Here is a 115,848-nt window from a genome sequence, read left to right on the forward strand (position 1 = left end):
GTAATACTGCAATTCAGGTCAGTTAGTTCTATTCATTTGCAGTGCATCTTGCAGAAATCTACATTTTATAACATTATAGGTTGAAATTTTTAACATTTATGTGCAATACACTTTAATTAAATCATTCTTAAGTATACAAGGTCTGTACAAAACGTTTTGAGCATAACTATAAAGTCCAACTGTGATGAATTTTTTAGCTGCTGATTTTTCAACATAAACTGCCTAGGTGTCCACACACTTCTGCTGTAGCGCTTAAATCCCCAAAGGTTTCATATTTGTCGTCCAAAAAGTCAGAGCAGATATGGCATCATCGTAGCTGTGAAAAAGCATCTTAACTAAATTTTTCTCATTTTTGGGGGGAACAGACTGGAATCCAAAGAAATTAGGTCAGGAGACTACGGTGGGTAGGGAATGAGTTCAATGCCGCCATCATCCACTCTTGCCATGGGACGCACTGACTTGCAGCGTTGTTTATCTTACGGTGAAAAAGTAATTAGTTTCAGTTACATATTACTTCTCCCAAAAAGTAATTGAGTTAGTAAGTCAGTTACCTCAACGTAAGAGTAATTAGTTACTCGGCAAAGTAATCTGACGTTACTTTTCATGTTCTATATGTTATTACAGGGTCCATTCTATCACGTCTTTCACATGAAATATGTTTATATTAACTGATTGAATTGAACTGTCTTTTTCTTTCCCCAAAAAACATTGGTCACACTTTTTACATTTTTTTTTTTTAAATTTTACCTAAAAAAGAGTGTAATGGTATACAAACTTTCTAACTAGCTTTCAAATACTAACTTTCAAATTCTGTGAGAAAAAAAGGCCTTTTTGTTTTTCCTGTTGTACTCAACCCGCACCAAACCGTGACCCCCAACCAAGGTACGTACCGAACCGTGATTTGCGTGTACCGTCACACCCTTAATATAGACCCTACCCACGTGACGTCACAACTCTGCTCTCCTGAATGGTACCGCCCAATTGTCCGTCAAAACATAGTGTTAACCTGTTACGGTTACGTACATTCCTCCTATTTACGGCGTGTTTTTCTGCTCCTTAACATTAATAATCAAAATGGTGAAGGCGTGTGTGGCTGTTGGTTGCACTAACAGAGAAGATGGAAGGAGAGATTTGAAGTTTTACCGTATTCCGAGGGATCCAAAGAGGAGAGCGAAATGGACGGCTGCAATTCGACGTGAAAACTGGGCACCAAAAAATCACCACAGACTATGTAGTAGTCATTTTATATCCGGTAAGATGCTTTTAAGATATACTTAGAGGGTTTTGGGCTGACAAATAACCACAATTAAGATCATTGCTAGGCTAATCGCCGACAACATACACGTATGTATGTAGTGAGAGTGCTATCGCTAAACCATATAAACATTAAAAGCCTTAACTCCATTGACAAACGACATGAAATACATTAGACTTGACAGTGGATGTTAGCAATAACAAAAGATTTTGAATTGAAAATTTCATAACTCACCTTTCCAAGCACAAGATAGATTCCTGCCGAATTTTCGTGGACGAGGACCTGTTTCATCCAACCAGCAACGAAGTATTTATAAGCCTCCAAGCTCTTGAAGTTTTTCAAATTTTCGTGAGAATAGGCTGATTTTGTGTGGACAAGATAATTGTAAATATCAGCGTAGCAGATGTCAGGCAGACAGGGCGAAGACAGTGGGTCGAAAAACATCGATTTGGGCAGCAAATATGGATCTGGCGACTGTATAGAACGAAGCTTTTCCACATAACACCTTTTATGCAACACATCCAGTGAGTTTACGGCATCAGAAAGCACCGGGTCTTCCATGAAATGCATTTTAAATTCCTCGATCAATTGAAACCAATGCTAATACAGAGACAAAATGACGGACAAGTGGGCGGAACCATACAGCGAGCACGTGGTTTTGTGACGTTGGTGGGTAGGGTCTATACAGTATATAGGTATCAGGATATCTTCCCTCTTCTAGCTTTACTCTAGTTGTTTGGATTTTTTTTTTTTTTTTTTTTTTTTTAAATCACACAAGGTTTTTGGACACGTTATTCAAGAAAGTTTAGGGCAAGTGAATAATTTTGGTAATAGAAAACAAAAAATATGATATACAGCAGCATCTACGAGGACAATGTCCACTTGGTGATGATAATGCATACTCAACAGGAAAACAGTCCATTATTTTCAATTAATTGTACCCACCTGAACACCACGAACTGTATGTAAAAAAAAAAAAAAAAAAAAAAAAAAAAAAGTTGCCTGAGAGTTTAAGATCACTCGCCACACTAAATGCTAATGCTAGCGAGAACGCGAATGCTATGCTAACGCTCCGAGCCACCTAGCATCGCGTTTGCAACGGCGTCACAACTCCCTTTCCCCCCTTCCCTCTCGCTCTGCTCTCTCTGCGTCTCTAGATAGTTCTCGCGTCATTCAACCAACGTAGTAATGTTTAGTAACTAGGTCTGTCAAACGATTAAAATCTTTAATCGAGTTAATCACAGCTTAAAAATTAATTAATCGTAATTAATCGCAATTCAAACCATCTCTAGAATATGCCATATTTTTCTGTAAATTATTGTTGGAATGGAAAGATAAGACAAGACATACTGTACATAAGTACTGTATTTGTTTATTATAACAATAAATCCACAAGATGGCATTAACACTATTAACATTTTCACTTAGTCCATTGTCAGAAATTCTCACAACTCTCAGCAGCAAAAAATTACGTGCAATTGACAAATTCTGATGCAGTTAGTCTTTAAAAGAGCTGAAATAAATGCATGCCAATCTTCATTCTTCTTACATTATTCATTCATACTCTCAGAAAACTTTTAATGCAACCCTTGTATGTGTTTTTCCACTTTTCCCCTATGTCAGGGGTCCTCAAATACAAAAGTTGAAGGTCCACAATTGTTTTTTTCATTCAAACATGGGTCCATTTATTAATGTCGGTCAAGTACAAGGCAGGTCGAAGGTGGTAAAGGTGGTTTTCCTTTGACCAAACAAAAATACAATGCACATTCTGATTAAATAAAAATAAATTAACATTTTCTTGACTTAAAATACAAAAAAACATGCAAGTACAATGTTCACACATGTACACTAAATAATTGATAAGACCTGTCATTAAGGTGCAAACAATAACTATCGACAGTACATTTTGTAACTGTAAATCACTGCTTGACACAAAAGAAAACATGTGCAAGGAGTACAGTAAGTGTTCACATGTACAGAACATAAATGACCTGTCATTAAAATGCAAACATAATAATTATTGACAGTAACTTTAATTGTAAAACACTGCTAAATGAGAGAAATGGCATTTCGGGGTCACAAAGCTGTTTACTCACATCATCAGCCAGTACTTCAGTGCGTCTTGTGGTTGATGAATCTGAGAGTGAGATTTGTTTGATTTTTGTTGTCATTTCCTCATTTTCTTTTCCTTTGAACATTGCCACCATCAGTTCAGTCATACACTCTTATTATTTCTCCATCAGAGAACGGCTTCTTATGTTTGGCCAACACCCACGACACCGAGTGAGCACTCTGTTGCAATTTGTTGTTGTGTTATAGATTTTACAATAACCTTGCTTGACTCTTGATATGACTGCTTCAACCTGTTAATTTCTTGCCTTCTCAGTTTTGACTTAGTAGGAAACTTCTCTTCAAAAGAGCTGTGCTCTTTAACATAATAGTGTTTAACACTTTCACTATTTATCAGAGCAACTGCCTTTAAGTATATTAAGCACATAGGTTTGGTACTTGCAGTTGATAAAATGGATGCATATTTGTCAGCCTATTCCTTATTGAAACGGCAATTTTCGTTGTCCAGTTTTCTTCTCCTGATCAACTTCGAGCATGACATTTTGTTTCATTCGGTCTTCTACTGGTGGCATGTAAACAAACAGATTGCAAAGTGCTAGGTTCGACTCGCATTTCATACTGCTGCGGTCCGTCCACTCTAGCTAGCAGCATGTAGGCTCTATCAGCCAATCAGCGCATCCATGCACGCTCTCTCAGCCAATCAGCGTACCCATGCAGGCTCTCTCAGCCAATCAGCGCATCCTTTTCATTGAGATGACAATGGAAATGGGAACATGGAAGATATTAGACTAAAAATGAAACAGAATTTAGCGATAGAATAGTAGCGCATAGCGATAGATCGGCGATTCATACAAATAATATATGTTAAAAAAAGTTGTTTTTTTGTGTGTCTTTTTTGTTGTTGTTGTTGAAAAGTGCCATTTGCTGAGGGTCCGCCGAGAGGTGAGCCATGGTCCGGTCGTGGACCGCGGTCCGCTAATTGAGGACCGTGGCCCTTTATACAGTGCGCAATGATACAGTGGCTTGTCACCATATCAAATACAGTTCACTTAAAAAATAAAATCCCTCTGTCGTTTTTGATGAACATTTACTAAATATACTACAGCGTTTTGTTTGTCATAATGGTGGCAGTCTACTGAAATACTGTATATATATTTTTGCCACTTGGTCTAGCAAACAAACAAATAAAAAAGGTTTGCGATGTACTGTCCAAATGCATTTTTATAACACAAGTGCATGTTGTAATCTATTAAGAAACACAAATAAAACATTGCAAAGTTATTGTTGTGATGCATTATTATTACTTTCTGTAACCCCTTGTATGTATGTATGTATGTATGTATGTATGTATGTATGTATGTATGTGTGTATGTGTGTATGTATGTATGTATCAGGGCTGCAGCTATCGATTATTTTAGTAGTCGATTATGAATGAACTAGTTAGTTCGAATAATCGAGTAATCGGATAAGGAACATAAAAATATTAAAATACCTGAACTGAGCCTCAAACGGTATAAAAAATAAATAAATGAGCATCTAAGTACAACAAAATAACAATTGGCTAAATTACATAGCAAAGGTCCACTAGCTTAAATGCTATAAAATGTTTTTATTTATTTATTTATTTTTTTACAATGCTCTTAACATATGTTTCAGACACATATTCCCACAAAACTGGCTGAATATACCTACAAACTAAATTCCGAATGCATTAAAAAAACATTTGCTCAAACAAAAACTTAGCTTATGTTGGTCTTAACAGGGAGCAGCTGGATTCAGCCATGTGAAATGAGGCAGACTAGAGGGCAGTATAGCCACCCAAATCAATAAAACTAAATGCAAAAACTTTCAAAATACACCATTACAACCCCACTTTAATTAAACGAATACTCGAAGCAGCAAAATTTTATTTGAATCTTTTTTTTTTCTGATTGAATACTCGAGTCAATTAATTAATTATTGCACCACTGGTATGTATGTATGTATGTATGTATGTATGTATGTATGTATGTATGTATGTATGTATGTATGGATGGATGGATTGATTGCATACATTTTTACAATTACATAATGTTACATTGCAGTATGTATGTATGTATCAGGGCTGCAGCTATCGATTATTTTAGTAGTCGATTAATCGATGAACTAGTTTGTTCGAATAATCGAGTAATCGGATGAGGACGAGCACCTTGAAATATAACACCATTATAACACCATAAAAATATTACAATACCTGAACTGAGCCTCAAACGGTATAAAAAAATAAATAAATGAGGATCTAAGTACAACAAAATAACAACTGGCTAAATTACATTGCAAAAGTCCACTAGCTTAAATGCTATAAAATGTTTTTTATTAAAAAAAAATTTTTTTTTTTTTTTACAATGCTCTTAACAAATGTTTCAGACACATATTTCCACAAAAATGGCTAAATATACCTACAAACTAAATTCCGAATGCATTAAAAAAACATTAGCTCAAACAAAAACTTACCTTATGTTGGTCTTAACAGGGAGCAGCTGGATTCAACCATGTGTAATGAGGCAGACTAGAGGGCAGTATATCCACCCAAATCAATAAAACGAAATGCAAACACTTTCAAAATATACCATTACAACGCCACTTTAATTAAACGAATACTCGAAGCAGCAAAATTTAATTCAAATCTTTTTTCTGATCGAATACTCGAGTCAATCGATTAATTGTTGCAGCACTGGTATGTATGTATGTATGTATGGATGGATTGATTGCATACATTTTTACAATTAAATAATATTACATTGCAGTATGTATGTATGTATGTATGTATGTATGTATGTATGTATGTATGTATGTATGTATGTATGTATGGATTGATTGCATACATTTTTACAATTAAATACATATTACGTTGCAGTATGTATGTATGTATGTATGTATGTATGTATGTATGTATTTATGTATGTATGTATGTACAGTATGTATGGGCGTGTGTGTGTATGTATGTATGTATGTATGTATGCATGACAAAAATCCAACCTCTGGCTGAAGCCCCACCTCTCCAAGAGGATTTACCCGATTGACGTCTCTCTCGTCCAATCACAGAGGAGACCCTGAAACATTAGCGGGTCGATGTCGAGCTGTTAGATTGCACTAAATATTTCCTCCTTTTCTTTGCACTCGGCATTCCAGCCGCAGCCGGGGCGCACGTCTGAATCCTTTTTGCATATCTATCCCCAAACGAACCGAGTGGCGAAACGCATGAGCGGAGAGGACGCCTTTTGACCCGTTTACTGCGGCGAGACTGTGCCAAGGAGTCCGAACAGGTACCGCGATGATGAGCGTCTCACTGGAGCGTCGACATCTCACCGGTTTGTTTACTATGTGCTGAGAAGGGCGCCAACTTGGTGTGCTACGGGCACGCCACGGGAGGATTCATTCATTCATTCATTCATTCATTCATACATTCATTGCCAGTAAAATGCAGTTTAGACGAATTACAAGGTTTTTTTTTTTAATATCACGTGACGCGTGCACACCTTTCTTTCAGTGAATCAATTCCTTCACGTTGCGCCATGTCTAAACGTAGCATGTGATGGGAGTCTGCCACATCGTGCCATTCATAAAGCTGACAAACAGTTCTTTTTCATCAAATGTATTTTTGGGGGATGCGTATAAAAGAGGCTTCTGTCTATTTGACTAATGGACTTAATGGGATCTGCTCCATAATCCTCTGCCTCCTCTTTCCTGGCAGGGCGGGTACACTTGGCTATTTTTTCCTCCAAATATTAGTGCCAATATGATAATGCATTGTCTGGTCGTTGGCTACTCAAAGTTGAGGAGGATGAATGTGCTTCTCCACCTGCAGTAATACATGAGAAACATTTCAATGCGTTTACTTTAGTTTTAAATAGCTGTAGATAGAGAACTTTCACTAATAGAGTTCAGGGCATCGTTTGAACTCGAGTCCACAGGCAAAAGGAATGTTTTATTCCTTGGCTCAAATTGTATTATAGCCCATCAGTCCATTGTTGGATCAATTGCAATTTTACAACTATGGGTAGGAAAAATGATCTGTTGATAAATTTGGTGAATTAATTTGGTCAAATTGATTGGAGAATAAAAAAGAAAACACGGTTTGGTGCGACTATACTTCCTGTCATTCTCTTGATTAATTTATACTGTATTTGTGGCTCATAGGAATACAGTGGTACCTCTACATACAAAATTAATTCATTCGAGGACCTCGTTTGTAAGTCGAAATGGTCGTATGTCGAGCGGGATTTTCCCAAAAGAATACATTATAATTCCATTAATTCAATCCACAACCCGAAAATCTACACTAAATCCTTAATAAATACCGCTGGTACTATTGCAAATAGCAATTACACATTGCAAAACCTACATTATGAATAAAAATCTAAATAATATAATAATAATAATACCTATAATAATGTAACAAATCAGGTTCTAATGTGGCCGATGTCTTTTGCGTGGTACACTTGAATGCAACACGTGGCTGACGTGACCGAGTGAGAGAGGACTTTTAACTATCACTTTTCATGTTCAGCTGCGGCGGACCGTAGGCATGTGTTGTTGCCAGTATTGTTAATAACGGCGTTACAATATAACGGAGTTAATAACGGCGTTATTTTTTTCAGTAGAGAGTAATCTAATTAATTACTTTTCTCATCTTGGCAACACCGTTACTGAGGCAGGAAAGGTGTGCGTTACTATGCATTACTAAGTTGGTTGAATAAAAAAAGTCAGAGAGACGGACTCACGGAGACGAGAGAGCACAGCACGAGTGGGGAAGACGCCGTTGCAAACGCGATGCTAGGTGGCTCCAATAATACCTGACTGTAGCCTACAAACTACGCCCACATGATACGGTAGATATCACATATTATAGAACTAGATGCAAATGATAGACACGGCTGCATTGGCAACATGTTTTAAGGACTACATGCGTTAGTAAACAGCGGCCATCTTAAAGCAGTAGACCTCTCAGGAAGGCTCTGTTGTAGAGATCCTTCCTAGCGAACCTACTTTTTTATTTTATTTTATTTTTTTTATCTAAAATGGTCCTAAATCGGCAAAATCTTGACTAAAATCTATCTTTAAATTATGAAACAGTTTTAAAACTTACACATGTTGAAAGTAGACAGAAGGGAACTAATGCAATAGCGGGAGCAATTTTAACAAATTTTAATGGTTGATTCACAACTTTAAATGACTACCACACATAGCAAAGGTTACTATCTAGCTATCGCAATACCCTTGTGTCTAGTTAAGTGGAGGGTAAAGAACTGGGCTAGGGCCAATTGTCCCAAAAACCCTTTAAACTTCACATTGTGTGACCTTTTTTTTTTTTTTTTTTTTTTTTTTTTGGAGAAAAAAAAATAAAACATGAAAATTATCACTAGTTACTTTGACAAGTAACTAATTACTCTTAAATTCAGGTAACTGAGTTACTAACGCAATTACTTTTTGGGAGAAGGAATTTGTAACTGTAATTAATTACTTTTTTAAAGTAAAATTAACTACACTGGTTGTTGCACAAATTCTGAAATAAATTATTTAAAACCTCACAAAGCTGGCGATTTTTTGGAAATGTTACAATAATTGTCACGTTAACTTATAAAGACTGGCGAACGGAGGTCGGAGGAGGGCCGTCAAGATGTTGGATATTCTACGGCCGTAAGGTCAAGCCAGGTCATGGACGCGTATACCATGCTCATATTTTTCTATCATTTCCATCATCATTTCAATTGTAAGCCTCACCTTTTTCCTTTTTTCACCACCTGCAGTAACATTCTTGGAACTCATGTTGATTTCTCTCACAAGAAAATCTGCCGTGCTTCCGAATTGCGTGAAAACAAAGAAACTGCGGCACTGTCATAAATCGTCAAATTTCGAGCATGTCGTCGCATGAAGAAACAAATGGCGAGGCTAATTTTACGTCGGATGTCGAAGCTATCTTATGTCGAGGTACCACTGTAACTTTTTTCATATGCAGTGGTACTTCGACATACAAATTTAATTAGTTCCAGATCCTAATTTGTATGTAAAAATGATCGTATGTCCAGAGGAATTTCTCCTTATGAATACAGGTAGTCTCAGGGTTACGACTGACCCAACTTACGCGATTTCGACTATACAACGCCTGTGTCTCGTCGTTTTTTTTTTTTTCCCCTAAATGTTGACTTTTGTTTTATGATGCATGCTTTTATTTTGCCGTAGGAAGCATAGAACAGGAAACGAGTGCATGTACAGACGCGCCCCCCCACCCAACACACTCACACACAGAGCAGTCGATTGACAGAGGAGACAGTCTGCGTGCACATTTGTTGCTTGTGAAGTATCCAGAGGCTACTGCTGTATATAACCCTTTTTGTACTATTAATTGTGTGTTCTCAATTGTGGTCGAATACTTTGAGTTTATGTGATTGTTTTTAATAATGTGCGGACGCTGATTCATGCGAATCGTTAGTTATCGCTGTATCAGCAGCTACTTGTAAACGCAAATTTGAATTGCTGTTATTGAAGATGAGACTGATTTCATTTCATTTTATTTTAGTTCCATTCTGACGTCATTAGCAGCTGAACAAAGTCAGCAAACCACACGGACCTCTGATATTGTCATTTCAGAGCTTAGCTCACTGTTTAGCTAGGACTTAGCTCCAAAGTCTTGGCGAGGAAAGTACAATGACGCATAATACATGTTTTTGGATATTTAAAAAAAAAAAAAAAATTAATTAGAGGGTGTTTTGAGGTATTTAAAGGTCTAATTATGACTAATGCTGAAATTGCCAGCGCAGGAATGAAACTTGTCTGTAGACCGGGGACTACCTGTACATTATAATACAATTAATTCGTTGCACAGACCAAAAACCTATGATAGATCCTTAATAAACACAGCAGGTACAATTACAAATAGCAATTACACATACCAAAACAAATAAATCGGAAATGAAAAAAAAAACAAACATTTTTAATATCACCTTAATTTGTACAGACTGATGAGCGGAGGTCGGAGGAGACCGCGGTTGTGAAAGTAGAGGAGGATACGGTGAGCCTTGTTGTGAGCCGTATTGACTCTAGCCAGTTCTCTCAAGCACATCATGCCCAAATTTTTCTGTAATATCTTTCTTCATTTCAATGGTGAGCGTCACCTCCTTCCTTTTTTCACAACTACTATCACCTGCACTAACCTTCCTGGGACCTATGATGATTTCTTTCACAACAAAATCCGACATGTTGCTGTCTTGCATGAAATTAATGAAACTGTGACGCTGTTGTAAATTTTCGTATTTTGAACATGACCTCATGTCGAGACAGATGACAGGTCAAATTTTACGTCACGTGTCGAATGAATCGTATGTCGATGCGTTCGTATGTCAAGGTACCACTGTCTCAGCTTAAATTATGACTACTACTGCATTATCAGAAGTTAGTCAGGGTCAATCAAGCCCACTTGTGTTTCAACATGTTTTTAAAACCAAATAGAGTTTTAACATAAATACAGTTAAAATACTTATAAATTGTTTTCATTTAACTTAAATCCTAGTGAATCTTAGAACAATCTGTTGCTCGTCACTTGTAAAAGTAAAATAACTCATATGAAAAAGTGCAAACTTGGCCAAGGTGGAAAACCAAGTAACTCAGAGGTGGAAGAAAGATGTGCTGTGACCTCTTCAACGTTTTTTTCTGCACATGGCGCAAATTGGATCAATGCAAGCAATCTAGTCACATAACTGACATTAAACAGATACGTACAGAAAAGTGAAGAAAAAAACCCCAACTTAATTTAGCAGAGAAATCTCACTATACTAGACAGAAATTGTCGGTGTAAAAGCAGCGAACTAGGACAGGTTTGTTCATATAGCGGCCTTAGGATGTTGCCATTGCACTTCTAAAATTTGTTAAAATGAGGTTAAACTCTGGAAGACAATCAAGACAAACCCACCAGGCTTATAAAACACTGGGGGATATGCAGTTAGTCATAGGCTACGACACGTTGCAACTTGTAGAAATTCAGACGATATTACCATGGTAAAAAAGTGAAATTACATCTAAAAATTCCCAATGAAGAAATAAACTTAATTATTCTATGCACTGACAGAACCACTTTTTCCATTCAACTGTTAGTTGTCCGATATTATCTTGTAGCCGATAATATCGCCCGAACAAAGCATTTTAAAATGTCATCAGATAATATTCATATCGGTTTTTCACTATCGGTTTTGGGCCAATGTGCATGGTGCCTTGCACTGACAGAACCACCTTTTCCATTCAACTGTTAAAAATTGTAGTTGTCCGATCGGCCGAACAAAGCATTTTAAAAAGTTCATCAGATAATAGTCATATCGGTTTTTCACTATCGGTTTTGTGCCAATGTGCATGATGCCTTGAAATATATAGTGGGGCAATATAGGCACTTTTTGTATAACTGCAGTTGAAGTTGTTCTTATTTTTCACAGAATGTTTATTTGGAAAACGAAAAAGTTGTTACATTTATCATTATTAAAGCATCCAGTGGGGCATCACAATACAATTAGCAATGGTATGTTAAGTCCACGACCGCATATATCTGTATTGGAATTTTGGAGTTGAATGTATTGCATTGCTGGACGAGGTGACATCATACGTAGCAGATGCCCAAAATAACAACTCTAGTGAGAGCCAGTACAAGAGATGTAACAGAAAGGTTGACAATAATCAGCTCAGTTTTGGGTATTCATAATCGTATTATTAATGGGGTTACCACCCCATTATCCTGAAAGCTCATGGTCCTAATATTTTCTCCCTTTTCTTTTGCTCCAAGTTGTCAGCATAATTTGGTATCCATCAACATGTTGAGCAGATGGTGTGGAACTGTAACACACGGTAGACAGCATCAGTGAATCTGTGATCAAAAGATTAAAGTACTGCTTTGGAATGAGAAGGATGTAAAACGAGGACATTGGTGTCAGCTCCTATGATGGAGTTCTTTCCATGGACACTGGCTGATCAAATGTTTTGCAGAATCACACAGTTAGTGCAGTGGTAACTCAAACTTCAACTAATCTCTGTAGTTACACTTCGTAGTGTGAATCGTTTGACCGGAAGGCATATTTTATTGACGTGACGTTGGTAAAGCGACAAGAAACTCTAGCGCGAGGACGTAAACATACGAGGAGAGCGGAGAACGGAGGCGTTTACTCAACATGGCTAGCGCGAGACATGGTTTTAGCGACTCAATGTGTTTTTGGTCATTTAAAACTGAATTTACCGCGGATAGGAACATATTCTTGGCTCTCCTGTTCGCCATCTGTGTTGTTGTGGAGACGACTTCCGACGCGCAAGAATGACGTTGCTCGTTAAGAACACGTCACGCAAATATGCAATTCTCATTGCACGCACGATTTTGTTCGGGCTCGAGAGGCCAATAAGGAGCTGGGTCCCAGACTCTATAGCTGGAACAGCGGTGAGTCTGGAGTTCCAGGCTCGGAAAACATTACATTGGATGGCACAAACTGTATGTAAAAAAAAAAAGTTGCCCGGAAGTTTAAGAGGATGCTCGCCATGCTAAAGTTTATGCTAATGCTCATGGAATTGCTATGCTAACGCTACGAGTTAGATTTAGTGTGATGATCACTCAGTACAGACCTTTGAAGGCTCATTGTTGTCTTGTCAGACGAAAATAGCCATTCCTGTTGTTATGTTTTAGTCTCCCAAGACACGTTTTTAACACGTTACGTCATCATTAGGAAAAAAAGTGTTAGTCGACGAAATGTCATCAATGATGAAAACAATAATGGTAGCAAGCTACCAAAAATGAAACCCATAACAGCGGAAAAATATCTTACAAGAATCAATAGTGCTGCTCAGACCGCCACATTCAAACTGTTCAAAACTGACAAAATACCAGTTTGTTACATCTGCTTAAAATACTAATGTTGACAAAAAATGCCAATGAAAAATTCCTCTGACAACTGCGCCAAATATTGACCTGAACGAATACAAATATTAGATGGAAATAGAAGTTCAGGGTCAGTTTAAAAGACTTTGCTAAAGTTCAAATTTTGGACCCTATGGGCTTCAAAACTTCAAGGTGCGACTGTTGTTGTTTAGCTCAAACACCGAATAAAATCTAATGTTGGAACTGCAAAACCTTCTGACTACTTTTATGTCCCATTTCTCCTTTAGCATGATGCCAGCTGGTCAAACCGGCCCAGTCTCTTTCCAAAGTCCTCACACCATCTCCAGATCTCCAATACAGCACCAAAACACTGAATTGTCTTGAGCGCTTCGGCCCAACTGCCCTCCACCCCAGGCTTTGGCGAGCTGGCTGGCATCCAGGTGATTTGATGCGCCGGTTTGTCTACTGCAAGGTGGTCTTGACCACTTCTTTAGTCTGGGTGCTGGTGGATGTTTTCCTCCTGCTTTACTTCAGCGAATGCAACAAATGTGACGATCGGAAGGACCGCTCGCTGCTTCCTGCCCTCCGTGGTGAGTACCACAATGGAGATTGAAGAGTCAACTCAGCACTAAGCTCAGTTTGTTAACTTTTAGCTTGTTTCTTGGCATATACAAGCACAATACCAGGCACGTGTAAGAAAGCAAGCTGGCACATATTCTCAACTCAGTCCCCAATCCCATACTATGCCCGCAGCAATGTCCAAGTCACTGATCTCCTGCCGGCAACTACTGAAATACTAACGTTTTAATACTTGATCTCTTTCTTTGTGTTTTGTTCCTCTTAAGCAGTTCATTTCCTCACATGCCCTTCAGTAAGCTGATTTCTAAGCTGCTTTTAAGGTTAGACTGAGGCAGAGCTGCCAGCTACTGACACTAATTATGATCCAAATGTCTAGGAACATTAAGTTGTTTTGCTTGGAAAAAAGACAGTTTGTATAGAACTATCATTTATCGTCTTGCCCAGATTGCGTTTTGAGTGTCGACTGTTACTCTGACCATAAAAATCTGTATTGCTGACGTTAAATAATCTTGAAGTAGTGTAAAAGTCCACCGTAATGAATCAAAGTGCATTCAAATCATAACTTTGTAGCTTGGAGCTTAGCCAATGAGGATATTGGAATTCTGATTGACTATTAACTAAATGTTTTTTTATTACAAAAAGTATTTGGGCCTAGTCAGCTGTAAATTTGTGTTCTTGGCGACCTTGATAAATAGAGTGCTGTGTGATGTATACCACAGGGTCAGGCTAGTATGCAGGAGGCGTACACAAGTACAAGAAGCCTCCAGTTATGCAGCACTATGAAGACCTTTTCATTTAAAAATGTAAATTGGAGAATTACTAGAGGAATTCCACAGTACAACGTTTGTACATTTTTGAACACATTTGCACTTTGAAAGCCTTAGACAAAAAACTTGCGGCATGATAAAATTAAGTATGATTTATGCAAAATTGCTTCAGAGAACCTCATGATTGTGATTCCTTGCAAATTTCCCACAATTAAATCTTAAAGGGTCAAACAAGGGGCAGACTACACCAAAATCAGATGGTGCTTGTCCAACAATGGCGCTATTTTCTAACGCTATATTATGCTTAAAAAAAAAATCAAATTACTGTAAATAATTACCATTGATAAAGCTTGAGATCTTTGGTAAAACAGTCTGCAACATGGTTTCACTTTGACCTAAATTCTTGCAAGGCCCACAAAAAGGCACAAAGCTCAACCATTAGCAACAATCTTTCTAGAAATGAAATGAAGTCTTAGTTTAATAAAGGTTAGTCATCTACAGTGGAGAGAACAAGTATTTGATACACTGCCGATTTTGCTGGTTTTCCCACTTGCAAAGCATATAGAGGTCTGTAATTTGTATCATAAGTTCTCTTCAACTGTGAGGGACGGAATCTAATACAAAAAAACAAAATCACGTTATATGATTTTTAAATAATAAATTTGTATTTAATTGCATGAAATAAGTATTTGATATATCAAAAAAATCAAACTTAATATTTGGTACAGAAACCTTTGTTTACTATTACAGATACCAAATGTTTCCTGTAGTCCTTGACAAGGTTTGCACACACTGCAGCAGGGATTTTGGCCCACTCCTCTATGCAAATCTTCTCCAGAGCCTTCAGGTTTTGGGGCTGCTGCCGGGCAACACGGACTTTCAGCTCCCTCCATAGATTTTCTATAGGGTTCACATCTGGTGACTGGCTAGGCCACTCCAGGACCTTAAGATGCTTCTTGAGGAGCCACTCTGTAGTTGCCTTGGCTGTGTGCTTTGGGTCGTTGTCATGCTGGAGGACCCAGCCACGACCCATCTTCAGGGCTCTCACTGAAGGAAGGAGGTTGTCAGCCAAGATCTGGTGATACATAGCGCCATCCATCCTCCCCTCAATACGGTGCAGTCGTCCTGTACCCCTGGCAGAGAAGCAGCCCCAAAAAATGATGTTTCCTCCTCCATGTTTCACGGTTGGGATGGTGTTCTTGGGGTTGTACTCATCCTTCTTTTTCCTCCAAACACGACGAGCCGAGTTTAGACCAAAAAGTTCAATTTTAGTCTCATCCGACCACATGACCTTCTCCCATTGCTATTCTGGATCATCCAGCTGGTCAGTGGCAAACTTCAGACGTGTCTGGACATGCACTGGCTTCAGTAGCGGGACCTTGCGTGCGCTGTAGGATTTTAACCCATGACGGCGTAATGTGTTTCCGATGGTTTTCTTCGAGACTGTGGTTCCAGCTCTCTTCAGGTCATTGACCAGGTCCTGCCGTGTAGTTCTGGGCTGATCCCTCACCTTCCTCATGATCAGTGATGCCCCACGAGGTGAGATCTTGCATGGAGCCCCAGAACGAGGCAGACTGACCGTCAACTTGAACTTCTTCCATTTTCTAATAATCGCTCCAACAGTTGTTACCTTCTCACCAATCTGCTTGTTTATTTTCCTGTAGCCCATCCCAGCCTCGTGCAGGTCAATTATTTTATCCCTGATGTCCTTACACAGCTCTTTGGTCTTGGCCATTGTGGGGAGGTTGGAGTTTGTTTGTTTGAGCATGTGAACAGGTGTCTTTTATACAGGTAACAAGTTCAAACAGGTGCAGTTACTTCCGGTAATGAGTGGAGAACAGGAGGGGTTCTTAAAAAAGAACTAAGAGCCAAAATATTTACTAGTTGGTAATGTATCAAATACGTATTTCATGCAGTTAAATACACATTTTTTTATTTAAAAATTATACAAGGTGATTTTCTGGATTTTTGTATTAGATTCCGTCCCTCACAGTTGAAGAGAACTTATGATACAAATTACAGACCTTTACATGGCTTGCAAGTGGGAAAACCAGCAAAATCGGCAGTGTATCAAATACTTGTTCTCCCCACTGTATTACAGGCAGTGGCGGAACAAAACCGAGCTGACCGGAGGTGAGTAATATGAGTAGGCCCCCTAAACCCAAGTAATAAAGATCACACATGCCCACAACAGCAAGCTCCAACACCATAGAGATAAATTATGTCATTTTGAATTCCATCAAATGGACATGACAAATAATGAACCAAGAGAACAACAAAAATAGGACGCCAAATGACTCCCAATTAATAAGACAACACAGTCCCCCCACGCCCAAGGTCAGAATACTTTTCCCCCTCTCTCTGCTCTCCTTGATATTGATACATTTTCAGTTCAACATGCATCTTAAAGATTCCACTCCTAGACTTCAGTATCAGTTGACGGGACATGGGGCTCGGGTTGATCTGTAGGGGCCCTATTTTTAAAAACTTAAAATTCAAATATTTTCAAAATCAAAGCCGCTAGCGACCTAAAACCAAAACAGGCACTTCCACAAGGCATATTGTATATGAGTCTCCATTAGCAGCGACATAAAAAAAATTGAAAGTTGTTCCCTAATAAAATCCCAATTAATTATATTTTCATACAGATATAACAAAACTTAAAATGGCTATAAAATTCTCAAATTTTAAGATAGATGCACAAAAATCATGAAATGTAGAGATAATCACCTATATTTTCAGGATCAATAGCAATATTTAACATATCATATAAGTTTCTGCCCACAATAGCAACTTAATTTTTTTGTGTGTGTGCAAGTTTTCAACAGCAATTTTCACATCAGAAACTTAATAATTGAGGAAAACATGCAGAATCATCTAATTTTACTCAACAAAAGAAAAATTTGCATTTTTCTATAAACAATCACAACTTATTTAGGTTGAATTCCGGTAATTTGTAGAGATAAAAAAATCCAACATGGCGGACGCCACGAAACACAAGAGCTTTTTAAGTTGAAAATTTTGTGAAAATTCTTGTAAATACATGCTTAAATCACGAATTTTTTAATAGATATGAATGTAAAGCAGTCTAGATTCTTGGTGAAAAGCAAAAAACGGGCAGTTATCGGTCATTTTACGTAAATATTTCAAGCAAAAGTTACAGTATTGTGTAATCCAACATGGCGGCCGTCATGAAACAAAGAGCTTTTTAAAATGAAAATACTTGTAAATAAATGCTTAAATCGTAGATTTTGTATAGATGTGAACGTAAAACAGTCTACATTCTTGGTTAAAAGCAAAAAACGGGCAGTAATCATTCATTTTACGTAAACATTTAAAACCAAAGTTGCACGAATTTTATCCATTGATTTTTTTTTTTTTTTTTTTTTCACAACATTTCACGCATGGTGCTATTTAATATAATAATTACCTTGAAAACTCAACCAAATCACTCTTGAGACACTTCTGCCTGCTATTATGCAGTAAAACCTTTGTCCTATTTCCACCTAAATCTGGTGTCAGAACACAGCTTGTGTTCATCACAGTGAAAACAACTCAAAATTCTGCCTGGTTCGACCCCCTACGGGAAGGCGTGGCGCAATGTCTGCGGGAGCTGCCTCGTCAACTGATGGTGGAGTCTGCTTCACTATACTTCATGTAGCATGCTTTTTATGAATTTGGTTGTCATCTCAAATTGTGTCCAACAGAAAGAAGCATGCCCACACATAGGGGTGTCCATAAATGACATCGCTTGACTTTAACAATCAGCTAACACCCACAAATTTCCATTTGCAGGGGGGCGAAGGGAACCCTTTTAACCTGTAGCAGTGAGGCTAATGTGAGCTGCATGCCGCACCTCCCAACACTTTCAGCGCAAACACCGCCTCTGCTCTGAGAGATTATTAGAGAGCTGGAGTGTCGTCATAAATCCATGGGATTTATTTACATTGGGCTAATGGTGCTGGCTCTAATGCGGTACAGCCATTTGGCCGTTAGACTAACTGTGGGCAACAAAGAAGCATGCTAGTGACTGTGGGATGGTTTTGCTTAAAGATACACTGTCTGTTTGTAAATTCATATTCTAAATTCAAACCCAACAATAGATGAAATTAAAATGGAATAGGCCACCATAATATGGCATTCCTAAGTCCTAGCAGCATCTTAAGCGTCGTACTACTGCTCTCAGTAAAAATGACAACCTGTTCACATATTGTGATGAGTAAAGCCACTACCAGGAAATTAAAAAACAAACATTGCTATCACATACCAGTGCACATCAACACAAAACACTCTTAAAAGTTGTGTTCACAACATCTGTGTCAAAGTCTTCGCTTGCGTTGACATCCTTCACCAAACAAAAAGCCCTCAATACATCATAAAAGAAGCTAGTCTGATTACATCACCTTCCCCAAATTATATCATATTCCTAAATTCTATTTTGCAAATCCATGAGCCATGAGTGATGCAATATAGAAATGAGCTGAATAGGCTGTCTCACAGGCGGAAATGAATCTGCACTTAAGCTAACCTTCAGGGCTGGCGCTTCCTTTTGCACTAAAGTATTACAAGTAGACATTTTTAGCGAAACATGCCTACTAAAATGCCAAGTGTATATCTAGCCTGGCTATTTCTGCTGTTTACTGTACCCCGCTGCCCCCCAATAGAAATGACACAGAATGTTACATGGCTCCTGTGATGTGAGAGACGCATAAGATCGTCATACTCAGTAATGATACAGACAATATTGATTAGTTAAATTAAACATATCTGTACTCTGAAGATTTCTGCTCGCGAGTTGTTGAGTATAAATGGTAATGGAGTATCTGTAAGTGTTCAGTACTCACTAGAGTAAAGTTGGTACACCTACCATAGACTTCATAATACTTGACAGGACACGGGGCCGATCCACAGGGGGCCTATTTTGAAAAAACTTCCAATTCAAATGTTTTCAAAATCAACGCTGCTACCGACCTAAAACCAAAACAGGCACCTACCTTAGCCTTATATGAGTCTCCATGAGCAGCAGCATCAAAACATTCGAATTCGTTCCCTTATAAAATCCCGATTAATTACTTTTTTATATAAGTATAACAAAACTTAAAAAAGGCTATAAAATAATCAGATTTTACACTAGATGCACAAAAATCACCAAATGCAGAGATAATCACCTATATTTACAGGATCAATAGCAATATTGAACATATATAGGTTGGGGAAGTTATTTTGTTGTTAAGGAGGAGAGAGCGAGCTTCGCACTTCTTAAAGGCCAAATGTGAAGGAATTTCATAAAATGCCAAATAGGGTCACAATTAATGTAATTAAACATTGTCCAACAAATAAAGCATGAAAAAATAATTTATATGTTGTATATTTGACAAAATAATCGCGTTTCCGAAGTTTGAGCCTGAAAGGGGACGAACCCGGAAGTGATACGTCACACCGAGAACAGCGATGGCAGTGCTCCATACGGCCGGTGTAGGTTCACTATCCTCTTCCCCTCACTATCCACTCGCTGTCACTATATGATTGTCCGAAGAGTCAAAATGCTCTCCCGTGAAATGCCTGTTTAAAAATGTTCCCGTTGTTAATTCTTGCGTTCGCTTAAAAGTGCCCATTTAAAAAGGAAAAGCGATGGATGATACTACACACAGAGCGTATTATTGACAAATGTTAAAGTTGTATAATCATATAGCGAGAATAAGGAACGTCACTGACAAGCGCAGGCCCCCGCGAGTGGATAGTGAGGGGAATAGGATAGTGCGCCTACACCGCCATACAAAGCCCTTCAAACGATAATTCAAACAGCGATAGATCGAGCGCAAGTGAGGAGATCCAAGTTTTTGAAGAGTTGGAGGAAGAGGTTGGAATTTTATGTTGGACTGTACATGTATTAGCCAGACGGTAATTAGGATGCAAACAATGTGCCCTGACTACCTGACATAGAATGGAGACAAGACCCATCGAGATTACAAGATTGATAAATTATAGGCTGTTATTATTTTTATGATTTGAAGCATATCAGGTAAATAAATCACCTACTATTGCCTGGGATAAAAGAAAAGTTTTGACGAATCGCCGATCATGTTGTGGAATGAACAGTAGAAGCTAGTGACGTTAGCTTTTATTTACCTGACATGTTTCGGTGAACACTTCTGCCTCAGGTAAATAAACCACCTACTATTGCCAGGCCGGAAGTCACTCGTGTAATAATACTGTGGATCCGGTTGAGTTTCAAACTAATATGTAATCGTAACCTACTTTTTGAGTTCATCAGATCTCTTGAGTGGTAGATCGGGGCAGAGTTGACATGTCCTTGTTCATTTACAGCTGTCTTCTCTGCTATAATAATAACCAACACAGCCCCGTGTTCAATACAAAGCACTCCTACCACAACAAAACAAGTAGGAACTAATATTCACATAGGAACTGAAGTTATACAACATAAAATATACAATATAAATGAATACTACATCACATTTGTAAAATATAAACACATAATAAAATAAATAATAGCCCATTTAAATAAAATAAATTGTAATGAGCTAAAACACCTGTAATTAAATAATAAGAATAATACACACATCCTGCTTACACAATTAAATGTATAAATTTCTGTGTGGCGCTTTAACTTGAGAAAATCCACCAATAAAGCTTTTGAAAAACGTTCATAAGAAAAAAATGTTTAACTGAGGCATTTCATTTGTAAAATACATGTTAAAATCTTTGTCATTGGGATTGCTTTTCTCTTTAGCAAAGGGACTTCTTTTTTCTTCTTTCTTTCAGAAAGAAAGCTGACCAATACGCGGTGTCTGAAAGGCAAATTGTTGTTGGATTATCTTTAAATATCCGCTACTTTTTGAGCAGAATTCTAGCTTTTTATAAGACAATGTTCCTACGGAGCCCCCCGGGTGCCAGGATAGAAAATTTTTTTAAAAATCATAGCTAATCTGTACCCACAGTTTACTAATCTGTACCCACAGATGAGTAAACTGTACCCACAGTTTAGCAATCTGTACCCACAGATTACTAATCTGTACCCACAGTTTACTAAACTGTACCCACAGATTACTAAACTGTACCCGCAGTTTACTAATCTGTACCTACAGTTTACTAATCTGTACCCACAGTTTACTAAACTGTACCCACAGATTACTTAACTGTGCCCACAGTTTACTAATCTGTACCCACAGTTTAGCAATGACCCAGAAACAGTAGTCACCAATGTTTGGCGGGGACTCCGAGTCCAAACGCCGAGGGACCGACCGAGCAAGCATCCTCACCATTTGCCCTCGGCCAACAAAGGGGTTTTAAAAGGTAACTATTGCACGTTTTCTTTGCTAGGCATCTTTCAGGTGTCATCAATCAATATGGCATGTTGTGTTTGCACATTTTCTGTGCTGCTGTCGTGTCCGTGCGTGCGTAATTCAAGTAGTGTTCATTTGTCAGTTAGCCATTTTTAGTAGCCGCATTAGCGGCTACTAACACACAACATGCCATATTGATTGATGACACCTGAAAATGTAGACGGCTACGAAAGAAAATGTGCAATAGTTACCTTTTAAAACCCCTTTGTTCGCCGAGGGCAAAAGGTGCAGGTGCTTGCTCGGTCGGTCCCTCGGCGATTGGAGTTCCCGCCAAACATTGGTGACTACAGTTTCCGGGTCATTGCTAAACTGTGGGTACAGATTAGTAATCTGTGGGTACAGTTTAGTAATCTGTGGGTACAGATTAGTAAACTGTGGGTACAGATTAGTAATCTGTGGGTACAGATTAGTAATCTGTGGGTACAGATTAGTAAACTGTGGGTACAGTTTAGTAATCTGTGGGTACAGTTTAGTAATCTGTGGGTACAGATTAGTAAACTGTGGGTGCAGATTAGTAAACTGTGGGTACAGATTGCTAAACTGTGGGTACAGTGTAGTAATCTGTGGGTACAGAATAGTAAACTGTGGGTACAGATTAGTAATCTGTGGGTACAGATTAGCTATGATTAATTTTTTCTACCCTGGCACCCGGGGGGCTCCGTATGTTCCTATTGTTGAAAGCACAAAAGTGTGTAATAAACAACTAGCACATTTATATTTTGCATTTTGTTTTTTTTTACTGTACCGAAAATGAACCGCACCGTGACCTCAAAACCGAAGTACATACCGAACCGAGATTTTTGTGTACCGTTACACCCCTATTATACCAGCAACTCATGTTGCTATGCTGAAAAACAGCAAGCTTTAAGATAGCTATCAGGCATGACTGTCGAAAGCCAGGAATAAAATATAAAAATATTTTTACTGCAGGGGCTTCTTAATTTAACACGCAGCATACCGGGCTTGTTAATGTTTTTGCATTGTCAATTTTAAAAGAAACAGTAAGTTCAAACTTACCTGTTACTGTATGATGCCATCCAAGTTGGAGTGTCTCGCCAAATGAAACAGTCCTCCTTTCAGTTTCAAGGAGGACACGTTGGCGCATGAGCAGCCTTTAATACAGTTCACTTGCTTACCTAAATACTTTTAGTATAATTTATACAATTTATATGGATCATAATTACTACCCACAAAGCAGTTTTTTTAATAGTGTACCGGCACACCTTGTTTGTCTATCCGAAAAATTCTCAGTTTATCACACACTTATTTACTTTGTGTTTTAGCTGTGATATCTCGTAGCCACGAGGGTCCCGGTGAGATGGGCAAGTCTGTGAACATCCCCAAGGAAGATCACGAGAAGATGAAGGAGCTCTTTAAGATAAACCAGTTCAACCTAATGGCCAGCGATATGATTGCACTCAACAGGAGCTTGCCGGATGTCCGCTTGGATGGGTACCTGACACGTTTATTGCATTTCCATGTATTAGTAATGTGTATATGAAGTAAGGTGTTATTGTGCGTCTGTCGTAAATAATGTGCATTAAGATTACATTATGTTTTAATGAGCAGAAAAGGTATAGAGCCCACTCTATCACTTCCCGTTGCATCTAGATATTAATTTTATATCAAGTCAATGAGTTAAATAAAAACCTGTCTGCGTGTAGTCCTAGCGAAGCAATTGCTCACAGAAAAACAGCCAAACTGGGTTGATGTAGCACTCCACTGCTATCTGATTGCCAATACATCAATTTATTTAGGTATATTGAAAATAAAAAAATGTCGGATTTTCTTGCCCTGACCCCTTTCAGTTCTGCTGGGGTATACTGTATATTCCCAACTTGGACATGTTGTCCATAAAGCATCTAAAGTAGATGCCAGAATTACCTCAGCTGTAAGTCAGTTCTGGATGACAAAGCTCTTCAGCCTAGCTTTATAAGTGAGCCAGACACATTTCAAAGGAAGCTTGTTTGATCAATGGACTTGGCTATTTGGTTTCTACTCTCTACTGAAAGTTTGTGAATTGTGACCACATGCTATGGTCACCCAGAGGTCGGCAATCTTTAACTCTCAAAAAGCCATTTCCATCCAGTTGGTGACTTTATAACCTGCGTGAGTGAATTATGTACAGGTACGGATGCCACTTGGAAGTTGTACCCACAAGTCTTAGCGCCATTCACAGGCACAAAGACTTGTGGGTACACCTTCTGTTGGTCAACTGGGATTTTACATAGTTGGTGAATCCATGACCTGCATAGGGTAAGGGTAAGGTTAGGATCCTGTTAACAAACACACAAAACAGTGAGCCTGACTTGGTTTGCGTACTAAAGAGAAGCCAATTCTTTGTTAAATCTCCCAAGTTCTAGAATAAAGTTTCAGATCAGAGAATTCATAGAGCCGCATGTGGCTCCGTAGCCACGGGTTGCCGACCTCTGCCCTAGACCAAATCAGCTAACTCTTAAAATAGGTTAACGGCTATGCCGCCTACTTCCAGCTAATGTTGGCTTATAGATACATTTTCTCCGTTATTAGACATAAGAAAAAAATATTCTTTCCACTGGGATGCACATCTATCCCTATCTATCCCTTTAATACTGTATATGCTTTATTAGTCACTACTTAAAGTTTTCACAGAGGTACGTCTGTAAAGCAATAGGCCGTCCTCGGTATGTGAAAGTGTTTACCTAAAACAGGGGTGGGCAAACCGGTCCTCGAGGGCCGCAGTGGGTCCTGGTCTTTGTTCCAACTGACCCAGCACAGATAGTATAACCAATGAGGTTTCAGCAGAAATGAGAAGCACCTGACTGCAATCGACTGATTGCACTTGTAAAACAGCAGATTGGTGAAAATGTGTCCTCTTAATGGGTTGCAACAAAAACCCGCACCCACTGCGGCCCTTTGTGGAATAGTTTGCCCACCCCTGACCTAAAATTTAGTTGTCTGTTGAAAAGGTGCTTGATCTTTTCCAGAGAATTGATAGAACAAATTGTAACAAATGTTGCTAAAATGAATCTCGTTTTGGTCAGCAATTCATCAACGTGCACTTCTCATCACTTGTCACTTTTATTTAGAACAATCCATACATGCTCTTCATGTGAGAACTAGGCCATACACCTTCATTACATTGCTGTCAGGGCGGGACATACAGTAGGGAGAACAAGTATTTGATACACTGCCGATTTTGCTGGTTTTCCCACTTGCAAGCCATGTAGAGGTCTGTAATTTGTATCATAAGTTCTCTTCAACTGTGAAGGACGGAATCTAATACAAAAATCCAGACAATCACATTGGATAATTTTTAAATAAAAAAAGTATTTAATTGCATGAAATAAGTATTTGATACATTACCAACTAGTAAATATTTCGGCTCTTACTTCTTTATTAAGAACCCCTCCTGTTCTCTACTCATTACCGGAAGTAACTGCACCTGTTTGAACTTGTTACCTGTATAAAAGACACCTGTACACATGCTCAAACAAACAAACTACAACCTCTCCACAATGGCCAAGACCAAAGAGATGTGTAAGGACATCAGGGATAAAATAATAGACCTGCACAAGGCTGGGATGGGCTACAGGAAAATAAGCAAGCAGCTTGGTGAGAAGGTAACAACTGTTGGAGCGATTATTAGAAAATGGAAGAAGTTCAAGTTGACGGTCAATCTGCCTCGTTCTGGGGCTCCATGCAAGATCTCACCTCGTGGATCATCACTGATCATGAGGAAGGTGAGGGATCAGCCCAGAACTACACGGCAGGACCTGGTCAATGACCTGAAGAGAGCTGGAACCACAGTCTCGAAGAAAACCATCGGAAACACGTTACGCCGTCATGGATTAAAATCCTACAGCGCACGCAAGGTCCCGCTGCTGAAGCCAGTGCATGTCCAGACACGTCTGAAGTTTGCCACTGACCATCTGGTTGATCCAGAGGAGCAATGGAAGAAGGTCATGTGGTCAGATGAGACCAAAATTGAACTTTTTGGTCTAAACTCGGCTCGTCATGTTTGGAGGAGCTATGGGGCTATGTATCGCCAGATCTTGGCTGACAACCTCCTTCCTTCAGTGAGAGCCCTGAAGATGGGTCGTGGCTGGGTCTTCCAGCCTGACAACGACCCAAAGCACACAGCCAAGGCAACTAAAGAGTGGCTCCGTAAGAAGCATGTTCAGATCCTGGAGTGGCCTAGCCAGTGACCAGGTCTGAACCCGATAGAAAATCTATGGAGGGAGCTGAAAGTCCGTGTTGCCCGGCAGCAGCCTTGAAACCTGAAGGCTCTGGAGAAGATCTGCATGGAGGAGTGGGCCAAAATCCCTGCTGCAGTGTGTGCAAACCTTGTCAAGGACTACAGGAAACGTTTGGTATCTGTAATAGCAAACAAAGGTTTCTGTACCAAATATTAAGTTCGATTTTTGTGATGTATCAAATACTTATTTCATGCAATTAAATGCAAATTTATTATTTAAAAATCATACAACGTGATTTTCTGTTTTTTTGTATTAGATTCCGTCCCTCACAGTTGAAGAGAAACTATGATACAAATTACAGACCTCTACATGCTTTGCAAGTGGGAAAACCAGCAAAATCAGCAGTGTATCAAATACTTGTTCTCCCCACTGTATATGACTATTTTGTCAATGAAAAGAAAAAAACATTTCGTGCACGAAGTGTGAAAGACACTGACTGTAAATATTGAAGCAGCTTGTCATTTTATTCCCAAATACATTCGAAAGCTACAGGATTTCTAAATCGCTGACTCCGAATGGCAATAACGGTTTTGTGCTGGAGGGCAACCTGCTGGCCTCGTTGTGTCAGTCATTCTTGTCACTCTGAATAGACGGGACTAAAGTAGCAGTGCTGTCCGCTCTGCTGACTTCTTTCACCCTCCGATACCTCCCAGTCCTACTCCTGGGTGCCTTACTGCCTGTCCGTGCTGATTATGTATTCAGCATTATCCAGCTGAGTGTCATTGTGCGTTCACCTCAACTGTCAACGCTGATGGACATTCATTCCATTGAGCCCAGGACGAGTGGGCGCTGGTGTCAAAATTGTTTTTGTGTTTTTCACTTTCTTTCAGAGACATCTGTTCAGAAATTTCAATTGCTGTATCTTGAATATCAGCAGTCATATGGTGTCCTTGGATGTATCTAGTAGGTGCAGAAAATGAAAGTGTTATAAAATTGGCACAAGTATTGGGATACTTCGCCGCTTCTCTTAGAGGCAGTGATAGCATTGTAAATACAGTGATCCCTCGCTACTTCGTGCTTCAAACTTCGCGCCCTCAGTCTATCGCGGATCCATGTCACTGTCGCTCCCTCCCTTTCTCTTTGCTCCCTGATTCCCCAGGCAAGTGCTGCGTGCATTGGAGTTGCTTATTGAAGTTAACGATGGTGACAGATGATTGCGCCGCACATGTCAATCATCGTTTAATTGCCAATAAATGTTAACAAGTTTGATCTCTGTGTGCATACGCGGGTGGGGAGAGATAGGTAAGTGCGCGCTGTAATGTGTTTGTGTGGCGAGGTTAGAGGCAGCCGGCCCGGCGTGATTGTCCACAAGGTACACAGTGATCGAGAGCAGTTTGTGATCGCAAGTCACACCAAGGGAGGTAACCGTGTGTATGTGAGAGGATTTGGTGCGCGGTTCTGTGTGCGCATTGGGGGGGGTTGGGCGCTGGAATGAATGTGCGTGTGTATACAAAAAAAAACATTTATTACAAGACAGTATATATAAATATACATATTTTAAAAATACTACTTTTGAAAAAAGTGAAAAAACATCTTATATGTATCTCTTTCCAATGCTGAATCTGAATAAATACATTGTACACACAATTTTTTTTGCGCTACTTCGCTGTTTTTCACTTATCGCGGCGGGTTCTGCTCCCCATTAATCGCGAAAAAAAACGAGGGATCACTGTATTATTAAGTTGTTCTGGTAATTAGTTTTTCACTTCGTCGTGATGTTGAACAAATCTGTTCTAGTTCACCTTAAAAGTTTTGAGGTTAGAGTTGCCTTTCTCAAACTGCTCCTAAATGGATAACATTGAACTGCCACTTTTGGGATGTTGACATTAAAAATGACTAATTTACTCTCAACTTGAAACACAATTGAGATACTGGACGACATACTGTCGGATATTAAAATAACCAACTAAAAATATGACATCCCAGTGGAAAGAATGTTGAAAATATTCCCCAGCAATTTCATTTTTCTGTTGTGTAATAATGGACAAAAAAATGAAAGCCAGTATTTCCAGGAAGTGGCCACCACAAGTGGTAGCAGCCATTTTATTAATGCCAGTACTATTTTAGCCAATCAAATGCAAGCAATCCAGATTTAGAGTCATTAATTCCATTACTCTATGCACTAGAGGAGTTCCAAAAAATCGATTATTACATGCATCGCGATTCGACATGTGACGATTCGATTACGATTCATAAAGGTTCAAAAACGATGATTTTCACACATAGCTTTATGACAGCCGCTCGTAGCGGAACGAAATTCAAGACACGTCTGCCGCCTGGACACCTTTAACGGACGCATGCACAACGTTATAATGGATGCTGCTTGTAACTGAGTTAGCGATTTTCTCCTTTTCAAAAGACTGGAAAATAAATTTGTGTATGAGACAGGCAGGAAAAAAGCACGACCCAGCGGTCGCGCTTCTGTGCGAATGCACAGTTATTTTTTAGAGCAAGAGGGGAAGAGAGATAGTTCGTTGCTAATTGTCTTTCAGATGTCCGGTGTTCTGTCAAAATTTGCTCCCTTATAAAATTTTGCTCCCAAAGCTTTTGTGGCGCTGAAAAACCCCTCTTTTACATTCAATTGGACTCTCAGTGTTATCCAAAGTGCTAACAAAACTAGATACATCATAAACATACATGTGCAACACGAAAATGGCGTAAATTAATACTTAACGACGCGGCAAAGTTGTTAACAGTGAGAGCGCGGAGTGCAGTTACTGTGTGCAGCTAACATGGTAGGATGTGTCTGAGAACTTTTGTACATGTCTTTACATGATCAAACTTAAGTAAATATTCCTTTCTTTAAAGAAAGTTTGTAGTGTTTACTTTGGAATCACCGCATTTGCGGCCATTTTTAACGTTACGCGCATGCGCAAAACCCGCAAGGTAGCAATTTTTGATGGGTTGCAAATTTTGTCAGAACACCGGCTGTATTTTCAAGTCTTGTCAATTGAAAATGTCCTGAGTGTGTTGCTAAGACCCGTGTGCGTCTATAAGAGGTGAGTACACGAACCCTCTTGTACTGTTTAGCCTTAATTGTTGTTGTTTTTGAGGTGTTAATAGTTAGCGCCGAGTGCTAAGCTAATTAGCTAATTCGCTAACGTGTATTTCATATGCAGAACGTGTAAAACCATGATTAAGTACAGCGGTAACACTACAAACATGCGAAATAGTATAGAAATCTGTGAAAACAAAGTATATTGGTTAAAAGAAGTCTTATTTCTAAAGACACTTTGTTTCCGGAAAATGTGGAATTCATTCCAATTGTGTAAAGTTTATTGTATTGTTGTGAGAAATAAGTACTCCCTTTAAAATGGTTAATGTTTTAGCATTTTCTTGTTAAAAAAAAAAAAAAAAAAAAAAAAAAAAAAAAAAAAAAACAGCTTAAGGGTAGCTTTTTTTGTATGGGCATGTTTCCACCATTCCTGTTGAATCATTAGGATATTTTAAATAAATTATGGACAAAAATTTGTTTGTCTACTTTATTGATTAGTAATGTACGATGCATCGATAATCGTGATAATCGTGATAACTGTGATCATCGTCAATACCGTGATCATCGTTCAAGAGTCGAATCGTAGCCCCCTGAATCATAATCGAATCGAATCGTGGGGTGCCTAAGATGGCACACCCCTAATATGCAAGTGTTTGAGTTTATCATTGTTTGTGTATGGGTATAACTGATGTCACAAAATTGCCCTGATCATAAGCACTTAGTTTTGAATTAAAATCTTTACTTGTATGTCATTTGTTGTCTTACTTGTCATATTTTTTTCTTTCATTGGCCAAATAGCTGTAAGACCAAGGTATACCCAGACAACTTGCCAAATACAAGCATTGTCATCGTATTCCACAATGAGGCCTGGAGCACATTGCTGCGGACAGTCCAGAGTGTCATCAATCGCTCTCCCAAACACTTGATTGTGGAAATTGTGCTTGTGGATGACTTCAGTGAGCGAGGTTGGTGAATGACACAAAACCCAATCTGTCCTAGAAAAAGATCAAGCTCATTACAGCACAAGGAACACTTACCTCAATTAAGGGGTTTACTTTAATGGTATTATTTTGTTAGTTAGTTAGTTGTATTTACACTTGACAAAACAGCAACATAGTTAAATTGTGGGTAACATACAATATTTAAAAAATGACTACAAGTGACTTCAAATGACTATAACTTTCAGATTTGTAAGAGCCTTTATGGGCTGTTAAACATGACACAAATTTAAGGATTCTATGATGATAAATGATTCTTGATTGATGATTAGTGATTCTATGTTCTACTTAGTTAAATACCACTTTAGCCCCTTTCACAAACATATCCAGGTAAATTCCCGTGTAAGGTGACGTGGGATTTACTCGCGTCATTGCTTTCACACATGAAGGGATATCCAGTGTTGGGGAAAAACACCGTTATAAATTACGCCGTTATTTTTTCAGTGAGGGGTAATCTAACTAATTATTTTTTCCGATGTTACAACAACGTTACCGTGACTGACGGTCAAAGCGGTGCGTTACTTACTTTGAATTGATTGAAGAAACTACCAGCTGTAGCGAGTCTACTCTGCTCTGTTTATTTGTCATCCAAGACTTGGGATGCGTTCAGGTTCATGGCAATGAAAATAGTAAACACACATAGCCTACCTTTGCAAGAACGATGGAGTTGCCGTTTGATTCGGTCATAATGTGCAGGTCCTGCACCCATCCGCAGCAAAACTGTTCGTAGCTCTGTAGCGATTTGTAATTTCGGAATCCCTGATGAGTCCCGTTGACATCTTTACTCCATTTGTCTTCGGCTTGCGTGTAAGGGTCAACATTGTTCACATCCTTAAGTTTGATCACACATCTGTTCTTCGCCTTCGTAACGAGTTTGTCTGTTTATCGAACTGGCAAGTTAAATTTTAATGACCCGCGAGCCAGACCTGCTTCCAACATGGCTGTGTTGTTGTCAAATCTCACGTGATCCCCCATTCTGAGACGTAAACGCTCGAGCCTAATAGCGCACGTACTTCAGAGCCGGTGTTTTATCACACAAACCGGAACAGCGCGTGCGGCAAACACACACATGCAAAACTGATTCAGAGGAAAATTTGTCCTTTACAAGGTGGAGATATAAATACTATTTCAAGTTGGTCGAAATTAAAGGAAAGAACGTGCATGTAAAGTGTAATTTATGTCCCGGGGCAAAGCTTTTGTCGACATCTGAGGTAAGCAATTCAAATCTGTTCATTTTTGTTGCACTTCAAGTGTAGGATAAATCTGTTGCTGGTGAGGTGCAATAAATATTACAAGGTTCTATAACACAACTACCAGTCTGTTCTTCTCTATTCAACAGACTCGAATACTGCTCAGAAAATTTCAAATTCTTTGACATACAACAACTTATTTTTAAAGTAATGGAAATAGTTACTTTCCCTGGTAACTAGTTACTTTTACTTTAGAGTAATTCAGTTACTAACTCAGTTACTTTTTTGGAAGAAGTAGTGAGTAACTATAACTAACTACTTTTTTAAAGTAACGTGCCCAACACTGGAGATATCCCGGGAATGACGCTTGTTGGACACTTTCACAGACCTGTCCCGTGTTGCCCACTGGCACTCTCTGTGCGGGGAGGGCTGCTGTCACAATTTTGTAACTCCGACATGACGTCATTTTTGGTCTGTCACAATGTTGTTCAAATCGCGTTTCGTCACAGAGCTGTTCTCGATGTCGTAACTGCAGCCAATTCAAGCTCATCAAGACTGTATTTAAGCCCAAGCGGTGCCAAGATAATTAACTCACTGGGCGCCATTCGACACCTTGTATTCTCAAATTTCGTGCATTTGCTAGCTTGTTTTGAAATCCCTAACGTTGTGCTGGTATTTGAGTGAATTTGTTTGGTTGTCTTATCGGCTCTCTCCCTACCGCTTAGGTTAGTATTATTGATCCCCGTCGATCCACTATCATGGATCCATTGTGTTATTCCCCTTTTTCCGCGGTGGCGTGTATTTTTTTGTATATAATAAACCCTTGAATGCATCCCTCCATTTTTTTATGAGTTGAGGTACAACCTTGTTTCCGCAGTTGCGGACCTTAACATCGGCGACAAAATAAACCACCATTTCCAGAGATGGTCGATGGACTCTCTTCCTCGGCTGTACAATTCAGTAGCAATTTAATTTCGTTATGTTTTCAGTTTAATTTAGCTATTTCCAGCTTGCTATGTTGATAATTGTAATGTTTGTATACCGTTTTTCGTCTTACTGTGAAGAAAGAGGAAGTGACGATGTGCCCGCTATAATATTTACGTCATCAGCCATCGTACTGTGACCCGGGAATTTAACGCGTGCTTTTCCATATGCCTCGTCCTGGGAAGGTCCCGGACATTATACTAAGACACGACCCGTTAAATGTCCGCTAATCTCCGTGTCAGTAGACTCGGGAAATTGCTTTCACATTCAAGGGCTGCCCGTTTAAATTCTAGGATTTAAACAGTGTTTAGGCGTATGTGAAAGGGGTTTTATTATATTTCAGACTTCTTGGGGAAAAAGTTGGAGAACTATGTGCGGCCTCTTGATGTGCCGGTCAAGATCCTGAGGATGGAGCAGCGTTCAGGTCTCATCCGAGCCAGATTAAGAGGGGCGGCTGCCACCAAAGGTCAGGTCATCACCTTCTTGGATGCCCACTGTGAGTGTACTGTAGGTTGGTTGGAACCTTTGCTGGCTCGCATCAAAGAGGACAGGTTGGAGTCATATTTACTTTCTCATTTTGAAACTGCAACCCAGATTTAAACCACAAAGTCATATGTTAATTTGTAATTGTATTGTTATGTTTTTCTCCAGGACGGCAGTGGTATGCCCTATCATTGATGTTATCAGCGACGAGACCTTTGAATACATGGCAGGCTCTGATATGACTTACGGTGGCTTCAACTGGAAGCTGAATTTCCGCTGGTACCCTGTCCCCCAGCGGGAGATGGATCGACGCAAGGGCGACAGAACGCTTCCTGTCAGGTACGCAAAATAGTTCGTTCTCATTCTGGCTTCTCCCTTGAGAGAAATAGTTTGATCAGACTCAAAGAGGAAGTGAGATTACACAAAAATGTTAAACCACAGAAAAGACATGGACAGTTAATTTCAACACGACAACATTTGAAAGTGTTGACAGAAATAGCTCCTTTTCATCTGGGTATCCGATGACGCATGCCAAGCTATTTAGGCCTCTTCAAAGATCTTTACTGTTGTTGCGTTTTTAATTGAACAGAATTAATTTGGTCCGACTTTGTTTCCAATCGTTTGTATAGTTTTGAGAAATTTCCTTGCAAACAAAAATACAAAAACAGTTTTGATGTTGGATGTTGTCCAACTGTATTGTGGGTTTCCTTCAGGACCCCCACCATGGCAGGAGGGCTCTTCTCCATAGACAAAACATACTTTGAAGAAATAGGAAGCTACGATCCAGGGATGGATATATGGGGTGGAGAGAACCTGGAGATGTCTTTCAGAGTGAGTGACAACACTCTTTTTAACTTCAGATATGAAACCAGGGATGTCCACACTTTTTCCGAGGGCCCTTTTCAGAAAAATCAAAGTACCAAATGTCGACTTCAAATCATTCCGCTTTCAATTGTTAAACAACATCGGGTTTTTAAAATGTACTTATTTTTTTAATGTTAACTCATTGGTTGACGGCGGTAGACATCCACTCCAAATTGGATTGGACATCTATCGCTGTCAATGGCAGTGAAACATGATCACTCAATGTACCTAGTTGAAATGGATTTGATTTCTAACTGTCAATGGTAGTGAATGGGTTAAGGGCTACAGGCAGCAAAATAATCCACGGCTTTAAGGATAATGCAATATTTTACAGGGAGTCCTTGAGTTACGAATAAGTTCCATTCCTACGCTGGCGACGTAACCCGAATCAACGTGTTTAGCGACAGCCCAGAATACCTTCACCTTTTTTGGGTTAACATACCACCACTACTACTATTAATATTAATTACTTGAATATTAACGGAGAGAAAGAGCAAGAGACAGAGCGCGTATGTATGACTTGTATCATTATTTACTCATTATACACATAGAGGGAGTTTGACTTTTGGGTCGGGGGGGCACAACATGTTGATGACCCCGAAACGCAGTGTCAGCAATAAAATTAACTACCAAAGAATATTTATAATAATAAGTTGACAATGAGCGTTTTTTTGTTTCCCATCATTCGTGAGGGGAATTCTAAATCAGGCTGCTTAGGCAATACTTTTCGCGAAGATCGTCATCCATTGATTATGGTACGCCCGCAGGTGTCGTGCCAATGTAGTTACCCCAGTCAAAAATAGTATCCCCTGGGCAGAGCCATATGGAGGTAGATGTGTGTCTCTAATATTCAGTCATAAAAAAGTTGCTTCAGTAAAAAAAAAAGTTGCTTCAATCAAAACATATATTTTCCTTTAAAAAAAAGTCGCTTCAATAAAAAGAAAATGCAAAAATAAATTTGGAACTCAAAAAAATGTGGGAAAAAAATGCTTTTTTTCTTTGAATTTTTTTTTTTTTATTAGACTCAAGTTTTTTTATGTTTTGATTTAAGCAACTTTTTTGATTGAAGTAATGTTGATTTGTGTTTAGTCCACATTTTGGCTTGGATGTTTTTGTCTTTATTATTCAATCAAAAAAAAAAGGTGCTTTAAAGATATATATTTTCAAAAAGAAAAATCACTTCAATCAAAAAACAAAAAAATTCAATCATAGAAGACATTTTTGAATGCGAAAAAATATTTGAGGTTGAAAAATTTGCATTTGAACACTTAATTTTTCATTGTAAAAGTTTTCTTTGATTGAAGCAATCCTTTTTGTGTTTGGGCCATATTATGGGTAGGACATTTGTGTCTAAATCATTCAATCCCCCCAAAAAGTTGTTTCAATAAAAAAAAGTTGTTTCAATCAAAGAAAAAAATCATTTGAAAAATAAAATTGCCCTCCGCTATTTTTTTTTTCTTGAAAATTATATGCAAAGCAAATGACCGTCTAAGGTGCTAGTCACATTATCTGTTTGAAAAATAATAATGACCCATTATAAAAAATATATTTTTTGTTCATTTCATTCATTTTTGTTGCAGTTTTATTGCTTTACAACTTATATATATATATATGTATATATATATATATATATATATATATATATATATATATATATATATATATATATATATGAAAGTCAATTTCATGCAATGACACTTTTCGGCCACCAGGGGGCCCCCCCCCCTTAAAATCCGCTTATGATTATACACAGAAACACACACACACACACACCTAGCCTGTCTCAACACAGAAAGTCGCCAGGGAGAAAAAAACACCATAGGCTGTATTATGAAAATGTTATCTTGAACAGATGTTTACAATGGCGGAAGACTTTACAAAAGTACTCTTAAAGGGTATGTCAACCCCTGGGGAAATGTTAATATTCCATCATTTATCCATAAACGCATGCCTTTCGTATTCATATCATGCCACTTCGTGTAATTACACACAACAAAATGAGAGAAATTTGGATCAATTGTCAAGCTAAAACGACCGGCGCCCGAGATCTGGCAGATTGTGTGCGTGACGTCACTACAAGTGAAGAGAGTGCCACCGGCCACTAGGGGGGCAGCGCCTGTCTGCATCAATATAATTCCTTCTAGTGAGGGGAGAATTAGGGGTGAGCTGTTTATGCTGTTGCATTGTGTTCGTCCTGCACATATTCCAGGTTCCCTCACGAAGAAACACCCCTCGTTGTCAATAAAAGAGAATTCAGAATTGACAGTGAGGGGTGTTTCTTCAACAAGAAAAAGGCTCAGTGCTTTAATACTGAATGGCGGCGATGATGGCAATTTCGTTTCTAGTTTCAGCGACGAATCCGACGTAGAAGGATGTAACGAATGTTCATCTAATGGTGACGAGGAGAGTTACGAAGCTTTAATCGGTGTTTTAGGTTACCAATTTGAGCCCAAACGAACGCCAATGCAGCGTAATGAAACGGTCATTTAGGGGAGCAATGACACTGATGAAATATCGGCAGCAGATCGTGTGGGAAACACCAATGATTTGTTTTGCATTTCTTTTTGTGAAGCTGATACACTGTGACCGCAAAATAAAGTAATGTATAGAATAATTATCATTTATTGCGCTATCATAGCTTTTCGCTCTGCCAACAGACACAAATATGAATGGGATCAGAGGATTTGTTCTATATATTTTACGAGCGATAATTTATACATGTGTCCAGTCCTGTATCCAATGCGTGATATTTTTTTTTATTATAAAACAGTACTCACTCTGGCCATTTCGAGCTTGGCTGCTCCCCTCCTTTGCTTAGCCTTAGCCTCCTTTGCCAGTCATCGTCCTCTTTATTGATATCTCGGGACATTTAGGTAGCTGCGCGTGTATGGTGGGCACCGCATCTCCTTTGAGCAGCAATCTTTTAGCAAAACCCGATTTCACTTGTCCATAGTTCGAGAAGCTTTCAGGTGGAAAATGCGCACCACAGAAAACTGTGCCGGAGGCTGTGTCTAGAAAATTAGCCCTCTTTGCACGGACGAACTTTACCCATTGTCTGCGCAGTCCAGCTTTTTTTTTTCGCATTCGGGAACTCATGGATACGATATTCCGATAAATAGCTATTTGTACACCACATAGCACAGCAGTTTTGAACCATTTTAGTGATGTTTTGGTCAAACAAACCCGAACGCTACTCTCTCGTCGATAAAAAACAATGGCACCTGGCTCCGCCTCGACTTTCATTCACTTGTAGTGACGTCCCCGCCCCATTCGGCTGTTTCCGGAACACTTTCGGAAATGTTTGTCATTTTCGATCTATTTTCGATAATTGCTCACTAATGTGATTGATTTTTTTGTTAACTTGATCAATATTTGTTATCTTGGCACATAGCGGTTCTATTGATGTCTCACACCCCCTTTGTGTTTTCATACCCTTTAAGTTATAGTGACGAAACTAGTTAGCCGTCTTGGCATGCTAACTAGCCACGTTAACAGCCTCGTTAACAAGCTTACATTATAGTATGTGTTTTACCATCTCTACAGCGTTCACTTACCTTAAATTCTGTGTAAAGTGACAGATGGTGGTCACGTGAATGTGAAATCATGTTGCCTGCATGGTGTCGCCTGCACGTTGGCGGTCCTTCCTCATGTAAGCCGCGGCCGTCTGTTTCTTTTTTTGGTTAGCCGAAATACTCCCATATTAGATTAGACTTTTCTGAGAGGGTTTTGAAAAAGCTCAGGTATAGTTTCGGCAGCAACAGCAGTGTCACAGACAGAGCAAAAACCGGAGGGGGAGAGGTGAGCCATTTCTCGCTTCATTTTTGGGACATAAAAAATAACTTATACCGTACTACGGTATGACGGAAAATTTTAGTGGTTTTGAAACCGTGACGTTTTCATACCATGGGAAACCTTGAAACCGGTAACCGGCACATGCCTACTCCCGGCGCACAAATAGAGGCAAGAAATATTCACTAGCTAAGCATAATTTCTAATGTGCTGGTGACTAAATGGCGGACGAGGCACGGGCATCGTAATGTTAAAATGTCGTGGGTTGAGGACATCATAACTTGAGGACTCCCTGCATTTATATTTACACCATTGAAACAAACTTAGCAGAGCAATGAAAAATATCCAGTGACAGCAAAAAATGTCAAGAAAATCGCAACTGTAATTAATTTTTTTTTGTAAATGTAAGTTTATTTACATAAAACAAAGTACTAAAATTCTACAGCTTCCTACATTGATTTGAACATGTTTTGACTCCTGCGCTAACGGAGGGGCATTGTTGAAATGACTTTCTCCATCTAGTGTTATAGCTGAGAAATGCAACAGAATGTAGACTGAATTTAAGCATCTTGCGTGGGCCATATTCAACGATATTATCATAATTCTCTGCTAACTAATAAAAACAGGGCAGCGTGCTGCAGTTGGCCCGCGGGCAGTCACTTCAACACCCTTGCATTAAACAGTAATAACATCATTTGTGTCCACGTGTAGCACATTGGAAAGACATTCAGCTTTTCCAATTATTTTTCTTTCTTTTTTCTCCTACAGATGAGGCCATTTGTTTAACTTGCTGACACTGAACGTAAATGAAAGCCCATCTTCTGCCTTTTAGGCAGACTACATAAAATTGCCATTTATCTCGCTTTCTTGTTGCTCTTAAGTGGGGAAAGTAAGCGAAAAGAAAACTTGGCAGCACCTTCTTTGAATTTATGGGAGTTACACCATTATCTCTGTGCTGATGATACTCGGCAACATCTTGGAAGTCTTTAATGAGCATCTCAATCATGAGGGGATGGAGCCTCTCTCCAAGTGGCAAAAATTGGCCTCTCACAGACTTTTCCATCTCCATAGTGACAGTTGATCCTTGTAATGTTCATTTAGTATAGATGAAGAGCTGGTTTTCTATTGCTGATAAAAATATTTTATAATAGAGTAACACAAAATAATGGGGTCATTTTTATTTTATGCACACGGATATAAACGTTAGCTTGCTTGTTTATGCTTTTCATGTCTCACTGTATATATCCAAGTGCTAGACTTGATTACTTCTTACTACTAAATGTACCTGCTACTTAATACAACAATTACAACTAATATAGATTATCGTAGCACAGACCTTCAAGAATAATGGAATTTGGTCATTTCACATTGGCTGTTGTTATCTGCCTTTCATGAATCTACACTCCCCCGTGTCTGTTCAGATCTGGCAGTGTGGCGGTTCCTTGGAGATTGTCACGTGTTCCCATGTTGGCCATGTTTTCCGCAAGGCTACTCCTTACAGTTTCCCTGGAGGGACGGGCCAAGTTATTAACAAGAACAACAGGCGGTTGGCAGAAGTCTGGATGGATGATTTCAAAGATTTCTTCTATATCATATCACCAGGTGTGCACCATAAGTCCTATAAGTTCCAGTTATTTAACTCAGCGAGTTAACGAAAAGTTAGAGAGGTAATCAGAATGTTAAATGTCAGTTAACACAAATTAACAAATAATAATTAACAATTAACAAAAAACACAAACGCATTTTTTAAATCTCCCCATTTGAAAGTTAAAGTTTGTTCTGTTGGCTAAAAGTAAAAAGCTGTTATTTAAGTGGAAAATAAATAGAAAAAACATCAAACATTTAAATTTGTGTTTTTACTAGGGCTGTCAAAATTATTGCGTTAACGGGCGGTAATTAATTTTTTAAATTAATCACGTTAAAATATTTGACGCAATTAACGCACATGCCCCACTCAAACAGATTAAAATGACAGCACAGTGTCATGTCCACTTGTTACTTGTGTTTTTTGGTGTTTTGTCGCCCTTGCTGGCGCTTGGGTGCGACTGATTTTATGGGTTTCAGCACCTGAGCATTGTGTAATTATTGACATCAACAATGGCGAGCTACTAGTTTATTTTTTGATTGAAAATTTTACAGATTTTATTAAAATGAAAACATTAAGAGGGGTTTTAATATAAAATTTCTATAACTGTACTCACATTTATCTTTTAAGAACTACAAGTCTTTCTATCCATGAATCGCTTTAACAGAATGTTAATGTTAATGCAATCTTGTTGATTTACTGTTATAATAAACAAATACAGTACTTATATACAGTATGTTGAATGTATATATCCGTCTTGTGTCTTATCTTTCCATTCCAACAATAATTTACAGAAAAATATGGCATATTTTAGAAATGGTTTGAATTGCAAATAATTACGATTAATTGATCTTTAAGCTGTGATTAACTCGATTAAAAATTTTAATCATTTGACATCCCTAGTTTTTACTGTTCCAACATTTAATTAATAATTTATGTGGAAAAAATAGACAACATACCCTTTTTAGTAGGGATCGATTGAGGAAACAGGTAGCATTTGCTTCTTTTTTTTTTTTTTTTTTTTTTTTTTTTTTAAATAAAAATAAGATACTACCATTTTCAACGTTGGATTACTCAGAGTTAACTGTAAACCATTACCAGTGAACATAAGATATATTTTTATACTGGCTAAAATAAAATAAAAAGTGCAGATCGTTCCAACACTGAAAAATCATCTCTTGATATAGTTCAAAAATAATCACCCAAAAAAAAAAAAAATCAATAATTTCTCACGCAGTGTTTCAATCACTTCAGCCAAGGGCTGAAGAAAAATAAGCATTTTCTGATCTAAAAATATTTAAAAAGTGTTTGTAATACTGCATTTTATTGCTCCCACTTTCCTACGAGTAATCTATGATAACTTGTCTGTTTTTGTTGTATTCTTTTTCTCATGATAGGTTGTTGGTTTAGGCACATTACCTCTACCGCCCCCTGTATTGAAGGAGGACTAACTCCATTTTGATTTTTTTTTTTTTTTTATTCAAACAATAACGCACACACACTACAGCACATCAGATACAAACTGCAAGGCAAACACGAAAACATACGTCCATGGAAAATAAATAAAATAAATGAGGCACTTTGTACATACTGTACTACTCGTGAGTCGTGGCAGAATTCTTTCACAAACATAAGGCACTTCAATTGTCATATTTATAAAAACAGGAACACAAAAAATACACACAACTCTAAGAGTCAGTCAATGACAGATCCCTGAGATATTGTAGTGTACAAATACTCTTCTTGTTCTTCATGTGTTTAAGCGCACCCATATAAGAATCAAAGTCCAAAAGAAATAGACGAAAATACGGCACAGACCTTGAAAATCTCACCTTGTGCAAGTAGAATTTACCAAGCAGCAACATCAAGTTAACTACAAAGGATAAAGGTTTAACATCAGATCTAAATCCTACAATTATCACACTTTTTTTTAACTTAAACGTATTCGCCGTCTGACTAAGTGCACCGAACCATGATGCCCCTGCCTGTGATGGTACGGGAATCATACAAATACAGTGATCCCTCATTTTTTGCGGTTAATGGGCACCAGAACCCGGCACGATAAGTGAAAAACCGCGAAGTAGCACTGTATTTATTCAGATCTATCATCTATCGAAGGAAATACATATAAGACATGTTTTTTTTTTTTTTTTTTAACCATTTTCCCCAAAGTGTAATTAAAAAAACTTTGATGTACATATATATTTTAATAAATGTTTTTAAGCACCTTAAATGTAATAATTATGCTAAGTTTTAAACATGTTACTGTCCCACCTAATTATTTTTAAACAAGAAAAAAAGTAGACGCCTAATCGAATAAAAAAAAAATAAAAATGCTTGTCTTTATTAAATGCTTCATTGAGTGTCCACTCAAATCCGCTGCAGTTGCTCACACAGAGTTGGCACTGCACCTGTATGGAGGACCAGGAGTGCAAAAATTTAGTAAATAAATACACAATTAAATAAATAATTAAAAGTGTCTTTAAAATGCTTTTATTTCAATATTTATTTATTTATTTCAATGTTTATTTCAATTTTTATTTATTTATTTCAATTTATATTTATTTATTTCAATTTATATTTATTTATTTTGATTCATATTTATTTATTTCAATTTTTATTTATTTATTTCAATTTATATTTATTTATTTCAAAATTTATTTCGATTTTTATTTATTTATTTCAATTTTTATTCATTTATTTCAACTTTTATTTATTTATTTCAATTTTTATTTATTTATTCCAATTTTTATTTATTTATTTCAAACTATATTTTAATTTTTATTTATTTATTTCAATTTTTATTCATTTATTTCAACTTTTATTTATTTATTCAAATTTTTATTTATTTATTTCAATTTTTATTTATTTATTTCATCATTTATTTATTTATTTCAACATTTATTTATTTCACTTTTTATTTATTTCATTCTTGCACTCTTGTTCCCCGTGTGGCCGCATGAAATAATTTTATCTGTCATTGGCTCATCAAACTCGGTGGGCGGACGTGAACTAGGCGGGGTTTGAGTTGATCGAGTAATAAGCGATCGCTTCGTCCTATTTCTTCCCAACATGGCGGCGTTATCTGAGATTTTGCATGAGCTCTCTCGGGACATGTTAGATTTCTCAGAACAAATTGAAGCAGGACATTTGGACCCTGAGTACGTGTCCTACAAAACAGAGCATTTAATTAACGTTATTGGCATCATCTTGGCTCTGTCAGATCAAGATGTTGATCGAAGTTTTCGATAGTTTAGAACTGCGGTCAAACCAGCCTCCACTCGTAAAAACGAAGTCAAACCAGCCGCCCCTCATTTGGATTATTGTTTGCATTATGTGCATTACGGTAATGCAATGCGCTGGCTTCAGAATGCAATGAGGTGGCTTCAGAGTGCAAGTCCCTTTATTAAATATATGGGGAAAAAAAACGGTGACCTATTCGACAACGGGTCCACTTTAGAGAGACACTGGAGCACCCCTAGACCCAAACTAAATTATTATGATGTAAAAATGATGTCGGAGTTCAGAGTAAAACTACTTAGAAAATGGTTAGTTATTTCTGTCATTTAGCCTTATTTCAAAACTTGATAAAAAAATAAAAAAAAGTAAAATCTGGGAGATATCCAAGGACCGTTCCACTTCTGAGGTATACTAGAGTTTCCCGTAAGCAGACATAAGCCCGCTTAAAGGCGCTGGCCCGCGCGATGTAGAAGCTACAGACTGGACTCCACCATGGGCTGCTGGTGGATTTCTCCTCAGAGTTTCCTCGATAAATTTGCTGCTTGTCTGAGCAGCTCTGGGCACGTTTTGGACATATGTCTGTTTTGCTTGGACAACACGCGAAATGCGTCAAAGCCTACTACTGCTACACTGACCACGCTACTAATCTTCGTCGTTTTTGTGATTTTGAGGGAGCAATTATTTTTCAGATTATACGGATCTACACTGCCACCTTATGTATCGGGTGTACATAAAAATTAGCCAATGCCTCAGGCGTCAATCTATTATCTGAGATCGACTAGTTAAGACTTGCTTTGCTGAGCAACCAATCAGACGTTAGAAACTTTGACGAGCAAACGTGACAGATAAAATTATTTCATGGTTGCGCCGCCGGAAAAAATAAATAAAAATTGAAATAAATAAATAAAAATTGAAATAAAGAAATAAAAGTCTAAATAAATGAATAAAAATTGAAATAAATAAATAAAAATCGAAATACATTTTGAAATAAATAAATATAAATTGAAATAAATAAATAAAAATTGAAATAAATAAATGAAAATCGAAATAAATAAATAAAAATTGAAATACATAAATAAAAATTGAAATACATAAATATAAATCGAAATAAATAAATAAAAATTGAAATAAATAAATAAAAATTGAAATAAATAAATATACATTGAAATAAATAAATTAAAAATTAAAATAAATATTGAAATAAATAAATAAATATTGAAATAAAAGCATTTTAATGACACTTTTAATTAGTTATTTAATTGTGTATTTATTTATTGAATTTTTGCACTCTGGCAAGATCAAAGCTTAACTGTCTGTCAATCATCGTTTACTTTAATAAGCAACTCCAATTCACTCTCTGATGAACAAAGAGCAGGGAGATGGGGGGAGGGGCAGGTAGCAAGCGTGAGACAGCGTGATCGGCTCGGGACAACTCATCTGTATTTTTATTATTATTTTTTTTATTTTAATTGTAAAAAAAAAAATCTGCGATGGACTCAGCGCGTGAAGTTTGAAGCTGAAAGTAACAAGGGGTCACTGTACTGTTAAACTAATTGTAAGTTATTTTAGATAATCAAGTGATTTGCACACTGTATTAAAAAAATAGAGATAATACCCTATGTGCAGTAGGAGTGGGAACCTCTGGGAACCTCCTGATACGATGCAATTTGTGATACAAGCCTCATGATAAACTCACAATTTGGGAATACAATAACTATCGATACATGGGTCAAGAAACCAATCTATGATCTTTGTTCCAACTTTAACTCATTCACCCCCAGTCATTTTCACCGGAGCAAGGCCCTTCGCTCCCGGCCGTTTTACTGGATTTTGACTGATTTTGCAAAGCCCACAGAAAATTCTGTTCTATTGCTATATAAACATGGAACCCACCAAAAGAAAGATTACTCTCTTCTTTCAGCAGGAAAAAAGTTAGTTCCTCTTTTTCCATTCTTTAGAAATCAGCATTAGAAAATAGCTTAGTTTGAGCAATTTTCCAATTTCTGATGAAAAAACAGAAATTGAGCTTTTTGTGAAAGCATACATTTCAAACATTGACTTTAACACAGCTTTTTTTTTGCTTTAGTTACGTCCCAAACATCTGAATAATGTTTTCCTTTTACAAAATAACATAAACAAGACAAATAGAGCTTTTGATCGCAAAGTAACAATTTATTTACACATAACTAAACTATTGAACTGTTGAACTATTTGCGCACATAACAACGAGGAAGGCTCTCTGCTGCTCCCGGTTGAATGAGGTGGCTCCCAGTAATCTGATGAGCCCGGATCAAGATCGGTCTCATTTTTTTCATCATCTTCATCGTTGGTTTCAACTTCGGGCTCAGGAGTAACGCAACATGAACTCCGCAGAACGCGTGTGGAACCTGATGCTGTTGTGGCCGTCAACGTCTGTCCCATCAAGATAGATATTTTTTTAATCCTTCTTTGACGATGGTTTCGTTTTCCTTTCAAAACACTCCTCCACTGTCATTTGCCTTTTTTTTCCCGATCGTTCTCCACATTTTTCTCAAATTCTCACGCGTCTTCACAAGATTCCTCCAACTTCCATTTCCTGACTATTTTTCTTCACTTCCTTTCTTGGCCCGAGACTTACAAAATGTGCTACTGCCCTCCAATGGCCAGTTTTATTGCTTTAAAATGCGTTTTGAGCATCGTGCATTGCAGTTTAGGTGCAACAGAACCCAGAGATGCCTCTTGTAAAAAAAAAAAAAAAAAAAAAAAAAAAAAAACGTAAAATACGTATAATTACGTTTTTGGGACACTGAAACAAAAATAGAACGTATTTATATGTTTTTGGGAGCAAATGAGTTAAAAGAGAAAAACAAACGCATCTCTAACTGAAAAAAGAATACATTTTTATATTTTGGTACCGTCACATACAATCTGCCAGAAACCTTTGTGTCACAGACTGAGAATATTTCAGTCCACCAATTCTGTATATATGGACACCAACACTATGTTATTGTAACAGAGTGTCTTTCATTAGGCACTGCCTGCCATTGACAACAATACACACCCATTTGATTTAAACTGAGGACTGGGTTTGAATGCCTATGTTTGTGTGCCATTGATGGCGCTAGACGTTGATTTCATTTTGAGTGGGAAGGGTGAATGAATATTCATTCATTTGCAGTCAAAATGAATTGGACATCTAGCGCTGTCAATGGCAGCCAATGCATTAACATAGACACTATTCTAGTGAAAAACTTTGGACTAGAGGAAAGTTTTGAGAGCAACCTCTGTAAAACGATATATCAAGTACAAATACCGATAACCTATTAGTATAAAAGTATCGCAATGCTTTTATACCAATGTTGTTACACTTCTGTACAGCATTCAGACAGTTTATATTATTTACCTGTCACTGCATATTAAAATATTGTGTCTTGTTGTGAAGCTCCTCCTGGCTTGCTCGTTTTGTACATTTTTATTGCACTGTTGTACAGTAGTCCTATTCCCAGATTTTTTATTATCATTTTATTATTTTATTCATAGTTTTTTTTTAACTTTATTTCTAAACACTGTGCAGAAATATCTCCCTCCATCCATTTATTGTCACGCCCCAAATATGCAATATTATATTAATATTTTTCCAAACTTTTTCCTCCGTGCGCTAATTTCACAAAAAAACGAAGGATGCGACAAACATGATCAAAACAAGCACATAACCAGTACGTGGATTCAAAAAATACACAAACCCATTACATTCATATACAGTGGGGCAAATGAGTATTTAGTCAACCACTAATTGTGCAAGTTCTCCCACTTGAAAATATTAGAGAAGCCTGTAATTGTCAACATGGGTAAACCTCAACCATGAGAGACAGAATGTAGAAAAAAACCCCAGAAAATCATATTGTTTGATTTTTAAAGAATTTGTTTGCAAATCATTGTGGAAAATAAGTGTTTGGTCAATACCAAAAGTTCATCTCAATACTTTGGAGGCCAAACGTTTTCTGTAACTCTTCACAAGCTTTTCACATACTGTTGCTGGTATTTTGGCCCGTTCCTCCATGCAGATCTCCTCTAGAGCAGTGATGTTTTGGGGCTGTCGTAGGGCAACACAGACTTTCAACTCCCTCCACAGATTTTCTATGGGTTTTAGATCTGGAGACTGGCTAGGCCACTCCAGGACCTTGAAATGCTTCTTACGAAGCCACTCCTTCATTGCCCTGGCTGTGTGTTTGGGATCATTGTCATGCTGAAAGACCCAGCCACGTCTCATCTTCAATGCCCTTGCTGATGAAAGGAGATTTTCACTCAAAATCTCTCGATACATGGCCCCATTCATTCTTTCCTTTACACAGATCAGTCGTCCTTGTCCCTTTGCAGAAAAACAGCCCCAAAGCATGATGTTTCAACCCCCATGCTTCACAGTGGGTATGGTGTTCTTCGGATGCAATTAAGTATTCTTTGTCCTCCAAACACGAGAACCTGTGTTTCTACCAAAAAGTTCTATTTTGGTTTCATCTGACCATAACACATTCTCCCAGTCTTCTTCTGGATCATCCAAATGCTCTCTAGCGAACCACAGACAGGCTTGGACGTGTACTGGGTTCAGCAGGGGGACACATCTGGCAGTGCAGGATTTGAGTCCCTGGCAGCGCATTGTGTTACTGATAGTAGCCTTTGTTTCTGTTGTCCCAGCTCTTTGTAGGTCATTCACTATTTTTGCTCACCGTTCTTGTTGTCATTTTGAGGCCACGGGGTGAGATCTTGCATGGAGCCCCAGATCGAGGGAGATTATCAGTGGTCTTGTATGTCTTCCATTTTCTAATAATTGCTCCCACAGTTGATTTCTTTACACCAAGCGTTTTACCTATTGCAGATTCAGTCTTCCCAGCCTGGTGGAGGTCTACAATTTTGTCTCTGGTGTCCTTCGACAGCTCTTTGGTCTTGGCCATAGTGGAGTTTGGAGTGTGACTGATGGAGGTTGTGGACAGGTGTCTTTTATACCGATAATGAGTTAAAACAGGTGCATTAATACAGGTAACGAGTGGAGCTTCGTTAGACCTTGTTAGAAGAAGTTAGACCTCTTTGACAGCCAGAAATCTTGCTTGTTTGTAGGTGACCAAATACTTATTTTCCACTCTAATTTGGAAATAACTTATTTAAAAATCAAACAATGTGATTTTCTGTTTTTTTTTTTCCACATTCTGTCTCTCATGGTTGAGGTTTACCCATGTTGACAATTACAGGCCTCTCTAATCTTTTCAAATAGGAGAACTTGCACAATTGGTGGTTGACTAAATACTTATTTGCCCCACTGTACGTACATTCAAAATCACTGTTGGTACAGTCAGGATGGAGACCAGGTGGAGAAAAATAATAGGTCCACCTCGCTTGAATATTATTGTAATTAATCATGCAAAATTATTTTTTTATCTGATTATTTGATAGAATGATTCAATATTTGATGGCTCCAAAATGATATCAGACCACGATGGTAAACTATGTCCCGGCACAACAAAGCTAATTTACTCACAAACACACAAAAAACAATCTGAGCGTGCAGACAGCAAGAAGCTCACCCTTTCCATCTGTCCACTCGCTAATGTGATTAGCCTCCAGCCAGGCTCCGCCGGAAATCGCCGCTTAAATGTTTTAGATACCGGTCAACCTTGGAGGGATAGTCAGAAAATCGGTCGGATCTTACAGTGCAAACTGTGACCTTTCCACATCCCCCTAGCAGGTGGGGTTGTTGTGATGGATGAGCTTCTCTGCACAGCCCGGGCCCTCAATCGCTAACCGCTTCCAGTTGGGGCTTAGGGAGAATGATATGGGAATACTGTGTGTGAGTTTGGGAGCAGCAGCTTGTGATGCTATTAAAAGTACTATCTCCTTTCTAGAGGTTCCCTTGCTGCGCCGGTAATTTTGGGATCAAAGAGGCTATCCATCATGTGCAGCATGTGAAGCTTTGAACAAACGCAGACAGAGAGAGTGAAAAGAATTCAATTGGGATGCTAGAGATCTTAAAGAGTTAGTGGCTTTTTCTCTTAATTGATTTACAATCTCCTTTGCCCTGATAAAATTCCTATCGCTGTACTATTTCCAGAAATACGTACCTGTAAAACACTACTAGCGGACAGTGTTGCCCTGTACAGTGTAAACACTTGCTTGTTCCCTCTCCATTATGTCTTTTATCTTTAAAGAGTAGTAGCATGTCGCGTGTAATAAAGTTCAGTCTAAAATGAATCAACTCACTTTATATTTATTTCCCTTGGGTCAAATTGTTTTGCAACTTGAAAGTCAGCCAGCATCTCAGAACGGACTTTGTACTAACTCACAAATTTTGAATTGTGCCTGCAGGGGTGATGCGCGTGAACTATGGGGACGTTTCCTCACGCAAAGCCCTCCGCGCAGCCTTGAAGTGCCGACCCTTCTCTTGGTATCTGGAGAACATCTACCCGGACTCCCAGATCCCGAGAAGATATTACTCGCTGGGTGAAGTATGAGCTTCTTTTGTTCTCTGATCTCCCGCGATGCCACTGATACACTGCCTCGCTATGCTGTGAATCATATCTTTGCTTAATTTATTGCTCTGGGACAAATGGCATCTAAGGAAGGGTTAAAGAAACGAGATGAATTCAAACATCCGCTGGTGTTTGGCTTGTACTTGTGTGATAAACAAATAGTAGGATGTACAGTAGGTACTGTTGGTACTGCTCCAAGCATGTTTACATTAAGATACTGTGAACATGCAGTTGCCAAACGGAAAAACTGAATCGTCCCGTATTTAGAAACAAAAGTATGCGTCTTGTATTGAGTTTAAAAGGGCCGCACTTTGTCCCAGGATGGATGACCAAAAATAATAGTGAGGCATAGGGGTTGTCTTTTCTTCGTTTTAGACATTTTTGTTTACAAGTTTACCTCAGTGTTATGTTTGCGCTTTTTCCTACCGCACAAAATGTTCAGCGTTGTAAATTAACCCACACTAGTCCTATGATTAAGCCACAGTGATCAAAAACGTAGCGTCTTTAAAGCACCCTAAAAAATGCCGTCAACATGAGTCAAAAGTGACTCTCTCCCCAGTGTTTATTTGGTATCGATAGACCACAGAAAACCGGAGATCTGACCAATTTAATTTGATGGTAGAAAATATCTGTATCCCTGCATGTGTGCGCTCTAAACACTCAACTCATGCTCTTGGGATGGACAACAAAGATAATTCACTGTAGGAGAAAAAAAATGCATGGCATCTCAAATAAACTTGATTCACTTCATTATTGTGTTATCATTCAATACGTTTTCTTGAGTGCCATTTTGTCCAGTGACGTCAGATTGAAACAACTTGGAAGTCAGGGTAGTTATTTTTTTCTCCGACTTCGCGACTTGGACCTCTCAATTCGAGTGGCGTTCCAATGATATTTTCCTAGTCGGAGGCCGGAAAAGTCCAACATCATCTTTGTTGTGCTATGATTTTATATTGACGATCAGCAAAGGATGTAACTAAAAAAAGGCAGTTTACAGTGTGGGCTGTAACGCAGCTGTCGTTTTTCTTCTACTATTTGATCGCTTATAGGAAGGCAGGTTCGCTGGAGGTCAAAATGTCTTTGGATGGCCAAAATAAAAAAAAACACTTCATCGCGATCAGCAATCATTGTTGTTTACATTTGCTTGGAACGCTTTGAGGTCGGAACTGGTACCATCCGAGTGGGATAAATCCGATTTCCCACCTCTCTGGAATGCAGCATAAACATCATGCTTGTCTAACAGATATCATATGTATATAGAACTAGATGCAAATGACAGACTCGACGCCGTTTGCAACACATGTATTGAAAACTACGTACGTTAGTAAACAGCCGCCATCTTAAAGCAGGAGACTTCCCTTGTAGGCTGTTGTAGTGAACCTTCGAAGCGAACGTAATTAACTTTTTATCTAAAATACTCCTAAATCGGCAAAATCTTGACTTAACTTTATCTTCAAAACAGTTTTAAAACTTTCACATGTCAAAAGTAGACAGAAGGGAAATTATGGAATAACGGGAGCAATTTTAACAACTTTAACAGTTGATTCGCAAAATTAAATTAATTGAATGTAGTTTAAAGCTGCTGATACAGAATGGGGACTTGAGTACTTTATTTACTGTTTTAAAATGTTAACTTCATACTGAAATAGTCCTTTATTTAAACCTGAGAGACTTTTTATACAATTTTTGTAACTAATGCACGAAACATTAAAAGTATCTAATAGCTTGGGAAGTTGGTGGGATTTTCCACTGACAGTTTACAATATTATTTGCACGTTTTACTGACTGACTATGCCATTTCTGTTTGTTATTTAGAATGTTTTGTGTTTGTCACTGAATAAACAGGTCAGTTTCTTGTTACCAACCATTGTGTGTTATTCAAACTCACCTAATTCAGCTGGCTAGTTGTTATCAAGAGTACTAAAACCCTTTTCAAAATGAGTCTGACAACTAAGTAAGGAGGCTAAATAACTTTAAACTTTAATACATGCTCAGTTAGGCCGGTATCGGCCAGTATCGGTATCGGATCGGAAGTGCAAAACAATATCGGTGTCGGATCGGAAGTGCAAAAACCTGGATCGGGACATCCCTGATATTGACATCTGTCATAAGCGTTCAGTAGTGCCCATGATAGTGTCATGTCATAATTATGATGTTCTTATGACAGTCTTATGATGCCGCTGTCAAATAAAGTTTTACCTATTAACCCAAAAAAATCATCAAATAAGCCGCACTGGACTATAAGCCACAGGATTCCAAATGAGGGAAAAAAGTAGCGGCTTATAGTCCGAAAATTAGGGTATTTATTATTTCTCTGTGGCCCGGTAGCAAATGCACCACGGACTGGTACGCGTCCCTGGCCCGATGGTTGGGAATCCCTGCTGAGTTTCTGAGCTGATGACATGACCGTACTATGCCAAATAGATGACAGGAAAATCATTACATTTAGACCAGAACACTTTGACCCATTACCCATCCAAAGAGCATGAGTGCCCTCTATTGAAGAAAAAACATTCTTACTTCTGAATGTTATAATGGAGTCATGGATTTATTATTGCGACATCTTCTTGGTGAAACTGGTAGTGGCGTAGCGCTATTGTCGGCGTCTCTGGCAAAAATAGTCAATATGTAGAAAAAAGAGGAAAAATGTAACAACTAGTGTAGCCCAAAGTAACGGAGTAAGAGTAGTGTTTCTTCTTCACAAATCTACTCAAGTAAAAGTAAAAAGTATTGTGTTGTAAAACTAGTCTAAGAAGTACATTTTTCTCATAAAGTTACATAAGTAAACGTAACGCAGTAAATGTAACGCCTAACTACTAGGTGTGTGACAAAATATCGAAAGTGTGACATATCGTGATACTTTGTATCCCAAAAACTGCCGATATGCTCCTGCCAAGAATCGAGATATCGTTTTAAAAAGGTGTCAATATCTAAAAAATAAAATAAAAAGGAACCAACAAGTTGCTACCAAAATCTTCCACCATAATAGTGTTTTGGTTAACTCTATGGTTGCCATTGAAGGCGCTCGACGCCCAATCCATTTAGATTGGGAGGGTCGAACGAACGTTTATTTATTCGAAACCAGAGCATTCACAGTCGCTCTTTCTGATTTTCAGGCCATTTACAGGTCAATTTCTGTTCATTTTAGGGCATTTACAGGTCGCTTCCTGTTGCGTTAGAGTCACTGCCTCTTCCTTTGGGAGATTCCATGGCCACTTCCTGTTCTGTAACCCAACATCAACAGGAAGTGACTCATAAAATGCCACACAATAAACAGGAAGTGACTGAAAATCAATTAGGTAATGATCTGAAATGCCCCAAAATTACCTCGTTGCCTAGCATTGGGTGCCACTGATGGCCATAGACATTCAATCCGTTTGTAGTGGGAGGGATTGGATGTCTACTAGTTGTAAACTCATCCCAATTCACAACAGAAGCTTGTTTTTCTGTTTATTAGTTGTTTTGCAGAATAGTGTGGAATGGTTTTCTGACCAATGTATCGATAATCGTTGTATCGCCATATTGTGAGATCATCGTTACCGTAAGCTTTGTATCGCAAATCGTATCATATCGTGAGGTACCAAGAGGTTCCCACTCCGAGTTGCTACCCACCTCTGCTAAAGGGTGCCGGTTATCATGCCGCCCATCTCTACCAATGAGTTGTCCATTATTTTTTTATTCAGGGAGTTGGCAACCTCAACGTGCACGGTGAGTTGGCGATGTAAAGATGCGGCACAGAGCATTTCTCACACTACATATGTAGAGCTAATATTTGTATTTGTAGGAATAAAGTAAAAAAGCCAGGGTAGCGAACTGAGTCATGTCATAAGGACTAAATGGAATAAGTTCAGGAGCAAACTGAGGAAATAAAACTAAAACAAAATGTCCAGGTCAGTAATCAGCCTCAATTCCCCAAAGATTCCAACTAGTGTCTGCTAAAATGTTATAGAAGAGGTGTCCAACACATGATTGAGATGGACTGGTAGATCTCCAAGATAGTTTCAGTGGATTGTGTTCTCTTTTGGAAAAGAAAATGTTAGCCAGTCTATCCTTCCTTGCAATTGGATTTATCTTTTGATTGACATATATGTAAACCAGTCAAGCTTTTGTGGAGGAACTAATGTCATAGCCACTTTAGCCTAGCAACCACCCTCCCTGGCGTCTAGCTTTTGATTGACATTAACTCATTTGCTCCCAGAAACGTATAAATACGTTCTATTTTTAATTGTTTCAGTGTCCCAAAGACGTATTTATACGTCTTTTACGTTTTTTTTTTTCCAAGAGACATCTCTGGGTTCTCATTCTACTTAGTTCCAAAGCACAGTGCTGAAAATCCATTTTAAAGAAATGAAACTGGCCACTGGAGGGCAGTAGTGCATTTGATAAGACTCGCAACCCGATTCAACGGAACGAATGCGCGGGGCGCACGGCCGGGGCGCCGGCGGAAGACGACCGAATGGACTTCCAGGATGCCAGGCGGCGGACGACCGAGCAGAACAACCGGGAGGATGCCCGGGATGCCAGGCGTTGGACGAACGAGCAGAACGACCGGGACCAGCAGTGCACTGGACGATGCCGTTGAGTCTGTGCTGCTCGCCAAGCAGAGCCCGCACCACCGTGCTCGGCCGCTTGCGTCCCTCGCACCCTCCAGTGTCCTGCACGGCCAAACCAGTTCCCCCCCAGGAACACAAGTTCCCCAGGCGAACTCTGCCACGAGGCAGTGGTCACCACAAAAGAAAGTCTCAAAAAACTCCCATCTTTATGAGACAGGCGGCGATGAGAGAAAAGTTTACCCCGGCTGTCACAGCCACAACAGCGTCATCTCTCAGTTAGTTATGTGTAACTAAATTGTTATTTTGCTATCAAAAACTGTATTTGTCTTGTTATTTTGTAAAAGGAAAACATTATTCAGATGTTTGGGATGTAACTAAAGCAAAAAATAGCTGTGTTAAAGTCAAATTTATGTTTGAAATGTATGCTTTCACAAAAAGCTCAATTTCTGTTTTTTCATCAGAAATTGGAAAATTACTCAAACTACGCTATTTTCTAATGCTGATTTCTAAAGAATGGAAAAATATATGAACTAACTTTTTCCTGCTGAAAGAAGAGAGTCTAATCTTTCTTTTGGTGGGTTCCATATTTATATAGCAATAGAACGTGGGCCTTGCAAAATCAGTCAAAATCCAGTAAAACGGCCGAGAGTGAAGGGGGTTGCACCGGTGAAAATGGCTGGGAGTGAATGAGTTAATGACAGCAAGTCAGATACTGTGTTTTTTGCGAGCATTGCTCAGCTGAGGTAAAATAGATTTTCAGGCAAACTGGGCTGCTGTTGCTGCCAGAAGATGTAAAGTATTAAATACATTCATCATGATTTTATCACACCACTTATCTGTCTCCGTTTTAAAGTCTCACTTTGGAATAATATGCCTTGATGACACTCTAGATGATCTCTTTTCCCATCACGGATGGAAGAATACATCTGCCAGTGCGAGTATTACAGCATCCAGAACTGTTCTCATTATTCATAAAAGTTTAAAGTAATGACTAACTGTGGAACTTATCATTTTTGTCTGCGTACAGCTTCAGCAGTGACCTATAAATGTGTTTGATGTGGACAGATCAGGAATATTGAGACCAACCAATGTGTAGACAACATGGGACGAAAAGAAAACGAGAAAGTTGGCTTCTTCAACTGCCACGGCATGGGTGGAAACCAGGTGAGAGAAAAATGTGAATATTGATGTGGATCCCCCAAAAAATGAACAATTTTGACCCCTCAGCAGGACTCAACTTTTCTTGGTTTGATTCATTTTAGTATCTAAAGTTTGATATAAATCCGAATTAAGCAATAATAAAAATATGTAATAATAATAATAAACTAGAATTTGTGAAAATGTGTCTTAACATGCCACAAAGCTTCTCGCAGAATGTCCTTTGGACGGATAAGACAACTGGAGCTTTTTGGTAAGGCAAATCAACCCTATGTTCGTAGACGCTAAAAATGAATACCAAGAAAAGAACACGGTCCTTACTGTGAATCATGAAGGACGTTTTGTTATTCTCAGGCTGCCTTTCCTGTTTGTCCGATTTTTTGAACCTGTGAAACGTATAATGAAATCTCAAGACTATCAAGGCATTTTATTGAGAAATGTGCTGCCTAGTGTCAGAAAGCCTGGTCTCAGTCACAGATTATGGATCTTCCAAAAGGATAACAATTAGGCTTGCACAATATGTTGTTTGAACACTCATTTGAAAAACATTTCATTTGACTGCAGTGATTACCTTTAAAAAGTTGTTCAATAAAATATTACGTTATCACTTTTCTCCGTGCCTGTATACTGTTCATATATAGGAATTCTGTTTAACGAAAATTCAAAAGACATGGCTTAGTTTGATTGTTTAATTTTCTCAATTTTTTACATTATACAGTTCCTTCTAAAAAAAATTGCATATTGTGATAAAGTTCATTTTTTTCCTGTAATGTATTGATAAACATTAGACTTTCAGATATTTTAGATTCATTACACACAACTGAAGTAGTTCAAGCCTTTTGTTGTTTTAATATTGATGATTTTGGCAAAAAGTCAAGAAAAACCAAAAATCCCTATCTAAAAAAAATCAAAATCATCATATCATGAAAAGGTACTCTAAAGAAGCTACGAACCTAATCATCTGAATCAACGAATTAACTCAAAACACCTGCGAAAGATTCCTGAGGCTTTTAAAAACTCCCAGCCTGGTTCATTACTCAAAACCGCAATCATGGGCAAGACTGCCGACCTGACTGCTGTCCAGAAGGCCATCAGGGACACCCTATCATGGACACCCTCAAGCAAGAGGCTAAGACACAGAAAGAAATTTCTGAGAGAATAGGCTGTTCTTAGAGTGCTGTATCAAAGCACCTCAGAGCGAAGTCTGTGGGAAGGAAAAATTGTGGCAGGAAACGCTGCACAACTAGAAGAGGTGACCGCACCCTGAAAAAGAATGTGGAGAAGGGCCGATTCCAGAACTTGGGGGACCTGCAGAAACAGTGGACTGAGTCTGGAGTAGAAACATCCAGAGCCACCGTGCACTGGTGTGTGCTGGAATGGGCTACAGGTGCTGGAATGGGCTACAGGTGCCGTATTCCCCAGGCCAAGCCACTTTTGAACCTGAAACAGTGGCAGAAGCGCCTGACCTGGGCTACAGAGAAGCAGCACTGGACTGTTGCTCAGTTGTCCAAAGCACTTTTTTCAGATGAAAGCAAATTATGCATGTCATTCGGAAATCAAGTTTGGAGGAAGACTGGGGAGAAGGAAATGCCAAAATGCCTCCGAAGTCCAGTGTCAAGTACCCACAGTCAGTGATGGTCTGGGGTGCCATGTCAGCTGCTGGTGTTGGACTACTGTGTTTTATCAAGGGCAGGGTCAATGCAGCTAGCTTTCAGGAGATTTTGGAGCACTTCATGCTTCCACCTGCTGAAAAGCTTTATGAAGATGAAGATTTCATTTTTCAGAACGACCTGGCACCTGCTCACAATGCCAAAACCACTGGTAAATGGTTTACTGACCATGGCATTACTGTGCTTAATTGGCCTGCCAACTCTCCTGAACTGAACCCCATAGAGAATCTGTGGGATATTGTGAAGAAGTTGAGAGACACCAGACCCAACACTGTGGATGAGCTTAAGGACGCTATCGAAGCATCCTGGGCCTCCATAACACCTCAGCAGTGCTACAGGCTGATTGCCTCCATGCCACGCCGCATTTAAGCAGTCAATTCTGCAAAAGGATTCCCGACTGAGTATTGAGTGCATAGGTGATATAATTAATTGAAGGTTGAATTTTTTTGTCTTAAAAACACTTTGTATTGGTCGGATGAAAAATGCTAATTTTTTGAGATAGGTATTTTTGGTTTTTCTAGACTTTTTTGCCAAAATCATCAATATTAAAACAATAAAAGGCTTGAACTACTTCAGTTGTGTGTTGAATCTAAAATATATGAAAGTCTAATGTTTATCAGCACATTACAGAAAATAATGAACTTCATCACAGTGTGCTATTTTTTGAGAAGGACCTATATAGTTACTTTACTAAGTTTCAAGTGATTTCAGTGACTTTATTTCATTAACGAGGCGATATCAACAATTTTGTCCACGTGTAACAATGCAAAATCAATTTTAACTTCATCCAATTACTGATTAGTCCATCAGTAGAAAAACTTTCTCTCAAAATATGTTGTGGCTGAAACCCTACTTGCCACTCAATCCAACATGCATGTTTTTGGAATAACAACAAATATGGCGGAAAACACTCAGGTGACTGGAAGTTCCGCTCTGAGACACCCAATTTGGCCAAATTTCAAAATTCTCCAATATGCATGTGTGATACGTCATTGAAAGCTTAAAATCTCCATTTCTAGGGGAAGAAAATTTTTGAACAGGAGGGCATTTAAAAAAAAAAATAAAATGTTTTTTAAACAGCAAAACCCTATCTGGAGCACGCAAGAGCAGAATTACAGACTCCATGACTAAATGAGATATTATCGCGTACTTACCTTGTTTCGACCCAAAAACTCCATTTAGCATGTATCACTGAGTGTCAAGACACAGCTGTGAATGGCCACAGCTGGATTTTTGGGGGATTTTATGGGTGAAACATGGCAATATAACAAGGGTCGCGATGCAGAACTCACAGACATCAAGGAGTGGTCAAGATGTTCTTTTTCATGTATTTACTCTTTTAAACCTTTTTTTTTTTCAAATTTTCTTTGTTTGGATCGATATTTATCATCTAACATATCGGAGACAATGCGGCGGTAACAAAAAAAAAAAAAAAAAAACAATTAAAGGGATCCTCTATTTTTAAGACAAGTAATTCTTAAAAGATAAATGTTAGTATGTGTTATAATAATTTGATATCAAAACCCCCTTAATATTTTTATTTTAATAAAGTTTGTAAAATTATTTTAAGTGATAGGTCGTCATTCTTGTTACGTCGCAGTGCATGACGTCACCGGTCCCGTTGCCGAAATTCCAGCGTGTCACTCGTTAGCTTTTCCAACATGTCGTCAGTTCTACCCTTCCTATTTGAACCAGATCTGAAAAGTGAGGAGCAGGACAGCACTGTCGGTCGTTCACAAAACGAGCTTCAGGGAAAAATGCGTGCAGCAAATACTTGATAAGACAAAAGTTGGACAAAACTGGTGATGCGAGAGAGTGCTGTTCGGAACTCCGGTTGGGAGCGAGAGTGTATGCTGTCCGGTTTTATTAGCAGATATTCAAGTAAGCATATTGCGTTTTCACACTTATCCCAATATAATTATGTAGATTGTTAGCATCCAGAGCTGTCGTGTGCTTTACATACAGTACAGGCCAAAGAGCACACCTTGTGTAATCCATTACTTGTACATTGTAACGCGTGGTAGCTAGGATACATGTATAAAAGTACCAAAAAGGGGAGAAGCTGCCACTTATGCACATTTATTCACAAAAAAATAATATTTCCACCTTGACCACTCTTCACTCGGGAGCTCAGCAGTACGCAAACACGCGTTCCCTGACGAACTCCAACATTGTTGTAAGGTCCACGTCAGAGTCACTGTCGTCACTGTAGCGTGCCATAGTGCTTTAATTATTTAGTATGAATTGGGAAAAAACTCCCACGAAGAATAATCAACAAAAAAGATAGCAATAGTAATCCAAATCCGCGTTTTTTACTCACTCGAAGATCCAGGAATTAGACCGATCCCATGGCAATGTCGCAGCCGCGATCATGCCGTCGATTCCACAAAATAGACTGATCCGAAAAGCCGCTGGGGACCGACGACTCAAAAAAATGGACAGATCTGAAACCAATATTGCAGACGCGGTGGGACCGTCGGAATTCGAAAATAGACGGATCCCTTACTTGACTGAGGCTCCAGGAAAAATGTTCGGGCGCCAGTTGTAACGCGTGGTGGGTAGGATACGTGCATACAGGGACCAAAAAGGGGGAGAAGCTTCCACTTATGGACATTTATTCACTAATAATAATTCCACCTTGACCACTCACTTCACTCCCTTTGTTTCCATTTGACTGGAAATTGCATCCAAAAGCAGCACATCGTGGCATTGCGAGCCCGCAAACCATGGCGCCAACTAACGGTCAAAATATGGACTAAATATTATAAAATATTGCCATTGATTTAACATTTTATGTGTTTCTAACAACATATTTTAGTACAAGAGAACAATTGTGGTTTATTAGAGCCTACATGTATTTAAGGTAGAGGATCACTTTAAGCAATAGTTTATGAGGTAGATACCCGTGACTTTTTTACAGACGCCATTTTTTTCATTGTGACATAATTTGTTTAAAAGTTTAAAATATGTGAGTGAATAATTTTTTAAAGTCGTTTTTTTTTTTTTAAACGAAATATGAGACATCAATTAATGATTTTAAGATAAAAACGACAGACATTTTCAATAATAAGTATGAGTAACTACTTTCGTTTTATGGCTGGGTTGAAACAAAAACGGTTGCGCAACATCTGTAAACGGGGTTTTCAAGGTAAAACGGAAAAATTAAAACTAGTTCGGGGGCTTAATGCGCCATGAATCTGCTATGGCAGCATATAGACATATTGTTCTATCAAACACAACAGTTGTTTGGGCTTAAACTACAGCAAGTTTCTTTTAAAGAGGAGTGCAAGAACAGAAACTTCTTTTTCAGCTTGTCTGTGTTGTCTGCCATATATATTTTACGTGACAACTGACTTGATTGCAGGTGTTCTCATACACGGCAGACAAAGAAATTCGGACGGATGACCTCTGTTTGGACGTCTCCCGCCTCAACGGACCTGTCGTTATGCTCAAGTGTCACCACATGAAGGGCAATCAGATGTTTCAGTATGATGCCGAGGTAAGAAATAGGATCTTTTTCCTGTTAATACTGGAGGTTCAAAATCTGCTTTCCTGGGGATTTGACCAGCAGGTGGTACTGTGTGTCAGTTTTTTTGAGCACACACGTTTCACTGGAGCAGTTGTGTTTTCCTATGCTTCTTTCACGCAGTATGTTGGCAAATGGGAATATGATTTTGAGGTAAGCATTAGGAGCAATCACTTGAGTAACATTTTCACATTTGTGTTAGTTTGTGAATCCTATGTAGTGACATAACTGTCTTCACAAAGTGTCTGGAGTCTTAGTGGTTGCAAGATTAAATCATTTGCGTTGTGATCTGTTGGCAGTTGTGCTCCTTTAGATTGAAGAGAAGTGTTTATCGCCACTGCAATGTCACTTTGTGTCAATTCTAAATATATATCCTAATAATAACCTACTTGGATTGTGGTGCTATAAATGTATAAAACAGTAAAATTTCAGTATGAATGATGTTTTAAAATATGTTTTGTCACGTAAAACTGAAAAAAGACCCTTTTTATTTATGATATTTGGATAACTTAGAGATGGTTTAATGGCCCTTTTAGGGCCTCGTAAATTGGAGGACGTTGGGTTGCTATAGTGAAAAGAAAGTAAAGAACAAGCCTGTTACTGTAAGTCACTCATATTAATGTGTAGTGCACAGGCATCCAAACTCATGCGTCTTTGACAGTGTGGGAGTCATTAATAAACGAGTGTTTGTTTGAATTTACATTTGCAAAAAGCATAAAAATACAACGTGGTGCTCATTCTAATTAATTTGAAGCGTTTTTGAAGATGTTCTATGATTAGAAACAAATGTTTTTGTTTATTATGAAATGATCGATTCCTCGGCACTTATTGTTAAGGACAAAACTGACAGTTTGCCTCTATCTTGGTCTTCCACCGCAGTAAATCTTTTTGTAATCCATTTCTTTGTTGTTCACTTGGAGACAGACGTATGACCTCAGCAAAGATCATAAACAAGTACGCTGATCAAGGTCGGCATTTGTTTTGAATACAAAACAGTTTCGCTATTTAGTTTCATCTTGTCTCAGAATGTTGTGACAGTGCCTTAAAAGTTGAGTATAGCATTGTTTCCCAATATTTATAGAGCCAAAGGGCCCATTTTACTTTGATCAAGCAAATTAAAATGGAGAGACCACAATAACGAAAAGTGGTATTTGGTATGTGGCAAAATGTATTTTGGCATGTGGCTTTTTTTTTTTTTTTTTTTTGCCATGTGGCAAAATGTATTTTGGCATGTGGCATATTTTTGACCATGTGGCATTTTTTTGGTGTGTGGCAAAATGGATTTGGTAATGTGGGATTTTTTTGGTGTGTGGCAAAATGGATTTTGGCAGGTGGCATTTTGATGCCATGTGGCTTTTTTTGTCGGTATGTGGCAAAATGGATTTTGGCATGTGGTAGTTTTTTTTTGCCATGTGGCATTTTTTTGGGCATGTGGCAAAATGGATTTTGGTATTTGGCATTTTTTATGTATGTGGCAAAATAGATTTTGGCATATGGAATTTTTTGGGGGGTATGTGGCGAATGGATGGCGTATGGATTTTGGTATAGTGCATTTTTTTTTTTTTTTTAACTACTTGGTATTTCATTTGGTGTATGGCATTTTTGCAGGCCATGCACGTCTATGCCATTGACGGCTAAGCACGTCCAAAATTTCCATTCATTTTAAATGGCAGAAAAACATGTGTGGCTGTGATTTTTGACCATACACTTACCATTACAGCGCATTGACATTCAAATGGCACTCAAATCAGGCTATGCCATTGACGGCTATGAACGTCCAAATTTTCCATTCATTTCGAATTGCAGAAAAACGTGTGGCTGTGATTTTTGACCATACACTTACCATCACAGCATAATAAAGGCCACATGCTAAAATACATTTTGCCATATGGCAAAAATAAAATGCCACATGCCAAAATCCATTTTGCCACATAACAAATACCAGTTTTCGTTTTCCGCCCTGCTGTTAAAATGTCACAAAAGGAGCATGCATAGAGACCATACAATTAGCATTCATGGTGCAAAAATGAAATGAACAATCAATGAATGAAAAATAATGAATTATAAACTCATTACATACCTCATTCACTGCACTGAAGCTGTGTGCCTTTGTTGTTATTTGGAGCCAGAAGCACTGTGTGAGCCATATGTCATATGGCAGTGCCTTATTGGCATTTTACACATTCACTTGACCCAAAAAACTGATGTTTCCACTATTTTTATTTCAACAATAAATATAGTGGTGCAATATAGGCACTTTTCCCATAACTTCAGTTGAAGTTGTTCCCTTATTTTTCACAGAATTTTTATTAGAAAACCTTGAACATTTATCATTATTAAAGTATCCAATGGGGCATCACAATACAATTAGCCATATGTGAAGTCCACGACCTCATATATCGGCATCTGATTTTTGGAGTTGGACAATATTGGGATATTAGTTATCGGTTAAAAAGTCATTTTCAGACAACTGTACTTACAATTTGAGTGTGTGAAACTATCTGAAGTTGGGCATGAGCATTAAATTTGTTTAAAGTGGAATTAAAAAGCATTAAATCACTTTTTTAGAAACCCTGAAGGAGATTTTGTTTGATTGTTTCATCCATCTTGACTGGGAGGGCTGGTAACAATATTCACCATACTTTTTACTTTTACTTGTGTAGATTTGTGAAGAAGAAACACTGCTCCTAATCCGCTACTTTGGGCTTTATTAGGGTTATTACATTTTTCCTCTTTATTCTACATATTAGATTTTACTTTATTTCAGCCAGGAATGCCCGCAGTGGCTCCCCAGTTTCACCAATGAGACGATGATGGTCATTGCATCGATTATAGTATAGTATAATAATAACAGTTCATATAGATGATGTTGTGCTGAGAAGAAAAAATACCATTGTTTAAAAAACAGCTGACATTGTAAGCTGTTACTTATTACTTGAGTATCCTTTTCACCAAAGACTTTTTTGCTTTGCTTACTCGAACTACTTTTACGTGAGTATTGAAATAACACTACTCTTGTTTAATTTTTTTAGCTACTCTACTGCTTTGGGTTAGTCTGTAAAAAAGACATATCTGCTGACATGCTCATACAATAATGGGAGAATGGGGCACTTTGCATGCAGGATTGAACAAAATACTGAGGAAATCTATTCATTACACTTTGTTCTCTAGGTGCTTCCTTAATAAAATATAAAAAAAAATCATAAATGAGGACTGTTCTCTGTTGTATACAGCCGCAGGGCTTCACCACTGTCAGTGGCTGTTTATTTTTAGCACATGTGTGCCTACACTGGCTGGGGTCCTGAGTGGCTCCATTAACCATTTACTCTCCAGGTTCTCAATAGACCCTACTCACCTACGTCACAAAATGACGTGTCGCTGTATCCGGCCGCCATATTGTCCGTATTTTTTAGACCTATTCTCATTGTTTTCAATTAGTCGTGCAAGTTATAGAGCAATTCATGAAAGCCCCGGCGTTATCTGACGCTGTAAACTCATTGGATGCGTTGCATAAAAGGCGTTATGTGGAAAAGCTTCAGTTTATCCATTCGCCAGATCCATATTTGATGCCTAAATCGATGTTTTTCGACCCGCTGTCTTCGCCGTCTAAGCCTGACATCTGCTACCCTGATATTTACAACTATCTTGTCCACACAAAATCAGCCTATTCTCACGAAAGTTTGAAAAAACTTTAAGAGCTTGGAGGCTTATAAATACTTCATTGCTGGTTGGGTGAAACAGGCCCTCGTCCACGAAAATTCGGCAGGAATCTATCTTGTGCTCGGGAAGGTGAGTTACGAAATTTTCAATTCAAAATCTTTTGTTCTCGCTAACATCCACTGTCAAGTGACTTATTTCATGTCATTTGTCAATGGAGCTAGGGCTTTTAATGTTTATATGGTTTAGCGATAGCACTCTCACTACATACATATATAATATGAAGTGCGATAGCACTACTCCAGATTGTCCCTAGTTGAATTTATTTTTTGGCTTTTGACCTCAATAGTGAAATTGTAAATTAATTGTATGACAACTGTCTTATTATCCCCTTATAATTATATATTTTCAGGTAGTTCATTCACAACGTCTGAGTGTATGTTGTCGGCGATTAGACTAGCAATGATCTTAATTGTGGTTGTCAGCCCAAAACCCTCTAAATATATATTAAATGCATTTTACCAGATATAAAATGACTACTACATAATCTGTGGTAATCGTTTGGAGCCCAGTTTTCTCGTCGAATTGCAGCAGCCCATGTCGCTCTCCTCTCCGGGTCTCTCGGAATCCGGTAGAACTTCAAGTCTCTCCGTCTATCTTCTCTGTTATTGCAACCGACCGCCACACACGCCTTCACCATTTTGATTATTAATGTTAACGAGCAGAAAAACACGCCATAATAGGAGGAATTTACGTAGCGGTAATGCATCAACAGTGACGAGTTGATGGACAATATGGCGCGGGGGCGTGGTTGTGACGTCATGTGAGTAGGGTCTATACAGTGGTACCTCAAGATGTGAAATTAATTTGTTCTGGAGCAGAGACGATTGCTTTAAGACTGCAAGGGAAGCTCAGCTTACCCCAAAATGTCAAAAAAGAAGTGAGCAAATGTGTACTGTTGTGTTTACATGTCATTGACAAAATATGTGCAGCAACGTGCTCAACTTTAGTTTAAAATTAGATTCTTATCACTGGTTACAATGCGGCTTGCTTTTCATTCATTCGCACAGCTTTACAGTCCTTTAAACAGTGTTAAAGCTGTGCGTATCCAGAGTTGAGAGTACATTATTCCACTAAAGCAAAACGAGACGAGTCATTGGCAAAAAGCTGAGTTTATCCCGCCCATCGATGTCCCATGATTAAGTGACGGCAAAAGGATCAAATCAGTGATCTTGTCGTATTAACATCCACGGGATGCATTTTTTCAATTTTCATTCCATTCTTCTGAGTTGAACCAGCGACTTTTATAATCATCCTAGCAGCGCTTGCTTTGTTAAAAACTAACTGGCGAAAAATCGAGCTTATTTCTGGTGTTTTTTTTCTTTTGTAGCTGCTTGTGTGTGGAGACTTGACTTCTGGCACTCTAGTTTTTTTCACTACCGAGCAGTGGGTGCCGCTGAGCCCCTTCACTGTCACAAAGACACATTTTGACCTTCCCTTCATTGGAAAAACAAGCATCGGCCGTTGTTATGTAGTGGCTTTCGTATCATGATTATTTTCGCTTAATTAATAGCATTTTACGTGTAAATCGCTTAATTTGTTCCAAGCTCTATTAAAACACAACATTAAATTTTATAATCAGGGTTAAACTAGATTGAAATAAATGTCAATAATTCAATTTACCTAACTGTTAATAGCTGTAATGAAGTAGATAATAGAAAATAATGCCTCCTAAAAATGGCAAAAAAAACCTAAAAACAAAAATGTGGAGCCTTACCTTTCAAGTGAGGCGATGCCCGAAAGCGAAAGTGATACCAATGTAGCAGACCGTGTGTGGGTGTAAAAACAGTCTTGGTGAGACAAAAACAAAACGAGACATTTCTTTCTTTTGTCAAAGTCGTCCGCCCTCTTTTATTTCCCACCACCACAACAACTTTCGTCGCGCCTGTGCACATCATCACACTCCGACACTCAAATTGAAACGTCATCAACAACAGGCCAGTAGGAGAGCAGGATCATGGTTCTGAGCATGACGGGAAGTAGTCTATAGTCTATTAGGGCAGCATGATCATGGTACAAAGCATGATGGGAAACATTCTGACCAATAACGCAGCAGGATATTATGGCACGACTTTTAAAATTTTCTGCGGAGAATTACACTGCTGGCCAAAAGTATTGGCACCCCTGCAATTCTGTCAGATAATGCTCAATTTCTCAGAGAAAATGATTGCAATTACAAATGCTTTGGTAGTTATAACTTCATTTATTTTGCTTGCAATGAAAAAACACAAAAGTGAACGGGAAAAAAAATTAAATCATCATTTTACACAAAACAAAAAGTATTGGCACCCTTTGAAAAATCATGTGATGCCTCTCTAATTTGTGTAATTAACAGCAACTGTTACTTACCGTTGGCACATAACAGGTGGTGGCAATAACTAAATCACACTTGTAGCTGGTTAAAATGGATTAAAGTTGACTCAACCTCGGTCCTGTGTCCTTGTCTGTACCACATTTAGCATGGAGAAAACAAAGAACACCAAAGAACTGTTTGAGGGCTTGAGAAGCAAAATTGTGAGGAAGCATGGGCAATCTCAAAACTACAAATCCATCTCCAAAGACCTGAGTGTTCCAGTGTCTACCGTGCGCAGTGTCATCAATAAGTGTAAATCCCACGGCACTGTGGCTAACCTCCCTGGATGTGGACGGAAAAGAAAAATGGACGAGAGATTTCAATGGAAGATTGATGGATAAAGAACCTCGACCAACATCCAACCAAGTTCAAGTTGTCCTGCAGTCAGAGGTTACAGCATTGTCAACCCGTACTATCCATCGGCGTCTGAATAAAAAGGGACTCTATGGTAGGATACCCAGAAGACCCCACTTCTGAACCAGGGACATAAAAAAGCCAGGCTGGTGTTGACCTAAACTTACCTGAGAAAGCCAAAAACGTTTTGGAAGAATGTTCTCTGGTCAGATGAGACAGAAGTGGAGCTTTTGGGTGAAAAATCATCATCATAGAGTTTACAGGAAAAAAATGAGGCCTTCAAAGAAAAGAACACGGTCCCCACAGTCAAACGTTGCGGAGGCTTTGCTGCCTCTAGCACTCGACTGCTTGACCGTGTGCATGGCATTATGAAGTCTGAAGACTAACAACAATTTTTGCAGCATAATGTAGGACCCAGTGTGAGAAAGCTGGGTCTCCCTCAGAGGTCATGGGTCTTCCAGCAGGACAATGACCCAAAACACACTTCAAAAAGCACGAGAAAATGGTTTGAGAGAAAGCACTGGAGACTTCTAAACTGGTCAGCAATGAGTCCAGACCTGAATCTCAAAGAACACCTGTGGAGAGATCTGAAAATGGCAGTTTGGAGAAGGCACCCTTCAAATCTCAGAGACCTGGAGCAGTTTGCCAAAGAAGAATGGTCTAAAATTCCAGCAGAGCATTGTAAGAAACTCATTGATGGATACCGGAAGTGGTTGTTCGCAGTTATTTTGTCTAAAGGTCGTGCTACCAAGTATTAGGCTGAGGGTGCCAATACTTTTGTCCAGCCCATTTTTGGAGTTTCGTGTAAAATGATAGTGATTTAATTTTTTTTTTTTCATTTTCCTTTGTGTTTTTTCATTGCAAGCAAAATAAATGGCCAGCAGTGTAAGTAACTTATTTGGTACGTATTACCTTTCGTATGCTGAATATTTTTTCAATAAATAAAATGAAAAAAAAGCTTTAATCTTTTGATAAAATGAATTTTTCGTGTCCCGAGGTTTTCGTATCTCCAGGTACCACTGTACTTCATTTTCCCGTGGGTTACGCTTTGCATTTGTCACATATTGCCTACGGAAGCTGTCCCACAGGAACTTTGATATTTTGTGCACCGCAGGAGCAGGGACACAAGAGAATTCCTTTAATTTATCTGACCAGACATTGTTTAGAAGAGCTTTATCTTCAAAATGGCACAAGGTGGTATTAAATGTGCCTTACAGCATTGAACACTAGTGGAAAGAGCAGACTATTTTTAGAGGCTTGATTTCAGAGAGAATGCTGGTATGTGTTGCACAACAGGGAAGGGATAGCAATTATCATAAGAACGGATGAGAATTGACAAGTACAGTAGAACGTTATTTTCATCATTTCATAAATACAAAACCTTGTTGGATTTGATAACATCACTTTGACTGGCCAGGTGGGAATTTAACTCATTCTCTGCCATAACGGTGATAGACGTCAAACTCATTTAACCCCCCCAACTCAACTAGCAGTCTAGCAGGGAATGTTTTAACATTCTATTGAAGCATTTATTTATTTATTTTTTACCTATACTGAGTTAAAAACAAAAAAACACTGATTCAATAACCCGTTCTTTTGATCCCAAACAAACTGGAGATGGAAGAAATCGTTCGCGTTTCGACTTACCTTACAACGTGGCGTGAACTTACCATGAACTTATTGATATTTCTCCGCCAATAGGGTTCCCTTAAGAATGTCTAATCACTAGCACCCCACATCTGAAGAAAACCTTTACTTTTGAGTTGGTTCAAGAGGGTTTGCCTTTAGGTCCTTAGAGACATAGCGCTGCTGCCTATATTTTTCAGAGGTTTTACTTTCTGCTGATACTTAAATCGAACTAAAAAAAACTGAAATCCAAGTAAAAGTTGCTGCCACTGGGGCAATATCTGTCTTCTGGACTGTGAAAGTGAGTTGAAGTGTAGCCTTTCCACTAGGGAGGATAATGAGGAGCACCTTGATGGTGCGAATGCCCCTAAGCGTTATCCCTCCTGCTGTCACTCAACCACCGGCAGAGGCATTACATTCCAAATCTGGAATATCATGATGGTTCCGCACTCCCACTTGAATAACATGGTAGACTAAGTGCTGTTAATGTCATCTAAATTGGTCCAAGCTCCATCAGATATTCTTTCAGCCATATCCAAGACCCAAAACATTTGAACTCTTGGTAATTGGGAAGCCTGGAGCGGATGTGTGCATGGGGGACATTTGGAAAGACTCAAAGCTGACCCAATTGTATGTTCAGACTGCCCAGGTTCCTTTTGGCAAGAGTCTGCAAGTCCAAAGGGGAGCATCATCTCTATTCTCGTACTGGAAGGTTTATATTTTTAGCTGTTGCTGGAGCACTCATATTTATGTCTGCAGTGGTGCCGTAAGATACAAGTGACCTGAGAGGTTGTTGCGATACAAGCCATCGCTCAGGCAAGTGCTTTGCTTTGACTTGTAAGTAGGGGTTCACTGATCAAAATTTTCAGGCTGGTCTTTGAAAAGCCTGACCTGCTAAGCTCCATTTTTGTTGGTCATGATTTTTTTCTTGAACAACAATGTAACCCCTGTAGGGTCAACAGGTATTATTCTATTGGGCACGTGTGCATAGGTTCGTCTCGAAAAGGAAAATTTTGGTGTAAAAACAAGTAATAATATGTGTGTGTGTATAGACAGTCAGGAAATTAGAATATTGTGTATTCTAATTTCCTGAGACAGTCCTGTATATATGCACAGGACTGTCTCAAAAAATTAGAATATTGTGTATTCTAATATCCTGAGACAGTCCAGTATATATATATATATATATATATATATATATATATATATATATATATATATATATATATATATATATATATATATATATATATATATTAGGGCTGTCAAAATTATTGCGTTAACAGGCGGTAATAAAAATTTTTAAATTAATCACGTTAAAATATTTGACGCAATTAACGCACTTGCCCAGCTCAGACAGATTTAAATGACAGTAGAGTGAAAGGCCCACTTGTTAATTGTGTTTTGCGGAGTTTTGCTGCCCTCTGCTGGCGCTTGGGTGCGACTGATTTTATAGGCTTCAGCTCCCAGGAGCATTGTGTAAGTAATTATTGACATCAACAATGGCTGGCTGCTAGTTTATTTTTTGATTGAAAATTTTACAAATTTTATAAAAACGAAAACATGAAGAGGGGTTTTACTTTTAATATAACATTTCTATAACTTGTGCTAACATTTTTCTTTTAAGAACTACAAGTCTTTCTATCCATGGATCGCTTTAACAGAATGTTAATAATGTTAATGCCATCTTGTTGATTTATTGTTATAATAAACAAATACAGTCCTTATGTACCGCATGTTGAATATATATATCCATCTTGTGTCTTATCCTTCCTTTCCAACAATAATTTACAGAAAAATATGGCATATTATATAGATGGTTTGAATTGCGATTAATTGCAATTAATTACGATTAATTAATTTTTAAGCTGTAATTAACTCGATTAAAAATTTTAATCGTTTGACAGCCCTAATATACATATATATATATATATATATATATATATATATATATATATATATATAAAATAACCAAAAATAGGCACTTGCCCTAAACTTTTCTTGAATGACGTATATATGTACTGTATATATATATATATATATATATATATATATATAAAATATAACAGTTTAAATTGGTACAAGAAAAATGTGTCCCTTCAAAATAAGTGAAGAGTGTCCCAATTTATATGAAAATAAGAGTACACTGTTCAGTTTTTCATCAAATCCACAGCAGAAGCAGTTCGCAATCCTACCACACTGGAGAAGTAGGAAGTGAAGATTGTGCTCCTTGGAAAAAGGAAGCAGTCAGGTCCGTCAATCAAAGGTTAGCTCGCCATCTCCCCATTCAGGGCAAATCCAGAATCCAAATCCAGGGTAATTCAAGGGTGATCAAAAAACCTAGCCTGTATCAAACAAGGCTATTATAATCTAATTATTTTTCTAATTCTCAACCAATGTTATGTTTAACAACATTAACTGCACTTTAACTCAATTTAGTAATTGAGTCTGTTCTCATTTAAACACAAATACAAAAATTACATTCAACATTGAAAAGAAAAATAAATGTTGCCATTGTCAACCATTTAGTATCACAGACAATAGGAGTGCATATGGTTCAACTGCTGTGACTACATTTTTACACTTAACTGTTGTTCGCAAATTTGCAGTAACTCACCAAGATGCTTTCAAAAAGCTTCACAAACTCCAGGCCCAAGGAACTCCGGTTCCACTCCCTTCTCTATTCGTCAAAATACAGGATGAGAATTATTTTACTAGCTTTAGTCAACAATGAGTCAACAAATTCTTAACTGCCGAACTGGCCAGCTAATGCTAATGTTAGCGCCAAGTAGCTCGATGGGCTAAACTTATCAAGGACAAGTAAACTTCACTTTTGCCTCACGCACACCGTCTCCAACTCAGCCCACGCCGATAAGGAAGTGCTACAGAAGGTTAACTCGCTTTTTGGAGGGATATTAACCGAAAAATGTTGAATAAATTCGCTCAGTGGCTCTCCTATGCAGCACGTCTCTGCTGGAGCAGCTCACAACGTGGTCAGTTGAGAAAAGGGGTCGGTCTCATAGAGTTCCTGGTAATTTTCCATTGGCTTGGTGCTACAGCAGAGGGGTTGACTCGTTTTATCTATAATTCACATTTTGTAAATTAGGTCATCTGTAACTAAAATAATTGAAATGCAAATGTAAAATTAAAAATATTAAATTCCATCATGTTATTCAATTGAAAATATTTACTCAATTATCTATTGGGTTACAACAACATGCATTTTTGTTGTTGTAAAACATTGAACATTACCTGTCTCTTTCGAAACTGCTAAAATTGAATTTCCTTTACCAAAAATGAAAATGGAGAAGTGTTTTGCTTTCCAAAAAGAAAATCACAATATTTAAAGAAATTGGTGAATTAACTTTCTGGAGAAGAGATCATCTCAGTCTCATGTCTTTTCTTGCATCTTAATACACTTTTTATTCTTGAACGGTTTGAATCTGAACCATATGTGAGCTTTCACTAAGAAGGATGTTGTCTGACAGAATTCACTCACAAAGGAAAGACAAGGTAATGAGACCATCTAGCATATGCAAAACAATTATCGGAAAAAAATCAGCTATATTTTTAGCAAACCCCAAAATTGGTAAAATTGGCCCCAATGGCGTACCGCACATAACATGTCATTTTTTCTCATTAATATTCATGACGTTAGCAATTGTTGCTAGGCGGGTCAAGCTCGCGTTTGTCCCTAATGCTAAATGCATGGAAATAGTGTACGAAGGAGAGTTTTACTGAGCTAAACCCACCAATTCTGCCCAAAATGATGTCCCTGGTGCCTAATTCACTGGTAAAGATGTGGAAGAACATACAAATGTTCAGTTAAAGAGATGGCTTGAGTGTCGAGGGCTGAAAAAGAGGGGAAAAAGAGCCACCTGATCCAGAGGTAGCTTTTTTATTGACACCTTTTTCTTGTGTGCATTGTCTTACGCCACTGACAATGACATTCTCCTGTTTCAACAATCTATCCTTTACCACCATATGCCCTGTCTTTCTTATATATTATATCCTCTGGTTGTCTTACGTCTCTGACCGTTCTTGGGGGCAATTTACATTGCTATTTTTTGTGTAGCGATCGCAAATGCTTCTCAGTGACGGCCAACGAACACTTTTAATTTGTTCATGAATAACAAATCTTAATTCTATAATTTATTTACACTTCCCCCCTACTAACGTTGTTTTTTTACAACAGAAAAGGTAACAACAGTGGCAGTCAGATACAATTTAATTTTTTTCAGGTCATTCATTGTCAGACAGAAGCACCCAGGCAAAACGCCACGCTAAAAAATAGGTAAAAATATCAAAATGGCTTACCTCTTCATCGTCTGTAGGACCATGGCCCCCAACAAAATGTTAACTGTATATGAAATGTGAATGGCTTCACCTTGCTGGCGTTAAACTGGTCTTTTGGACGTCTGCGCAAGTTGATCCATTCGTCACATTTCCTCCGAATTTTTGGCTTTGGGAAACATGTGAAGAAAACATCCTACATATGTCGTAATATTTAGGGTCGTTTCTACAAGTTCCATAGCAGCAGTGTTCTTGGCATGTTCTTTTTTGAAGGATAAGAAGCTGAAAACAAGCAGTAGTAACATGGATTGTATGCGAGGGCGTATCCATGTTGATCCACTTCTGGGTGACGATGGCGACGTCACGGTCTAAAAAAAAAAGCATTCGTGTGGTATGCTATTGATTGGCCACCCGATCAACAAGGTATAGTGTAGTGCTTCAACGATTAATGGATTAACTCGGGTAATTCGGTTAGAAAAAAAGATTCAAATTAAATTTTGCTGCTTTGAATACTCGTTTAATTAAAGTGGCGTTGTAATGGTTTGTTTTGAAAGTGTTTGTATTTAGTTTTATTGATTTGGGTGGATACACTGCCCTCCAGTGGAAACAGTGAGTATGAGATAACTCATTTCACATGCTTGAATCCAGCTGCTACCTGTTAAGACCAACAGAAGCTCAGTTTTGGTTTGAAACAATGTTTATTTTTATTTTTATTTTTTATTAATGCATTCATAATTTAGTTTATAGGTATATTTAGCCATATTTTGTGGGAATATTTGTTTGAACCATTTGTTAAGCACATTGTAAAAAAAAAAGTTAGCATTTTATGGCATTTAAGCTAGTGGACTTTTGCTATGTAAGTTAGCCAGTTGTTCTTTTGTTGTACATAGATCCTCATTTATTCATTTTTTACACCGTTTGAGGCTCAGCTCAGGTATTTTAATGTTTTTATGTTCTTTATGTGATTACTCGATTATTTGAACTAACTACTTCATCGAATAATCGAATACTGAAATAATCGATAGCTGCAGCCATAGTATAGTGTTTGGTGAAAGACCAAATACTGTGCGGGTTATCCAATTAAGATTATTAACTGATTCTCGGCCGTTAACGGCAATATACATTGAATCTGTCAAAATGGATGGATGCACTGAAATATAATAATTTGTATTTGAAATGGAATTGTGAGGTTCTTAACCAATTTCCAACCTGAATGGACAATACTTGAAGTGCAGACGCATGTTGGTCTCCAAGCAGAAAAGCAGAGTTGACTACCAGGACAATCTAAATGCCACGAAACTGCTCAGTGCCCTTCCTTCCCCCTCTGTCTCCTCCTTTAACATCAAGCGCTTTCCCAGAAAATTAAGTAAGGAGGCATCAAATAAAGATTTCCCTGAAGCTGCTGATGTACTGTATATGAAGGCGTAGCCTCATTCCTTGAGGTCTGTGGCTTCCAATGATTATCTACAGCAGGCTTACATCTAACAGTTCAGTGCATACAATCATTTCCAAATAGCATTTCTATGGCACACCAATCCTTCTAATTAACCCCTGTAGAGAGTAGATTTGCATAAATAACACATATCTACTTCCAGTGGCTGTGACATTTGTGTTCTTTGCCTAGAAAGCTATTAAAACGCCAAAAATACATTGGAATTTTCAGTCCATTAGTGAGGTTACATGGCGATTTGCATGTTTTTGCATTCTGTATAGAAAAGAAGTTTGGTGTTTTATTCATGAGGCTGTGTTGCCACCAAAACTGACACTAAAATCTTGTTATCCATTCTAAATTTATTTTTTTTCTTTTTAAATGACGGGATTCAATTCACCTTGAGAGTAACAAGAAAAAAAACAATATCATGATTTAGTGTGAATGTTTCATAACATAACACTGACTTTCCTTCCCTTTTGCTTACCTCAGAAGCACACCTTTCTGCACATTATCACCCAGTCATGTCTGACCATCAGCCGCCTTGAGGATGGCACCTATGGCCCCACTGTGGAGTACTGTAACAACAGTCCCCTCCAGGCCTGGACCTTGCACAACTTTACACAGGTGGGGGTCGCTAGGCGACTCTACTACAGCCCCACTGATTATTTTCTATAAGCTTCAGCCTGGGCTCGAGGTGAGCAGTGTTGTAGATCTTTAGACTTGGTAGAGTAGAAGCAGTAGTTGTTTGTCTTTGTAGTTGGAATAGATTTCTAGTTTGGGTTAGCCTTCTACAGTTGAACGGGTGTCATTCCTGGCTATTGGTCACTTTATATTGCTTGAAAGTTTGTCAAAAAATATTCAGTTTGTGTGTTTTTACAATTATATCAAGCATCTAACCCAGTGGTTCTTGACCGAGGTCCGATTGATTCCCAGGGGTTCGGTGAGTGGGTCTAAGGCAGGGGTCCCCAACCTTTTTTGCACCACGGACCGGTGTTATTTGGATCTTTTTTTCACGGACCGGTGTTCTGACAAATTTTGCAACCCATCAAAAATTGCAACGATGCGGTTCTGCGCATGCGCGTAACGTTAAACATGGCCGCAAATGCAGCGATTCCAAAGTAAACACTACAAACTTTCTTTAAAGAAAGGAATATTAACTTACGTTTGATCATGGAAGGACATGTAGAAAAGTTCTCCTCAGATCCATCCTGCCATGTTAGCTGCACACAACAACTGCACACTGCTCTCTCCCCATTAACGACTTTGTCTTGTCGTTAAGCATTAACTAAGAAGCCCGCTTCACAAAGATACGATGTTTTTCAATGCTCTTGTAGCGATGTCAGGATATTCCGGAATGACTTCAATCCAGAACCTCGGTAGAGTTGTTGTCTCAAATGTACGTTTAAGGTCGCCGTCATTTGCAATCTCTACAAGTTGATCCTCCTGTTGCACAGACATGCTTGAATCACTCGGTTTATTCACAAACGGGTCACGAATCCACTTCTTCGCAGTTCGTGGGTCTTCAAGGTTGTAGGCTCATCTTCTGGCTCGTCAGGTGCCCTTTTCGCCATAAAAATATTTCCAAAGACGTCTGTTTTCCAGTCATCTTCGCTCGTGTGCGGGCTAATTATTTCCGGGAACAAATGTGCTGCGCCCGCGGCCTTGTAATACATTATTATCGAGGACAAGCGCCCATAGATATATTATATACACAAAACAAGATGTACTGCGAGCAGTCCAATCAATGCATTTCTATGACGACATTCTAATCTATCCTGTAGTATTATTTCTAGAGTAGACAGGGACATTGATGTGTTAAACAGGGGCACAGGGTTAATTCGGCCAGAATTCGGTCATTAATAAATTATTATTTCTGTGCGGCCCGGTAGCAAATGCGCCACAGACCGGTACCGGTCCGCGGCCCGGCAGATGGGGGCCCTGGTCTAAGGGGTTCGGTGAAGGTTAAGACACTGCTCTATTTTCGTACTCTGACTAAATCAAGACAAAGTGGTGTTTTAGACGAGGTTTTAAACCACTTTTCCCCTAATTTACAGGCTTTTCCCCCATGTCTTTAAACTGCTAGTCCCTCTATCTAATGGGAGGAGAAACAGGTTTGCTCAGTTGAAGGTTGACTCTCACTTGGTCGAGGAAGTACAGTACAACAGACCAACGGGTGGTGTGGACCGTAGTGCACTGACATAAAAAAAAAAAACTTGCGTGACATTTTAAGCTATAAAATTAGTATGTGATGTTAGGATGTGACAATAGAATGTGAATGTGGATATGTAAACAATGATAGGAACAGTGTCAAATAAGTCCAGTTTCAAATCTTTTTTCCAATGTGATAAGCAAATGCAAAAGGTTTTTTTGTGAAGATTCATGTTTTTTTTTTTTTTTTTTTTTTTTTTTTAATTTTTTTAATATATTTATTTTGTGTACAAATGTTGACCATTTTGTGCACTAATAAAATACAAGGGTGTTTCATCAAATTTGATATAATTTGAGATGTAACCATGACAGAAACTGCATTGTAAAGGTTAATGCAACTAAACAGGTTTATCGTTGAACAATTTATGATTTATTCCTCCAAATTTTAATGAAAAATTCAATGATATTCGCATTGCAAATTTTGACCCAATTAAAGACATGCTGTCTAATTGAGAAGAAATTTGAACATAAATTTGCTTAGATATAAGCTTGCTAGCTTATATATATCAGTTTTGAATTGAAATAAATCAAGTGAAGGTTCTGGGGTTTAATACCTTTAGTTAGGTTAAGAACCACTGATCTAACCTTAAGGATCTCATATTGATAATGCTTAAAGTGCTTGTGACACCATTAAAAAAATCTTAAATAGCATTATTATTGGAATTAAAATCATATTTTGAGACGATTCGATTATATACAACAATTTGTCAAAGCGCAGAAGACGAGAAATGAGTCTTTAAGTGTGCCGTTTAGCTCCTTCTGTCATTAATGTGCTCTGGCGCCTTTATCGGGTGGTGATGTCAGCAGAGTCGCGATTTCAGCAGATTTAGAATTGAGCCCAATGGAGGAGGGAGATTCAGAACGAGAAAAAGGTGACAGAGCAAACTGCAAAATGTCATAATTTTTTAATTTTTGTTTTTATCGTTCTTATCCCTCTAGTCCAATATTTTTACAGGATATTCTTTGTATCTAAGTATTTTTCCCCAATTGCTAAATAATTTGTATGGTCATGACAAATAACAGTCTTGAGCTAAATGGAATATGAAATATTAAAAATGCATTTATTCAGGACGACAGGGCTAAATTAATGCATAATGGTCAAAACTGCCGACTTCTTGAACCTCCCCAACAGCATTTTATGCTACCGGAGTCCGGCTCTTGTCATTTTCCTGCGGGGGACTCTGAGACTAAGAGCAAGGCTATTTGCTAACCCGAACCGAGCAGCTCTTCCAAGTCTCTTCCTCGCCTTTCGAACACCAAAATCACACAAAACTACCCTGACTCATGTCACAAACGGTGGCGGGGGCGATTGCCTTCACCGATCGGCCAGCCCCTCGATCGCTTCCACACACATCCAAGCAGTCCATTTCATTCAGGAGCATAAAATGCAGAGTGAAATATGAAATAAACATGCTTTTTGCTGTCATAGGCACTTTAAGCATTTACGTAATTTGAATTATTGAATTTAAATAATTAATTAATATTTATATGCTAAACAAGGTAAAAACTTTAATTGCCCGGAGGGAGGGCTCAAGGTCTTGCTTGCTTTGTTTTTCTTGGTGAGGGTTTGTGGATGGATCTGAATTATATTTAAAAGGGATATTCCAGGGATGTACACGCATTGACCGATTGTTATTTTTGTTTCAGTGCTGGTTAATAAATTAATTGCAGATATTTTGTTGAACAGTTTGATGTGTTGTCCTTCTTACGGCCGAAGTCAGCTGGGATAGGCTCCAGCACCCTGCGACCCTGACAAGGGTAAGCAGTGTTAATAATGGATGGATGGATGGATGGATGGCAAGTGAGCTCTTCAGGGGTGCTTATCATGTCTGTGAGCGTAAGCTTGGTAAACCCAAATTAGTCACATCTCTGCAGCCAACTTTAGCCAACTAACTGCGCACATACACTGCTATTGCATATTTAAAACATGCTTTTTGTTAAAAATTTTCCTAACTTTATTCACAATCTAGCATAACGGGTTGGAACGTTATGAGTAAAACAAGCAAGTTAACGTAATAAAATTTATAGGGCTGTCAAACGATTAAAATTTTTAATCGAGTTAATTACAGCTTAAAAATTAATTAATCGTAATTAATTGCAATTAATCACAATTCAAACCATCTATAAAATATGCCATATTTTTCTGTAAATTATTGTTGGAATGGAAAGACACAAGATGGATATATGCATTCAACATACGGTACATAAGGACTGTATTTGTTTATTATAACAATAAATCAACAAGATGGCATTAACATTATTAACATTCTGTTAAAGCGATCCATGGATAGAAAGACTTGTAGTTCTTAAAAGAAAAATGTTAGTACAAGTTATAGAAATTTTATATTAAAACCCCTCTTAATGTTTTCGTTTTAATAAAATTTGTAAAATTTTCAATTAAAAAAATTAACTAGTAGCCCGCCATTGTTGATGTCAATAATTACTTACGCAATGCTCGTGGGTGCTGAAGCCTATAAAATCAGTCGCACACAAGCGCCAGCAGAATGCGGCAAAACTCCATAAAACACAATTAACAAGTGAGCGTTTCACTGGACTGTCATTTAAATTTGTCTGAGCGGGGCATCTGCGTTAATTGCGTCAAATATTTTAACGTGATTAAGTAAAAAAATTAACGCCCGTTAACGCGATAATTTTGACAGCTCTAAAAATTTAAAAAGAAAAGCCTGACAGTTTTTTTGTTCTTCAAAATTCACACTCCAATAGTGATTGAACTTCCTTTCTTGATGTCAGAATTGAATATTGTATTGTTGTTTATAGTAAAAAGAACAATAAAACCCATTGTTTGTGCAGATTTGTCAACTTGTTAATGAGCCGACTGTACTACTCCATGTTAAGGTTTAGCACTTGGACTCTTTTGACTAATCACATATTTAAGATAAAATAATTACCTCTTATAGGGCAATTCACAAAGGGCCTTGAACTTAATCAGCTGCTGCAGTTTTCTTATGTTGGCCTGGCTCCAAAGAGTACACAAACAAAATGGTTGTGGAAGAGCAACGTACTGGCCTCACTAGCTTCGGCTATTCACTGCTAGTCTTAACCAGTTAATTTACTTAACTTAGTGTAACCAGTAGCTTGTGTTGCTTTACTGCTTCACATTAAGCTATAGTGTAGAAATATTTGACCAAAAAATGAAAAAATAGGTATTTCTCCAAATTCAATAAATGCAAATGTGAAAGAGAGAAATAGCGCACAATCTCCCAATTTACAACACGCCATGCAATGTGAAACTTGCCAGTTTCTTGGAGAGGAAATAAAAGGTCGGCCACTGCTCTGAAAAATCAATGACCTTATTGATTCATTGACTTCCTCTCAACTTTGATCACATTAGCATTGACTCAAAACTGTGCCTCAAAAATGGTTTGGCCCCTCTATTGTGTGCCTGGAAAATATCAATGATGTTATTGATCGATTGACTTTGACTTGCATTTCATGATTTTACAGTCCAGTACAAAAAATTGTTTGTGGCTTGACCGCTGTTAGCAAAACAACACATTTTTTTCTGTCATTTCTCATCTCTGACTATTGGAATCATACAGTGGTATGAAAAAGTATATTAACCTTTTGGAATTTCTCACATTTCAGCATAAAGTCACCATCAAATGTGATCTGATCTTTGTTAAAATCACACAGATGAAAAAACAGTGTCTGCTTAAACTAAAACCATCCAAACATTGATAGGTTTTCATATTTTAATGAGGACAGCATGCAAGCAATGACAGAACGGGGAAAAATAAGTAAGTGAACCCCTCTGCCTAAGGACACTTAAAGAGCAGTTGAAACCATTTTTTACCAAACAATTTTAGTCAGGTGTGTGCCCAATCGCTGATTAGTGGTTTAAAGCTGCCCTACCCACTATAAAACACACACCTGGCAAGAAACGTCTCAACAAGAAGCAATGTCTGATGTGCATCATGGCTTGGTCAAAAGAGCTGTCTGAAGACCTGCGATCAAGGATTGTTGATTTGTATAAAGCTGGGAAAGGATACAAAACCATCTCTAAAAGTCTGGATGTTCAACAATCGACAGTCAGAGAAGTTGTCTACAAATTGAGAGAGTTTGGCACTGTTGCTTCTCTCCCAAGGAGTGGCAGTCCACCAAAGATGACGCCAAGAGTTCAGCGCAGAATACTGAGAAAGCTAAAAAAGAAGCTTAGAGTGTCTGCTAAATACTTCCAGAAATCACTGGCACAGTCCAATATGTGTCTGCACACATCAACTATATGTAAAACTATGGCCAAGAATGGTGTTCATGGGAGGACTCCACAGAGGAAGACACTGCTGTCTAAAAAAAAAAATCATTGTTCCTCCTTTATCGTAATGTTCACAAAAAGGCATTTGGAAACTCCATAGAAGTTTTGGCAAAATATTTTGTGGACTGATGAAACCAATGTTGAATTGTCTGGGAGTAAGACAACATTATGTGTGGAGGAAAAAATGGAACAGATCACCAACATCAACACCTCATCCCAACCGTGAAGCATGGTGGAGGGAGCATCATGATTTGGGGCTGTTTTGCTACCTCAGGGCCTGGACAACTTGCAATCATTAATGGAAGAATGAATTCAAAAGTTCATCAGAATGTTTTGCAGGAAGACCTGAGGCCGTCGGTCAGATAGTTGAAGCTAAAAAGAGGTTGGAAGCTGCAACAAGACAATGATCAAAACACAGAAGTAAATCAACTCAAGAACAAAATACACGTTCTGGGGTGGTCAAGTCAAAGTCCAGGCTTGAACCCATTGAGATGCTGTGGCATGACTTAAAGACAGCGATTCATGCTAGACATCCCAGGAATCTAATTGAACTACAGCATTTTTATTTAGAGAAGAAGGGCAAAGATTAGTCCTGATCGTTGTGACTAACTGATCTGCAGCTACAGGGAGTGCCTGGTCAAAGTTATTGTTGCCAAAGGGGGGGACAAAATATTAAATGTGCTAGTTCACTTACTTATTCCCCCCCCTTCTGTCATTGTTTGCATACTATCCTCATTAAAATATGAAAACATATAAATGTTTGGGTGGTTTTTGTTAAAGCAGATACTGTTTTTTTTCATCTGTGTGATTTTGACAAATTTCAGGTCCCATTTGATTGTGATTTTATGCAGAAATGTGAGAAATTCCAAAAGGTTCGGATACTTTTTCATACGACTGTATTTTCTATTGCGTTTTCCATTTGAATCCAGCGATCCCCCTGTATTAACTCATTCACTCCCAGCCATTTTCACCGGAGCAAGGCCCTTCGCTTCCGGCCGTTTTACTGGATTTTGACTGATTTTGCAAGGAAAAAAAAATCTTTTTCCATTCTTTAGAAATCAGCATTAGAAAATTGCTTAGTTTGAGCAATTTTTCAATATCTGATGAAAAAAGGGAGAAATTGAGCTTTTTGTGAAAGCATACATTTCATACTTTGACTTTAACACAGCTATTTTCTGCTTTAGTTACATCCCAAACTTCTGAATAATGTTTTCCTTTTACAAAATAAGATAAACAACAAGACAAATAGAGCTTTTGATAGCAAAGTAACAATTTATTTACACATAACTAACTAAAAGATGTTCTGGCCGCGACAGCTGGTTAAACTTTTCCCTCATCGCTGTCTGTCTCATAAAGATGAATTTTTTTGAGTGTTTGCGGACTCTGCTCGCGAGCAGCACGGACTCAAAGGCATTGTCCGCTGCACTAGTGGTCATGGTCGTTCTGCTCGGTCGTCTTCCGCCAGCACCCGGCCGTGCGGCTTGTCCGTTACGTTGCCGTTGAATCAAGTTGCGGGTCTTACCAAATGCGCTACTGCCCTCCAGTGGCCAGTTTTATTGCTTTAAAATGGATTTTCAGCTGTGTGCTTTGGAGCTAAATTGAACCACGACCCAGAGATGTCTGTAAAAAAAATAAATAAATAAATAAAAACGTAAAAGATGTATAAATACATCTTTGGAACACTGAAACAATTAAAAATAGAACATATTTATGTTTTTGGGAGCAAATGAGTTAATTGTGATATTTGTGCTCCTGTTGATATTTGTAATGTTGTATGTAGTCAGCGCATAGCCTGTTTTGGTGAGGTTGATCTTCAAATGAGTGGTTTTCGGAAGAATTAAGTAGCCTTTACTGATGACCTTTCAAGCAGAAAGCATGTAAACAGGGACAGGGGCACATCAAGTGATGACAGAAGGTTCAGCTTGTACGATGCTATCCATGAGACCTTTTGTTGGTCTTCACGCTAAATTAGATCTCATTTGACATTTGTTTTCCATCATAAATATTTAACGTTGAAAATTCACTTGCTGCCAGCGAGTGAGCGACGCCCGTGACGGTGGACGGCGAGTTTATTTTTAGCTCATTATTGTTTGTGTGCGAGCTTGATTGAAAGGGGCTGACCATTGTTTACAAGTTCTTTTGAAGTGATCCTTCATTTTGAACCGTGCCTTTTGTGGACCTGGCCCTTCAGGCCACTCTGCTATTGGCCCGCAGCAGCTGTGCACACTGTACGCCATGCACATGTTATAAAACCCACGAATACCAATTATGAGCAGCATTCTGCCTGCTCATTTGCATGCAGCATTTGTCTGTTTTTGTCTTCCAGCCAGGTGTCTATCCAGCTCTGTTTACCCCCTGCTGTGTTACTGGGAGTCTGAATGGTGTTTTGTCGTACCGTTATAAGGGGGAAAAGATGGAAAGAACAATTTCACCGACTGCGTTTTTGTGTCCAGGCTGGGTAAATTGGGGAAGGATCTCCCATGGCTGCTAGTGTGTATCAGAGTTGCAGTCGTGAAGTGACCTGCTGTTTGATGGCCTGAATTGCTTTTCAGTCCTAGTTCCTCGTACCACAGCTAACGCAAGAGGGAGAGCTTGAACACACAGGAGCGCAGCGCCATTAGAACAAATGAGGCTGTTGGTCGGCACCGCGGCGAGACAAAGGAACTGGTGGTTTTGTTATCCTCCCTTAAAGCAGCGCAGCTCTCCCTTAAGTCGACAAGAGCGCACGTTACACAGGCAAGCCTTTTCAGCGGGTCCTGTGAGCTGCCGGGCGACAGAGGATAATGTTCCTCAGCTGGGGCTTATGGTCAGAACCTGTCCTCATTTAATTAGCCAGTCTCAGCTGCGCACACATTCAGCCGCTCGCTTCGAAGGCACTGCCTAGTTCGCCGTGAGGCTGAGATGAGTTTTCTCTTCCCCAAGAGGGGGACATTAATAATTATGAGCAAAGGACAGGACCTCCATATATATATATATATTTTAAACCTAGAATGATTTTTCTCCCGCTGCTGCAATATTCCTGTGCCATCTCCATTTCTAGGATACTGCTCTCATTATTGCAGAAAATCCTTCAAAAAGGCCTTAAAAAAAATCACATTCGGGAAGCAATGTCACCATCATGACATGCATAGACATGCAGACATTTTGTTCTAAACAGTAGCTCCTAAAAAAAAAAACTTTCTTTTTCTTTTCCAAAATCTGACTTGACTTATGAATGCTCCAACTTAACCTACATGTTTTTTAAGTTATGAGATAGCATTTTTTTTTTTTTTAGCTTTGTGTACAGAGCCAAAATTGGAATGATCAAACCACAGATGCATCCTCATTTGAAATACAGGTAGTCCCCGGGTTAGGAATGACTTCCGTTCTTATGCTGGCAATGAATTTCTGCCGAAGTCAGAATTAACGCTTTGAGTACCCCTAAATATCCCCTCTCAAAATTACTATCCAAAAACATATATTATACATCATGTTGGTGAAATAAAGTAAAAAAATAAGATGCTCAAGGGAATCACATAAGAATGTACTGACGTGACAGTGTTCGTAACGCTCATTTACAGTGGGGCAAATAAGTATTTACTCAACCACTAATTGTGCAAGTTCTCCCACTTGAAAATATTAGAGAGGCCTGTAATTGTCAACATGGGTAAACCTCAACCATGAGAGACAGAATGTGGGAAAACCCCCCAGAAAATCACATTGTTTGATTTTTAAAGAATTTATTTGCAAATCAAGGTGGAAAATAAGTATTTGGTCAATACCAAAAGTTCATCTCAATACTTTTTTATGTACCCTTTGTTGGCAATAACTGAGGCCAAATGTTTTCTGTAACTCTTCACAAGCTTTTCACACACTGTATTTTGGCCCATTCCTCCATGCAGATCTCCTCTTGAGCAGTGATGTTTTGGGGCTGTCGTTGAGCAACACTGACTTTCAACTCCCTCCACAGTTTGTCTATGGGGTTGAGATCTGGAGACTGGCTAGGCCGCTCCAGGACCTTGAAATGCTTTTAACGAAGCCACTCCTTTGTTGTCCTGCCTGTGTATTTGGGATCATTGTCATGCTGATGGAAGGAGATTTTCACTCAAAATCTCTCGATACATGGCCCCATTCATTCTTTCCTTTACACAGTTCAGTCGTCCAGGTCCCTTTGCAGAAAAACAGCCTCAAAGCATGATGTTTCCACCCCCACGCTTCACAGTGGGTATGGTGTTCTTCGGATGCAAGTCGGTATTCTTTCTCCTCCAAACACGAGAACCTGTGTTTCTACCAAAAAGTTATATTTTGGTTTCATCTGACCATAACACATTCTCCCAGTCCTCTTCTGGATCATCCAAATGCTCTCTAGCAAACCGCAGACGGGCCTGGACGTGTACTGGCTTCAGCAGGGGGACACGTCTGGCAGTGCAGCATTTGAGTCCCTGGCGGCGCATTATGTTACTGATAGTAGCCTTTGTTACTGAGGTCCCAGCTCTCTGTAGGTCATTCACTATGTCCCCCCGTGTGGTTCTGGGATTTTTACTCACCGTTCTTGTTATCATTTTGATGCCACGGGGTGAGATCTTGCATGGAGCCCCAGATCGAGGGAGATTGTCAGTGGTCTTGTATGTCTTCCATTTTCTAATTATTGCTCCCACAGTTGATTTCTTTACACCAAACATTTTACCTATTCCAGATTCAGTCTTCCCAGCCTGGTGCAGGTGTTCAATTTTGTCTCTGGTGTCCTTCCACAGCTCTTTGATATTGGCCATAGTGGAGTTTGGAGTGTGACTGACTGAGTTGTGGACAAGTGTCTTTTATACCGATAATGAGTTAAAACAGGTGCCATTAATGCTGGTAACGAATGGAGCCTCGTTAGACCTCGTTAGAAGAAGTTATACCTCTTTGAAAGCCAGAAATATTGCTTGTTTGCAGGTGACCAAATACTTATTTCCCACTCTAATTTGGAAATAAATTCTTTAAAAATCAATCAGTGTGATTTTTTTTTTTTTTTCACATTCTGTCTCTCATGGTTGAGTTTTACCCATGTTGACAATTATAGACCTCTCTAATCTTTTCAAGTAGGAGAACTTGCACAATTGGTGGTTGACTAAATACTTATTTGCCCCACTGTAGATGGGGCGGTTTTAACATGTCCTCGGTTATGGCGTTATATTTGTGCCACAATTTCAACCATCAAACTACGAGCTTTTTTACTGCAGCAACTTTAAGATATGCTATTGGAGCTGGAATTACCAAGGACAGTGGGATAAAGCACGTCTGGATGACACCGAGGGTCTCTGTGATGTCGGGTGAAAGTTTGGAGAAGTTCCCTTAAGCTCTGCTGTCCGATAACACATTCCTCGTATGCTCAACCTTCGTTAATATTTTTCTAATAATTTTTGTAAATTTTGATTTATTGACCTGTTCTGCACATGCACCAATCGTTTTAAATAAAACAAGAAATGCAATAATCTTGTCCAAATGTTTTATTGCGATCAATGTCTGCAGTAAAAAAGTACATACTATTTTTTTGTTATATGATATGTACATACCTTGTAGTGTTTCCTTGTAACAAGATCCGTGTCAGCCCTTCTGCATTCGGCAAATGTAATATAATTTGTAATTTCAGCTCATTTTGGTCACTCAAGTGGCAGGCGTATCAATCTATACCTCACGTCAACACAGGCTGACAGGTTGTTATAATTTTGTCCACGAATGATCAACAAAGTGATAAGAACAGTCATCCAATATCATCTACGTGTCATCTCCAGTAGGTCGTGCTGAATCAATTTTTGAAGATTCCGTGGGTTCCCCTGGCTTGATTTCGCAGTTTTAACGTTGTCAACACACTGCTAACTTGCTAACTAACATGCTAACTCATGAGTTTTTTTCTCAACCGGAAGTTCGATGCAGACATTGTCCAAGATGGCGCCACCCGTATTTCGCTCTGGAGACTTGACTATAAAGCTCACGATAACGATGATCTCACGATATAGCGATACAATGGTCAGGTCAGGAAATCATTCTAGGAACCAAAAAAACAAGCTATCTTCATCCGTCCGCTGTAAGCATAATACTAGTAGACGTCCAATCCATTTGAACTGGGAGGGTGGCAGCGAACGAACCCCTACCTCTTCAAACGGGCCCCTCTCGCTTTTATGGCAGCCACTGCTAGGCAATGAGGTCATTTTGGTCCATTTCAGGTCCATACCTGTTCGTTTTCAGTCCTTTTGTTTCGATTTTGGGCATTTCAGGGTCACATCCTGTTGATTTTAGGACATTTTATGGGATATTTCATGTTGATTTTGGGTTACACAACAGAAGGTGACCCAATAATGACTCGGCAGTGACTCAAACTCAACAGGAAGTGACCTGTAAAAGCCCCAAATTGAACAGAAAGTGACCTGTAAATGCCCCTAAAACCGGAAAGAATGACTGTGAATGCTCTGGTTTCGAATGAACGAACGTTATTTCGCCCTTCCCAGTCTGAATGGATTGGGCGTCAACTCGTCAAGCGCTGTCAATGGCAGCAATAAAGTTAACTGAGACACTATTATGGTGGAATATATTGGTAGCAACTTCTTGGTCCCTTTACATATTTTTTTTCTTAACATTGACACCTTTTTAAAACGATATCTCGATTCTTAGCATGAGTTTATCGATAACCTTTTGGAATGCAAAGTATCACGCTATATCAACATTTTGATAATTTGTCACACCCCTAGCACTCAGTTTGGCACACATGTTACTAGAGGTGCACGATATCCATTTTTTTAAACCGATACTGATATCGATAACTTCCTGCTCCTCAAAGCCGATACCGATATCAATAACCGATGATAAATATATAATTTTTTAAATCTATAACCTGAGTTTTTGAACAGGAGGTTCAAAAAAAAAACTAGTGGTGGATTCAACATAGATTTGCCTTTGATCTCACGAGATTTTTCATAATGACATGAACAAAACAGTGCGTTTCACTTCTGCACTGCCCAACAGCCAGCTAAAAATGAATGCACTTCCATAAACCACAAGGTTTGGTCTTTTCTTGCTTTTATGGGAAGACACTCGTCTTAATATTGTGAAAGTACAACAAAAAAATACATATATTCAATACTCAATATACAACAAACTGCACAATACACTTATATACACAACTATTATATGTATAGCATAGCACACTAGCTTGAGCAACTAAAGCATTGTTTGGCTTCTATAACACAACAACTTATGAATTTCTGTACATATGACCTTTCACCACAGAAGTAAACATATGTTGCACATCCATATTTTATAGTAAAAATAAAATACTTACATATTTCCGAGGCGGAAACGTAACAGAAAGCATTCACGATTGTCAATGCTACCGCTATACACCGCAATGTGTAAGTGAATGAGCTTGTAATGTGGACCAAACTGTAACAAAAAATAGATGCAGCGAATTATTCTGACCAGCAGGTGGCAGCAATGCCCCGCAAATGGTCAAATGATTTCCCATACTAGTGTGTAAACTGTAAAGCCACCACAGTGCATATTATCGGTCCTATTAATAATGTTATTGGATTTATTGGGATGACGTCATAATTCCTATTATCGGATCAATAATTACCGTGCACCAGTACATGTTACAAATCTGCCAACCAATCAGAGAGCTGGAGGAAGTACACCGATTGGCTGTTTGCCCTTCATTTCGATCACTTGTTGCATTTGCCCCGAAAAGCAAAAGAGACTGACTTGGACGGGAGCGCGCAGAGAAAACTTACCGGCAAGTGCAGGGGTCCAGAGGTTGAGCGAGAGCGGGAGGGGCTAATTGACCGGTTAAAACTAATATGCAAACACAATTATGGCGCACACTGTAGATCTATCATTGCTTGCTCAGAATTGTGGCACAAATATAATGTCATACTCTGTCGGAATGCATTTACCGCGATGCTTGGATGACACGGGTGCATTAATTTTAGGGTCCGCTCATTTGACCACGAAAATCCGCTGATTTGACCGCAGTTTCATGACCCTCCATGACACCGACTCACCAGGGAAATCCCCGGTATCCCTGTATGCCAGTCCGCCCATTTACATGTTATATAGTAATTGGGTAAAGTTTTCAACTAGCAATAATTGCTTGACAACAGTGAGGTCCGTAATTGTCGCATATATCCATACATGCATACCTCTGCTAACTAGCATAGCACATACACGGCCAAATCTGTACATAGATATGATCATTATTAATTCATTATTATCATTATTATTTATAATAAATGGAGTCTAAAATGCAATAAAGTGAAAGTTCAGAATTTTTTACATTAGGCTTAATCTTCGAGTTAGTGGGGGTTTAATTAGTCCGTGTGGTTGATTTCAACAAATTCCGTGCAGTTTGTTCGTTTTTTATCAAGTTCAGGACTCCAGAGTGGCTAAGCTAGCGCCAGTTATTGGCCCTGTCGTAGCATGCCAATAAAAAAAAACAACATATGCACGAATGAAAATCACCAATGACCCATGCAATCAACAAGGTTGGCTATGTTTTCCTGATGAAATGTCAAAAATTCTGAACTTCCACTTTAACATCTTGGATTTCCTTGATGTTGGCGCAGCCATATTCAAACAGCAATTGAGAAAAAGAACAATTCTGGATCACTTACAAATACATTTGCTCTGGATACATTGCACCGATCCGTGAAAAACATAAAAATATATCTTCTACCTCGAACCCTTAGATTCTAAATACTGGTAGTCGATAATAAAAACAGATCATATGCATCTGCTGCTTTGTTGACGACAAAACCAGACGCTTTTATCACACTTATTTCAGACAAACAAACAAATGACGCATCTATTTTTTTTTTTAACCCAAGCTGACATCCGTATTCTATTGAGTGCTATTCTCCTTTTTAGTTTTTGAGGGGGTTGGGGGCATTCGCAAGGTGTGTGATGTTGTACAACACCTGCTCCCTTTGTTCTTCTGTTTGAACAAAGGTACTGTGTAAAAAGCTCTGTGCTGCCAACTTCATGATGTGTGTGCACTTCTTTGTATCCCGGCAGAAAAGGTTTGGCTCTTGTGTTTTATGACCCAAGTGCAAACATAGCTTAAGTGTCTCTGTGTGCTCATTGCTTTAAAACATCTCCCCACAGTCAAAGCACAATCTCGCTTTAATGAAGAACTTAAATGCCAGTTTGATCATGTTGGTGCCACTTAATGCGCAGGAACAACTTAGTCAGGCAATTATGTGAAACACACAAAATGCGGCGTGGTATCACAGTCTTCACTAAGTAAGATATTTACACTAGTGTACTGCTTTAAAAAAGTCAAAATAGCATAATTCAAAGATGTGCTAATAATATGCGCACTGTCTTGCACACTGAACATATTTTTTCCTGTGCAGAGGCACTGCTTGTGATTCCACCAAGTGAAGCTACTCCAGTGAGGACTGAAATTGTGAATTACTTCTGAGAGAATTCACTTAAATGCTCCGCTCAGCTTGTTCGTAGGCCCCTGAGCTCAAGACGACGTGAGGAACATTCTCATGCTGCGCTTAAGTTTAACTCATCACATCAGCTCTGTTTTTCTTGTCTGGACATTTTAAAAGCACTTATTCCCTCTTCTGGTGCATGCGAGAGAAATGACAGCAGCAAAGAAAGGCTAGTTGAGGACAATGTGGAGAGGAGCAAGTTCATTTGTATGCGTACACCTTTGTGACACTTGAGGTCAAGAGATTTGGCGGCTAAATTGACTTTCACAACATTTTAGAAATATATCCACATATATTCCGGATCTGAATCTAAGCCACATGGGTCCATGTGTAAATATTGGATATTTACATAGATGTTATACGGAAATATTTGATTGATCAATTATAAATGTATTAACTACCGTATTTTTCAGACTACAAGTCACACCTGAGTATAAGTCGCACCAGCCGTAAAATGCCCAACAAGTCGCACCTGAGTATAAGTCGCACCAGCCATAAAATGCCCAACGAAGAGAAAAAAAAAACATATATAAGTCGAACCTGAGTACAAGTCGCATTTTGGGGGAAATTTACTCGATAAAATCCAACAGCTAGAACAGATATATCTTCTTGGAAGGCAATTATATAATAATAATAATAAATAAATAATAAATTATATAACATATATATAATAAGTGTACAGTGCATGAACAACGAAATGCGAATATACTGTCCTCACCAGGACGCTACGGCTCGGTCCTGGCGGTCCAGCGAGCTAAACTCCCAAATGATGATGCTGGACGTCCGTATAATTTGCTGAATAAATTTCATCCTCGATACCAAACCGGTTCGCATCAATGTAAATAAATGATAATTAGGTGCTATTACAGCAATGACACAAACGATTAGCATGCGTTCGCAAGCATTAGCACATCGTTCAAACAACCACACAACTGGCTCTAAGTCTCCGATTGCGGGTGGAAAACACACAACAACAACAGAAAAGATGATACACACAGGCGTTGCCTCTGTAGAGATCTTTTACAAGCATAAGCCACGTTTCTCTCTCGCTAACTCAACCACTCACTCAGAGTTGCGTAGCTGTCTGTCTTCTTCTGGCGTGTGAGTGCTCTTCTTCACATAAACAAATGCGAGTGCGCCCCCACGTAGGCGTGAAAGCGCCACAAACTAAAAATGTGCATTTCAATATATAAAAGTCAATACAATTGAACACACATTGCCAAAGGCAGAACGCGAACATGACCATAGCTATTAAGTAGGGCTGTCAAATGATTAAAATTTTTAATCGAGTTAATTACAGCTTAAAAATTAATTAATCGTAATTAATCGCAATTCAAACCATTTCTAAAATATGCCATATTTTTCTGTAAATTATTGTTGGAATGGAAAGATAAGACACAAGATGGACATATACATTCAACATACGGTACATACTGTATTTGTTTATTATAGCAATAAATCAACAAGATGACATTAATATTAACATTCTCTTAAAGCGATCCATGGATAGAAAGACTTGTAGTTCTTAAAAGATAAATGTTAGTACAAGTTATAGAAATTTTATATTAAAACCCCTCTTAATGTTTTCGTTTTATTAAAATTTGTAAAATTTTCAATCAAAAAATTAACTAGTAGCTCGCCATTGTTGACATCAATAATTACACCATGCTCACTCATTGTGCTGAAAACCATAAAATCATTTGGACCCAAGCGCCAGCAGAGGGCGCCAAACACCATCAAACAAGTAACAAGCGGACATTACACTGCTGTCATTTTAGTCTGTTTGAGCGGGGCATGTGCGTTATTTGTAGAAGTGTGCAAAATTTCCGATTCTTAGAGTATTCGCGATTCGGTCGTGGAAGATTCGAGAACGATTCACAAACATCCAAATTATGATTATTGAAATATGCCAAGTAAAGCGGAAGTACAACACACTCAGCGCGCCGCGCGGTCTTCGGGACGCAATGAGGAACGGGGCGAGAGTAGCTAAACATCATGCTTCTCATTACCCAGCCCCTCGGGTAATGCCAATGCTTAACTCACGGCTCTAGCTCAACTCATGCCACAAGATAAAAAAACAACAACATACCTGACTGCTGCCGAAAAGCTGCTACAAAGTACATCCACATAATGTTACGGTAGATATAATTTATATAGGACTAGATGCAATATAGATTCGGTAGCGTTAGCAGCACATCTACAAAAAGCTAGATGCGGACGCTAGTAAATGGCCGCCATCTTAAAGCAGTACACTTCCCTGCAAGGCTGTTGTAGCGAACCTTCCAAGCAAACCTAATTAACTTTTTATCTAAAATACTCCTAAATCGGTAAAATATTGACTTGAATCTATCTTTAAAATAGTTTTAAAACTTTCACATGTCGAAAGTAGACAAAAGGGAAATTATGGAATAACGGGAGCAATTTTAACAACTTTAACGGTTGATTCACAACATTAAATTAATTGAACGTAGTTTAAAGCTGCTGATACAGAATGGGGACTGGAGTTTTTTATCTACTGTTATTTTTGTATATTTTTTTACTGCTATATGTTAACTTGATACTGAAATAGTAGTTTGGTTTAGCCTGAGAGTATTTTTGAACAATTATGGAACTAATGTACAAAACATTAAAAAAAAATTTTAAAAAAAAGGAGGGGGGTGCATCAATAATCGTTTTATAATTGAATCGGAGCCTCTGAATCGTAATCGTAATTGAATCGTTAGGTGCCCAAAGACTCCCAGCTCTAGTTAATTGCGTCAAATATTTTAACGTGATTAATTAAAAAAAAAAAAATTGCCTGTTAACGCGATAATTTTGACAGCCCTATTATTAAGATTTATTCAGATAACCATGGCATAAAGAACAGGCTAACAAGTTTACCAAACCATCAGTGTCACTCCAAAACACCAAAATAATATGTGAAATGATATCATAATGTGTTAATAATTTCACACATAAGTCGCTCCTGAGTATAAGTCGCACCCCCAGCCAAACTATGAAAAAAACTGTGACTTATAGTCCGAAAAATACGGTAAATAAACACGGATCAACACCAACTCGTGTTCTCTGAATGCTTAAAAAATAAACATGTCACATTTGCAAAGAAAAAATATAATCCACTTTACCTTGCCTTCGAAACTTTAAGTGGATGAAGTCCTCTTAAAAATACCTAATAGCTAGCGTAGTAGTTCTTAACTGGGGTTCGATTGAACCCCAGGGATTCGTTCAGTAAGCCTCAGGGGTTCGGTGAAGGTTAAGAAACGCAGAGCCCTATTTTGTACACTGATGAAATCTAGACAAAGTGGCGTTTTAGACCAGGTTTTGGACTGGTTTGCCCTCAATTTACAGGCTTTACTCACTTTATGTCAACTGCTAGCCCTCTATCTAACGTGAGGAAAAATTGGTTTGCTCGGTGGAAGGTTGACTCGCGCTTGGTATGAGGAAGCACAACAGACCTTAAAGCAGCGTGAACTGCGTAGATAATTTTACATCATGAAAATAGTATGTGATGCAAGGATGCGACAATAAAATAAGAATGTAGACATGAAAATAAAAAAGAACTGTGTGAAATGAAATGAGTTTCAATTAATTTACCAACGTGAAAATAAATGGCAAAAAGCAAAATTATTTGTAGTAAGTTTGAAATCTGGAAGAACCTTGAACAGAATTTCGCTTAGATTTTAGTTTGCTAGGTTTTGAATTAGTTTTAAAAAATGGCTTTATTATGAAATTTTGAAGGGTTCGGTCAATGCACCTGTGAAACCCGTTGGGTTCGATATCTTTAGCGAGGTTAAGAACCACTGTGTAGCCCTTATATGGCAGCTTTGTTGTAGCTTTCTGTGGCGATAAAGTCCTCTGAGTGCCAGTTGAAAACGGCTAATCAGTGCTAGCATCGCGTTCTCTTGTCACAGCAAATCGTAGATTCCCACTCTTAAAAAAAATAATAAAAAATGTAGCCGAATATAGCATCAGATGGAGTCATATTATTCTCCTAAAGAGTTTTTGAGTAAGTGATGAAGCTTCTGGAGAGCTTTATTGATGCTAGTGTAGCGGTTGAGAGCTGTGTCATGACAAAATTTGGAAAACCATTCTTTGAAAATATGTCTAATAATCCCCTTTTTTATTTTTAACAACAAAAATCTGAAGTTTGTTTGTTTTCTTTTGTTTGTTTTGTAAAAAAAAAAAAATCCATATATAAGCATCATCAAGTACAAACGGAGAGAAAAAGGTAGCGGCTTATAAAAAAAAAATACGGTAACTCATTGGCTGCCATTTATGAGGTTTTTCTTCTTTTCAGATGTAACTGAAGCATTTCCTGATGTATCGTTGGCACTGTTTGTAATATTAAAACTCGTATCGTTGATGCTGATTCTACCATTTGATTTGTTCAGTGGCAAAAATAACAAAAGAACACAGCACACATGAGTTTATTCCTATCAACAGGAATCAAAATGCTCTGTGCAAAGAAAATATGTGTATCTTAAAATTCAGACGTAATAACGGCCCAATGAGAAAATGTAAAAAAAAAAAAAAAAGTTGCTAAAAAATGGTATAGTTGAATCCTGGATATGAATTTAACTCGGTGGTAGAAAGAGGAAACTCATCAAGCATTACGATAACGTCTCTGCCAGTGAGACCTTGATTTCTGCGTGTACCTGCTGTGTTTTATTGTAAGTTATTGCATTCTTGTCTGCCCCCCGCAAGAAGAACATCCTGCTCTCCTGTTCCTTTTGTTTGCTACATCAAGGAGTATAACAAATTCGAGCCCTACGCTGGCTCGAAAGATACTGTATGTTGTTGAATCAGTATGTCGTTTGAACTTTACGCTTTTGTGCAATTGCGGCTGTTTTATAAAGTGCTGTATAACTAAAGATGGGTCGATCTTACAAAGGAGAGTGTAGTTGATGAGTCAGCCTACAGAAAAGTGTTAAAGAATTTAATAGCTGCATATAATTGTCATTGATGGGAGAGTGCTTCACACATGGGACTCATATAGTGAGCGTGGGATCGGTTCCAAGGTGACCAAGTGTCAATGGTTGTCTGTCTGTAGCCGCTCAAATACATAGATCATGTATTAAAAGCAGTAATAGCTTCAGCAATCAGCTGCCTTTGCTTTTTATGCAGAACTAAGCGATGACATGATTTTGCTGCAGTGAGTGAGTTACATTACTTTGAAGAGATACATAGAAAACTCTTTTACTTTATACCATAACATATGAACTTTGCTCTTCTGTAAAGACAAAAAAAAAAACCTCCTCCCACATTTTCAGCGCTTAACAGACCAAACATGATGTGTTTGTAGGACACCAGTTCCATCGAAGTAAAATATAAGTCCGTCTGTATTCGTAATCACACAGTCTTACTTTTCGTAATACTTTGGCATTGCTTCGCATCGAGTGCTGAAACGATTACTTGAATAATACGGGTCACTCGATTTAAAAATTTTTTCCCGTCTCCAGGAATCGTTTAATTTTGCCAGCTCTAAGCATAACGTTTTGCCCGGACTACTTTTAAAGCGGCACAACGTTCTGACGTGATGTGTGTACAGGAAAACAAAAGAAGCAGCGGATACATTTGATTTCAACCACACAAGAATATAGAGGACAATATAGCGACGAAGAAGCCGACGAAAATGAAGCGAAAGGCACCAAAAAAAAAGCAGTAAATTTCAAAAGTGTGTGAGCATTTCAAGCTGGAGACCAAGGCAAACACTGTTTCATGTATTCATTGTAAGACAGTTCTTGCATAACACTGCCCTGGCTACCTGCGACCCCGCCGACGCTTCCGCACCCAAGGCTGGACCCGGTGACCAATGACTGCCCCCAAAACCTGGGCTGGGCGCCACCGCGCGACCCGCCCACGTAGCCCCCGCTCCACCGTAGCCACCTCGTTTACTCCGAGAGCAGAGGAGCGATACTCGGGATAAGGTAAAATTCAGTTAACGTAGCGCTAATAAATAAGATTAATGCTACTGTACCATGCTAATGTAACGTTAGCCCTGCGGTGGGCTAGGTTTCTATGAATTTTGACTAGTGTCGATGTGGGGCTAACGTGTCTTTCATACAGACTTTATTTAATCTGTAAAAACACAGCGCTGTAGAGTGATGAGGGTGTAAAATAAAAACATAATAAAGCTGTCAATTTTAGCTCAGTAGTCATTAATGGATAATACACCAAGTAGTACTGGTGCCTAATGTGCTCAAATACAACAGGTAGATATGTCCCTATCGATCGGGTCCGATCACGTCATTTTCAAAGTATCGGGATCGGCAAAAAGATATCGGCAATGCCTTTTTTTTAATATATACTGGACTGTCTCAGAAAATTAGAATACACAATATTCTAATTTTTTGAGACAGTCCTGTGTATATATACAGGACGGTCTCAGGAAATTAGAATACACAATATTCTAATTTCCTGACTGTCTCTCGGGAATACACAATATTCTAATTTCCTGACTGTCTCAGGAAATTAGAATATTGTGTATTCTAATTTCCTGAGACCGTCCTGTATATATATTTTTTAATGACATTGATTTCTAATTGTATTTAAGGTTACAGATCATCCAGAGTCTTTAGTTTAGGCTTAAGGTAGGGTTATCAAATTTATCCCGATAACAGCGGTAATTAATTTTTTTTAAAAATCTATCAAGTTAAAATATTTAACGCAATTAATGCATGCGTTGCACGACCCACTCACCCATTGTCGCGCTCAATCTGTAATGGCGCCGTTTTACCTATATAGAGGGATAAAAGGCAGCGTAAAATGAATAGTGTGAATTTTGGCAGCCTATGGAGCCTTTTTTTAATTGGCTAAAGCCTTACAATCCATTTCCCTATGATTAGAAATATCATGGGAAGCAATGTGGGGAAGCAAGGTAGCAATTGATCTTTTTCTTAACACCTTATGTTGTTTCCCAACGCAGAGAAGATATATCAATTGGTAGCACTACGCACAGTCATGGTTCCATTTCCCATCATGCATTTGGGCATGGCTACAGTATAATTTACTGAAAGCTCAACAAATACACTAGATGGCAATATTTGGTCACAATATACAAAGTCACAAGTCTTTCTATCCGTGGATCCCTCTCACAGAAAGAATGTTAATTATGTAAATGCCATCTTGAGGATTTATTGTCATAATAAACAAATACAGTGCTTATGTACTGTATGTTGAATGTATATATTCGTCCGAGTTTTATTCATTTTTTTCTTAACGCATTGCCAAAATGTATATGATCGGGAAAAATTATCGGGAATGATTGGAATTGAATCGGGAGAAGAAAAAAAAAGCAATCGGATCGGGAAATATCGGGATCGGCAGATACTCAAATTAAAACGATCGGGATCGGATCGGGAGCAAAAAAACATGATCGGAACAATCCTAACAACAAGTATCATAAATTTGTTTTGAACTCTGCAAAAACTCCTATCAGGACTTAAAACTTAACTTGAACTTAAAAATAGCTTGACACGAATGGAAATTCGATTAAAACACGTGGGGAAAACACCTAACTTTTAAGTTAAGCGTAATGACATTTTTAGGAAATAAATAAGATCTTAAATTTTTTGAGTGAAAGCAGTGAATTTTTTTTCTAGTCACGTCTAAGGCCATGTCCACACCTAGCAGGGTTTTTTAAAAACGTGGTTTCTGCCCTGATACGTCGGGAAAAGATAATTGCCAATTCTTCAATAAGAAGCACAGCAATAGTTTGTGTAAAAAAAAAAAATGGAAGCAAAAAAGCATGTGTTTAATTTACTCCAAATGTAAACAATGGTTTTATGTGTAACGTGAGGACAAAGTTTGTCGCAGTCAGTGACGTTTCCACAGTTAAATCTTCGGTTATCAGTTTCCACATGATGGCGCCACAAACATCGAGTTCGCACTTCTTCACTTTCCCCGTCATTCTTAAGAACCCTGGTTAAATGTGCGTGATTGGCCAAACTGTAGAAAAATATCTTCTTTTTGCCAAATACCCTGCTACGTGTGGACATGGCCTGAGACGCAATTGTTGGCTGTTGTCAGCAATGTACATCTAAAATAAAGACATTCATTGTTTAAAAATGGTTTAATGTTAGGTGAAATGTCTTGTTTTCTCATGTATATTTATAATAGTTTTTTTTCCAGGTAAAGAGCAACGTTTTATCCGATTACTCGATTAAACGATGGAATTTTCAGTAGAATACTTGATTACTAAAATATTCGATACTGCCCTATTTGTATCCATCAACCTGTTTGTATTTGACCTATTTTTGTCCTTGTGTGCAAGTTTTTATTCAAATCATGCCTTATATCAAAGTGGGCTTCCGGTCTCTTCTTCAAAAAGGGTTCACCTACACGATTCCAGCTTTGCTGTGATTCGTATTTTAGGATATGTCACTGTATTAGTCTCTGTTTACAAGGTATCACATGGCAAGAATTGCCTATCTACTTCTTGTAAAAATGGGATGAATGTGACAGATCTCTGGTTACGTCCTCCAGCCTCTGATGTAATGGGAGCCTTCCCTCTGGACCAGCTATGAGTTTTTAGCCTGGCACGAGTTTTGAGGGATCCAAGTGGGTGCTTTAACGGTATGAAAGAAACTAACCAGTGCTAATTTTGGATCCGGCTCTGAAGCAGTATTGGCAGCAGCTCGGTGGGAAAGAATGATTAGTCCCCCTTGATGCAGTTTGTACAATTTGCTCATCAAGCAACTTTGACTGAGAAAGCTCATCTTGGACTGGACAAATCTGAATTGTATTGTCAGTCCTTGAATATTTTTGTCTTGGCATTTGTAAATTCTATGTTTTTTTTAGAGTGGGGCAACCTGTTTTCTGTTGTTTTATGAATGAATATTCTCTTTCTCCAACTGACCAAGCTGAAACTTGGTCATCTAAGTATAAGAATATGAATGGGTGGATGACAAGTCTGTTTTCTTTTTCCTCCAGAGACTCACCTTACTCCACGTGAACAGCAACCAGTGTTTGGACATGCCATTGGAAGAGGACAAGATGGTCCTCACCCTGAGAGACTGCAGCGGGAGCCGTTCCCAGCAGTGGCTGCTGCGCAACATGACTCTGAGTCTCTGATTCCTCCGCCACTGTACCGTCGTGTCACCGAGTCCAGGTTCTCCACGCCTTCATCAGGTGGCCCCAGCCTTACGTCTTTTTTGCTAATTGCCTCCATCGTCAGTTATAGAGAACCCTGTAGCACCTAGTTATCTTGCACTATGGAGGATTTTCCTTTTCCTGCTCACTTCAGGTTCAAGAGACGCTGCCCTTCAGGCTACCTAACAAGCTGCAGAACTGGCAATTAAATCTGCAGCTAGCTATAAAAACACTGCTCGTAAAACTAGTGCGTGGCTACCGGAAAAGCGAAAGAGAGTGGTTATTTAAATGTACTGATGTTCTGGTACATTCCTTGTTGATGTAAAAATAATTAATCCTTCTTTGATATCGGGGATTTGCATTGAAGAGAAATATCTACCTTATGTGGAACCATGCGATATTGAAGGTAGATGCCAATGTCAATATTTGACAGTGCAAAAAAAAACTGCTAATAATATATTAGCTCATACTTTTTATCCTTATTGTTAGAATATTCACATATTGAACAGAAAATGTTTGGGTGTTAAGGATTTTGAGAGTTGAGACCCCAAAGGGTAACTGCATTACAGTATGTGTTGTAATTAAAGGGACAGACAACTCTAGTATTAATGACATTGGGTATGTTTACATGGACACTTTTAGTTGGATTAAAAGCCTGGTTGGAATAAAAATGCTTCATGTACACACCCTATTTGGAATATTCTAACCCGATCCTGCCCATTCTGACAAAAAAATTCTATTCCGATTAACAGGGATGGTTTATGCTGATTGATAATCAGCGCGCATGTAAACACTTTATACATGAATTTTGGAACAAACTGTCCTTACCTGTGACGTAGTATACAGTGGGGCAAATAAGTATTTAGTCAACCACTAATTGTGCAAGTTCTCCCACTTGAAAATATTAGAGAGGCCTGTAATTGTCGACATGAAATCTGTGATACTCCCATTTGATTGGTTAAAACTACGGTGGCTGAGAAATGTCATGCAAAATGCAAAGTGCAAACACTGAGCAAAAAGTAAAAAGCACACACGAACACCAATTGCAAGCGATTTCCAAAAGAAAAAAAAGCACAAATTTCGCATTTCTGCTTTTTTTGTTGTTGTTGCTTTTTTTGCCGCAACACGAACCCCAAATGTGCTCGCAAAACGAAGGCAAATGAAAAACGCACAAATGCAACTGCCACAACACCATCCCCAATTGCCAAAGCATGATTACAAATTGGCAAAAGCACGAACCCCAATTGCCACAACACAAATGCAAATGGCTCGAAATACGACCGCAAGAAGCCACAGAATTGATGCAAGAAGACAATCCGGAAGTAGACTAAACGTCTATACTAGGACAGATAATGCATCTTATCCATGCAAGAACTTACACGGATAAGATAGCCAGCTAATATTACCCGCCGCTTAATATAGACGAGTGTCTCCGTGCAACAATTGAATACAAAGGAAGTGACGTCAGGGAGCGTGCCATCACCATTTTAATGCAGCATAACTGCATTGTAAACAATGGAGGCAGACGATCAAGATATGGCATTCGTGCTCTTTTCTTTTCCACAGTCGTTGTTTACAGTTTTATCACCTAGTGTAGAAAAGGTGTCAGGAACCTATGTCTTCGTGCGTCATTTCAGTCTCTTTTGATGAGTGCATATTCTTCTCTGCCAACCCGTAATTTTAAATGTGGCCGGCTCGCTCGACTTGAACGAGCAGTGATGAGCTGATAATCCATTCACACATTTTTCTTGAACCTTTAAAGGTACGTTGCAATAATATGCTTTAATACAGTGCCCAATGGTGGTCCTCCCATTGCGGATTACAAGGAGATGAGCGTTTTATTACAGAGCTCGTCTCCCGTGTTAAATCTCCAGTCAGCCAGCTGCGGGGCCGACCCCTACCAACTAAACGCCGACCGAACTGGAGTATATAAAAATGCGCAGGGGCGTGATCATTTTTTTTTCATGAAATTTCCACCTGTCAAAACTGTCACCACTTCCAGGATTGCCTCTGTTATGCACAAGCACTCCTGGTTGCGGTTTCCACTTCCACGAAATATACGCAGTGCCACACAATATGTTTCTATTTGTTATTTTCCAAGTGGTGAGTGCGCAACTAAGCATCGATTATAACATCCCAAGTAACGATGTCAGGCTTTCGTTGTTGTTTTCTAAAGATTTATTTCAATCACAACTCGGCGACTGCTTGTAAAATCCGAGCGTGCCCTCAGTCCCTTCACTCTAGCTCCTGCGTGATGCGTTCAAATGCGTTCATGAAAAAAACTCCTGCTGCCGCGTAACCACAAGTTATCACGTGACATCCCCACATGTGCAGAGCATGAAAACGTATGTTACAGAAATTCACTCTCAAATTCACACTTTGGTATATGGCGGAAAACACAGACAAGACTGAAAAAGCAGTTTCTGCTCTTGCACTCCTCTTCAAAAGAAACTGCTGTATTATAAGCCAAAACAACTGTTGTGTTTGATAGAACAATATGTCTATATGCTGCCATAGCAGATTCATGGCGCATTCAACCCCTGAACTATTTTTTAATTTGTCCGTTTTACCCTGAAAACCCCCTTTTACAGACGTCGCACAACCGCTTTTGTTTCAACCCAGCCATAAAACGAATGTAATTAATTATATTTATTATTCAAAATGTCTGTCGTTTTTAGCTTAGAATCATTCATTAATGTCTCATATTTCGTTTAAAAAAAAAGACTTAAAAAAAATTATTCACTCACATATTTTAAACTTTTAAACAAATTATTTCACAATTAAAAAAAATGGCATCTGTAAAAAAGTCATGGATATCTACCTCATAACTATAGCTTGATTGTATTTTTTTTGTTACTGTCGCATTTTCTCCGATATGTTGGCTATATAAATAAATTTGATTGATTGATAAATAATCGGTCCAAACAAAGAAAATTTGCAAAAAAAAAAAAAAAAAAAACATTTAAAAGGGTAAACATATGAAAAAGAACATCTCGACCACTCCTTGATGTCTGCGATTTCTGCATCGCGACCCTTGTTATATTATTATGTTTCACCCATAAAATCCCCAAAAAATCCAGCTGTGGCCATTCACAGCTGTGTCTTGACACTCAGTGATACATGCTACATGGAGTTTTTGGATCGAAACGAGGTGAATACGCGATAATATCTCATTAAAGTCATGGCGTCTGTAAATCTGCTCTTGCATGCTCTCACCTCCAGATAGGGTTTTGCTGTTTAAAAGACATTAAAAAAAAAAAAAAAAAAAAAAAGCCCTCCGGTTCAAAAAATTTTTCCCCCCAGAAAATTGAGATTTTAAGCTTTCCAATGATGTATCACACATGCATATAGGACAATTTTGAATTTTGGCCAATTTGGGTGTCTCAGAGTGGAACTTCAAGTCACTTGAGTGTAGACATGTGCCGGTTACCGGTTTCACGGTTTACCGTGGTGTGAAAACGTTGCGGTTTCAAAACCACTAAAATTTTCCGTCAGACCGCAGTACGGTATTCGCCATTTTTCATGTGTCAAAAATCCAGCCAGAAGTGGCGTGGCGCGGCAGCGCTCACCCCCTCCCGTTTGTTGCTGCGTGATTATCGGCTAAACAGCCAGCGAACCCTAAACAAATACACCAAACATAAGGCGTTCTTTTCTTCAATTTATTGAGCTCTCAAATCGTGGTAAGTGAAATATACAGAATGAATACATTTAAAACGTTGTACAATTGTATTTTTCAATGTGTGAGTAGCTAAACAGATTAGCACTATGAGTTCGCCAAAAACAAAACACATATTTTCCTTTGAAATTCGATATACAAACTAACTAAAAGCTTATAAAAGACTAATGTTAGCCTAGGCTTAGCTGGGAGAGCAACTTCGTCGAGTGTTACAGCCGCAGAGTGAGAAAACAAACATGATTCTCTTGAATGAAGGGAAAAAAAGGCATAGCATCAAAGATCGTTAATTGAGGAAAGATGATCTTGCCCTAAGCACAAATCCACGTTCGCTGGATCAAGGAGAGGTCTCACTCCCAATGATTTTTTATTTTTATTTTTTAGATGAAACCTTTCCACAACAATATTTACATTTTAACTAACTTATACATTTTTAACTAACTTATTAACTTTTGAATTCTTTGTTCTTTCTAACACAAAGGCATGACATCATGTAGACTAGAGTTGACACAGTGGCTGAAAATGGCGAAACTTCACTTGAGCTTTTCAATCCTCAAAAAAATTATGCAGTATAAATTTCTAAAAATTTTATTCAGAAGAGTTTTTACTTTTTGTATAGAAATTATTCTGTTCTTGCTATAAACTTGAGCAACTTGAGCAACTTGAGCTGTGACTGTGGGTATAGTTTACGTTATATTTTGATTTTATTTAAAATATTTGTTTTTTTTTATTGATAATTTATTTATTTTAACAATACATTCATATTCCAATTTGCAACTATGTTCTGGGAAAAAAAATCCTGTTCAATGGAAAGAAGTTTTTTTTTTTTTTTTTAACCCATACATCTCAAAATAACACATTTTGGAGGTATAATTGCAATACCGTGAAACCGCGGTATTTTTGCTCACGGTTATCGTACCGTCAAAATCTCATACCGGCACATGCCTACTTGAGTGTTTTCCACCATATATTGCCTTGTGACTATTTCTACGGTTACAGCAGCAGGGCGGGAGTTGTAGTCTTCTTGTCTACGTCCGTGGAATTTAGTTTACTTCCGGGTCATCCTTTCGCATTCGCGTTGTGGCTTTTTGCAGTTGCATTGCAAGCCATTTGCATTCGTTTTGCGAGCCGTTTGCACTCCTGTTGTAGGCAATTGGGGTTCGTGTGCTGGCTATTTGCATTTGTGCTGTGGCTATTTTCAACCTTGCTTCGGACAATTTGCATTCGCGCTTTTTTTCTTTTGCAAAACGTTTGCAATTGCCTTTTGTGTTGTGGCAATTTGCATTCGCGCTTTTTGCAAGGTGTTTGCATTTACCTGACACTTCTCGGCCACGGTATTAATACAGTACCAGCATTGATAAAGTGTCGAGAGACCCTTTCCTGTAAAGAATGGCTATTACTGACATTTTTCTCCACTATTACACGTCAAAAAAATTGAATTCTATGGTTTTTAATTTATGAAATGAAATTCTTACTACTGTGATGCACATTATAATGGTGTTTCCTTTAAATAGAATTTTAAAAAATGTACCCAAACTGGAAGACATGGAAAGCAAGCAATTTGCCGTTATAAAAAGAAGCATGGTTGACAGCAACACTCCCAAAACTCACAGAAGAAGAATGGAAAAAAATGTCCCACTGGTTCATACAAAGGAGAAAAAAAAGAATCATAAGACATCTTCCTGGTGTGCATGTAGAGCGCACCAGGAACTGATTGGGAGATGATTACCGATGATGCCCAGGTGCGTGGCACCTTCTTCACTCCCCAACTGTGCCCTCCACGGGAAAACAGAAGGTGGTAGCCAACTGACAGAAAAATAAAAGTAAAATAAAAATCTGAAGTTTTGGTGACATTATGTCTGGGTAAATATTTCCCATGGCAACGGTGGAGTGACATTTAAAGGTGGTTGTTGCTTGGAGATGCACTGTGAACCTATTAGGGACGTATCGTCAAGATGTGTCTTATGAGCTCCCCAAAGCACAACTGTAATTAAAAAGTCAAGCGTCAATCAGATGTCCTCATGCAACCTTGAACATTTTTCCACTACCTGTCTGCTTTTAATTATTTGGAGGGTCTGCCTACACGTATAGTTGATGATTACGTCAACAACTTCATTAATGTATGAGCCCTGGAGACGAATCTTGCAAAGAATGTCGGGTCACAAACTGATGTGAATATAACTGCATATTGTACCGGAAAAATATATATAAAAATAAATCTGATGATGCACTTTCTTCCTGATTGGAAAACTTAACTTTTACAAGAAAAGGTTTCAATGTCACTCCCTACTTTTAAGACTTGAGATCATTGTCGTTTTTGGCAGCTCTTTTGATTTTCATCTTAGTCTTTTGGATGAAAATACTTGTTAGTCTTAGTCATATTTGAGTTTTTTAAAATGTGTTCGTCTTCGTCTAGTTTTAGTCAACGGAAACTCAGACAAATTTCATCTAGTTTTAGTTGAAAATTCTCTAAATGTTTTCGTCTATAAACATCCAAAGTTTTAGTCCATGAATAAATAATAAAAGGTTTTCCAACAATTTCAAATGAACATTGTCAGATGAGCACATAACTGTGCATTTTCATGATGATAATACACACTCAACAGGAAAACAGCACATTATTTGCAATTTATTAAACTCACATGGATGCCACAAACTGTATGTAAAAAGTTTTCCAAGAGTTTAAGAAGACACAGAGTCGCCGCGCTAAATGCTAATGCTAACGCAAAGGCTATACTAACGCTACATGTTAGTTTAGTGCAGGGGTGACCAATCCCGGTCCTCGAGAGCCCCTATCCAGCTTGTTTTCCATGTCTCCCTCCTCTAACACACCTGAATCAACTAATCAGGATCGTTACCAGGCTGCTGCAGAGCTTGCTGATGAGCTGATAATTTTATTCAGGTGTGTTAAAGGAGGGAGACACGGAAAACAAGCTGGATAGGGGCTTCCGAGGACTGGGATTGGGCACCTCTGGTTTAGTGTGTGATGGTCACTCAGCACAGACCTTACCAAGCAGCACCTGAAACATGTGTTTCAAGAAAGGAGCCTGGAATGGGCACACGCTTAAGCCTGTGTGTGTGTGTGGGAGGCACAGCATGTCACATGAGTGACACGGCCAAACACTGCTAAAATGCGTACTAACTACACATACGATAAGAAAATATCACACATTGTGAACTTATGATGGAAACTTTGGCAAATTTTCGTCTGGTTCTCATCTCGTCAGACGACAACTGGCATCCATCTCATTATGTTTTAGTATCCAAAGACATGCTTTTAGCTTGTCATCATGAAGTCATCGTCATCAAAAATTTGTTCGTTGACGAAATATTTTTTGTTATCGTCATTGTTGACGAAAATACTGCTTGAGATGCTATTATTTGCCATATTGTGGTGTACATCCCTAAATAGATGCTTTCGTTTATCCTTTAGGATGCAAAAATTCGGGGTAACTAATTACCGCATTCATAAAATTCTCATATGGAGATAAAAGACTTAACTGCTTATCCCTTTTCCACTTTGTTGCAAACTCAAACAGTAGCAAAGCACAGAAGTCAATTCAATTGTGAGTCTGAATTTCCTGACTGCTCTCAATTATACTGTACGTATTTTCCAATTTGTTGCTGAATAGTAGCTGTGAATAGCTGTGCCTTCCACAAAATTTCATTTTAGGTAAGTTTGGTTCAAAAACAACTTTCCACTTCAAAATATGGTGAGCTCATATGAATGCTGCTTGGAGACTGAATCCCTGCTAAGTGCCTGCTTGGCATTCAGACCAAACTTTAGTCATTGTTGTCATACAACTCTCCCATTTATTGTTGTTGTTTTTCTAAAAAATGCTTAAATACATGGTGTTATAATTGGAATGTATTGTTTCAGTGTACTGGTCCAGAAGTGATGTTGCCTGTTTGTACAGTCTGCCTTTTTAGGGATAATAAAAGTAATTGAAAACAGTTTTAAAAGGTGAATATTTGTAAATTATAGAAGCCTTCATGACCCCTAATTATTGTCTTTTTTGCAACAATATTGATAGTGGAAGACCCTTAGCTAACTAAAAACACTTTGGAAAGGTATTCTTTTTTAAGCCACTGTCTACCCTGAATACCACTTACCGTACCTCCTGGCAACAGGTGGCACCTCTTCCTGCATCCCAGCACCTTGCCAACAATCAGGATTTTATCAGTGTGGTGTTGCAGATTTTGCAATTACTGGCCGTTTCTCCTTGTGTTTGAATTGGTTGAACCACAAACTGGTACAGTGTTTCAGTGTCAATGTTGTCTGACACTGAAGTTCTGGTATCCAGTTTACTTTCTGCCAAACCCAAAGCAACTTGAAGAGGTCAAGGTTCCAGAGTCTGGCGTGAATTCTGAGGCATGAAAACTGAGAACTTGTTGCTTTGGTTCTTATTATTATTATTTTTCTAATGAATTCCATCCAGTCCAAAATGGACTACGTGGAAGGAAAGTGTAGTAATGAGTTTGTTCTACATGATAAAATGTCTGAGTGAGTGCTCGTCCGAGACTGTTTATTCCATACTTTTTGCTAGGGAACAGTTAAGTCGCTACAGTATCATTTACTGAAAGCACAACAAAAATAATATTCCTATCCATCAAAAAAAATAATGTTCACAAAAAGAAAATCGCTCAATGCAAAGAGAACTGACATTCCCAATTAAAATAGCTATGCAAAATAATACTCAGACTTTGGTCAAACTCTATTCAAACATTTAGTTTAGCTCAACAAATACACTAGATGGTAATATTTAGTCACAATATACAAACTGTGAGAGTTCTCGTACGTTGTGAAGTCAACACTCAAATGAACGTAAGGTACAATGAACCCGGAAGCTACAGCGTCAGTCAAGGGGCAAAACGCACTAGAAAAAATTGGCTAGATCTCTAATTAATTTAAAACTCGCCCTTGACACCTTGTTGTGTATTTCAATCACTACCTTCCACAATGGCGAGCTATTAGTTTATATTTTGATTGAAATTGTATTAAAACAAAAACATAGAGAGGGGTTTTAATATAAAAATAACTTGTACTAACATTTATCTTTTACCAATTACAAGTCTTTCTATCCGTGGATCCCTTTCACAGAAAGAATGTTAATAATGTTAATGCCATTTTGTGGTTTTATTGTTATAATAACCAAATACAGTACTTATGTACAGTTTGTTGAATGTATATATCTGTCTTATCTTTCCATTCCAACAATATTTAACAGAAAAATATGGCATATTTTAGAGATGGTTTGAATTGTGATTAATTGCGATTGATTAATTAATTTTTTAGCAATGATTAAATCGATTAAAAATGGTAATTGTTTGACAGCTCTGGTTTATTATTCATTCATTTATATATTCATTTACCATGCCGCTTTTTTATACTTTTATTAAATATGCTATTGCTCCAAGTCCAACTGTCCCCCTTAATTGCACATGCTCGAAGGGCCCCATGTTGCTTGTTTCCTGGGGCCCCCGGGGACTCTTGCTACGCCTCTGGTTGTACTGGTGGCATGTAAACAGATTGCAAAGTGCCGGGTGCGACTCGTGTTTTACACTGCTGTGGTCCGTCCACGCTAGCTAGCAGCATGCAGGCTCTCTCAGCCAATCAGCGCATCCATGCAGGCTCTCTCAGCCAATCAGCGCATCGTTGTCATAGAGATGACAACAGAAGTGGGAACATGGAAGATATTTGACAAAAAAACGAAACAGAATTTAGCGATAGAATTGTAGCGCATAGCGATAGATCGGCAAGTCATACAAATGATATATGTTGAAAAAAAGTTTTTTTTTTTCATTTTTTTGTTCGTCCGTGGGTCCGCAAGGAGGTGTGCCGTGGTCCGGTCGTGGACCGCGGTCCGCTAATTGAGGACCCCGGCTGTATAACAGGGAGACCCAACATCGGCGGAATGACTAATGTCAAATCTAGGCATTATTCTTACAGACATGTTCATCCTTTGTGTCAAAAATAGCCTTACAAAATAAGAAGTAATAATGAACCCAGTTGACCAATGTGAAAAATTAGGTTATGTTTTCAGATTACACTTGGGAAAGGAGGAATATTGTCCCCAGCTGTGTGGGATGCTACACTGCCAGCCATCATATCAGAATCCGGAAAAAACGTGTGGCAAATGTCAACAGATAGTTTGGTGGGATGTGAAAGATGTCAGAAAATTTCCAGGACTGCTGTCACGAAAAATGTTTTTTGAAACCAAACTACAAGGTCTTTCTTTGGAACTATTACCCGAGAGACTGACACAGCCTTCTCTGTCAGCGGGGATATGTATATATACGAATGTTTTTTTAAAAAAGATTTATGACTGCCACAGAGTTGAAGTAGCAGTTACACGGGTGCATATCATATAATTAGAATATTTTGGGAAAAGTTCAATGTTTTTGTCAGTCAATCCAGATACATTATATTGAACCATGTCAGATAGATTTACATACTTAAAAGACATTGTTTTTTTGTAATCCCGATAATTCTGGTTTACATATAACAAAATCCGAGAATGTAATGCATATGAATTAACTAGGGCTGTCAAACGATTAAAATTTTGAATCGAGTTAATTACAGCTTAAAAATTAACTAATCGTAATTAATCGCAATTCAAACCATCTATAAAATATGCCATATTTTTCTGTAAATTATTGTTGGAATGGAAAGATAAGACACAAGATGGATATATACATTCAACATACGGTACATAAGGACTGTATTTGTTTATTATAACAATAAATCAACAAGATGGCATTAACATTATTAACATTCTGTTAAAGCGATCCATGGATAGAAAGACTTGTAGTTCTTAAAAGAAAAATGTTAGTACAAGTTAGAGAAATTTTATATTAAAACCCCTCTTAATGTTTTCGTTTTAATAAAATTTGTAAAATTTTCAATCAAAAAATAAACTAGTAGCCCGCCATTGTTGATGTCAATAATTACATACACAATGCTCATGGATTCTGAAGCCTATAAAATCAGTCGCACCAAGCGCCAGCAGAGGGCAGCAAAACTCCATAAAACACAATTAACAAGTGAGCATTCACTGTACTGTCATTTAAATCTGGCATGTGCTTTAATTGCGTCAAATATTTTAACGTGATTAATTGAAAAAAATCAATTAACGCCCGTTAACGCGATAATTTTTACAGCCCTAGAATTAACATTATCAGAGTTGCGAAATTACACTAGCAAAACCAAGTAAAAATTACTTTTCAGTCAACAGCATTACTTTATAAAGAGCTGCAATAGAAGTGACAAGCGTTCGTGTGTTAGCATTTTCACAGTTGTCACCTCGGTCGGTACAGTTACAAGTGTTTATACTGGCACTCATTAAAAGTTTATGCTGTTTATACACACTAGCAACTATAGAAAAAGTTGCACAAACACTAATGGCTTTCGCGTTGCCAAACCTAGAAACTGAAATAGCGTTTTCAATTATAATTCAACTTTTCTTACTTTTGATAATAGTAAACAAAAACTTTTCGCCTTCTTAATTACTCCCCATAATGCGAATAGCCTCTCCACTTTACAAGGTAAACCTCTCCAAAGAGGCTCCACTGTGCAACTATTAATAGACGCTGCAGAGCTGACAACACATCAGTGCCTCACCTCGCTCCCTACAAGCAATCTGTTGGGACTCGCTGCGGTTTTAAAACAGCCTCACACCTGTACGACGCAAAACCCAGCCTGGTTAACTAGGCCTAGGAGGATAAGATATCGCGGTTCTGTGGCTGGACCAGGGGAGTCCATTAAGCGTGCCATGCTTTGAAATCATAGCCCTAATGGAGGCCTTATCTTGGACTTTGTTTGGCTCACTGGGGCTCTCGCCAAGGTGGAGCGTGATGACAGTGTCTCACCATGGTGACTGAGCCTTCCTTTGTTATATAAAGCGTGAGCTCGTATTTGAAAAGAAATGATTCAAATAGGATGTATTGCCTTTTCTCTTTACAAACCCGAGTCATGTTTGTCTAGAATCGAAGGGTGTCGAGTTACTTTTTAGGCTAACAAACACATCCCGTAATCTGACTTTGGTCCCATTTTAACACCTAAATCAATGTCAGCCTAATGTTCAAAATAAACAATGAAGTTTACTGGTTCATTTTATAGTTTGACAGCTGGCCAGGTGAATGTCGGCCAGACTTGCCAAATAGTTGATGTATTTAAAGAGATACAGATCGGCCTTCGCCATTGACGAATGCTACCTCATTTGCGTCTTAGTTCAAGCCAATATTGGCCCATGAAAGTGTCGGTGATAGATAGGTTTACCCTTCAGTAAGGTTGTTTAAGCACATAAGAAAAAAATATAATATCTCACTGGCCACAATTGACAATGATGGATGTCCAATCCATTTTAACTGGGAGGCAACCCTCCCAGTTAAATACCGTATTGGCCCAAATATAAAACGGCCCTGGTTATAAGACGACCCCCTCTTTTTCAAGACTCAAGTTTGAAAAAAGACTTTTTGAACACCAAATTAATTTTTACACAGAAAATAATTACATCTGAAACAAATGATTATAACAATATATTTGAGAGAAAAAGCATGTTATTTTGCCTCATTCAAATCTTAATATCTGAACATTTAAATATGTAAACTAAAGTGCAATCATATTCGTAAATGAATGGCTTCTGGTTTTTTAAATGTAAATAAACCAATCTATTGTGATAAAACAACAAAATTTCAATAACTGCATTAACCATCAAAGTGAGGTCTAACTGTAACTGTAGTCTTGAAACAAATCTGAATAAGGAAGAACATTGCAATAAAATAATACAAACTGGTTAAACTTGAGAGTAGCTGAGATCTGTCATGACAGAACATTACTCCTCAGGTTCAGCATTCGCTTCAATGATATCTAGCGCCAGCTAGCGTCGTGAATGGGTATAATGTCTAGACCCCGAATATAAGACGACTCCCACTATTTCAGTCTTATGGCAATGCAAAAAACACCGTCTTATATTCGGGCCAATACGGTATCCCATTAATTAATTCAAATACATTTCATTATTGAATGAATTATTTCATGGACACTTGATGCCGCAATTCATGAAATTATTTCATCTGTCAAACTCACCCATCAAAGTCAGTGGGCGGGACTAACGCTAATCAAGGTCTAATCGATTGTAGTCATCTGGAGTCTTTCAAAACATGGCAGCTACGCAGGATATACTTCAATTTTCTCGGGAGTTGGTTAGAGATGTTTTAGATCTTGCTGAAGACGTGGAAGCGAGACCTGCTGACCAAGAACATGTTGTGTTTTTGGCGTCATTTCGGCTCTTTGTTGCAGCATGAATATATGAGCAAAACTAGCTGTCACTCAATCGACACTTGCTTGACGGACTGAAGTGCCACCTAGTGTGTCAGAATATGTATATCAGGTTTTAGTCCCGCCCATTGACTTTGATGGGTGAATTTGACAAATAAAATAAATTCATGTAGTGCTGTGACGTGTTCATGAAAAAAATCATTAATTTGAAGAAAAAAAAAAACATGAAATGGACTAGTATTTTAATTAATTAATAACACATTCAATGACACTCGTATTGATTTATTTCAGCTTTTAACCCCTTCAGACCAGTGTTGTTTTTGGCAGCCATTTTAATTTTCATCATAGTCTTATGGACGAAAATACTTAGTCATATTTTGTGTTCGTCTTCGTCTAGTTTTAGTCAATGAAAACTGTTTTAGTCTACAATTTTCAAAATGTTTTCGTCAATAAACTTCAAAAGTTTTAGTCCATGAATAAATAAATGAATAAAAGGTTTCCAACAATTTCGAATGAACATGACACATAACTGTAGAGTCTACAAGGACATCACCATTTGCATGATGATGATACACTCGGGGTGTGACCAAATATCGAAATGGTGACATATCGTGATACTTTGTATCCCAAAAGGTTATCAATATGCTCTTGGCAAGAATCGTTATATTGTTTTTTGAATAAATTTAGACTGGGAGGGGCAAATGAACGTTTGTTCATTGGAAACTAGAGCATTTGCAACCAGTCATTCTGATTTTCAGGGAATTTTCTGGTCACTTTCTGTTCATTTTAGTGCATTTACAGGTCATTTCCTATTCATTCCCGAGTTACCTCCTGTTCTGTAACCAAAAACCAACGGGAAGTGACCCAGAAATGTCCCAAAATCAACAGGAAGTAACTGAAAATCAACAGTAAATCACCTTAAATGCCCCAAAATTAAACTCATTGCTTGCCATTGACCAATCCGTCCAATCCCTTTGAAGTAGGAGGGAAGGGACCCTCCTTGTTGTAATGAATTGGATGTCTTCTAGTGATGTACACAATGTACAGCAGAAGGATAAAAAGAGCTTGTTTTTCTGTTATCGATAATTGTTGTATCACTATATTGTGAGATCATCGTTATCCTGAGCCTCGTCTCAGAAATCGTATTGTATCGTGAGTACCCAGAGTTTCCCACCCCTATAATACACACTCAGCAGGAAAACAGCACATTATTTTAAATTAATTAAACCCACCTGGACGCCACGGACTGTATGTAAAATGTTTTCCAAGAGTTTAAGAAGACAGCGAGTCACTGCGCTAAATGCTAATGCTAACGCGAACACTATGCTAATGCTATAAGGTAGTTAAGTGTGTGATTATCACTCAGCAAAGACATTTAAAGGCTAAAGCAACATGACATATATCTGGCCAAGATAAGAAAGCAAAACTGGCAAGCAGCACCTGACACGTTTCACAAAAGGAGCCTGGAATGGGCACAGGACGGGGAGGCGCAGCACATCACGAGTGACATGAGCAAACACTGCAAAATTCGTTCTAACTACACATACAATACGAAAATATCACGCATTGTGAACTTATGACGGAAACTGGCGAATTTTCATTTCATTCTTGTGTCGTCAGACGACAACTGGCATCCATCTCGTTATGTTTTAGTCTCCCAAGACACGTTTTCAGCGCGTGACGTCGTCATGGAAAAAAATGCTCTTTGACGAAATATTTTTGTTATCGTCATAGTTAACGAAAACAGCACTGCTTCAAACCTAAGCATGCTGCTGACATGACGTGTTCATGTCTCTAAAAAACAGTAAATACACTGAATATAGTTGCAATTGCCACTTCTGGGAGCTGATTGGAGGAAACTTTACCCATCGAAATCAAATCATGAGGTTTGGCATGCCCTCTGTTATTTTTGGCTCTTTGAAAATGGCTGACCAAACAAAAAGAATAATGTAAAGGGCTCATTTCTCATCAAAAACACATTAACATTAATAATAACCAATAAAAGCATGAAATATCCCCGACCAAAAAATGTCACTTTATGCTGATGTTTGCGTAGTACGGATGGGCGATACCAGTGATTTTGGGTTCGATCCGATACCAAGTAATACCAAGGCCAAATATTGCGATCCCGATCCGATATCGATACCGGAAGTTCATATTTTATATATGGCGGAAAACACAGGCAAGACTGAAAAAGCAGTTTCTGCTCTTGCACTCCTCTTTCAAAGAAACTGCTGTATTTTAAGCCAAAACGACTGTTGTGTTTGATAGAACAATGTCTTTTTGCTGCCTTTGCAGATTCATGGTGCATTAAGCCCCCAAAACATTTTTAATTTGTCCGTTTTACCCTGAAAACCCCTGTTTACAGATGTCGCGCAACCGCTTTTGTTTCAACCCAGCCATAAAACGAAGGTAAATATTATTTATTATTCAAAATGTCTGTAATTTTTAGCTTAGAATCATTGAGGTCTCATATTTCATTAAAAAAAAAAAAAAACAACTTTACAAAATTATTCACTCACATATAACATCCATACCACACATACCTTATAACTATTGCTTAATTGCATTTTTTTTTTGTTACTGTCGCATTTTCTCCGATATGTTAGATGATAAATAATCGGTCCAAACAAAGAAAATTTGAAAAAAAAAAAAAACTAGGGCTGTCAAAATTATTGCGTTAACGCGCCGTAATTATTTTTTAAAATTAATCACGTTAAAATATTTGACGCAATTAACGCACATGTCCCGCTCAGAAAGTATCCTGCCTTTTGGTAAGTTTTACAGCAAGGCTTTTTGTGCTGTCCAACAGTGAACTCTTGTGGTCGCTTTGCGACATGGTTTATTATTTTCTTCTTTTCTTTCTTCATTATTGCTGCACGACGTCTCGGGCTGATAATGTTGTGCTTATATGATCCTTGGACAAGATTTGTCCGTAAGTATGGTTGTTGTAAAGAATGTACATATTATGTTAGTAAGCGAAATGTTATATTTTTTGTATGAGACGCTTTTTGTTTATGTTTAGTGAACCTGTATAGCGTGCTAAGCTAACGTTGTTGCTAATGCAATGCTTGTGTGCTTTTTTTTTTGTAGTTTTACGACGGTCTAAAGAGAACAATGGTTTGAGGCAATTTTATTAATAAATCAGATGAAAAAGGAAGAAGTCTAATTATTAAGGCGTCGTTCACTAGCTGTCTAGCTTTGGAAAAAGTAGACGCTTCGGAGTAAGGACAGCATAGACAGATTTAAATGACAGTAGAGTGAAATGCCCACTACAGTCCTTATGTACCGTATTTTAAATGTATATATATCCATCTTGTGTCTTATCTTTCCATTCCAACAATTTATTTTCCAGAATATATATATCATTTACAGAAAAATATGGCATATTTTATAGATGGTTTGAATTGCGATTAATTAAGATTAATACATTTTTAAGCTGTAATTAACTGGATTAAAAATTTTAATCGTTTGACAGCCCTAAAAAAAATGTTTAAAAGGGTAAATATATGAAAAAGAAAATCTCGACCACTCCTCGATGTCTGCGATTTCTGCATCGCGACCCTTGTTATATTACCATGTTTTACCCATAAAATCCCCAAAAAATCCAGCTGTGGCCTATTGCTTTTAATAACTAGCAAATCAGTTTCCCTACAAACTCACAAACCAATCCATCAACAGCAAAATCTGATTAGTCAGTCTCATTCTTTAACCATGACCTTTAAATTCATATGCACAGAACATTTCCCTGCTACAAGTTGTAATTGATCAAATTTTAATCTACCTAAATTACATATTTTTGATTTAATTAAAGAACGAATTAATAGTGGCATGTTTCGCCCTCTAATGGTAGATCATTAAGAACAAATCCAATAAACAATTGTTACTTGCCGTTTTTGAATTTTATTTTACTAACCCAATTTTCAAACAGATTTTGAAGTAATTGAAACAAGACCTTTAACAAAATAAAAATAAATAGCAACAAAACATAATAAATCAAGCATTTAATTGTTTGTAACATGTGTGACTGTGTTGGTGCCTCATAAGAAGGGCGGAGGAAAAGCATGCTGATCGACACAGGATAGGGACGTAAATGGGGGCGGGAGCAGACGCTGGTGCTCTGCTTATGTGCATGAACTGCTTAAAAAGTGTGCACAAAAATAGACAAAGAAAATATAATATATTTATTGCAAATATCGATACTTTTGCTTGAGGATCGATACCTAAAACTTAACGCGCTGGATCGTAATATCGATATTTTGGTATCGAGCCGCCCATCCCTATTGAGTAAAAATCAGCGCAGATTTTTTTTTTTTTTTTAATCTTTGCCCTGCAGAAAAAATGCAGTTATTTAAGTATTTCTTTAAAGATGTATTTATATATTTCATTCTGTCCCATTCGGGCCTCCA

At 38.3% G+C, this 115,848-nt stretch overlaps 1 protein-coding gene across 6 annotated transcripts; it reads left to right on the top strand.

Annotated features, from left to right (window-relative positions):
• The first annotated feature begins 6,423 nt into the window (after positions 1–6,423).
• On the top strand, positions 6,424–101,684 carry galnt13 (UDP-N-acetyl-alpha-D-galactosamine:polypeptide N-acetylgalactosaminyltransferase 13). Of its 6 annotated transcripts, none has more exons than XM_057852394.1 (14): positions 6,424–6,675; positions 13,496–13,798; positions 23,202–23,370; positions 29,950–30,116; positions 32,667–32,874; positions 32,975–33,145; positions 33,520–33,637; positions 38,881–39,061; positions 48,618–48,757; positions 54,400–54,498; positions 59,527–59,661; positions 59,812–59,841; positions 73,953–74,087; positions 98,328–101,684. In XM_057852394.1, the coding sequence occupies exons 2-14, from the start codon at positions 13,657–13,659 to the stop codon at positions 98,466–98,468; spliced, it is 1,836 nt and encodes a 611-aa protein (XP_057708377.1). In that variant the 5' UTR covers positions 6,424–6,675; positions 13,496–13,656; the 3' UTR covers positions 98,469–101,684. The 6 variants fall into 6 exon arrangements, with proteins under 6 accessions (XP_057708377.1, XP_057708379.1, XP_057708381.1 ...); XM_057852396.1 differs by having other exon boundaries at positions 6,424–6,630; positions 73,953–74,157; positions 98,328–98,475; XM_057852398.1 differs by lacking the exon at positions 98,328–101,684 and adding an exon at positions 77,359–77,376 and having other exon boundaries at positions 6,424–6,630; positions 73,953–74,157.
• Positions 101,685–115,848: the final 14,164 nt, after the last annotated feature.

This window comes from Corythoichthys intestinalis, chromosome 12 (genome assembly GCF_030265065.1).
Source record: "Corythoichthys intestinalis isolate RoL2023-P3 chromosome 12, ASM3026506v1, whole genome shotgun sequence".
Lineage (NCBI taxonomy): Eukaryota > Metazoa > Chordata > Actinopteri > Syngnathiformes > Syngnathidae > Corythoichthys > Corythoichthys intestinalis.

Coding starts and splice junctions, on each gene's coding strand:
- galnt13 (XM_057852394.1), top strand. CDS start 13,657: ATGCGCCGGTTTGTCTACTGCAAGGTGGTCTTGACCACTTCTTTAGTC. Junction 23,371..29,949: donor CCGGATGTCCGCTTGGATGG/GTACCTGACACG, acceptor TTGGCCAAATAG/CTGTAAGACCAAGGTATACC. Junction 39,062..48,617: donor CTTCTATATCATATCACCAG/GTGTGCACCATA, acceptor TTGTGCCTGCAG/GGGTGATGCGCGTGAACTAT.